This window comes from Saccopteryx leptura, chromosome 8 (assembly GCF_036850995.1).
Source record: "Saccopteryx leptura isolate mSacLep1 chromosome 8, mSacLep1_pri_phased_curated, whole genome shotgun sequence".
NCBI classification, from domain to species: Eukaryota; Metazoa; Chordata; class Mammalia; order Chiroptera; family Emballonuridae; genus Saccopteryx; species Saccopteryx leptura.
Window position 1 is genome coordinate 49,675,410 of NC_089510.1, and position 144,179 is coordinate 49,819,588.

Here is a 144,179-nt window from a genome sequence, read left to right on the forward strand (position 1 = left end):
TTTCTTGAATAAACTTATAAATACAAGCTAGGATTTAAGGCACTGTAACAGTCATTGCTGCATTACCTAAGGGTAACAACAATCATACAAAATAAAGGAGCAGAACTGAAGAGTTTTAAACCCACATAAAGTTATATCCCTTACTTTACCAGTAGTAGGTCAGAAAGGTTTAGGTCCTATGCAACCATCTGTGAGCTTATCGGAATAGCTCTGTAATCAAGACATATGGGCAATACATGAAAGGAGAGTCAATCCTATTGTGGTTCCGTGTTCAACCTAAACCCACAGAGAACGCTGGTAATAATTACAGCTTTGACCATTTCTTTCTTCATTTCAACTCTCACAAGTTACACCACTCATGGTTTATCATAGTGCTGCTCTTCAGAATGTTCTACTCTGCCGTGTAAGTCATGCAAAACACGAGTGAAAATTATAAACAATAAGCAAAATTTGAAACTACTATTCACATAGTGAATTATATTCAAAGAATCCAAACATGGAACTGGACTTATTCCTGATGCATGAGTAGATGAAACATAAAATTTTTTACATCAGCTGACTCTTTCATGAACGTTCAAGATGAAGATAATGTTTCTAGCAAACTTTAGTCTGTTTTCTTTTCTAACTACCTTTCCTCAGTCTTTCAGTGTTTCACACCTCCCTGCACCCATTTCAACCAAGAAGCACTTTCTGCATCCTGCGTGCAGCAACGCTAGCTTCGTCCTCCGAGTCCGAGTCGCTCTGGGATGTGGAGCTGTGAGGGGTGGAGCTGCAAGGGGAGGAGCATTCTGGCGAACACAAGTAGTGCATCAGGGGGAGGCGGTACTTCCCACAGAAGTCCACAAATTTTATTTGTCTGACACAGCAGTCGAAGTAGACTCCTGGAGAGAAGAAGGAATAGGAATAAAGTAATCATTACAAAGCAAAGAGTCACAATTTCTCAACCATTTCCCCAGCATTCTGAAGAAATGTCAAGCACTGTTTTCTCTTCTGTGAATATTAAGCAGAACTAGTAGTAGATGTTTCTATAGCTGTTTATAGACACGTTGGAAGGTCTTCGGAATGGCAATTTGTCTGCAAAGAGAAGGCCAGGAGATTTATCTTAAAGGAAGCAGATATGAAAAGGACACTATTATTTAGCTTGTTTTCTCTGGGTGATTTGGTGGAGAGTGCCTGATAGATTGTAGGATACCTAAGGTGCCCTTCCTCCATCAACCAAGCCACTCCTTGGTACTATTCTCCAGTCAAGAAACTTTTAAAAGCCTACAAAACTTCAAAATTTGCAGAAAGGAAATGACTTTCAATACTCCGTTCTTATTTATTGAGAAAATGCTATCTTACATTTCCACGGGTTCTAAATGTACAGGCTTCAAAGCTGTTTCACTAATGATCTCATGTGGTTTTCACACAATTATACATTGTTAGGTAAACTAAAATTAGTATTCAACTCTTTTGATTCCCAATTTTGATTCCACAGTGCTCCTGAACTGTGGCACTTCAGCTAAGTAAAAATACAGTCAGAGCAGGGAGCAAAGCTAACTTCAAGATACTGCGCATCTCTAGCCCACGCTGCCACAGTGACTGCAGTGTAACGAACATGGAGAACCTCAGGTCCTACCACCACTCTAGAGCGGAACCTCTATACCTGACCTAGCTTCCTCTGGCTCCAACTACTCTGTGTGTGTCACAGAAAGAAGCAAAATAAAAAGATGTGGTCCAAGCAAAGGAGAAATAATAATTTATTTTTTCTAATACTTCCCCATTAACTTTCTAATTGTTTGATCCTACAGTAAGTATAACTCATAGTTTAAAAAAGGAAATTCAAGGCCCTGGCCAGTTGGCTCAGTGGTAGAGCGTCTGCCTGGCGTGCAGGGGTCCCGGGTTCGATTCCCGGCCAGGGCACACAGGAGAAGCGCCCATCTGCTTTTTCCACCCCTCCCCCTCTCCTTCCTCTCTGTCTCTCTCTTCCCCTCCCGCAGCGAGGCTCCATTGGAGCAAAGATGGCCTGGGCGCTGGGGATGGCTCCTTGGCCTCTGCCCCAGGCGCTAGAGTGGCTCTGGTCATGACAGAGCGACGCCCCGGAGGGGCAGGGCATCGCCCCCGGTGGGCGTGCCAGGTGGATCCCGGTCAGGCACTTGTGGGAGTCTGTCTGACTGTCTCTCCCCGTTTCTAGCTTCAGGAAAAAAAAAAAAAAAAAAAGGAAATTCAAGGTATATTACTTTGAACAATGTAGGAAAGTAGATAAATTTGATAAACTGGTCAACCAATACTTTTATATAATACCTATCAAAATGTGTGAGCTTCCTGAAAACAGGTGGAAGTAACAAAATAAAGCATTCTAGTTACGAGCTAAAGTAGTACAATATTAATCTTGTCATTTGCAAGATCTCAAATGATACAAAGAAAATATCTCACAGAATATAAAATAACTTTTGTTTAGAGTTCAAAAATTCATGAGTCTAAGGAGAAAAATGTCAATGGTTCGTTTTGTACATTATCTCAAAATTTAAACTAATAACTTTATATTTTTGTTCCTACTATAAATAACACATCACTATACTGAAGAATTCAGAAATAACAAAGAGAACTTTTTTTGTTAGTCAATTTTGAATTTTCTTTTTTAATTTTATTAATTTTATTGTATTAACATGAATTCAAGTGTCCCACTCAATATAACTCCCTCACCCCCATCCCCTTGTCCCCCATTCTTTCCTTTTGGGGTTTGCTGTCCTGTATCTGTGTTATGTATATATAATCTCACTAATCCCTTCACATTCTCTGATCCCATCCCTTCATCCCCCTTCCCTCTGAGAGCTGTCCTTCTGCTCTCTGTGACCCCGCCTCTACCTCTATTTCGTTCCTCAGTTCACTTTGTTCATTAAGTTCCACATATAAGAGAGATCATATGATATTTGTCTTTCTCTGCCTGGCTTATTTCACTTAGCATAATAATCTACAAGTCCATCCATGCCATCGCAAAAGGTAAGATTTTCCTTCTTTTTCATAGCCACATAGTATTCCATTGTATCGATGTACCACTGCTTTTAAATCCACTCGTCCACTGATGGACACTTGGGCTGTTTCCAGATCTTGGCTATTATAAACAATCGTGCAGTAAACATGGGGGTGCATATCTTCCCTTGAATCAGTGGTTTGGTATTTTTAGGATATAGTCCTAAAAGTGGGATACTGGGTCAGAAGGCAGTTCGATTTTTAATTTTTTGAGGAATCTCCATACTGTTTTCCACAGTGGCTGCACCAGTCTGCATTCCCACCAGCAGTGCAAGAGGGTCCCCTTTTCTCCACATCCTCGCCAGCACTTATTCTGTGTTGTTTTGTTGATGAGCGTTATTCTGATTGGTGTGAGGTGATATCTCATTGTGGTTTTAATTTGCATTTCTCTAATGATTAGTATGTTGAGCATTTTTTCATATGCCTATTGGCCATCTGTATGTCCTCTCTGGAGAAGTGTCTATTCAGTTCTTTTGCCCATTTTTAAATTTGATTGTTTACCTTCCTGGTGTTGAGTTTTACAAGTTCTTTATACATTTTAGTTATGAACCCCTTATCAGACGTATTGTCAAATATGTTCTCCCATTGTGTAGTTTGTCTTTTTATTGTCTTTAGCTGTGCAAAAGCTTTTTAATTTGATATAGTCCCATTTATTTATTGTCCTTATTTCACTTGCCTGTGGAGATAAATCGGCAAAAATATTGCTATGAGAGATATCAGAGAGTTTACTGCCTATGTTTTCCAAGATGTTTATAGTTTTGCGACTTACATTTAAGTGTTTTATCCATTTTGCGTTTATTTTTGTGAATGATGTAAGTTGGTGGTCTAGTTTCATTTTCTTCATGTACCTCTCCCATTTTCCCTACACCAATTATTAAAGAGACTGTCTTTACTTCATTGTATGCTCTTACCTCCTTTGTCAAATATCAGTTGTCCATAAAGGCATGGGTTTATTTCTGGGTTCTCTGTTCTGTTCCCTTGATCTATATACCTGTTCTTATGTCAGCACCAGGCTGTTTTTAATTACTATGGCCTTGTAGTGTAACTTGATATCAGGAAGTGTGATACCTCCCACTTTATTCTTCATTTTCAAGATTGCTGAGGCTATTTGTGTTCTTTTTTAGTTCCATATAAATTTTTGGAATATTTGTTCTATATCTTTGAATTATACCATTGGTATTTTAATAGAAATTGCATTGAATCTATAGATTGCTTTGGGTAATATAAACATTTTAATGATGTTTATTCTTCCTATCCATGTACACAGTATATGCTTCCACTTGTTTGTATCTTCCTTGATTTCTTTTTTCAATGTCTTATTAATTTTCTGTGTACAAATCCTTTCCTCCTTGGTTAAATTTACTCCTAGGTACTTTATTTTTTTGTTACAGTAGTGAAGAGGACTGTTTCCTTAATTTCTCTTTCAGACAGTTTACTGTTGGTATGTAAAAATGCCACTGGCCTGACCTGGCAGTGGCACAGTGGATAGAGCGTGGGACTGGAACACGGAGGACCCAGGTTCGCGACTCTGAAGTCGCCACCTTGAGCGTGGGCTCATCTGATTTGAGCAAGGCTCACCAGCTTGAGCCCAAGGTCACTGACTTGAGAAAGGGGTCACTCTGTCTGCTGTAGCCCCTCATTTAAGGCACATATGAGAAAGCAATCAATGAACAACTAAGGTGCCACAACAAAGAATTGATGCTTCTCATCTCTCTCTCTTCTTGTCTGTCTGTCCCTATCTGTCTCTTTCTGTCACACACACACAAACAAATAAATAAATAAATAAAAATGCCACTGATTTCTAAATATTAATTTAGAAAACAGAATTCTTACAGAGGCCCACTTCTAAGGCCTGATGTGAAATGCTGTCCCTAGCCAATGTTAAAGCTAACTTAGGAGACAGAACCAACAAAAGCTTAAGCACTTCTAATTTGGCACTGAACAGCAACCTCTACTTCTCAGTTACAGCACTTTAGTTGTTCACTGATCGCATCTATACATGCCTTGACCGGGGTTGGGGGGGTTGAGACAGGTCTCTAGCTGAGCCAGTGACCCCTCGCTCAAGCCAGCGATCTTGGGATTTCAAACCTGGGTCCTCAGCATCCCAAGTCCATGCTCTATCCACTGAGCCACCACCTGGTCAGATGAGATTGTCTTTTTTAAATCAATAGTCTTTTTTTCTCTTTTGATACTCTTTGAGGAACTGTTTCATTTTCTCCTTTTTTAGACCTTGTAACAGTTTCAAGACATGATAGGACTTCTAGGAAAAATCTGATCATCATTATGCAGTCTTTCCTCAGCACCTACACTTACCCAACAGTAAAAACCTTTCTGTAGCCCCATCAAATTGGATTTTTTTAGAGGTAGTCTATCATGAGGCGGCCGAAATAAAACGACCTACTATCAGTCACACCCACACCCTCTGGCACTCCATGCCCTTCATAACCTGGTTTCAATGTATCTCTTTATAAACTCTTTTCTTTCCTTGCTCCCCTAACTGTGCATTTGAGTCAAATTATTTCTCATCTAACATTCTGTTCAATATTGTTTTGTCTCCAATTTTATTCTTTCCATCTGAAAAACTTCTTATCCTCAATCTTATCCTATCAAAATCCAAATCATATTTCAAGAATCATCTCATCTTTTTCAGATCTAATTAAATATACTCTCTCTCCTTTGATTTCCAAAAATACAATGAATTCCTACTTCACTCTGACTTACATTATATAATTTGTTTAGTTCTCTCCAAATGTTCTAAACTGAAGAAATTTTGAACCACAGATTTAAAAGAATATAAAACTCCAGGATATATTCTTAAATTGGCACATACTCTGCTCATTCTCATGTATCTTGCATCATACTCTATAAAGGTGCCTGACACTCAGGATGGTGACCCTAAAAACATGTCCCTGAAATAAGTATGAAAGGTAACCAAATGTTTGGAGGTTCTTTTTAAGCAATTAGAACTGTTATTCTTCTTTTTTATGTTTCTTCTCATTTTATATATCTTATGAGAGTTCTAAGACAAGGTGAGACTTCCTGGGTGTTTTCCTTGTATATGAATCATAAAATACTGTGAAAAGAATAAAAAGAAAAAGGAACAAATATATGGTAATGAAAAATGCTTGATTTTGGGTGATTAGCACACAACGCAAATCAACAGTTCAAATATTATAGTATAGAGATGCTCACCTGAAACCTATATACTCTTATTGATCAATGTCACTCCATTAAATTTTTTTTTTTTTGACAGAGAGAGAGAAAGAGACACACACAGATAGGGACAGACAGACAGACAGGAAGGGAGAGAGATGAGAAGCATCAATTTTTCCTTGCAGCTCCTTAGTTGTTCATTGATTGTGTTCTCATATGTGCCTTGACTGGGGGACTACAGCAGAGCGAGTGACCCCTTGCTCAAGTCAGCAACCTTGGGCTCAAGCCAGTGACTATAGGTCAGGTCTATGATCCCATGCTCAAGCCACTGACTCTGCACTCATGCTCAAGCTGGATGAGCCCCCGCTCAAGCCAGTGACCTCAGGGTTTCACACCTGGGTCCTCTGTGTCCCAGTTCAACGCTCTATACACTGAGCCACCACCTGGTCAGGCTAAATTTAATCTCTAAAAAGAAAAATAATAATAGAAAAGAAAAAATACCCAGAGAAAATGAAATGTCTTAGTTTCTGGTTAAAGGGTTACAGCCTGAGGGAAACAGAGACTAACTGTCTTTTTCTGAAAGAGGACAGCTAATGAACACAATATGTAGCTCATCAATTTTAATAATAGCTAAATGAATGATAAACAAGGACACTAAATTAACTTACCTCCACACTTTGGATTTGGGCAATTGCTGGCTAAACTTAAGTATCTAAGAAGATTCCCAGGAAGATCACAGGGAGTATAGGAAATATTTCGAATTTTAATGGTCCGTGCAGCTAATTCCAGGAGAGTTGGAGGGTCATAGGTTAAATCTCTAACAAATCGAACAACCAATGGATTTCCTCGCAAACTCAATTCTTCCAAATGAATAAGGTTGAGGATCTCTCGAGGCAGGTATGTCAGCAAGTTATTATGAAGACTGAGGGATCGTAGCGAATACAACCTAGAATGAATGTAGTACAAAAACCAACGGCAGTAAGCAAGATTACTACCAAGAAAGTTAAGCGAAGAACCTGATTTCCCCATAAAAATGAGCAATTAAGATTAAGATCAATGAAAGTAAAACTCCAAAGTGCTGAAACTAGATCAGAGTGCAGATTTGTAACTGTCACGAAGGGCTTCTGCCAATGGAATCTTAGAGAGTTTATAATATTTAAAGACGTGGTAGATGAAATGCTAATAAATTTAAAGATATAGGGGGTGATGTTTTATTATTCAGATAACCAAAAAAAAGAAAGATTCTAAATGCCAACAAGAATCAAGACCCTTCTAATTATTTCATTGGGATAGGAATACTTCATATAAATATGAAATCAAAAAACTCCCATAAAATCTGGGAGATCTCTGCCAAATGAATACTCTATTTTTGATTACAAATAACATGCTAGACAAATGTTGTGAGGAATAAACCAGAACATTTAAAAGTAACATTAAAAATAAGCACCCCATTCACAACAGACCTCAGAACTATAATTCTCATGTATCATTTACTTTGAAAATACCTAATTTTTTTCTGTATGTAAACGTGTGGATGCAAAACAATAATCCCTAAGCATGCATCGCTATGTATATATAAACTGCCTGAAACTACTCACTGTGAAAGCTGAGGAGGCACACTTTGGATTTTGTTGTCACATAATACCAAGTAATTTAGAGAAGGCAGATTTGCTAATTCTGGTGGGATTTCTTTGATGAAGTTTCCTCCAAGATATAAACATTCTAAACTGCAAAGATAAATGAACAAAAACAAAAAGGTAAACAAATAAAAGCTAGATTAGATACCCCATTGTCTTTATTACAATAACCACATTTCATCAATTCATTCAGCAAATGTTTTACTTAAGATTTGCTATGTGCTATACAGTCCCTAGAGAAATAATGCAATTTTCAGGGAGCTTATATTATAGCTAAGCAGACAAAACATACCAATATTAGACAATATTATCAATACTGCCTACTGGTTTTATTTTTGTTAGTATTTACTTCATTTAATTCCAGCTCTATCACTTACCAGTGTAAGAATTGGGGCCAGTAACTTAATCTTTTTATGCTCCAGTTTCCTCTTCTTTAAAATCTAATAGTATTATTATATATCATGTAAAGTGGCTAGCCAACAAATATGAACCAGTTACCTACCAGGCATCAGTCTATGGAAAATAGTGGAAATAAGACCACTACTTGACTTTAAGTAGCTTATATTCTAGTGAGAGTGACAGACAATAAATCAATGGGTTTGTATGTTTTGCCAGATAGGTTTAAGTGCTATAAATAAAAAGGGCAGTAATCAGAGGGTGATGAAAGTAATATTCTAGATAGGGTGGTCATAAAAGGTTTCCTGTAGATGACATCTGAATGGAGATCTGAATAAAATGATTGAGTACAAATCCCTGGAGTAAAAAATGCTTGTGTTGTAAAAGAGCAACACAATCAGTGTGTGTAGATCAGGGAGGCAGACGTGGAACAGTGATAGTCAAATAGGTCAGAGACGTAGCCTAGGAAGGCCAGATCAGAGGGCCCTTCAGATCTTAGAAAGACTTTGAATTTTATCTAGTTGTGTGCTCTTTAAAAGAGTTACACTTGGCCCTGGCCGGTTGGCTCACTGGTAGAGCGTCGGCCTGGCCTGCAAGAGTCTCGGGTTTGATTCCCGGCCAGTGCACACAGGAGAAGCGCCCATCTGCTTCTCTACCCCTCCCCCTATCCCTCCTCTCTGTCTCTCTCTTCCCCTCCTGCAGCCAGGGCTCCATTGAAGCAAAGTTGGCCCAGGCGCTGAGGACGGCTCCATGGCCTCTGCCTCAGGCGCTAGAATGGCTCTGGTTGCAGCAGAGCAACGCCTCAGATGGGCAGAGCATCGCCCGCTGGTGGCCATGCTGGGTGGATCCTGGTCGGGCTCATGCGGGAGTCTTTCTGACTGCCTCCCCGTTTCCAACTTCAGAAAAATAATAATAAAAAAAAAGAGTTACAGCCCGACCAGGCGGTGGCGCAGTGGATAGTGTCAGACTGGGATGCGGAAGGACCCAGGTTCAATACCCCAAGGTCGCCAGCTTGAGTGCAGGCTCATCTGGCTTGAGCAAAAAGCTCACCAGCTTGGACCCAAGGTCGCTGGCTCCAGCAAGGAGTTACTCGGTCTGCTGAGGCCCCTGGTCAAGGCACATATGAGAAAGCAATCAATGAACAACTAAGGTGTCGCAACGAAAAACTGATAATTGATGCTTCTCATTTCTCTCCATTCCTGTCTGTCTATCCCTATCTATCCCTCTCTCTGACTCTCTCTCTGTCCCTGTAAAAACAACAACAACAAAAAAAGAGTTACACTTAAAATAGAAGTACCCCTATCCATTAAAGTAAAGGGACAGGAAAAGGTATACCAACAAAGCTCTTCCATTTCACGGCTGAACTAGAACATCAGGCTACTCCAGTTTGGTCTTCCTGCTTCCACTCTTCCCAGCACGTCCCCTCTCACTTCAGCAGCTGTTTCCCATAAACCAGCCAAGTTATCCTTCTACAGCAGCCATTTTCAACTGGTGTGCTACAAGGATTTTTAAATCATGCCATACCTCAGACTGTTTAGTCAGGGGCACTCTTTTCCTTTAGATTGTCAAATAAAAAAATGACAAAGCCAATACAATAGCCATTTGGTGTGAATAAATCAAAATTACACCTATTTCTTTTCTTGTCAGATCCACAAAAAATTTTTTTTTGGTGTGCTGCAGAATTTTAGTAATTAGTTTATGTGTGCCATGAGATGAAAGTTTCAAAATTACTGTTCCAGAGTGTAATTCAAGTAAAACCTTTATTAGTTCTTTCAGAAAAGACCCACCACAGTTATTAGTCTGTGAGTCCTTCATCTCTGATATTTTTATTTTCCCCCTCACTTTTTTTTTTTTTTTTTTAGTGAGAGAAAGAGAGGGATAGATAGGGACAGACAGACAGGAAGGGAGAGACAAGAAGCATCAACTTGTAGTTGTGTTGATTTAGTTGTTCATTGATTGCTTCTCATATGTGCCTTGACAGGGGGGGGGGGGGGGGCTCCAGCTGAGCCAGTGATCTCTTTCTCAAAACTAGTGACCTTGGGCTTCAAGCCAGTGACCTTTGGGCTCAAGGTAGCAACCATGGGATCATGCTGATTATCCCATGCTCAAACTGGCAACCTCGAGGTTTCGAACCTGGGACCTTGGTGTCCCAGATTGATACTCTATCCACTGCGCCACCACTGGTCCGGGTTCCCTCACTCTTGAGTAATAAACAGCTTGGCTAGGCATTAAATTCTAGGTTGAGTTACTTTTATTTAGCACTAGAAAGATGCTGCTCCGTTATCTTATTTCAGTCAGTATAATTATTGCCCTTTATAGGTAATGTTATTATTGTTGTTATGAGCTTGTAGGATCTTTTTTCTTTATTAAACCTTATTGTTCTGAAGTTTTATCATGAGTCAAGATATCAGTTTAAAGCACTCTTTTTAACTGTGCAAAATTCTCAGCCACCGTTATTTCAAACACTGCCTTCCTACATGCTGTCTATTCTCTTTCTAGTATTCCCAGTAAACAGCAGTGGATCTTCAGAATCAATCCTCCATGTCTCTTAACATTTCTTTTAAACTTTTCATTTCTTCATCTTTTTGTTCTACAATCTATCATTTAGCCAATTGAGTTCATAATTAATTTTTTCATTCCTAAGAATTGTAATTTGGGTTTTCATAATTGTCAATTTTTTTTTTTTTTTTACAGAGACAGAGAGTGAGTCAGAGAGAGGGATAGATAGGGACAGACAGACAGGAACAGAGAGAGATAAGAAGCATCAATCATCAGTTTTTTGTTGTAACACCTTAGTTGTTCATTGATTGCTTTCTCATATGTGCCTTGACCGTGGGCCTTTAGCAGACCGAGTAACCCTTTGCTTGAGCCAGCGACCTTGGGTCCAAGCTGGTGAGCTTTGCTCAAACCAGATGAGCCTGCACTTGAGCTGGAGACCTCGGGGTCTCGAACCTGGGGCCTCCGCATCCCATTCCAACGCTCTATCCACTGCGCCACCGCCTGGTCAGGCCATAATTGTCAAATTTTAAACTTCTTATTCTTGTTTTATTGGAGTTTCCTCCTTTACCTCTTTGAAGTTAGGTAACATACTTATTTTAAAGTTCTTTATAGATTGTCTTATTATATGTATTTTCCAGGTTAAATTTCTTCCATTTGTTGAATTTCCTATCTGTACTTCATAATCTCATCTTCCCTGATGTGTGGTGATTCAAAAAGCCAACCCTATTTGAAGTTTTGTTATTTTAAAAATATATTAATGTGCCCTGGCTGGATAGCTCCATTGGTTGGAGCATCGGCCCAAAGTGCAGACGTTGCTGGTTTGACCCCCAGTAAGGGCATATACTGGAATGGATTGATATTCCTGTCTCTCTTTATTCTCTCAATAAATAAAAATTAAAAAAAAATTTATATAGTAATGATACTATTTTTTATGTCTGATTGTGTAAATATTTTAGATTTATTATGCTTATTAAAAGCATACAACTTTAATTCCAACATATTATATTTTGTTTTTCAAATATTGCCTGTACCAAAAATCAACTGTCTGTATACAAGACTAAATTTTCCTATATGTAAATGTCTAAGCACTGGTGAAAAAACTTTATAGGCAGAATTTCTTAGTTCTAACAAAAAAGGTGTAAGTTAATGCTTATTTATTTGGAAATATCTATTTTTCATTGATGAGAGCTAATCGAATAGAATGAGTAGAAGGAGAAGGGGAAGGGGAAAGGGTAGGGGAAGGAAAAGGGGTTAGAGGAATGGAGATGGGGATGGGATGGCAAGGGATAGGATGGAGTATTTGAAGCTCCCAAAACAAAAAACTACCCTGGAAAAAATTATTTTAATGAGAAGACTATCTGCGAAAAGATATTAGCAACATTGAAAGTTCTTTTATAAAGGATTCCATAGTTAAATAACAACTTGCTTTATAGTCTACTGAAGGAGAAAAGAATAGCGAAAAGACGGGAGAGTGACACTGAGAGCCAATTTAAATAATATCATTTCTATTTGTTTAAGTCAGGAACCTAGAGAAATTAGTGTCTGGTGGTCATTTACTTCTCAATGTCTTTTTCTCTCAATGTTCTGGAGTGGGTAGAGAGGCATACAGACAATGGAGGTCAAACCTTAGTAGTTACTGTGACTTGGTAGAGAAAGATCTGATGTTCTAAAATATAATCAAGCCCATGACGACTTCAAAAGTATATCAAGTCTCTTCTGCAACTGATGGGTATTATTAATCAGATTACATAACCAGCATATTAAATTTATACTTTCAGGCTTATTTCTTACTTTGAACTAAAATATTCCCAAAGTTCTAGAGACTTGACACTTTTTAAAATAATTTGTAGGAATTAAATTTCTAAAACACACCCTACTATTTCCAAACATGCGTTTTTGTGAGGAGAAAGAAAACTATTGTTAAATTTAAAGCAAAACTGTAGTACTTGAAAATTCTTGTGGCCCTGGCCAGTTGGCTCAGCGGTACAGCATTGGCCCAGAGCGTGGAAGTCTTGGGTTTGATTCCTGGCCAGGGCTCACAGGAGAAGCACACATCTGCTTCTCCACCCTTCCCCCTCTCTTTTCTCTCTCTCTCTCTCTTCCTCTCCTGCAGCCAAGGCTCCATTGGAGCAAAGTTGGTCGGGGCGCTGAGGATGGCTCTGTGGCCTCTGCCTCAGGCACTAGAATGGCTTTGGCTGCAATGAAGCAATTTCCCAAAGGGGCCAAGCATCACCCCCTGGTGGGCATGCTGGGTGGATTTTGGTTGGGCGCATGCGAGACTCTGACTACCTCCCTGCTTTTAACTTTGGAAAAATACAAATAAAAAAAAAAAGAAAGAAAAAAATTCCTTCAAAACATTCTAGGACATTAGTATTTAGCGTTTGTTTCTATCACAATCATCTTCTCAGCTTCTAAACCTCCTTCAAGCAGTGAGGGAAGGTTAATGAACAGCGAAAATAATATTATGAGAAATGTTACCAAATTAAGCTCCTTGTGCTCAAACCTACTATTCAAATATCTAGAATCCTGGATGCCAAACAGTCCTGAAGCTTTCGTTTTTTAAAAATAACCACTGGGTGATGTTATTAAGAGGTTATAAGAAACAGGTCAAAATACTAACTTACATCTGCTTTTCAATATTATAAAAACAAAAATAAGTTTATCCATATACTAGCCAAACAGATATTATACCTACTTGTTGAATAACCCTGTATATTGATGGTAAGACTCTAAATCCACAACCTCATGGTTCACACTGAACCTAACTACATGGGAATTAAGTTAATCATAAAAATAACATTTTCAGCACCTACTTGTTATACTTCAAAACAGACCTTTCAGTAACAATTTAAAAAAATTTTTGCTACTAGGTTAAACAATTAACAAAGTACAGAAAAGAAATATGAAGACACCCTGCTGAACTGAGGAAGTTAATTACACCAACTAACCTAATTGTTTGTTATTCCATCCTGACATGAGGCTGGGAGAAAGGAGAACTCTACATGGATTATATACTTCACAGTATTTTTTATATTGCTGTTAAACAGAGTAGGTGTCTTCCTAACATCCAAAAACACATGACCTGTTTTTAAAAGCAACATGACATAGTATGTAAAATACATCAGGGTTACCTATTAGGTCTAGGACTATGTTCTTGGCCTGAGGGTTTAAGTGACTGAATCTCCATCTCTACATTTCTGAAGCTTGAATGCAGTTTTAGTAGTGAGTAATAAGTAGTCCTTGAGGGCTGAATCACATGAATCTGTCACTATCTAGCCTCAAGCAAGCCACTGATAATAAATGTTTCCTTATCTGTAAAAACAAGAGGGTAAATCAGGCCATTGCCTCGGATGTTCCTAAGTGTAAATTTATATGTGACCTTCTTAGCCTACTCAGCCAGTTTATATCTGAAGCATAGCCTAAAACTTTGACTCTTACCAGTAAAGAGAAATGGAGCATACAACTAAAAAATTATCCCATGCACAGTTGAAACCAAAGGCATAATGACCAAAAACCAGTTATTAGCCCAGAAAATCAGGTCAACTAGGCAACCAAAGGCTTTGACCAACCCTCCTAATCACAAATGCAACAGAAGAATTAGGTTCTAGTCCTACTTGGCCACTAAAACATTCCTAGGTTTGGAGTCAGAGACCTCGGAGGTCAAATCCAACTCCACTGCTCACTGGCTTTGTGTCTGACTTAACCTCTCAGAGCTTCAGTTTCTTCTAAACTCACAGTTATGTGAGAATTAAAAAGCATATTTAAAGCACCTATAACAGGGCCTACTGCAGGGGTTGGGAACCTATGGCTCGCAAGCCAGATGTGGCTCTTTTGATGGTTGCATCTGGCTCGCAGACAAATCTTTAATAAAGAAAATAATAACGTTAAAATATAAAACATTCTCATGTATTACAATCCATTCATTTCCTACCGCTTCTGTTCACGGTTGCGGGTGGCTGGAGCCAATCACAGCTGTCCTCCAGGACAACACCAAATTTTTATTGGATAACGCTTAACGTACATGGGTCGTTGTATGGCTCTCACGGAATTACATTTTAAAATATATGGCATTCATGGCTCTCTCAGCCAAAAAGGTTCCCGACCCCTGGCCTACTGCATTATAAGTATGCAATAAATGAGATTTTACCTATCTTTTTTTTGTGTGTGACAGAGACAGAGAGAGGGTCAAATAGGGACAGACAGGTAGAGAGATGAGAAGCATCAATTCTTTGTTGCAGCACCTTGGTTGTTCATTGATTGCTTTCTCATATTAATATATGCCTCCACTGGGGGGGGGGGGTTTACACCAGACCGAGTGACCCCTTGCTCAAGCCAGTGACCTTGGGCTCAAGCTGTTGAGCCTTGCTCAAACCGGATGAGCCCAGGCTCAAGCCAGCAACCCCGGGGTTTCGAACTTGGGTCCTTCCTCCCAGTAATGAAAATAATACTTGCTCTGGGTTTTCCTTAGTATACTGAGAAAATTCAAATGAGAAGTTTGGAATTATGTAACACCAAGATTAAAGAAACCAAGGCCTGTCAATTTTACATCTACATTTCTCTTAAACCCTTCTATTTCTTACTATCCCTCCTAGTATCACTCTGGTATAAACTACCATCATCTTTAATTCTACTAGAACAGCCTCCTTCTAACCAGTCCTCAAAATATATTTCTCCACCCTCTTCTCACTCCATCCTTACACAGCAACAAGGATGTGTACCTTGGAATACAACCAAAACTTCACCAGGGCCTTCAAGATCTGATGTGGCCTAAGGTCCAAATATTATATTTGCCACTTTTCACTATGCTCTAATACAATGCCTCCTTTCAAAATTTTGGCCTTCGGTCCTTGCCTCTGGGCTTTCACCTGGACTGATCCCACCTCACCCTTTCCTAGTTAATTCTTACTCTTCCTTCAAAAGCTCAATTCAAATGTCACTTGCTCAAGAACCAAACTAAGTCAGGCCCCTCTGTTATTTCAAGGTACTCCCTACATCTTCATAGAATTTGTAACAACTGTAATTAAATAATGAGGTTTAATGTCTCTCATTGTATGTTAGCTCTGTAAAGGGCAGGATAACATTCACCACTGTGTCCCCAGCACCTGACTGTTGATGAGTAAATGAAGAGACACTTTGTGCAAATGCCTCATTTTGCAGATTAGGAGGCTGTGGTCAGGATATGTTAAGTGACTTGGCTAAGACTGGGACACCAAGAATTCTTATTCCCAGACCAATGTTCTTTTCACTACAATAACTCTGAACCACCACCACCACCATCACCACCACCCCCAGCCCTGTCAGCTCTACATTCTGTTATCTCAGAAAAATCAATAAAGGCTATGAAAATATTTTACAGATGAAAGATACTTTTATTTTTCTGCTTTGGACAATACAGTTGCTTTTGCTCTATTTCTCACTTCCCTGTACAGCACATTTAGGAGACTTTTGTTACTCATGTCTCTACTTCTTTTCATTTAATTCAACATACACAACTGAATAATCTAGTAGGTTAGGCAGACCTGCAAACAAAGAATTATAATCAATAGAATAAATGCAATGGTGGGATAAATGAGGTACAGAGGAGATACAGTATATGTAATGAATTAGTTGGTGTCCAGGAAGCAATAAAGAAAGAGAACAAAGAGATTACCCTCGAGATAGGTTTTGAAGAATGAATAGGAATTTGTGAAGTACAGACAATATTACAGGCAAAAGGTAAAAGGATATGTACAGAGCCATTACTGCATTTATTCAGCATATACTGAGTGCCCATAGGCGCTGGTAAAATGCATGGCTCACTGAATCCCACAAATGATACAGTAGTTCCTTTTTTTACCCTGAAGTTGGAAACGGGGAAGTAGTCAGACTCCCGCATGCGCCCGACCCAGATCCACCTGGCATGCCCACCAGGGGGCGATGCTCTGCCCATCTGAGGCGTTGCTCTGTTGCAACTAGAGCCATTCTAGAGAGGCAGAGGCCATAGAGCCACCGAGCCACCCCCAGTGCCAACTTTGCTCTAATGGAGCCTTGGCTGCGGGAGGGGAAGAGAGAGAGACAGAGGAAGGAGAGGGGGAGGGGTGGAGAAGCAGATGGGCACCTCTCCTGTGTGCCCTGGCCCGGAATCAAACCCGGGACTCCTGCACGCCAGGCCGACGCTCTACCACTGAGCCAACCAGCCAGGGCCAGTAGTTCCCTTTTAGTTGCAGTTTTGTTTTGCCCAGTTTTAGCTACCTATGGTCAACTGTGGTCCAAAAATATTAAGTTGAAAATTCCATAAACAAACAAGTCTTAAGTTTTAAATTATGCACTGTTGTGAATAGTGTGATGAAACCTAGTGCCACCCTGCGCCATCCCTCCTGGGCTGTGACTCATCCCTTTGTCCAGTATATACTCGCTGTATACACAACTCACCTGTTAGTCACTTAGTAGCCATCTCAGTTATCAAATCAACTGTTACAATATCACAGTGCTTATGCTCAAGTAACACTTACTTTACTTAAAATGGCTTCAAAGTGGGAAAGTAGTGATGCTGGCAATTCTGGTATGCCAAAGAGAAGCAATACAGTGCTTCCTTCCCGTAAAAAGGTTCAAGTTCTCTACTTAAAGAGGAAAGAGAAAATCCTAAGCTGAGATTGCTAAAATCTAAGGTAAGGATGAATCTTCTACCCATGAAGTTGTGAAGGAAAAAGAAATTCACTCTAGTTTTGCTGTTGCAAGTCAAAATATTATACATCAATTACAGCCACAGCGCATAGTGCTTAGTTAATATTAAAGACATTAAATCTGAAGGTGGAAGATATGAGCAGAGAAAGACTACATTCACATATGTTTATTACAAGTATATTGTTATTGTTTTATTATGTTATTGTTAATATTCATCACAGGAATGTATAAATGTAGAAAAACACATAGTATATATAAGGTTAGGTACTATTTGAGGTTTCAAGTATCCACTTGGGGTGTGAAACTGTAGCCCCAACCTTCACGCCCTATAATGGGGGGCTGTGGTATTGCTAGAGAATACCGAGCAGTAAATGTCTGAAGAGCAAGGTTCAGATCACAGGACCTTGCATGTCTTGCTAAAAGGCATAAACTTTGACCCATAGCAGCAATTTTCAACTGGTGTGCCCCAAGAATCTTTAAAACATGTACTACCTGACTAGTTAGTCAGGGGCACTGACCTCCTTTCCCTTAGATTGTAAAAAAAAAAGACAACAACCAACACCATAGCCATTGGTGTGAATGATTCAAAAATCACTTTTTTTGTCAGATCGGCAAATAATACATTTCCTTGGTATGTTGCAGAATTTTAGTAATTAGTTTACGTGTGCCATGAGATTAAAAAAAAAGAGGTTGAAAATCGCTGCTCTATAGGTGTGGAAAGCCAAAGTCTACCGAGCGACAAAGTGACCACCTCAGGTTTACACTCGACCAGCTATCAGTTTGGCTCACTCCCCCAGGCCCACAATAAAAGACCGGAAAATGGCCTGGAAATCCGCAGAGGGAATACAACATCCCAAACGCTGTCACACTCTCGTTAGACTCGCCGAGCAGACGGGTGAAGGCAGCTGCGTGACAACTGAACGGCGCCAGGCCCAGGCCCAGGCCCGGCGCCCAGGCCTCCCCCTCGCGGGCGGGGACGCTCACCTCCGCAAGTTCTCGATCTCAGCCGGGATGGTCTGCAGCTGGTTGCCGCCCAGGCTGAGGGTCTGCAGCGCGCGCAGCTCCAGCACCGCGGCGGGCAGCACCTGGAAGCAGTTCCCGCTGAGGTTGAGCACTTGAAGGCTGCGGGCGAGAGGCGACTGGCCCAGACCCTTGGGCAGCGCGCCCGGCCCGCCCAGCCGGTTGTTCTTGGCCAGCAGCGTGCGCAGGCCGCGCAGCGCCAGCAGCTCCGGCCCGAGCGCGGTCAGCGCGTTGCCGCTCACGTCCAGCAGCTGGAGGTGCGGGAAGCCGCAGCCCAGAGCCCGCGGCAGCGACACCAGCCGGTTGTGCGGCAGCAGCAGCCGGAGCAGCGCCTCCCGCGCCCCGCGTCGCTCCTCGCCCCGCGACTCAAGCTCCGACTCCAGCGTCTCGGGGGACAAGCTGAGGCGGGACAAGTTCAGCTCGGCCGCCCCGGCCGTAGTCACGGCCGCCCCAGCCTCCTGCATCCCGGCCGCCACACGGCGGAACGTGGAGAGCGCCGCGCGCGACCTGTCGGTCGGGAGCTCGGCGGCGCCCCGGAACCTGAACCGAGGGCTGCGTCGGAAGTGGCGGGGGCGGGCGCTAGTCCCGCGCGTCCCCACCAGTCACGCGACGTGAGGCGGCGGGTGCGCGCGCCGCTCTGGGGCCGGCTGTGTCTCACGTGGCGCCTGGCGCGGAGTTGGGCGCTGGGCGGGGCCGAGACCGGGCGCTGGGCGGGGCCGAGACCGGGCGCTGGGCGGAGCCGAGACCTGGCGCTGGGCGGGGCCGAGACCTGGCGCGGGCCGCTGGCTCTGTGACCGGCTTGGGGAGCCGCGCTGTGTTTAGTCTCGGTCTGGTGCCCTGTTGGCCGCTGCTGCCTCGGTAAACAGCCGGAGAGTTGGCTAGCTGACGTGTTTTTTTTTAATTTCCAGTGAGGAGTGTGGCCCCTAGTCTGCAGGATTCAGTGAGAACCCAGGAATTTAGTGGTAATTCAGCCCCATTACAACAAGCCCCAGGAATGTAAAGTCTGGGGAGTAACCGAAGTGCCTTCAAAGTGCGAAGACAGCCGGACTACAAATTAGAACCCCTGGCTTCCAACTCGGGTTCGGCTGTTAAATCGCTTTGTGTCCTTGGATGGGATTTTATTGGTTTCTCTCTCCGTGAAACGCGGATAGTACTTGCCCCGCTTGCCCTACATACAGGGTTTTTAAAAGGCGTGATAAATGTATATCAAGTAAGGATGTTTCGTAATTTTAGCAATAGAATCAGTTCTGTGGGTTTTGGTTTAAGTTGTAGTGGCTAGAAATGAATTTGTAAGCCTGGGAGAAGGTTCATTCATTTGAAATATCCCAACTAATTGGCCAGGTTAAGAACGTTAGTATTGAGATTTTATTGCAGGTTTTAAAACACTACAATTTAACTGGGAAAATCCTGACTCTGGTTTTAAATTAAGCACTTCTTAAGTAACATTTTCTCATGCTCTAAACTTATCTGAAATTACTTTTTATGATTTTGAAGACATGACTAGAAATGAGGAAAATATTTAGCATTCTTTTACAAACTTTATGCATAAAAAGGTTAAGAAGTTGTTTATGCTCAATGACATTAAATTGTTTTCCTTCTGAAAAAGAGAATCAAGTTTTTCTTGCCAATCTTTTATGTGAGAAGGTTTATGCCTCTTACCTGCTGCCAAACTTTAATTTCAGGTTGAGTTTTAGTTGTGAGAGGATATACTTTGTAAGTTTAAACCAGGGATAGAGTAGTTTTAAAACCGATAGTGCCCTGATTTTGAAACTTCTTTCGAAAGGGTTCTTTTAAAAATTAAATCTTGTTTGGAATCAAAATCACATTCTGGCAGGAACCTTAATATGTGAAAATCGCAAGTATTTAAAAATAATGAAGTTTTATGCTTTAAAAATTAATATATGTCTCTGATAAAAAATAGAGTGACAGGAATGTAATGTAAAATGCAAAAAAGGAAGTAATTCAAATGTGATTCAAAAACAGTTAAGATTACAAATCAGTGAAATTAAAGGGCAAAGGTGGAAATACCCTTAATAATAGAAAATGAAGCTACCCGATAGAAAGTTTTAAAAAGATGTTTAGATTAATGTGAGAATCACCTTGTTGCTTTTTATAACAACACCCTCTCCGTCTCAGCTACCAGGGATGCATCTCTCTTCCTTGTGGCCCACTGGGTCAAAATTAAGCAGCATCTCCAACACTGTAGTGGGCTTTGATTGAAACTCTCTAGTAGACCTGAGGAGTTCAGAAAACTCTCTGGAAGGAGCTTTGATGGCTTGTGGACCTTCACAGCAATGGGAACTGCCTTGTGACCAGCAGAAGGAGATAGATGCCAGAGACGCAGTGTGAAGGGCGAAGGAGACAACGTAATGCATTATCTAGGGAAAGGATTGGATTTCAGGGAATTGGGAAAATACACGGTATATTTACCTACTTATCAAAACTACACCATTAAGCTACTCTTGGATCAAACTGACCGTATTACAGGGTAAATCTGACTAGGATGTTACTGAGAAAAGAAGGGAGAGCAAATGAAGGGCACTTTTTCTATCAGCTACCATGTCTAGATTTCCTAGCACTATTTTTTGGCCAAAAATACAAGCATTAGAAATATTGAGTTTCGCCTGACCAGGTGGTGGCGCAGTGGATAGAGCGTTAGACTGGGATGCAGAGGACCCAGGTTCGAGACCCTGAGGTCGCCAGCTTGAGCGCGGGCTCATTTGGTTTGAGCAAAAGCCCACCAGCTTGAACCCAAGGTCGCTGGCTCCAGCAAGGGGTTACTCGGTCTGCTGAAAGCCCGCAGTCAAGGCACATATGAGAAAGCAATCAATGAACAACTAAGGTGTTGCAACGCGCAATGGAAAACTAATGATTGATGCTTCTCATCTCTCTCTGTTCCTGTCTGTCCCTGTCTATCCCTCTCTCTGACTCACTCTCTGTCTCTCTAAAAAATAAATAAATAAATAAATAAATAAATAAATAAATAAATATATTGAGTTTCATGGAGCATATTAGTGAGCTTTTGCTGTGACAGTTTGGTACTAACAGTATCACCGAGAAGTCCCTAGGGACTGCCACACAACAGTCCCTCTGCCTCCACCTCAGTTGTTTCTTGCCTGGCTTATCAGAGGGACTACTACTAGCTGTGGCACAGGTAAGCTCTTTCAGTGGTCAATGTAAAACAACTTCCAAACCTGTTAGAATTTTTTATGAGTTTATTTGAGCCAAACTGTCAACAATTGCCAAGAGGCAGTCTCAAAGAATTGAGAAAGTGCTCTGGAAAATAGTTTCACCATATTGGTCAAATAAGTTTGTTAATATGATATATATGTTTGCTCGCTTATAGTTTGCATTGGATGTGGGAGGACAGGCTGTAAGCAGGCAGGATCCTTATAGCCTAAGGCTTAGTTTTAAGACAGCCTTTCCCACCTTTTTGATATAGGGTGGTACACTCCCATGAGGAATCCCATCATGCCTCAGATAAGTGACTTTGTATCCTAGACTTCCTTGTTTGTATATTGGATTAAGGTTTTGATTTCTATACTATAAAGTGGGGCAGACCGGGAGCTTGCTCTCTTTCAGTTCCTGAGATTAGCATTAGAGAGGAGAGCAGAGAAAGGCCACGTGGAGGAGAGGAGAAGCGGCCAAGATGGCGGAGTGCTGGAGGAGAAGCCAGTTTGTTCAGAGAGGAGATAGGGAACAGAGGTGAATGAGACTGGTGAGGTTAGAAACCTCTGATCCTAAGAAACTCAGATAAGTCAGTGGCTTTGGGAGCCCTGAATGGAAAGGGAATTGTTTACCCACTGTGTATTTCTTGCCCACCGGGTGCAAGCTAGGATTAAAGCTAATGGCTCACCAGTTCTTGGCTCCATTGTTTCATTACTGTCTGTCCGAATCCAATGGGAACTTCAGAATCAAAGGGGAAGACATGAGGCGGTTACATGAAATTGGTGACTAGGGAGGCAGGAGAAAGCAAAGCAGGGAAATCTCTGGGATTGGATAAAAAGTAAAAATGTACATGTTGAAACTTCTTTCACATGGGCAGGAACAAGACAGTTAACAGTTAATAATTCGCTTGATAATAACGAGGAGGTTTGTTGGTTCCTGCAGTGATGGAATGTCTGGCTGATGGAGACAGGAAAAGAAGATGACCCTTATATTTCACAGACATGTTATCATAGATGCAAAAAACTGTAACAGGTTTGAGTAAAGTAAGCATTTACTTTTTTTTTGTATTTTTCTGAAGTTGGAAACGGGGAGGCAGTCAGATAGACTCCCGCATGCGCCTGACTGGGATCCACCCAGCACGCCCACCAGGGGGCGATGCTCTGCCCATCTGAGGCGTCGCTCTGTTGCAACCAGAGCCATTCTAGCGCCTGAGGCAGAAGCCACGGAGCAATCCTCAGTGCCTGGGCCAACTTTGCTCCAATGGAGCCTTGGCTGTGGGAGCGGAAGAGACAGAGAGGAAGGAGAGGAGGAGGGTGGAGAAGCAGATGGGTGCTTCTCCTGTGTGCCCTGGCCAGGATTCAAACCTGGGACTCCTGCACGCCAGGCCAATGCTCTACCACTGAGCCAACCAGCCAGGGCAGCATTGACCTTTGATTAGAGAAAAATACCTACCTAGGACCTGAATACCCACCATGAACTGTTTTTAGTTAGAAAGTTTTCATTTCAGACCATCCTGTGTGGTTAATTCAGCTCTCTGAGTTTGCAGGGTTACCATGCAGGCTTTCCCTGAGCTGGTCAGGTTTAGTTTGTGGCCCCATATTTTAATTTCTTTTGTCTACACAATAAAGAGTCCATTTATTTGCAAAAAAAAAAAATAAATTGTTGGCTGTTGGGCAGATAAAATATATTATACTCACTTTGTTAAAGATGGCACTGCCCACGTGGAAGCAGTCGCCCAGGTGATATTAATGTGTGTTGGGGTGGGCTGTGGGCAGGCAGGATCCTTGTAGCCTGAAGCTTGGTTGTGGGAATAAGCCTTTCCCACTCTTTTTGATGTGGGGTGGTGCAATCCCATTATGCCCCAGATAAGTGACTTTGTATTAGAGACTTCCCTATTTTGTATATTGGATTAAAGGTTTTGGTTTCTACACTATAAAGTGGGGCAGACCGGGAGCTTTCTTGCTCTCTTAGTTCCTGAGATTAGCATTACAGAGCAGATAGGAGAGCAGAAAGAGGCCATGTGGAGTAGGCCAGGAGAAGCAGCCAAGATGGCAAGTGTTGAGTGAGAAGCCAGTTTGTGCAGGGAGAAGTAAGGAGATGGGAAACAGAGGTGAATAAGTCTGGTGAGCTAGAAACCTTTGATTCTAGGAAACTCGGATAAGTTAGTAGTTTTGTGAGCACTGAATGTGAGTGGGTTTTGGAGCCCAGTGTGTGTTTTTTGCTTGCCTGCTGGGTGCAAGCTAGGATTAAAGATGATGGCCCACCAGTTTTTGGCTCTGTTGTTTCTTTGCCGACTGTCCGAATCCAATGCGAACCTGCACGGGCCGGGCTGCTGTGATAGTGGCCGTGACTTCTGGCTTTACATTGGCCATTATTGTGAACTGGAGAGCTAAATGAGTGATAATGTGACTGAACTGTATCTGGCCCCTTTACACTTATATGTCTGCATAGAGCTAGTTCATAGATTCGTAGAGTTTTCCTATAAAACGAGATGAGAAGGGCACAGGCCTTGTTGGGCAGATAAAATGTATTATGCTCACTTTGTTAAAGATGGCGCTGCCCACGTGGAGGCTGTTGCCCAGGTGATATTAATGTGTGTCTCTGTGGGCTGTGGGCAGGCAGGATCCTTGGAGCCTGGGGCTTGGTTTTGGGATTAAGCCTTTCCCACCCTTTTTGATGTGGGGTGGTGCAATCCCATTATGCCCCAGATAAGTGACTGTATTCGAGACTTCCCTATTTTGTATATTGGATTAAAGGTTTGGATTTCTACACTATAAAATAGGGGCAGAACGGGAGCTTGCACTCTTGGTTCCTGAGATTATCATTAAAGGAGAGAGCAGAGAGAGGCCATGTGGCCAGGAGAAGCAGCCAAGATGGCAGAGTGCTGAGAGAGAAGCCAGTTTGGGCAGAGTTTGTGCAGAGAGAAGGAAGGAGATGGGGAACAGAGGTGAATAAGTCGGTGAGCTAGAAACCTTTGATTCTAGGAAACTCAGATAAGTAAGTAGCTTTGTGAGCACTGAATGTGAGTGGGTTTTGGAGCCCAGTGTGTGTTTTTACTTGCCCGCCGGGTACAAGCTAGGATTAAAGACTATGGCCCACCAGTTTTTGGCTCCATTGTTTCTTTCTTTCTTTTTTTTTTTTTTTAATATTTATTTATTTATTTCAGAGACAGTGCGAGAATCAGAGAGAGGAATAGATAGGGACAGACAGACAGGAACGGAGAGAGATGAGAAGCATCAATCATCAGTTTTTCGTTGCGACGCCTTAGTTGTTCATTGATTGCTTCCTCATATGTGCCTTCACCGTGGGCCTTCAGCAGACTGAGTAACCCCTTGCTGGAGTCAGTGACCTTGGATCCAAGCTGGTGAGCTTTTTGCTGACACCAGATGAGCCTGCGCTCAAGCTGGCGACCTCGGGGTCTCGAACCTGGGTCCTTCCGCATCCCAGTCCAACGCTCTATCCACTGCGCCACCGCCTGGTCAGGCTCCATTGTTTCTTTACCGACTGTCCGAATCCAATGCGAACCTGCATGGACCGGGCAGCCGTGATGGTGGCCCTGCTGAAAAGCCAGTAGCCAGGGCTGCCACTATCAAAGCAGCAGCCTGGCCCATGCAGGTTCGCATTGGATTCGGACAGTCGGTAAAGAAACAATGGAGCCAAAAACTGGTGGGCCATTTTCTTTAATTCTAGCTTGCACCCAGCGGGCAAGTAAAAACACACACTGGGCTCCAAAACCCACTCACATTCAGTGCTCACAAAGCCACTGACTTATCTGAGTTTCCTAGAATCAAAGGTTTCTAGCTCACCAGCCTTATTCGCCTCAGTTCCCCATCTCCTTCCTTATCCCAGATACAAACTGCACAAACTGGCATCTCACTCAGCACTCCGCCATCTTGGCTGCTTCTCCTGGCCTCCTCCACGTGGCCTCTCTCCCTCTCCTCTCTGCTCTCTCCTCTAATGATAATCTCAGGAACCAAGAGCAAGCTCCTGTTCTGCCCCCATATTATAGTGTAGATTCAAAACCTTTATTCCAATAAACAAAACAGGGAAGTCTCTAATACAAAGTCACTTCTCTGAGGCATGATTGGATTGTACCACCCCACATCAAAAAGGGTGGGAAAGACTTAATCCCCAAACCATGCCCCAGGCTACAAGGATTCTGCCTGCCCACAGCCCACAGAGACACACATTAATATCACCTAGGCGACGGCCTCCACGTGGGCAGCGCCATCTTTAACAAAGTGAGCATAATATATTTTATCTGCCCAACACTCAAGTAAACTCATAAAATTCCTTATAGGTTTGGAAGGTTTTTTTATTTTTATTTTTATTTTTTTACAGAGACAGAGAGAGAGTCAGAGTGAGGGAAAGACAGGGACAGACAGACAGGAACGGAGAGATGAGAAGCATCAATCATTAGTCTTTCATTGTGCTTAGTTGTTCATTGATTGCTTTCTCATATGTGCCTTGACCATGGGCCTTCAGCAGACCGAATAACCCCTTGCTCAAGCCAGTGACCTTGGGTCCAAGCTGGTGAGCTTTTTGCTCAAGCCAGATGAACCCGCGCTCAAACTGGCAACCTTGGGGTCTCGAACCTGGGTCTTCCACATCCCAGTCTGACGCTCTATCTACTGTGCCACCACCTGGTCAGGCTGGAAGTTTTTTTTTACGTTGACAACCCCATGGTCACTGGCTTGAGCCCAAGGTCACTGGCTTGAGCAAGGGGTCACTCAGTCTGCTGGTGCACTCACCCCCCCCTTGCTAAAAAAAAAAAAAAAAAAAAAAAAGGTATACATATACAGACTGAAAGAGAATATTCCAAAATGATAACAGTGGTTGTCTTGGTGATAGACTTAAAAGTGACTAATATTCTTCTTTATTCTTTTCTATTTTTTTCAAGCTTTTTTCTTACAATGTTTCTGTATTACCATTTGAATCATTAGCCTGACCTGTGGTAGCACAGTGGATAAAGCGTTGACCTGGAATGCTGAGGTCACTGGTTCAAATCCCTGCGCTTGCCTGGTCAAGGCACATGTGGGAGTTGATGCTTCCTGCTCCTCCCTCCCTCCGTTCTCTCTCTCTCTCTCCCTTCTCTAAAATAAATAAATATAATCTTTAAAATAGAGTCATTAAAATAAGCACTATTAAATAAATGAGAGTACTATTAAAAAGTACAAAATACAGTGGAAGTCTAGAGTGAAAAGTATATCTGATTGTGGTGGAGGAATTGGGAAGGCTTTAGGATTTATGTCTTTCATACTGATGAAAAACTTTCCATCTTGAAAATAGATGAAATTTTATTGAGTTGAAAAAGCATGTTATATTTCTATAATTTATTTTCTGGGATATTGGATTACAGTCTCTCTCTCTCTTTCTGAACTTGTACAGTTCAGAGCTCTAGTAGCTTCCAGCTGACATACTACCTTTTAAATTTTATATTATTTTAGATATGCCTTTAAAATATTTTACTATATGTACCATAGCGATATATTTTCTAAGTCAATAGTTGTCAATCACTAGTCATATTCTTAGTTACAGTAGATAGACTTAGCGAAGAATCTCTCCACTTGTCCCACTGACTCTAGAAATGCTTTCTTTGATCATTGATTGGCAGGGGCTGTTCTTCTAAAGACTTCTATATCTGTTAATATTCAACCCACAAATACATTCTTTAGGGTCTAATGGGCCCCTAAGAAAGAAACTTCCTATAATATTCCACAGCCATCTATCTGCCTCATCAACCCATGAGCTTCCTGTTCTCTTGGTGGATGTCCTGGGTGATCAAACTATCCATGATGTGTGGTGAAGTTGCAGAGGTTTGTTAGGACAGAATTTAGGTGGCATGCACAGGCTTCAGCTAACCTGAATGGTGAGAGTCTTGATTCTGTGCAACACTGGATGAATTATTTACCCTATCTATGCCTCATTTTCCTCACTAGTAAAATGGAGAAAATAATAGCACGTACTTCATAGGCTTAATTTGAAGATTAAATTTAGCATTTGTAAGCATTTGATAAATAGTTGTCATTATTATGAGGCATAATAGACCTGGAGGACTGTGGTGTGTTCTTTTTTCTCCTTAATAGATTATAGAAAGAGGAGGAGACAGGAAAATATGCTGAGAAGATATATTAAGTCTTAACTTACTTTATTTTTTGAAATAGTAAAGGACTGCCTGATCTGTGGTGGCGCAGTGGATAAAGCGTTGACCTGGAATGCTGAGGTCACCGGTTCAAAACCCTGCACTTGTCTGGTCAAGGCACATATGGGAGTTGATACTTCCAGCTCCTCCCCCCCATCTCCTCTCTAAATGAATAAAAAAAGAAATAGTAAAGGACAAAAGAATATGTAAAGAAATAATTGCTATATAATGTGATTCATGCAATCACAAAAGTATGTTCTAGATATAGAAAAGGGAATGATGAACTGGACATGGATCAGGGAGGGCTTTGAGAAGAAATGCTATTTGGGAAGAGTTTTTAATGATATGTGAGTAGTGGGGGACAGATGAGGGTAGTCATCATGGAGGGATGTGCCAATCAAGGAGGGATTGGACAGTGTAAAGCCAGTAACCACGGCCACCATCACAGCCGCCTAGCCCATGCAGGTTTGCATTGGATTCGGATAGACGGTAATGAAACAATGGAGCCAAGAACTGGTGGGCCATTAGCTTTAATCCTAGCTTGCACCCAGCGGGCAAGAAATACACTCAGCGGGAAAACACTTCCCTTTCCATTCAGGGCTCCCAAAGCCACTGACTTATCTGAGTTTCCTAGAATCAAAGGTATCTAGCTCACCAGCCTTATTCACCTCTGTTCCCCATCTCCTTCTCTCTGCACAAACTGGCTTCTCCTTCAGCACTCCGCAATCTTGGCTGCTTCTCCTCTCCTCCACGTAGCCTTTCTCTGCTCTCCTTTCTTTGCTCTCTCCTCTAATGCTAATCTCAGGAACCGAGAGGGAGCAAGCTCCTGGTCTGCCCCATTTTATATTGTAGAAATCAAAACCTTTAATCTAATATATATACAAACAAGGAAGTCTCTGATACAAAGTCACTTATCTGAGGCATAATGGGATTCCTCATGAGAGTGCACCACCCTATATCAAAAAGGTGGGAAAGGCTTAGTCTTAAAACTAAGCCTTAGGCTATAATGACTTTGCCAGCTTACAGCCTGTCTCCCACACCAAAAGTGAGCAAACATATATGTCATATTTAAAAACTTATTTGACCAACAGACAGCATCATGATTTAGGGGTGGTACTGGTGGAACTTGAAGAGTGGGAGGAGTAGTGAGAGATGAGACTAGAGAGGGAGCGTGGACCCAACCCATGAGTAAGATTGCCTTTACGTGTATGTAGGTGTACATTTGTGTCAGAGCTTCTTAAAGGGGCTGAGTGTTCCCTGAGCCTTTTTCTCTGACCCCTTCCAGATCTGTCCTAGACTTGTTAGCTTCATTCCGGTTAAAGCGCAGCCCTGACTGGGCAGACTGGTGTACTACTGCTTCTCTGTTATGAGGGGGAGCAGAGGTTGCCACCCTGAAATACGCCATGTTTTAGGATATTGATTATTTTTAGCTGATTATTTTTATGAAACAAAGATTCAGGAAGAACTGTTGACCTTCCCCATAATTGTCTAAAAGAAATTAGACGATCAGGAGAGGAGTTACCGTCATCCATAACTGTTATTTAATATGGATTAGTGTGTAATAGGGAGAAGCCTAAACAGGCTTCTTTGTGAAAGATGGCCCAACAAACATTTAGTTACCAAACATTTGCTTTTTAATCTCCATGTGAATTGCCTTTCTGCCCGTTGAAGTCCCAAACCACAGCTTCTCCTTTCTCCTTAGCTCAAAGTGGCATAAAATATAAACATACCAATGTTAAATATTGCTTGAAGCTAAATAAAATACTAAAATGGAATGTTTTCATTTATTGGATTAAGAAATTTAAAAAATGATGAAAAGAATACAGAGAAACAGGTACTATCATGATCAGCTGATGGTAGAGGAACGTACTACAGCCTTTCTAGAGGGCAATTTAGGAGTAAATGGCAAAACTCCATTCCTACGGGATAGCAATTGTATCTCTATGAATGTACTTTAAGGATAACATTGGATAACGGTGCAAAGATCTAAATACAAGATTACTGCTGAAACTCTGCTTACAATATCTAGGAATAACCACCTAAAAGCCCCTCCAGAGACAGTTAGATAAATCTCTTATGGAATGTATGAAAGTGAACGATGCAGGTCTAAATGTATTGACATAGAAACATCCACAGTCTAGTGCTTAGTATGTATAATATGGCCTCATTTTTGTGGAGGGAGGAAGAAAATGTTTGTGTAGGTGTGTGCATAGTAGAAACTCTGGAAGATGCCTTTAAGCACTAGGCACCAAGGAGGGGTGTGATGGGCATAAGCTTCCCTAGAAGCAGAAGAAAATAAAGGGAGTGCATGGTTTATGGCATAATTACAAACGATAATAGAACCTGCTAAAATCAGTCTGCTTTTTATTATTGCCATGTCTAACAATTCTAAATAAAAACAAGAAAGATAGCATATAAGTCTCAACTGCCCGACTCGCCCTTGGGTCCCCTGTTCTTATAGAACCTTCCCACCCCTGCGTGTACATATGTAATAAATTTGGTTATTCTCTTGTGTTAATCTGTCTCTTGTCAATCTGATTATTAGACCAGCCAGAAGAATTTAGAGTGGAAGGAAGATTATTTTTCCATCCCTATAGCTACTTTTATTCCTTTGGGAAGCATCACTCCATAACTTCCCAGTTACACCTGTATGTCTTCTAGTTATACCTCCTCCACCGTTGACTTTCCCCCAGCAACACCCAGCAAGGCCAATGACAGTTGCTTCTGAAGTTGTCACTGGCCCCTCAGATATCATCTCAGGGCAGACTCTGATCCAGATGAATTGAAGTGTGATTCGCCTAAACAGATTTATATAGTAGATAAATAGAATTCCAGGTTTACAGAGCAAATCAAACACGTTGGCATTAGGATCTCCCTGAGCGAACTTGACTCGGTGGGCATCCCACAGGGAATGCTGGTACACTGGAGTCTGGAGGTGCTGTCTAGGCGGCCTTCCTCGGGTCTAGCAGAGGTGGCTGAGGCAAACTTTTAACCTTTTTTTTTATTCCTTATAGAACGTCTTTCTTTTTGTTGACTGTCAGCACAGTTCTGCTTGTTTGTGACGCAAGTGAGTTGCTTTTCAAAAATAACTTTGTGAGTATTCTAAAACAGCTTTGGAGATAGTGAAGAAAACAGTGATTTGGAGATTTTTTTATTTTTATTATTTTTATTTATTATTATTATTTTTTGTATTTTTCTGAAGCTGGAAACGGAGAGAGACAGTCACACAGACTCCCGCATGCGCCTGACCAGGATCCACCCGGCACGCCCACCAGGGGCTACGCTCTGCCCACCAGGGGGCGATGCTCTGCCCCTCCGGGGCGTCGCTCTGCAGCAAGCGACCAGAGCCACTCTAGCACCTGCGGCAGAGGCCAAGGAACCATCCCCAGCGCCCGGGCCATCTTTGCTCCAATGGAGCCTTGGCTGCGGGAGGGGAAGAGAGAGACAGAGAGGAAGGAGGAGGGGGGGAGTGGAGAAGCAAATGGACGCTTCTCCTATATGCCCTGGCCGGAATCAAACCCGGGTTCCCCACACGCCAGGCCGACGCTCTACCGCTGAGCCAACTGGCCAGGGCTTGGAGATTTTTTTTTAAAGGTGAGTGGTTTAATCTCTCTAAACCTCAGTCTTTTCATTTGTTTGATGGAAATAACAATGCTGTATTTGTTTCATGGGAAATAATGAAGAACAGATGGGAAAATAAAACAGACATAAATTGTAAAGCATTATTGTTTATTCGAACTTCATTTTTTAATGAAAAGAGCCTCCCTACACCTCTAATTTAGTTTGTCCATTTGAGGTCATATCTGAATAACTACGCTTACATCTATAATTTTAGCTTCCCAACTAAACAAAGAAAATCTAGACATTCTCCTTCCCCACCCCCTGCACTTCAGGTAACTGACTAGTGCTAAGTCAGAGTATAGTATCACAGAATATTTGAAATTAGGTCTTTCCTAAAAAATCTGGATGGGCAGTCTTCTCAGGTTGTGTGTGTGTGTGTGTGTGTGTGTGTGTGTGTGTGTGTGTGTGTGTATGTGTTTTAAGTAACTCTGTACTTAATTCTTCAAAAATGTTGGGATGAACAGTATGTACATGTTGAAAATATTAATGTAATCCAGCTAGCTCACAGTATAAATGCAACAATTTCTTAAACAAAACATGTATTCAAAATCTGGAATATAATTACTCCTCAAGGTGATCAGACACATGTCTAGTTTTCAGGCACATGCCATCTCTCAGGTTCCTACAGCAGTTCTGCTAGTCACTTAAGGTCATCGCAGCTTGAAGGCAGCAGATCTCAAGCTCCAGAGATCTCCTCAGGAGCCAGTGCCAGGCCTGGTCCCACCAGAGGACTGTGACTGGCTCATTTTTTTTGATGCTTAGTTACAGTGTGTGTGTGTGTGTGTGTGTGTGTGTGTGTGTGTGTGTGTGTGTGTAGAGGGGAGCAGTAGGTCAAAGTAAGATGGTAAATTACTCATAGTCAGAAACAACCTAAACAAATAAAGGAACGGGTATATATGTAGGTGAGAAAGAGAAAAGTATGTTAGTTCTAATAGTATCTTACATTTTATAGCAATATTGACAACCTACTATGTGCTAGGTACTATATAGTTGGTGCTTTAGATATATCTAGAGTCTTTCTACAGTTTTTTTTCCTACAGTTTTTAAAGTGTTTTTCACATTATTAGCTTTCTGTTGAGCTTTTCCTTCAGCTTCTTATGACTTGGGTAGCTAATGATACATGGTCTAGAAATAATACAGATTGAAACAAAAGTTATTCAGATTCAAGTATACATCTGCAGACATATCAATCAGAAATTGGCTTTTGTATTACTGATTATCTCATCAATCATTAATGTTTCATAATTTGCTGGCTAGAATCTTTGGATTCCTGAGTCTGAGACCCTTTCCTCTGGGGCCAGAAAGAATACAGCTACAGCAAGACCTCCTGGGTATATCTTGGGAAGATAGAATTAAGGACCCTTCCTGGGTAAGCTACATATGAAAAAGATTGGGAAAAGGGGCAGCTTACTAAAGTCTCCACTCATCTGGTCCACTTTTCTGTCCCTCTGGAAAATGACTAAGCCATGTCATATCAAAACAGTCCCTAGGATGCAAAGGTATTTCATAGCAGCCTGGGACAGGTGTTTTCATCCTAATTATACATAGGGAAAGTAAAAAAAGATTGAGTTGCCCAATATGAGACTACTTAAGCATTGGGGAGACTTAGAACTAGAACTTGGATTCACACATATTCAGTTAAGATTTGTTTATAACTATAGTCCACTGCTTAATTAAAACCACATTAGACAAGTAGCAACAGTTGGAGCAAGATGCAAACTGAAGCACAGGCTCTCCTTCATCTTGAGCCTTCAAAGTTGGACTGGAATATGCTATTGCATTCCTTTATTTTATTTTTTATTTTTTTCCAAAGTTAGAAGTGGGGAGGCAGTCAGACAGACTCCTGCATGTGCCCGACGGGATCCACTTGGCATGCCCACCAGGGGATGATGTTCTGCTCATCTAGGGTGTTGCTCCATTGTGGCAGGAGCCATTCTAGCATCTGAGGCAGAGGCCATGGAGCCATCCCCAGCGCCCAGGCCAACTTTGCTCCAATGGAGCCTTGGCTATGGGAGGGGAAGAGAGAGACAGAGAGGAAGGAGAGGGGGAAGGGTGGAGAGGCAGATGTGTGCTTCTCCTGTGTGCCCTGGCCGGGAATCAAACCCAGGACTTCCACATGCTGGGCCAACGCTCTACTGCTGAGCCAACCGGCCAGGGCCTGCGTTCCTTTTCTTTTCAAGTGTACAAACATACAAAGATATTATATGGGGATAACCATATATATCACAAATTAGAACAAATCATCCAGCAATAGGGATAAGTTAAATGCATTCTATTTTCATAATTTCTCTTCTTTTTTCCAAGATATTATTTTTCCAACCACAGCTTACATTCAGTACTATTCTCCATCCTGAAATACCGAGTCAAGTTGAATGAGAAATATCTCTGCTGCATAACAGAGACAGATATGAACAACCAGCCCTTCAGAATCATCCGTAAGTACACAAGTAAGTGAGTGACGGCACGGTATATTTCACCACAGAGGTCATCAGTCATTAATATTTACTGAATGCCAGATGTTACTAGGCACTTCAGGGTTTTTTGGAGATTTAGAGAAACATCAAGAACATAAGCTTTAGCTTATGTTGGGGCAAGAGAAGGTGGTGAGGTGGAGTCTCTAGGATGGAAAAGAAACCACACTTCAGAGACTGACAACTTTTACCCCCGAATGATGTGGCAGTTACTATTGCTGAGGCTTCTGTTCCCTGCTAAGGACATCTGCTTTGTGATGTGACAGGCTGAGTAGTCACAGCTGCCATTTATCAGCTTCTCACCACATGCCTGGCACTTTATATATTTCATTTTAAGTCCTTGCCTCAACTCTGCAAGGTAATTGTTATTGTCCCTCTCCTCTATAAGGAATCCAAGAAGTTAAATAATTTGACTAAGGACATGGCTAATAAACATAAGCCATGTCCCATTCTTTCTGAATCCAAGCTTCATGTGCCTTATTTTCTTCTACTACACAGCTTTTATATATCTAAGAGCACAGACTACATGAATAGATCTAAGTCTGGAGAAGGGGTGCCCCTCTGTGATAAGTAATAAGACTAAAAATGAAGTTATTGGTCCATTCATGAATCCTGGACAGGATTTTTTTTTTTTTTTTTTTACAGGGACAAAGAGAGAGAGAGAGTTAGAGAGAGGGATAGATAGGGACAGACAGACAGGAACAGAGAGAGATGAGAAGCATCAATCATCAGTTTTTGTTGTGACACCTTAGTTGTTCATTGATTGCTTTCTCATATGTGCCTTGACTGTGGGTCTTCAGCAGACCGAGTAACCCCTTGCTGGAGCCAGCGACCTTGGGTCCAAGCTGGTGAGCTTTTGTTCAAACCAGATGAGCCCGTGCTCAAGCCGGCGACCTCGGGGTCTCAAACCTGGGTCTTCCACATCCCAGTCCGTCACTCTATCCACTGTGCCACTGCCTGGTCAGGCAATCCTGGACAGTCTTAATGTTGTTATCTAACTACATTCTGGGGAATCCTGCAGTTCCTTGATGGAGTCCTTAAGAAGAAATTTGATGGATATTTTGTGTGTATGGTTTCTATTACTTCCAAACTGTTTCCACATTCCTCAAGGAGGAATTCAATGTCTTAAAAAGCATATAAGAAAAGGAACATGTATTTATTGAACATCTGTGGTGTGCTAAGGTGGACCTGGGTACCTTCACATACCACATTTATCCCCACAGTGACCTCTGAGGGAGATACTATTATCTTGTTTAGCAGAGAAGGAAACAAGGAGAGAAGGTAAATTACCAAAGGCTATACAGCTGAAAGTATTAGATCCTAGGATTTGAACCCAGGTATAAATGTTAACAAAGGCTGTGTACTTTCCACTGTTCCATAGTTAACCTCAGGGCAGTAAGTTCCTTGTGTTATAGTGTTTGGAGCCTAAGGCAGAGTCCTTGGCATATGCTGCCACAGGTGGCCTCATTTGCCTCTTCTTCAGGGATGAAGGTAAAAGTAGTGATTCAACTTGCCCTGTAAGCGAATTCCTTCTACTTTTTCATGTCACTGACTTGGATTCTTACCAAGACCTCCTTGGAGGGTTAGTTCATGGCAGGGACTTTAGCTATCATCCTCTACTAACCACAGCATGTAGGAGTGAGGAAATAGAAGTTTAAAGAGGAGAGATAGTTGTCCAAGGTTGTACAACCTCTATGTGAGAAGTATTAAGGGAGTCTGACTTTATGAAAGGTTGATTGGTCACCTTTCAAGTTTGGTCAATATGGACATGGCAGTTAATCAAAACATTCAAGACACTTTTGCAATACTGGATTTACTAGCTGTGAATATTATACAACTGTAAAATTACTCACTGAATTTTTTAATGGCATGGGAATAGGCTCACAATATAATATTAAATTTAAAAAAGCAAAATGTAAGCTTGTATTCATAGTATGAACCCACGTTGATTCACTGTATGTATATTAAAAAGATAAGATGTTTAATAATAATAACTAATACTATATATTAATTACAACTACTGGTTACTTCTACATAATGAAATTAAGGCATTTTCTTCTTTTTACTTGTCTGTCTTATGCAACATGCTATAATGAATGTACATTACTTTTTATAGTCCAAAAGAGCTATACTTTAAAAATCTTTTTAAACACCTTTATGAACTATAATTCACATGCCAAAAAATTCATCCATTTGAAGTGTACAATTTAGGTCTCTTTAATTTCTTTCAGTGATGTTTTGTTGGCTTCATTGTATAAGTCTTGTACTTCTTTTTTAAAATTTACTCCTAAGTATATTATTATTTTTATACTCTATAGATATAATTGTTTTCTTTATTTTTGAAATGTTTTTTGCTAGTATAAAGAAATGCAATTGATCTTTGTACATTAATTTTGCATTTTGCAACCTAGTTGAATTTATGACTTGTAATAGTGTTTTTTTTGTGGATTCTCTAGTATTTTCCATGTACAAGATCATGTCATCTATGAACAGATACAGTTTTATTTCTTCCTTTCAAATCTCAATTACTTCTATTTCATTTTCTTGATTAACTGCTCTGACTAGAACCTCCAGAAGTGAGAGAAACTGAAACAAGACATGCAGACAGTTATTAAAGCTAAGAAAAAGAACTTATGACAAAATTATATGTGATCAACAATTACATAATGGAGAATACTAATTAGAAGTTAATGGTTTACATTGATGTGATATTTATTTTTTTAACTTAATTTTTCAATTACAGTTAACATTCAATATTTCATGTTAGTTTTAGGTATACACATAGTAGTTAGACAATTACATAATTTACAAAGTGATCCCCCTGATAATTCTAGTACTAACTTGGCACCATGCATAGTTGTTATAATATTATTGACTATATTCCCTATGCTTTACTTTACATAAGACTACTTTGTAACTACCAATTTGTACTTCTTATCCCCTTCATCTTTTTCACACAGCCCTTCAATACCCTCTGATCAGGCAAGCTTCAGTTTGTTCTCTGTATCTAAGAGTCTGTTTCTGTTTTGTTGGTTCATTTATTTTCTTTAGATTCCACATGTAAGTGAAATCATATAGTATTTTTATTTCTCTGTCTGACGTACTCTACTTAGCATAATACCCTGTAGGTCCATCCATGTTGTTGCAAATGGTAAGATTTCACTCTTTTTTATGACCAAGTAATATTCCATGGCATATATGTACCACGATCCTTTATTACCATGATGGCGAACCTTTTTATAAAAACTGCCCACTTCTGCAGTGCTGGTCAACCTGGTCCCCCCCGCCCACTAGTGGACGTTCCAGCTTTTGGTTAGCGGAGCAACCAAATGGTGCTACAATTGGCCAACCATGAAAGCTGGAACACCCACTAGTGGGGGGGGGAGGGACCAGGTTGACCAGCACTGCAAAAGTGGGCGGTTTTTATAAAAAGGTTCACCATCACAGCTTTATTCACTTGTCTGTTAATGGGCACATAGGTTGCTTCAATATCTTGTCTATTCTGAATAATGCTGCAATGAAAATAGGGGTAGATGTGATGATCTTTAAAATAAAGGGAAACATTGTGGCAAAGTAGAATGCATATGAGAGGGACCCAGGTTTGAATCCCAGATCTGTTCTTTGCTCTTAGATAAATTAAACTTTATGACCTGTATATTTCTTGTGTGTAAAATACCTTTTCACTATTACAAACCAATAAGAAAAGACCAACAACCAGTAGAAAAATGAACAAAGGGAATGGAAGAAAAGGAAAAGGACCAATAATTTATGGAAAGATGCTCAACCTCACAGAAAAAATAATAAAATAAAAATAAAATGAGTATCATTTTTTCTTTAAGGCTCAGAAGTTTTAAGACACAACACTTGCAAAAACGTAGTAGGGAAATAGACATGCTCAGTTTATTTAATTTTGGTGGGAAAGTAACTGGGTGCAACCCTTTTGAAGGACAATGGAAAATTATAAGCAAAGGTATAAATGCACACACTCTTTAAGAGGATGAATTTTTTCCTTGTATTTTCTTTGATACAATTTGAATTTTTTTCTATGTGCATATATTAGTTTTTCAATAAGTATTAATAATCTTGAAAAATTAACTTCTATTGACAGGAAGACCCTGTCATTCTCTTCGTGTCCCACATCCATCCAGATTTACACTAGGACTCTGCAGGAATCATAAATCTGTCTACTCAGAGACTTCAAAGAGGCTCTACTAGGTAAGGAGATCACAGCTGGAAGAAGCCTATGAGTCATAAAGAATAATGGGTAGGCAGAGAAGCATAAGTCATACGCTTCAACAAGATAAATCCTCTGATAAAGTCTTGGATGAATCGGAAGTAATCAAATTACTGGATGCAGAGTATAAAATAATTATTTTTAGGATGCTTAAAGATCTCAAAGCTACAATGGATGGACTTAATGAACACTTCAATAAAGAAATTGAAAGCATCAAAAAGAACACAGAAATCATAAAGAAGAACCAGACAGAAATGACAAACACAATATCAGAAATGAAGACTACATTGGAAGAAATTAAAAGCAGTCTGGATGAAGCTGAGGATTGAATCAGCGACTTAGAGGACAAGATAAGTGAAAGCATGGAAGTGGAGCAGCAAAAAGAAAAGAGACTGAAAAAATCTGAGGAAACTCTAAGAGAGCTTTGTGACAACCTAAAGAGAAACAACATCCACATCATAGGGGTTCCTGAAGAAGAAGAGAAAGAACAAAGGATAGAGACCTTGTTCAATGAAATCATAGCTGAAAATTTCCCTAAATTGATGTAGGAAAAAGTCACACAAGTTCAAGAAGCACAGAAAATTCCATTAAAGAGAAATCCAAAAAAATCTACACCAAGACACATCATAATTAAAATACCAAAGCTAAAAGATAAAGAGAAAATATTAAAAGCTGCTAGAGAAAAAAGGCTATCACCTACAAAGGAGCCCCCATAAGGATGACATCTGACTTCTCAACAGAAACACTTGAGGCCAGAGGGAACGGTAAGACATATTCAAAAAACTTTCGAATTATGGGTATTTCTTACAATCTTTAAAGCCAAGGTATTATTAAAGCATACCCAGCAAATATTTTAAGGTCAACTTAAAAAAATTTAAAAGGGGGGAGTCATATCCTGGAACTCCTATGGGTCTACCATATCATGCTTTTTACTTAAAAATTTTTAAATTTCTTTTGAATGCTGATGAACAGGAGATGCCAAATCTTCTTCTGCAAACTTCTACCTTGTTTTATTTGATCCAGCTAATAACACTGTTTTGTCTTTTTCCAAATAGCTCCAGATATACAGAAAAGGTTTATATAGGCAGATGGGGATCCTCAAACCCCTCAGTGAGATCTTCTGAGCATGGCTTTTAAGGTACCAAGAGGCAGAAAAAGCACAATAGAGATAAGGTGAACTACCAGCTCTTGGGATATGCCCTTAAAGACTCCAACGCCCCAAAGAAGTCTCATAGGAATCCATCTGGGTCCTGCTTCAATAGTGAAAAGGAAGGTCATTGAGCTAAAGCCTGCCAGGCTTACATGCCTTTGCTGTGAGGAAAAAGGGACACTGGAAGATAGGCTTCCCCCTCTCTCCTCTAAGGGAGGGTTCAGCCTCTTCCAGCCCTGCTCCAGCCACCTATGACCTAACCTTGCCCAGAATGCTGGGAAAGCTGAAGGTGCCCAGGGCTGACCAGGGCCGTCAGCCCCATCTACGACACTGTGGACAAGCCTAGGGTATTTATTCCAAGAAGCAGGTAAACTTATCTCATTTGCACAAGGGCCACATAACTATGTCTTGCCAGAATAGTCAGGTTTTTTATTCTTCCCTCAAAGATCTCTGTTGTGGGTGTTGATAGTCCTATTTTCTGCTACTTTGTTTAATATATAGAGTTTCCTTTATTCCTCCTACCTCAATGCCCCACTCATATTTCAAGCTCAGACCTACTCCTAATTTAGAGCTCTCTCCCCCCCTTTTGCCAAGTTCTATTGTGAATTTACCTTTGCCACCCGCTTAGTGTATCCCAAGGTTCTCTTTACCACGGCACAGTTGCAGAGATCCAGGGAAAAGCACCCTGGTCTCATCTCTCTAGGCAGAGAACAGAGGCTCCATCTCCACACATGCTGCAGATGGTTTTTCCAGTCTACCTGAATCATTACCAGCTAGAAGCAGCGGTCATTGGGACTTGGATATGAGTTGCAATGTATAGAATTGTGACAACAATCCCAGTGCCATGTGGACTTTTCCTGGATGTGGACTTTTTCTGGACTCCTGCTCCTTGTGATAGCTCCTAATGGACTGAACTGGGGAGAGGTTGCATTCGTGGGGATTTGGAATGGTGTTGGTGCCAACTTGGACTTGATGAACATGTTAAGAACACTACTCTTTTATGGATTCTTGTTGTATTGGCCAAGAGTTTGCTTAAAGGCTTTAATCACAGTAAAAAAAAAAAAAATATATATATATATATATATATATATATATATATTTATATATATTTTTATATCCAGTTTATATATATATAACTGGATAAAGAAGATGTGGCAAATATACACTATGGTATACTACTCAGTCATAAGAAATGATGACATCAGATCATCTACAACAAAATGGTGGGATCTTGATACCATTATATGGAGGGAGATAAGTAAATCAGAAAAAACCAAGAACTGCATGATTCCATACATTGGTGGGACATAAAAACGAGACTAAGAGACATGGACAAGAGTGTGGTGGTTATGGGGAGGAGGGAAGGAGGGAGAGGGGAAGGGGGAGGGGGAGGGGCACAAAGAAAACTAGATAGAAGGTGACAGAGGACAATCTGACTTTGGGTGATGGGTATGCAACATAATTGAATGACAAGATAACCTGGACATGTTTTCTTTGAATATATGTACCCTGATTTATTGATGTCACCCCATTAAATTAATAAAAATTTATGTATTAAAAAAAATACATTAAAAAAAAAAGACATATTCAAAGTAATGCGAAACAAGAGCCTACAACCAAGACTTCTTTAAATGATAGCAAGGCTATCATTTAAAATTGAAGGAGAAATAAAAATCTTCCCAGACAAAAGAAAACTCAAGAAATTCATTATAGCCAAACCAATGCTGCAAGAAATGTTAAGGGTCCTGTTGTAAAAAGAACAATGGAGGGAAAGAATATAGTAAAAGAGGAATATATCTTTAAAGAATAAAATGTCAATAAACAACTACATATCAATAATAACCTTAAAAATAAATGGATTAAATACTCCAATCCAAAGACATAGGGTAGCTGAATGGATAAGAAAACAGGACCTGTACATATGCTGTCTACAGGTGGCACACCTCAAAACAAAAGATACACATAGACTGAAAGTAAAGGGATGGAAAAAAATATTTCATGCAAATGGAAATGAAAAAAAAGCTGGGGTAGCAATATTTACATCTGACAAAATAGACTTTAAAACAAAGACTATATAGTAAGGGATAAAGAAGGTCACTACATAATGATAAAGGGAGCAATCCAGCAGGGCGAGATAACCATTATAAATATATATGCACCTAATATAGGAGCACCTAAATAGATAAAGCATATATATATATATATATATATATATATATATATATATATATATATTTTTTTTTTTTTTTTTTTTTTTTTTTTTTTTCCTGAAGCTGGAAATGGGGAGGCAGTCAGACAGACTCCTGCATGCGCCCGACCGGGATCCACCCAGCACGCCCACCAGGGGGTGATGCTCTGCCCATCTGGGGCATCGCTCTGCCACGACCAGAGTCACTCTAGCGCCTGGGGCAGAGGCCAAGGAGCCATCCCCAGTGCCCGGGCCATCTTTTGCTCCAATGGAGCCTCAGCTGCGGGAGGGGAAGAGAGAGACAGAGAGGAAGGAGAGGGGGAGGAGTGGAGAAGCAGAAGGGCACCTCTTCTGTGTGCCCTGGCCAGGAATCAAACCCGGGACTTCCGCATGCCAGGCCGACGCTCTACCACCGAGCCAACCGGCCAGGGCAATAAAGCATATTTTGATGGACATAAAGGGAGAAATCAACAGCAATACTATAATAGTAGGGGATTTTAATACCCCACTAATATCAATGGATAGATCCTCAAGAAAGAAAATTAACAAAGAAACATCAGAATTATGGGATACACTAGATCAACTGGATTTAATAGATATCTTCAGAACCTTTCACCCTAAAGCAGCAAGTGCTCATGGTACATTCTCTAGGAAAGACCACATATTAGGGCATAAAACTAGTCTCAACAAATTTAAGAAGATTGAAACCATATCAAGCATCTTCTCAGACTACAATGGCATGAAACTAGAAATCAACTACAATAGGAAAACTGAAAAACACTCAAACACTTGGAAACTAAACAGCATGTTATTAAACAATGAATGGGTCAACAATGAGATTAAGGAAGAAATAAAAAATTTCCTGGAAAAAAATGAAAATGAGCATACAACAACTCAAAATCTGTGGGACACAGCAAAAGCAGTCCTGAGAGGGAAGTTCATAGCATTACAGGCATGCCTTAAGAAGCTAGCAAAAGCTCAAATAAACAACTTAATCCTGCAACTAAAAGAACTAGAAAAAGAACAGCAAGTAAAGCCAAGAGGAAGTAGAAAGAAGGAAATAATAAAGATCAGAGCAGAAATAAGTGACATAGAGACTAAAAAAACAATACAGAGGATCAAAGAAACCAAGAGCTGGTTCTTTGAAAAAGTAGAAAAGATCGATGAATCCTTAGCCAGACTCACCAAGAAAAAAAGAGAAAGGACTCAAATAAATAAAATTAGAAATGAGGGTGGAGAAGTAACAACAATAGCAGAAATACAAAGGATTGTAAGAAAATACTATGAAGAACTGTATGCCAAAAAATTAGACAACTTAGGTGAAATGGACAAATTCCTTGAAAAATGTAATCTTTCAAAAATCAATCTAGAAGAATCAGAAAACCTAAATAGACCAATTACAACAAATGAGATCGAAACAGTTATCAAGAAACTCCCAACAAACAAAAGCCCTGGGCCAGATGGCTTCATAGGCAAGTTCTACCAAACATTCAAAGAAGAACTAACTCCTATCCTTCTCAAGCTATTTCAAAAAATTCATGAGGAAGGAAGACTTCCAAGCTCCTTTTATGAGGCGAGCATAATTCTGATTCTAAAACCAGGCAAAGACAACACAAAGAAAGAAAACTGTAGGCCAATATCCCTGATGAATTTAGATGCTAAAATTCTCAACAAAATATTAGTAAACCAGATCCAGCAATACATGAAAAAAATCATACACCATGATCAAGTGAGATTTATTTTGGGGAGGCAAGGCTGGTACAATATTCGCAAATCAATCAATGTGATTCATCACATAAACAAAAGGAAGGACAAAAACTACATGATAATAATATCAATAGATGCAGAAAAAGTATTCGATAAAATCCAGCACCCATTTATGATGAAAACTCTCAGCAAAGTGGGAATACAGGGAACATACCTCAACATGATAAAGGCCATCTATGACAGGCCCACAGCCAACATCATACTCAATGGGCAAAAGTTAAAGCAATCCCCTTAAAATCAGAAACAAGGCAGGGGTGCCCCCTTTCACCATTCCTATTTAACATAGTTCTGGAAGTCCTAGCCACAACAATCAGACAAGAAGAAGAAATAAAAGGCATTCAAATTGGAAAAGAAGAAGTAAAACTATCATTATTTGCTGATGATATGATACTGTACCTAGAAAACCCTAAAGTCGCAGTCAAAAAACTACTGGACCTGATAAACGAATTCGGCAAGGTGGCAGGATATAAAATTAATACTCAGAAATCAAAGGCATTTTTATACACCAACAATGATCTGTCTGAAAGAGAAATTAAGAAAACAATCCCCTTCCTATTGCAACAAAGAAAATAATATACCTAGGAGTAAATTTAACCAAGGAGGTTAAAGACTTGTACTTGGAAAATTATAAAACATTGATAAAAGATATCAAAGAAGATACAAACATGTGGAAGTATATACCGTGTTCATGGCTAGGAAGAATAAACATCATTAAAATGTCCATATTACCCAAAGCAATTTATAAATTTAATGCAATTCCTGTTAAAATACCAACGACATACTTCAAAGATATAGAACAAATATTTCAAAAATTCATATGGAACCAAAAAAGAACACATATAGCCTCAGCAATCTTGAAAAAGAAGAATAAAGTGGGGGGTATCACACTTCCAGACATCAAGTTATACTACAAGCCATTGTACTCAAAACAGCTTGGTACTGGCAGAAGAACAGGCATATATCAATGTAAGTCAGCGGTTCTCAACCTGTGGGTCGCAACCCCGGCGGGGGTTGAACGACCAAAACACAGGGGTCGCCTAAAGCCGCCGGGGTCGCGACCCACAGGTTGAGAACTGCTGATGTAAGAGAACAGAGAACCCAGAAATAAACCTGCACTTTTATGAACAATTGATATTTGACAAGGGTGGTGATAGCATACAATGGAGTAAAGACAGTCTCTAACAAATGGTATTGGAAAACTTGGTCAGCTACCTGCAAAAAAATGAAACTAGACCACCAACTCACACCATTCACAAAAATAAACTCAAAATAGATAAAAGACTTAAAGAGTAAGTCATTAAACCATAAGCATCCTAGAGGAAAACATAGGCAATAATCTCTCCAACATCACTCGCAGCAATATATTTGCTGATTTATCTCCACGTGCAAGGGAAATAAAGGACAGGATAAACAAATGGGACTATATCAAACTAAAAAGCTTTTGCACAGCTAAAGACAATATGAACAAAATAAAAAGGCAAACCACACAATGGGAGAACATATTCGACAGTATGTCTGATAAGGGGTTAATAACCAAAATTTATAAAGAACTTCTAAAACTCAACACTAGAAAGATAAACAGTCCAATCAAAAAACGGGCAAAAGAAATGAATAGAGACTTCTCCAAAGAGGACATACAGATGGCCAATAGGCATATGAAAAAATGCTCAACATCACTAATATTAGAAAAATGCAAATTAAAACCATAATGAGATATCATCTCACACCAGTCATAATGGCGCTCATTAACAAAACAACACACAATCAGTGCTGGCGAGGATGTGGAGAAAGGGGAACTCTCCTGCACTGCTGGTGGGAATGCAGACTGGTGCAGCCACTGTGGAAAACAGTATGGAGATTCCTCAAAAAATTAAAAATCGAACTGCCTTTTGTCTCAGCCATCCCACTTTTAGAAATATATCCCAAGAACACCACATCAACAATTCAAAAGGAGAAATGCACCTTCATGTTTATGGCAGCATTGTTTACAATAGCCAAGAACTGGAAACAGCCCAAGTGTCCGTCAGTGGATGAATGGATTAAAAAGCGGTGGTACATATACACAATGGAATACTATGGGGCCACGAAAAAGAAGGAAATATTATATTTTGCGACAACATGGATGGAACTGGAAACTATTATGTTAAGTGAAATAAGCCAGGCAGAGAAAGAAAAATATAATATGACCTCCCTCATATGAGGAATCCGACGAACAATATGAACTGAGGAGTGGAATAGGGACAGGGGCGGGATCAAAGGATCCAGAAGGGAAGCAGACCGAGGGAAAGGGGATGATAGGGTGAGAGGATGGGATGAGAGCAGAAAAGCAAATCCTGGAGGGAAGGGGGGAAGGCTTTATGGGGAGGGGGAAAGGGGGGATGTAAGTAAAAACCTGTCTACTCATTCATTTTCTTCCCCTCTCCGTTCTTCCCTTTATTTCAGAAATAATTCAAGATGGACTGATGGGAACTTGATACAGGTGCACCAGAACTAAAGTTAATTAAAGTTATTTGTACTAATATACAACAATTTGTAATATTACATTTTGATTATGGGAAACTTACCTTCTGAATTATGCTTTCGGGCCATTTTATTTTATTTTTACTTCCTGAACAGGTCCATACTCTAACAGCAGGAACGCTGCTCCCAGAGCGTGGGAGGTTGGGAGAGGCCAGCCACTATTTAGGAGTGGTTGTGGACAAGGTACCCTTCATATTGGGTTTAAGATTCCCTTCTGAGAATGAAAATTAACATAGTCAAACTGATTAATGGGATTGGTAATCTGTAACAATAATATAACCAGAGATAGCCTTCTTCTTCTTCTTTTTTTCCAAGTGAGAGGAAGGGAGATAGAGAGACAGACTCCCGCATGTGCCTTGTCCAGGATCCAGCCAACAACCTCATCTGGGGCCATGCTGGCAACCGAGCCAGTCCTAGCACCTGAGGCTAAGCCTCCAAGGGTGTGCTCAAACCAGTTGAGCCATGGCTGCGGGAGAGGGAGAAAGAGAGAAAATGGGGAGGAGGGGTGAAGAAGCAAATGGTTGCTTCTCCTGTGTGTCTGACTTGGAATTGAACCCAGGACATACATGCCAGGCTGTAAGGCCAGTGGCCATGGCCAGGGCCACCATCAGAGCAGCCCAGCCCTTGCAGGTTCGCATTGGATTCGGACAGTCGGTAAAGAAACAATGGAGCCAAGAACTGGGGGGCCACCATCTTTAATTCTAGCTTGCACCCGGCGGGCAAGTAAAAAACACACACTGGGCTCCAAAACCCACTCACATTCAGTGCTCACAAAGCCACTGACTTATCTGAGTTTCCTAGAATCAAAGGTTTCTAGCTCACCAGCCTTATTCTCCTCAGTTCCCCATCTCCTTCCTTCTCCCTGCATAAACTGCACAAACTGGCCTTTCACTCAACACTCGCCATCTTGGCTGCTTCTCCTGGCCTACTCCACGTGGCCTTTCTCTGCTCTCTGCTGTCTCCTCTAATGATAATCTCAGGAACTAAGAGAGCAAGCTCCCGCTCCGTCCCCATTTTATAGCGTAGAAATCCAAACCCTTAATCCAATATACAAAATAGGGAAGTCTCTAATACAAAGTCACTTCTCTGAGGCATGATTGTATTATACCACCCCACATCAAAACGGGTGGGAAAGGCTTAATCCCAAAACCAAGCCCCAGGCTACAGGGATTCTGCCTGCCCACAGAGACACACATTAATATCACCTGGGCAACGGCCTCCACGTGGGCGGCGCCACTTTAACAAAGTGAGCATAATACATTTTATCTGCCCAACACAGGCCAACACTCTACCACTGAGCCAACTGAGCAGGGCCAGAGATAGCCTTTTAATATTTGACTAGCATTTGAGTAATACCCCAATTCTAATCAAGTTGATCTGGCTATTATTTTAGAGAAGACTTCTACACATATGACTAAAATTAAGAAAGCTTAAACCTGCCCTGGCCGGTTGGCTCAGTGGTAGAGTGTTGGCCTGGCGTGCAGAAGTCCCGGGTTCGATTCCCGGCCAGGGCACACAGGAGAAGCGCCCATTTGCTTCTCCATCCCCCCCCCCCCTTCCTCTCTGTCTCTCTCTTCCCCTCCGCAGCCAAGGCTCCATTGGAGCAAAGATGGCCCTGGCGCTGGGGATGGCTCCTTGGCCTCTGCCCCAGGTGCTAGAGTGGCTCTGGTCGCAACAGAGCGACGCCCCAGAGGGGCAGAGCGTGGCCCCTGGTAGGCGTGCCGGGTGGATCCCGGTGAGGCGCATGTGGGAGTTTGACTGTCTCTCCCCGTTTCAAGCTTCAGAAAAATAATTAAATAAAAAAAAAGAAAAAAAAAAAAAGAAAGCTTAAACCTTATCAATCATGAGCTCTTTCAGAAGATGTATTATTGGGGTTGGGGAGTATACAATGCCTATAAAAACCACTAGGAGCCCTGGCTGGGTAGTTCAATTGGTTAGAGTGTCATCCCAATATGCTAAGGGTGAAGGTTTGCTCCCCGATCATGGCGCATACAAGAATTAACCAATGAATGCATAAATAAGTGGAACAAATTGGTGTTTCTCTCACTCTCTAAAATCAATACATAAAAATTAGTAGAAAGCAAGCGTTGGTCATGTGTCTCCTAGACAGAGTAGAACAGAGGGTTTTAACCAGCCATCATTCAGTTCACTTGGAAATATTTATCCCTATGAATAATGTGTATCAGGTAAAAGCCATTAAGGTTACCCAGCCAGACCCTGGCATACTCCCTGTGCCACCTGCCCATGTCTACTTGGCTTCTTGTACAGGTTTACCTGCAGCCAGCCTCACCTGATGCCATTCTAGTCTCCTTAGATCCATGGGGGCTTTAGGAGTCATTTAGTTTAACCTCTTCTCAATACAGGAGCTCCCTGTCTTATCACTTCCTACCCTGGACCCGCTATCCATCATTCTTCTAAAACTTGTTCTAGTCCTGAGTAAATTTTCTCTCCCAGCTGCATTTTTAAGATTTTATTAGAAGAAAATTCTTCAGGCCTCTTTTAAGGCTCCTGAAACCCAAATCCACTTTTATGAGGTAAATATGTTCTCATAACTTTATTTTGGGGGAAAGGAAACCAATACAACTGTTATTTTAATTTCTTTATTTATCAATAATATCCACACACACACAAAAAAGGAATGAGAAGTTACAAAACCAAGTTAAATGCAATATAGAAGCCTACTAAATACAAATACAATTCACAAACACATAGGCAACAGAAACTTGTTCAAATTGCATCTTAAAATTTGACTATTTAAAAACATGAGTATAAAGGAAAGACATTCAGACTGGTTCACATGGATTTATTGGCAGAGGGAGGAGCTTTGTTTTCTAAAAACAGTGATGGAGCCCAGAGTCATGGCATGTGAGGTTTCCACAGACTCTGGCTCTTACAGATGCTGTAATTAATGCTCATAAAACGGTATACACAATAAGAAAGCCCAAGGGACCTTGCAGACTAAGCCCTGTGCTTTTAGAGATCTGGAGAACTGAATCCAATTTAATCCTGTTTATTTGGTCTATGCAGGACTCCGTACACTAGGCTGTTTAGCAGCTTTCCATGAATGGTCACCTGGTTGTATGATTCTATAGTGCAGACAATAGCTTCCTCACTTTCAGGAGGAATGCAGATTTGCTCTTGGGAATTCAGTGTTGCAGGGTAGAGTAAAGCTTGGATGGCAACCACTGTCCTAAATGCAGCTGGTGAGGAGACACTGGTTTTCTTGCTTAAAACAAACCGGTGCTCTTGCTCTCACTCGCATAGTGTCCGAGTGTGGACGAACTTGATCAGGGTGTGCTGCTGGGAGTGCCCCAAGGCAGGGCGATGCGTTTCGGACCACACCAGCGGGGTTGGAAGAGGAGCTTGTAAGTGGGATGATGGATAAAAGCTCAGAAAAGCAGAATGTTCTCCTTTCCTTTCAAAGGAGAACAAGGAAACTTGTGTAAAAGAAATTCCATTTTCAACACAACTTTCTCAGAGTTGCCTGTGCAGCACAATCTACATCATTTCCCTCTGATGGTCTGTAATCTGCTTTCGGAAAGGGAAATCTTTTGTCAAGTTTTTAATCTTTGTTATTCCAAACGCATCTGAAATGTGGTATTGAGTGGGGTTAGTAACTACACAAGCCAAAAGACACAAGAACGGACTTTTCACCAATCACAATTTCAAGATTAAATTTCCATCTTTTCCACCTCTTGAAATGTAAAACCTCCTTTTGTCCTCATCTCTAAATGAAAAGCCATTTCTGTCCCCAAGAAGGTTGAAGAGGAAATGCAGAAGTGAAGAAGGGGAGTGGTTCTGCTCCCCACTCTTTGCCAGGGCAGGGTTTACGCGAGAGGCTCTGCATCACAGCACGACCTGTGCGGCCATTCAGACCGAGGTCAGATTTGGGCATCTTGTCTTTGGTTGTCTGAAGCTTCTTGTTATGACAACTTTTCATTTACCCTAAGGAGAAGAAGGAAAATCACAGGAACCTGTCTGCTAGGGACGAATGATCAGAGCAACAGACGATAGTTTATGAACTTGAAAGGTTAATGCATTCCTACCTGCTCACTGAGGAAACTAGGCCCAGAACTAGGAAGAAACAAGGCCATAGTCACTTTCCTAGTTAGTGGAAGATCAACGAACATGTTGATAGCCTGGGATAGCTAAGCTTTGCTTAGCTGCACTTGTCTCTGTCTGAAATACTGATGATTTGCATGAACTTAGAATAACTGAAAACAAATCAGGTTTTGAATCTTGAAAGCTTTGTACGGAGATGCGCTCTTCCCCTGGCTTCTGTCTGAGGCCCCACTGCTCCTGGAGAGACTGCTGAGCCACCAGAACTGCACTGGGGCTGGGGCGCACTCTGGACTGCGGCTAGCACGGGGCATGGTGGGAAGTCTGGGCTAGAGCGGTCCCCGCACCAGGAAGAACCCCAAACCCCCCCCACCTCTGACATGGCAGGACTACTGAAAAATAATTACAAAAACTTAATTTCTAGTCAAGAAAATAAAATATGAAAAAACAACAATAAAACGATAATAACTGAAAAGTGAAGTCAACTTGCTAAAAGAAATTTTACAGAAAAATAGCACCTTTGGTAACAAGTAGTTTGAAAATTTGGCTAGGTCTCTAAGGGGCTGAAAGTACACAAGTGTCTGCATCATCTGTGTGCGCTCTTCCATGAACTCCTCTAGTCTGAGGGACACTGGGGAACCAGCCAGACAGCTGTGTGTCTAGAGGTGGTGGCTGGGGCAGAAGGAGAAGCAAAGATGCTGGAGTCTTGTATGCTCATGGCAACAGAAAGGACTGGAAGCAGAATGCCTTCTCTCCAGTGAGCTCCCCTCATCCCTCCCCTAGGGACAGTCTGTTGAGTCCTCTCTGCACTGCTTGTCTTCCCTGCGGCGTGTTTATAGCTCTCGCAGACTCAGAAGTGGTTCAGATCTGGGTCCACTCCCCTCCCTAACCTGATGCAGTTTATTCACTTGCCTCCCGCCCCCCAGCCCCATTTATACAGTTTCTTTCAAATCGCTCCTAGAAATGAAGGCTATGGCCCTTCCCCTCCTAGCCGGCCACCCAATTTCCTTTACTGCAAATAGACAAAATAAAACTTGTTGATATACAAGCAAATACTGGTGAATTGGCGATTGTAGCAGACACTTGTGTATACTGGACTCGGCGCTGAAGTGAAGGAGCAGGTGCCGGGCTCCGGACACCGTTCCTAGATGCCTCCTTGCTAGATCTCTTTGGCGTTCACTCTCTTGGTCTTTTCAGCTGTTTCCTTCAAGAAGCAAGAGAAAATAAATGATACCAAATATTTTTAAAAATCACTGGTATTTATCTAGTCCTCAAGACTTTTATCTAGCATTGACAAATACATGGTTTTCTGAATTTTAGTTCTGTTTACTTGTCTATCTCTTCCATGGATGGCCAACAACTTGAAGACAAGGATCATTTCTTCTTCTTCTTGTAATTATTATGATTATTATTATTTTTATTTTAGTGAAAGAGGGGAAGGCAGAGACTCCTGCATGTGCTGGGACAAGGACCCACCTAGGAAGCCCACTAGGGGGCAATGCTCTGCCCATATGGGCTGTCACTCTATTGCTCAGTAACCCAGCCATCTTTTTTATTTTTATTTTTATTTTTTAGCACCAAAGGCGAAGGCCAGGGAGCCATCCTCAGCACCAGAGGCCAATTCGCTAGAATCAATCAAGCCATGGCTGTGGGAGGGGAAAAGAGAGAGAGAGAAGGAAAAGGGAGGGATGGAGAAGCAGATAGTTGCTTCTCCTGTGTGCCCTGACATCCACATGGCAGGCACATGCCGGGCCGATGCTCTACCACTGAGCACACTGGCCAGGGCCCGATCATGTCTTATTTATGACATGGTTACTGAGGGACTGTCACAGACATTACTATCCCCATTTTAAAGAGGAAGAGAAGGATACAAAATGGAAGTGCGACAAGATGTCCTGAGTCCAAGTCCAGAGAAGTGTTATGGACAACAGGCTCTGGAGGCCCAATGCCCAGGCTTCAAGCGTGGCTGTGCTACTTTCTGGGGGACTTGGGGTATATTACAAAACTTTCTGTGCCTCACTGTCCTTAACTGCAGAATGAGAGTAATGAAGTGCCATCTCTTACAACAGTGACACATTTCTTTAAAGACAACATTCTCTTTACAGCCAGTAAGCACCTGAGCTATTCAACTTCGATCACTACAGAAACGCATACCAAAACTACAATGAGATGCCACTACACTAGGCTGGCTAAAAGAAAAATGGACAATGAGAAATGTCGACAGTTTGTGAAGAAATTGAAATACTACTGGTAAGAATATAAAATGGTGCGGCCACTTTGGAAAACAACCTGGCACTTCTTCAAAAGATTAAATAGAGTTACCATACAATCCAGCAATTCCACTCCTAAGTGTACACCCAAGAGAACCGAGAACACAAAAACTTGTACGGAATGTTCATAACATTATTCATCATAGCCAGAAAGTGCAAACTTAAATGTCCATCAAACTGATGCATGGATATACATTATGTATTGATCCATACCATGGTATGTTATTTAGACATGAGAGATTAAAATATGTATGTTGACAGTAATTGAAAAAATTTTTTAGTTAAAAGAAATGAAGCACTGGTTCATGCAAGGATAAACCTTGAAAACATCATGCTAAATGAAATAAGTCAGAGAACACCATATACTGTATACTCCTATTTATGTACGTCTAGAACAGGCAAATCTATAGAATTAGAGAGTAGAATAGAGGTTTCCATGGAAGAGCGAATGCAGAGTGACTTCTAATGAATATGAGCTTTCTTTTGGAGATGATGAAAATATTCTGGATAGTGATGGTGGCTGACCATCTTGTGACTATACTAAAAACCACCGGATTATACACGTTAAAGGTGTAAGTTTTATATGTGAATTGTATCTCAATAAAAAAGAAATAGGAAATAAAAACAACAGTGCCTGGCAACTAGCAGACACTGTTGGTGCCCTGTCTTTACCATGCTTTACCGGCATGGCTTCTTACTGCCAGCGCCTGCATCTTTCTCTGGCTGCTGGAGCCCGCTCTGTGCACACGGGTTAGCAGGCCAGCAGTACCAGGTAATTTATGTTTGCTGGCGGCAGCCCTCACCAAGGGCTGCCGGGAGTTTGTGTAGGGATGTCTTCAGGCATGGTGTCTCTGTTCCCAGAATTCTGCACCAGGACTAAGCTCCACTTGTCTACAGTGGTAATACTCCTGGGCACACAGTCCATTGTTTCCTGCCCTTCCAGAACTCATTTTCCAAATACCTTTCTGGTGTTTCCTGGGATTGCCTCCCAAATAAAATCATGTACTTGAGTCCTTGCCTTCCTATCTGCTTCGGAGGGAACTCACAGAGACAGAGACACTTAAAAATAACAGCTATTATAATTCACTCCCCACTCTCTACTCTCAGTATCTCTCCATTCAAGATGGAAGGAATTCCTATGGAGTTCTTTCTTTCCTTTATGAAGTTGTACTCATTGGAGACTCAAGGTTGCTGAAATATGGAAAATCTGAAGGACAGGAAATTCTGCTTTGGTTAAAAAAACTGACATGAGGTTTCTACATTCTTAAAGACAATAATGATAAAATGCATATAAAATCAATAAAAAGGAGTAACTACTATTAATATAAATAATTCTTTATTTTCAAATAAAATATTTCATTTCAATAGTTCAGCAATTATTGTGACTGTCATAAACACTTCTACATCAGCCCTGGCTGGGTAGCTCAGTTGGTTAGAATATCATACCTGATATGCCAAGGTTGCAGGTTTGGTCCCAGTCAGGGCATTCAGGAATCAATCAATGAATGCATAAATAAATGCAACAACAAATTGATCTCTCTCTCTCTCTCAAATCAATTTTTAAAAAGGCAAAAAGAAAAAACAAAAAACCCTTCTATGTCAGAGAGAAGGCTTGTATTACCAGACCCAGTCTACATACAGGTGATCTAAGGTACAATATGCTTGTTAAGACTATCTGGTAAACTAGTGGAAAGACTGACCCAGGGATCCAGCATATCTGTGTTTTCTCTCTAGGCCCTTAGCAAAGTATGTCAGTGCATCACTATTCTGCAAAGAATATTTTCCCCAAGAAGGCTGTTGGGCAAATGAGTTTGTAAAATTTGAATTTTTTGAGTTTGCTCACTTTTATTGTTAAAAATGGCACTGGGCAACTGCCAGGTATGTAATCTGTGAAACTGCTAATTACCTTCCTGCTTGGGAAGGGCCATTGTTATGCTAAAGTTGCTGGAGGAGGTTTTGGTGCCAGAAAAGTATTAAAAGGAGAGAAGGAGAAGGAGAAGAAGAAGGAAGCCAGTTTTGGAGAGTGAGAGCAGAGAGAACGCAGAGTGCAGAGAAAGAAGCCAAGATGGCAGGGAAAGAGAGAGAAGCCAGTTTTGCAGAGTAAGAAGCCGTGTTGGCAGATGGGGAACCAGAAGTGAGGGGCATTCGGACTGGTGAGGCCTTTCATTCTAGGAGAAACCGGAGAAGATTCCCCTGGTTGTGGTACCGGATAATGTGTCAGTGGCTTTGTGAGCTCTGAGTGAAAGGGAAGTATTTCCCTGTGTTTCTCGTCGGCCGATGTTTGTGAGACTTGAATAAAGGAATGGCCCACCATTTTTGGGCTCCACTGTTTCTTTACTGTCTGTCCGAATCTAATGTGAACCTGCAAGTGAATGGCAGCGACGGCCGTGACTGCTGGCCATACAAAGGCCTTCAACTTGACATAGAACCTGAACAGAATTACCTTCTCAAGTCTCCAGGAAGCAGAACCTTCAAGTTCCCTGTTTGTCAATCCCAGGCTGTGTTCTAGCCAGCTGAGCATTTAACTCAGCTCCTTTCTGAAAGAGTCCAAATCCACTAATTTCATGCTCATTGAGAGCCAACTATATACCAAGCCCTGTGCTAAATACAGGGATGCAATGGTGAGCAAGCCACAGAGCTTGGCCTTCAGGAACTCATGGTCCTCGAGTCTGGGCACTGGTTGTGACAGAAAACAGTTAACTCCTTTAGTCCATGCTCATTTGTAAACCACTTGCAACCCATTTGCAAATCACCAACTGGCTGATTCTCACTTGTAATGCAATTTACCAAGTTGTAATCTACATCTGCTAAGACCTGCAGGATCCTACAAGGACCCCATCAGGGAATGGAATCATGATTTGATACTACAGGAGTATCATTCAGGACCCACTGTACTGAACAGAACACATATTTTTGGTCTCCGGGGACATCAGGAATGTCTGAGTGGTGGAAGGGCTGGTGGTGGCAGAGAGACCCGAACCAGCATGGACGCTGCAACTCACCTGGTGCTTCTGGAGTTGGAGCTCCTGGACATATCTGGTCATCTCCTCCTCTGTCTGGGTCTGAACCCCCTTCTGATTCTTTCCTGCAAGAAGAATCAAGGCTCAGAGCAGAGGTGGCTGAGGGCAGCCAGTTAGGGATCCCGCTGATACCTACTTTCTAGGTTCTTCATTTCATCTCCCATTTAATTGTGGGAGAACTCCTCTGACACCTGCAAAGTAACTCACTGCAAACACGCACTCGCCCCGCCTCTGCTCCGGCCTCTGTTCCTAGTGTCAACTGCTCCAGCACCTCCTTTCCAGAGCGGGCCTTGCCGAGAGAGCTCTGGAGAAAGTCTGGATTCTGAATCCTGACTGAGTTCTCCTGGAGCAGAGATTGTCTACCTTTCACTGGCCTTGGAGAATGTTTCCAAATATAATTGCTTAGACTGCACCTTCAGAGATTCTGATTTAATGGTTGTGAGGTGGAGCCTGGGCACAGGGTTCTGATGTGCAGCCGGGGTTGATAACCACCAAACCTATAGTGTTGACTGAACCTGCACAGTGAAAACTAAAAATCACAGAATACATCTTAAAACACAGGTTCTAAGCTGCTCTTTTGCAGTAGGTTTGGGACGCATCCCAGGAATCTGTACGTCACTGAGAATAGTGTGTGTTGTTAGGGACCCATGGCTTCCTGACTTCAGCATCCAGCTGCCCCTCCCCCCATGGCAATTTCCCTTGGCGCTGGTTCCAGCTGGCTTCACCTCTCAGTGCCCCTTTTTCCTAGACATTGGGATTGATCATATTTCCCCATGTATAAGACACTCCCATGTATAAGACGCACCTTAATTTGGGGGCCTGAAATTTGAAAAAAATAAATGTATTACATATAGTTATTGAACTCAAGTTTTATTCATCATAAAATTCATATAACATCACTGTCAAAACTCCTACCCATTAGCTTTTCCTCATCTGTGTCTGATGAGAATCACCGTCTTCAACAATGAGTGCAAAAACAAGCGCGAAAAAGCAGGAGACGCAATAAAAAAATCTACAATCACCCAGTTTTTAGACCCCAAAATTTTCAGGAAAAGGTGAGTCTTATACATGGGGAATGTGGTAGTTTCTGACTTTCAGACGCTGACCTGGAGATGCCTTGGAATTCCACTCCTACAATGTCCTCTCAGGTCCACGGCCCACACACCAAGGCCCCCGAGGCACCGCCACGGAGGGTACTGTTTATACCCACACAGGGCTCTGAACGTGGGCCATCCAGTGTTGCTGTGGACATGGGCACTGTCCCATGGGAGCAATCATCTGGATTTTGTCTGATGCACATGATGGGGCCCATTATCCAGAGAATCACAAACCAGCTGTTCAGCAACTGCCTGCATCTTAGAAACAGATGGCTCCCTTCACTAAGCCAGACCAGAGCAGTTAGGTGCGGAAAGCTATAGTGGAGAGTTTTGGGAAGACAAAGTACATGCTTCCTGGTTGAGGCAGGCTGGGTACCGTTTCGAGATGTTCTCTCTTGGCTTCAGCATCTACTGCATGCTTGGCCTGGATACCCTGCCCTTGATTTGGCCTCCAGCAACTTGTAGGCATTTGTAGTCTCTACACAGCCTTTCCTGCTCTTTCTTTCAACCGTCTCTGGAGTTAGGTTGGCCTCCCGCCCTCCCACACTGAGAAGACTTGGTCTCAGGGAGTGGGAGACAAGGGACCCCCTGGGTAGTACTGAGTTCCATCTGTACTATTGGTGTTGCTGGACTATTTTATTTAGAAGAACCTCTTCCTGGATCCCCAATCTGTCTCCAGTTACCAGTTTACTTTGAACATGATCCTGGGACCAACCTGCTTTTTCTTATGTCAGTTGGTTTTGAAGATATAATTTTAGGTTCACTCTATTTGATGCAAATTTGGGGCTTGATTTCTTCCAACAGACCTTTCTTCCCAGGGCACATGTGACCTGGCTTCACCCTTCTCTGTCTTGCCTCCACTCTGAATGGTGCCTGGCTTTTTTCCTAGTGCTCAGCTTTAACCTTTGACATCATTGTAGCCCAGGACCCTAGTCATTCCAACATATCCTTTGGCTTCTGCACTGGCCTCCCAAACTCTCTGATATCCCCAACCCACCTTGCCCAAGTCTCAAATACCTCAACTTTCCCTTTTTTTTTTTTCTTTGTATTTTTCTGAAGCTGGAAACGGGGAGAGACAGTCAGACAGACTCCCGCATGCGCCCGACCGAGATCCACCCGGCACGCCCACCAGGGGCGATGCTCTGCCCACCAGGGGGCGATGCTCTGCCCCTCCGGGGCATCGCTCTGCCGTGACCAGAGCCACTCTAGCGCCTGGGGCAGAGGCCAAGGAGCCATCCCCAGTGCCCGGGCCATCTTTGCTCCAATGGAGCCTTGGCTGCGGGAGGGGAAGAGAGAGACAGAGAGGAAGGAGGGGAGGGGGTGGAGAAGCAAATGGGCGCTTCTCCTATGTGCCCTGGCCGGGAATCGAACCCAGGTCCCCCGCATGCCAGGCCGATGCTCAACTTTCCCTTTTTTAAGGGGTATCTAATTCTGTTCAAATAAGGTCTACAAACATTTTTCCTTTTTCTGCTGAGAATGGGTGGCGAGGAGGAGTTGTTTTATCTTCCAAACACCTGAGTCTTTTATATACAGTATGGGGTTTCCTAAGCTGTCACAAGAGTTAAGTGGGTTAATAGGTGAAATACTTAGAAAAGGGCCTGGCACATTTTTCTCACTAAATAACTGTTTCCTTTCATTATTATTATTACTATTCCAATATCATATCAACATTTGATCTTGCCCTGGGTCTGGAACTCCTTTTCTTTTTTCCAAGCCTCTGGAGCGATATTCAAACCTTACACATCTGGGATAAGTGCTTTGTCCTCGGTGCTGCCTCGGGGAGCTCCAGCAGGACAAGTCTGAGTAGTCTGTCTCTCGCTGCCCAGGCTCCTTGCTCCCAGCTCCTGCTGTATTCTTCCCCATCACCCCCACCCTGACTTCTCTCGGGTGACTTCATGAAGGAAGCTCTCTCCCTGTTATCCCTTCTTTCTGCCTGAGGCGCAGCTCACCGTCACAGGTCATGGCTGTGCACACCCAGTTTCCGCAGGCACAGACGCATCGGTTACAGTCCACCTCGGTCTCTGCTCCATCTGTGTATGTTTCATCCTCCAGAGCACACTCTGTTGGGACCAGAGAGAAGAGGCAATAGTTTGGGGTGAAGGTGGAACAGGATATCTTGACGACAGTCTGTGTCCCTCACCCTTTCCCCAGACAAGACCTGCCATATCTGAGCAAATGAGACCATTAACCAAAGGTTTCTGGACCTGAACACTATGGAGATGACAGGTTGGAGCCAACCTAAAATAGCGGGAGGGAATCTTCTGAGCAAGCTCTAGAGCAGGGGTCCCCAAACTTTTTACAAAGGGGGCCAGTTCACTGTCCCTCAGACCATTGGAGGGCCAGACTATAAAAAAAACTATGAACAAATCCCTATGCACACTGCACAGATCTTATTTTAAAGTAAAAAAAACAAAACGGGAACAAATACAATATTTAAAATAAAGAACAAGTAAATTTAAATCAACCAACTGACCAGTATTTCAATGGGAACTATGCTCCTCTCACTGACCACCAATGAAAGAGGAGCCCCTTCTGGAAGTGCGGTGGGGGTCGGATAAATGGCCTCAGGGGGCCGCATGTGGCCCACGGGCCGTAGTTTGGGGACCCCTGCTCTAGAGCGTTCCGTCAGTTTTGGCCCCTCCTAGTGCTCCCACCCCTGCAACTCCCTATTGCCTAGGCTAAGCGTACTCTTCTCTGGAGGGTTGAAGGACGGGTTGAGGCACTTGAGGAACTCTTGGAAGCTGAGTTTCCAGTCGGCGTTTTCATCTGACAGTTCAATGAGAGCATCGACACAGAGTCCTCTGAAACGAAACACAAGAGAGATGTGTCAGCCAGACCTCTGCACACTCCCGAAGAAAGGAAACAAGCGTCAGGACCACACACCTGGGCCCCCAGAGGAGGCCAAGGGGGTGACTGTTAATTGAGAAAATTTTTCTCTACACTGACCTCCCCCCACCATCAACCATCCTCACTCCTATAAGCACCCAACCTTCAGTTTGTTACCCCAAATATTAGGTCACTCAAATGTTCCTCCCAAGACAACTAAAATTTCCTGAGTGGTTTTGTCCATTTTTTTTAAGTGTTATTTAACATATTTCCATATTGCTTATTTTATTTATTTGTTTGTTTATTTATTTATTTATTTTTTACAGAGACAGAGAGTGAGTCAGAGAGAGGGATAGACAGACAGGAACGGAGAGAGATGAGAAGCATCAATCATTAGTTTTTCATTGCGCATTGCAACACCTTAGTTGTTCATTGATTGCTTTCTCAGATGTGCCTTGACCACAGGCCTTCAGTAGACCGAGTAACCCCTTGCTGGAGCCAGTGATTTTGGGTTCAAGCTGGTGGGCTTTTTTGCTCAAACCAGATGAGCCCGCGCTCAAGCTGGCGACCTCGGGGTCTCGAACCCAGGTCCTCTGCATCCCAGTCCGACGCTCTATCCACTGCGCCACCGCCTGGTCAGGCGGTTTTGTCCATTTTTGATTGAAAAATATTTTGCTATCTATACCCGCTCACCAGTAATTGCCATTCTCTATGGTATAAGCACCAAGCCAACCAAACTAGGGAAATCAAAAGAGAAGAGAGAGAAGTATGGTATGAAAAGAATGTGTGATTTGAAAGAATGTAGAGTTCAAGCAAGTGTCACCATTCTAGAAAGAGATCTTCCAGAAAAGTTTCATGGAATCCCTGCTCCCTCATGCTCCTGTGGCCTGGATTTGAGCCCTGTAACAATCACTTACTACCCAAACGGCCTTGAGCTAGTTATTCAACCTTTCTGTGTCTGTTTTCTCATCTGGAAAATGGAGACAAGGAGTCCTCCTTCACTGGGATGTTATGAGGATAAAACGTTGAACTTGTAAAATATTGTCTAATTTTAGGTTATCAAAATATGAAGGATTTCAAGATATTATATTTAGGTGATGGACTATTATTAAGAAGGAATTTTTCTAGAATCTGGGCTTCGTATTTTATACTTCTTTTAAACAAAGTGGTGTTTAAATTATTTTTAATTCTTGCCAATGTACTGGAACCATACCAGAAGTATCTTAGGAATTCATTTTTATTACTACTCTGAAATAATACTAGAAAAGGAGAGAGATGTACTCACGTTTGTAACAACTAAGGTTTTCTACATAAAATAGCACCAACTATCTTAAAAATCAGAACTAAAGCTATTTCAGACCTACAGTTAAAGAATATTTAAAGTAATTCCTTCAGAAAATTAACCATTAAAACATTACCCACAACACTCAGAAAGAACTTTGCTCTGATAAGTCTTTGATAATTTATTTTAAAATTACATTCTTCTATTCCTTGCAAGTTCTAGCCCAAAACAATAACTGTTTGATCAGATACCAGTGGAGCTCAATATATTAGTTCATAATGTTCACAATGTTCACAGAATAGAACAAGACAGAATTCCTGTTTTGCTTTTTATTTCACATTAACACTGGTGGCTCCTTTGCAGGCAGGAAGGGGTTCAGACCCCCTCTCCTATCCAGCCTTCCCCTCATGGACCCCTCCCTCCCCCTCTCACTCCACTCACCTAAGCAGCTTGTTGTTCTCCTGGTCGGCATATGTAGTTATGTTAATGGCAGTTTCATTCTGCTCCACGAATTTTAGGAATTCACTGGAGTCTAAGCGAGAGTCACCATTATCAAAGTTCTAGAAAGGGGGTGAAAAAAACTTTCAGGATGTTTTGTATAACCCGGTTATAGCATTCCCCCACTGGGCTGGACCTGCATCTGTTTCATCTTGTTTTTGACACGTTCCCACCAACCCTGCCCTGGCTTGGCCTCACACAGCTACAGTAACAAGAGCTGGGATCCCTGGGCACGAGGGAAGGGGCCTGAGCCCCAAAATGAGAGCGTGAAAGTCCCTGGGCAGAGGCCACGGGGGGCCTTTCAAACCCAGGCCCACCTCAGGGGGGCAGCCCGAGCACAGCCTGCATCGCCCCAGAAGCCTCGGTGGCTGAGAGACTCTGCAGACAGCCTCAGCGGCACCCCTGGCTCAGGCCAGCCGCCACAAACCCTAACACATGTGCAAAATGAAGACGAGTCAGAATTTCTGCGGCAGAGCCCCGGGTAAATATTTTTAGCACACTGCTTAGGGACAATGACATAGGTGGCCCTCAGAGTTCACAGAACCATTTCTTACCTCTTGATTTCCAGCTTTCCTGGCCTGCTCAGTGCTTAACTGTCACACTGGTAGCCAGAGCTGGCTCCTCAGTGAGGAGTCAAAGGCTAGTAAGGGCCTGTATTAAGAACCTGCAGGCGCCGGTGGTGCCAAGTCCCCACCCCTCTGTCCTGGGCTGTGGGCCCCACTACAGCCGTGCACGGGTCCTCAGCTTACCTGGGGCAGGCCACCCTGGGACCCAGCCGACATCCCATGAACACAAGGGAAGGGCGTAGTGAGCTCAGGCATTGTCCTCACTTTGTTAAGATGCTAAACCAAGACTTTTCCAAGACCTTAGCTGTAGGAGGAGGTTGTCAAGTTCAAGGCTCTGACCAAATTCCAAGCTACACACTGTTGTTTTCCTAAATAGTTCCAATGGGAAGATTTTTTTTCTTTCAAAATCCTTTCCTTGGGCTGCCTCCTACCGCTGCCCTGGGAAGTAATCAGCACCGCCATGGTGCCTCAGCGTGGCTCCCCAGACGGCACAGAGATTCTGTAAGAAAAGTCTGTCCAGGTTTCCAGGTGGAAGGTAAAGATCCAGCCACCAACTCTCCCTCCACAACTGTCATGGTCACATGTAGTACACTCTAAGATTGTAAGTCTTTCCATGCCACGCATTACGGCAGGAGGGTCTACGACAACTATGACAACCCTCATTTAGTACCTGTTTATCATTCTTGTCCTAATTCCTAGGAAGAGGTCTCAGATGTTCTGTGGTCACTATACATTCAGTGAGGAATCTTCCCTAAGTGTCCATCTTGTGAGGTTTCGATTAATTAATGGAGAGAAATGAAGTAAGGTTGGCCAGGTGCCATGCTTAGCAGCACAGGACTTTCTTGAGTTCAAATGTTGTAAGTGCTCAGGAGGGTCCAGCTGGACTTCTCCAGGCCAGGTCTGTGTGTGGAATTCACAGGAGAGCAGTCTGATACAAGCCCCGGAAATAGCCGGAATCCCTAGGGAGCTGCATGTAGGGGTCATGAACCTGGACCGTGAACCAATCCAATTCACTTGGCCTCTGTTCAATCAACCAGACATAGGCATAGTACCTCTTTATACCTACCTGTATCTCCCAGCTCTGTACTTGAAATAACAATCCTTTTTCCTATGTAACCACAGGGTGGTGGGAAGACAGGAACATGTGCTATGAGACCCATGTCTGGGGCGTACTGCAAGTTTGGAGGTTATTGAAAGGAGGCGGCTAGGCCAGGCGCTCACTCAAGCACGCACAGCAGCTGTGGCGATGCAGAATGTCATCCCAGGGTCAGGGAGGTAGCAAGGCTGGATCCAGGTTCAGCCTGGCCACCAGGAGTCTACCACCCAGAGTCCAGGGTGTGTGTATGACATACAATGAGAGGCTTTTCCCCTGGGTCTCCCCCTAATTCTACTCAGCTTTCTTTAAGAAATAGTGACTGAATCACCAACTGAGGTGAAAGTCGACTTTGGCCTTATCCACAATCTGATTAAATTTGTTCTTCAACTAATTTTGCTGTAAGAAATGCCAGCTGGGCTAGAGAGCAATTCACTGGTTCAGAAGCAGTCTCTGTGAGATAGCGGACCACGTTTGCCTGGTGGGAGGGAGTCTCCCTTTGAAGATGGTGCCACAAAGGTCCCAGATAATCATCAAAAAGTAGACAACAAAGGACATGTAAAGAGCTTCCCGGACAAGAAAAAGAGGACGGAGTTCATCACCACTAACCAGTATTACACAAAATGTTCAAGGGCCCTCTTTAAGAAAAAAAAATTAAAAATCTGAACAATAAATTGGCAATGAATACATATCTAGGAACAACTAAAAACCAAAATAAGCAAACAAGTAGAACAGAAACAGACTCATAGATACAGAGAGCATTTTGATGGTCACCCGATGGGAGGGATGTTGCAGGGATGGATGAAAAAGGTGAAGGGACTGGGAAGTACAGATCGGCAGTTACAGAATAGTCACGGGATGTAAAGTACAGCACAGGGAATGCAGTCAGTAATATTGTAATAGCTACGTATGGTGTCAGAAGGGTGTGAGATTTATCAGGATGTCCAGCTAGTAAGTAACGTAATGTCTAATCACTGCAGTATATACCTGAAACTAATATAATATTGTATGTCAACTATAATTAAAAAATAAAAAGTGGCTCTGGCCGGTTGGCTCAGCGGTAGAACATCGGCCTGGCGTGCAGGAGTCCTGGGTTCGATTCCCGGCTAGGGCACACAGGAGAAGCGCCCATCTGCTTCTCCACCCCTCCCCCTCTCCTTCCTCTCTGTCTCTCTCTTCCCCTCCCACAGCCAAGGCTCCATTGGAGCGGAGATGCCCGGGCGCTGGGGATGGCTCTGTGGCCTCTGCCTCAGGTGCTAGAATGGCTCTGGATGCAACAGAGCGAGCCCCAGAGGGGCAGAACATCGCCCCCTGGTGGGCGTGCCGGGTGGATCCCGGTTGGGCACGTGCGGGAGTCTGTCTGACTGCCTCCCCGTTTCCAGCTTCGGAAAAATGAAAAGAAAAAAAAAGAAAAATAAAAAGTAATTTAAAGTAAAAAATAAAGTAGACAGTGAAACCCCTACTTGCTTGGAAGACACTGCCAGAGAGTGAGGGAAGAGCGAGCACTGGGTGCCAGTCATAGTCAAGCTTTCTGGCTGGGAGTGAGAATGCCTTAGACAAAAGTTACTTTCTCAATGGCCTTGTAGGTTCCCAACGGGAGCCTGTTAGAGTATGTTACTGTCAGTAGTGGTGGAGCTGTGTAGAGGGACCCCAGATACTTGGAAATCAAATGAATACCAGGTGCCAGTGATGCCCGAGGCAGCATGCCCCCAAAGGGCCACTGAGAACAGAGCTGGGATCCCAGAGGCCTCTTGGAAAGTGTCCCGGGGCCCACAGCTCCCGCGCTATAATGACCCAGCTGGTGCGTTCACTTGGCTTTTGCAAAACCACTTTCTGCTTCTAGCTCTCCTGGCTCAGCAATTCAGTGTTTGTGTTTCTTTACCGGAGGAACCCTGCCTTCCACCCAGGGTTCCACAGTGTGGGAGGGGCTGAGGAACCGTGCCTTTCACCCAGGGTTCCCAGTGTGGGAGGGGCTGAGGAACCGTGCCTTCCACCCAGGGTTCCACAGTGTGGGAGGGGCTGAGGAACCGTGCCTTCCACCCAGGGTTCCACAGTGTGGGAGGGGCTGAGAGCGAGGGCAGAGTGAGAAGGGCTGTGCTTGAGCATCCAGACGGAACCTCATACACTTGGAATCCAGAGAGATATACTTTCTGCCATAGAAGAGAGAACTCTCTGTCTAAAGACAATGACACAAGCAAGCTCGTAAATGACCAGCTACTGTATTTCAACCCAACCCAGTATGCGGGGTCCATAATGTCAGTTAGAAAGAGGACTCACAGACTGGGCTGGTGCTGACCACATTTGGTGACTACAGAGCTGCCAAGAAATCCCACATGTGTCTGGAGTTGCTCCCAAGGCCCGGCTGGCGAGGTCCTGGGCCAGAAGACCCTGGGGGCACATGAGGGTGTGTATCCCTGGGGAAGAGCATCTGAGGGCATCCACACAGAGATGTGTGTCTGTAAGTGGAGGGGCTTTTGTGTAACTGAATGTGTGTGTCTGTGGGTAGGAGGTGTCTCTGTGTGGCGCGTGCATCTCTGTAAGTGGGGGGGGGGGTGTGGGTCTGTGTGTACACGTGGGCATTTGCTTTTGCATGTGGTTTGTTATCTCTGAGAGTGACGTACATATTTGTGCATCTGTTCTTGTCCATCAGCTGAAAGAGCATCCTTAACTGCTTCTTCCAACAACTGTCTCAAGTTCTCTGAAAGATCTCCATAGCCATGTGGCCCTGGTCATTGCTAAGTATTATTTCTTCCCTCCTGCTTTTTTTTTTTTAAAGTGAGCAAGCGAGAGAGACAGACAGACAGACAGACAAGAAGAGAGAGATATGAGAAGCATCAACTCACAGTTGCAGCACTTTAGTTGTTCATTGATTGCTTTCTCCTATGTGACTTGACCAGGGGGCTCCAGCCAAGCCAATGACCCCTTGCTCAAGCCAGAGACCTTGGGCTCAAGCCAGCGACCTTTGGGCTCAAGCTAGTGACCATGGAGTCACGTCTATGATCCCACACTCAAGCTGCATGAGCCCGTGTTCAAGCCAGCAAACTCGGGGTCTTGAACCTGGGTCCTCAGCGTCCCAGGCTGACGCTCTATCCACTGTGCCACCACCTGGTCAGGCCCTCCTTTTCCTTTTTTGAAGCAGCATCTCTCCAGTCCCCAGTGGGAACAACGGTTCATGAAGGATCCTGGACCCATGCATGAAATGCTAATCCATTGACTTTTCTCAGATGACAGTTGCTCTAGGGGTATGGATGGTCAAGTCAATGACAGAGAAATGTCAAACTGGGTGGCAAAGAGGCTACAGCAGCCTGGGCCTGAGTCAGATCAGAAGGACTTTGTATCGGCAGCCAATTCTCTAAGGTGTCATGGAACAGGGGAATGGAACCTGGCTGCATTTTCCATGGATAAGCTTTTTAACACCTTTGTGACTTTAACCGCCCAAGGGGAGCAACACATGTGTGTTAGACTGGACTCCCACCGATCAAGCTGGCCAGAAGGCAACTTTCACTGCTCCATGGAATGATCTATGATGAGAAAACGCTCAAGGACTCTCTGTGGGTTTGTATTTCCTCAGGGTCTGGGCATAGGAGAGGGAGTCTCCCTTCCTCTAGAGCTAACCAGTCTTTGACCTCAACTTTGGATTACCTTAAAGTACTTGTCCAGGATTTCACTGTAGTTGCTGCCTTTAGAGAACCAGCCATCCGGAATGATCTCTGTTTCCAGCCACTGAATGATGCGACGCCGGAGCTCATCACGGTTGGACTGATAGCAAACGACTGCAGGAAAGGGAGAGAGGTCAGCGGATCGGTGAGGATTCCGGGGTCACCCAGAGCCAACTACATGGAAGCCTCGCACCTGGGCTGTGCGTGTGTCACCTCACGGAACTTCCACAGCACTCAGGGACACAGGGTGACCATGCACACAGGACAGAGTAAAGCGTCTACCTCAGGATTCAAGCTCATATCTCTAAAACATTTATAAAGATCAAGAATATTGAAATAGAGAGACTATGTTGCTTAGGTGAGAAAAAAAGAAGTTGAGAAGCAAAATAAAGGACATTAACTTTAGAAAGCTGAGAGGGGGAAAAATCAATCAACAAAACTCTGGGTGATGGGGATGGAAGGGCTGAGCAAAAAAGAACAAACAAACAAAAAAGAAAACGGAGAGAGAAAACTCATGGACACGGACAATAGTGTGGTGGCTGCTGGGAGGTGGAGGGGACGGGAGTAAATGGTGCTGGATGAAGACCCGACTTGGGGCGGTGAACACACAAGGTGGTGTAGACAGAGATGTGTTGTAGAACTGAGAACCTGAAACCTGTATAATTCTGTTAAACCAGTGTGACCCCAATAAATTCAATTAAAAAAAAATCAACAGAACAGTTCTCTTGGCTCAAAGATAAGCTGAAACAACAAGTGAACAAAGGAGAATGTTGTAATTCTTTATGCCACTGGATTTCTGAGTCTCTGCATAGCTTTCCTTGGCTTGCCAATTGGGTCTGTCAAAACTTTCTCCCACCTATAATTTTACACTGCCTGCATTACCCTTTATTATCGGCTACAGAAAACAAGGCCAAGTTGAAGGCAGGCTCTGGACAGTTGTGTAAGCCACGTGGAAACAGAGTTGGGTAGATGGGGAAGCAGAGAAGGGAAGACTTGGCAAAAAGGAATTAATTCCTGCAAGACAATGCCTGTTAGGGTGTGAAACGGGCACAGAGTCAGCGAGTGAAAATCTGGGCACTTTTCCCCACTCTGACACTTTTTAGCTGTGTGATCCAGGGAAATTCACTTGGCCTCTCTGAGCCTCAATTTCCTCATCTATAAGATAATTACAATAACATCTTCCTCAGAAGGTTATGATGAAGATTTAAGGGAAAGTATATGCATGTTAAAGGGGTCTATAACTATAAATCATAATGAAATTTTACTTTTTATTCATAGAAAATCACAGAAGAAATCTTACTGCCATTTCATATTACTCCCTTTCAAAAAGAGTTGGGCCTTCGGCCCTGGCCGGTTGGCTTAGCGGTGGAGCATCGGCCTGGCGTGCGGGGGACCCAGGTTCGATTCCCGGCCAGGGCACATAGGAGAAGCGCCCATTTGCTTCTCCACAACCCCCCCTCCTTCCTCTCTGTCTCTCTCTTCCCCTACCGCAGCCGAGGCTCCATTGAAGCAAGGATGGCCCAGGCGCTGGGGATGGCTCCTTGGCCTCTGCCCCAGGCGCTAGAGTGGCTCTGGTCACGGCAGAGCGACGCCCCGGAGGGGCAGAGCATCGCCCCCTGGTGGGCAGAGCATCGGCCCTGGTGGGCGTGCCGGGTGGATCCCGGTTGGGCGCATGCGGGAGTCTGTCTGGCTGTCTCTCCCCGTTTCCAGCTTCAGAAAAATACAAAAAAAAAAAAAAAAAAAAAGGAGTTGGGTCTTCTGATTCTGTTCATCCCACGACACCAGCATGTCTTATGAAGGAAGGACTCGGAGGCTTTCTTGTCCTTGCAGTTCAATCACTACTCAGCAAAAATGCAAAACACAGTCAGCATTCTGACTCAACCAGATGCTTCAAATGGCAAACACAAAAAATAAAGTTTTGCAGTTTTGAGCTGTGCCGCTGAGTGACAGTTATGGGTCACAAGGGCTGACGCATGGAAAATCTTGTGATCTTCAGCAGGGATTGTGGAACATGAAATTTCCATCATGAAAAGAATCCCCCCCCTAAGATGCACACTGTAGAAAAACAGGCACTCACCTGGGCTGGCAGACGGACTTACAAATTTCTTCTCTAAAAGACAAAAGAAGATGCATAATGCAAAGTGAAGAAAAAAGAAAATTTCTGTATATTACTAGGATTAAAACTGCTCCACATTAGCCTGACCAGGTGGTGGCACAGTGGATAGAGCGTCGGACTAGGATGCGGAAGGACCCAGGTTTGAGACCCCGAGGTCGCCAGCTTGAGCGTGGGCTCATCTGGCTTGAGCAAAAAGCTCACCAGCTTGGACCCAAGGTTGCTGGCTCCAGCGAAGGGTTGCTCGGTCTGCTGAAGGCCCGCGGTCAAGGCACATATGAGAAAGCAATCAAAATCAATGAACAACTATATAAGAAGTCGCAATGCGCAACGAAAAACTAATGATTGATGGTTCTCATCTCTCTCCGTTCCTGTCTGTCTGTCCCTGTCTATCTCTGCCTCTGTAAAACAAACAAACAAACAAACAAAAAAACCCTGCTCCACATTAAAGGGAACACTTGTACCCCTTTTATCATTTTGTCTTAAGTTCTTGTCTCCTTTCCTTCTTCCAGGACCCAAGTTTGGGGGTCTTTGCTTTCCTGCTTTGTTTGATATTTTGGGGCCACTGAGTTCCCTCCTGGTGTCACACCTCATCCTGCTAGGTTGAGGGGTTAGGGAGGTCACTGGGACTTTGAGAATTCATATGGAATCACTATGGACACAGAAATGGAGTGGAGACCAACATGTGGGAAATAGCTTCTTGTTTCTCCAGTGAAATTCAAGTGTAAGAAAAGCTAGGCAGGGGGCTAATGTCTCATTAGCAACAAGCACAGGACCCCTTCCCTCTTATTCTAATGCCAGTGGTTTCCGTGTAAAGTAGGAGAAATATAATACTACCAGGACTGACTGGTACCCACCTTTAAAAAGCATAGGAAAAGTTGAAATTTACCTGCTTTTTAAAAAGATACAGAAGTCACTTAAACACTTCCTTATTATTACTGATGACTATTATTGATGTGGTTCCCTACCCACTATCCAGCTGCAGACAGAGCAGGACGCCCCTCCTCCCTCTGGCGGGTCAGATGCAGGAAACCCTGGGCAGGGAGGGGCCTGGGCCATCCAGGATGAAGCCAGCAAACTCATGAATGTCCAGACAGAGTGGACAGGACTCCAGTGCTCCGCTCCCTGGCTCCTCACAGCTGCAGCTGGGATGGGGTGGTGAGAGTACTCCTTACCTTTGCAGTGTCCGTCGTAATTGACCTGGATTTTGGACCCAGTGAGGCAGGCATCTCGATGCAGCTCACAGTGGTTGAGGTAGGTCTTGCCGTTGCTGCCGCACACAGGCCTCTTGTGAGGTTTGCATTGCTGAAACAGACCCGCAGAGGGCGTTCGAGCCAGCACACACATGCGCACTCAGCGCCATCTTGGGAGGGTGCCCTGCCAGTGGAGACGGCCTCTATCCAACCCGGGCAGAGGGGCCGCAGCTCTGGCACCTGTAACCCTACCCCACTCAGTGTTGGAGGCGCTTTATCCTCTTGCAGCCCACAGGGCCCTGTGTGCTGATCCTGGTTCAGGGTCATCGTCTCTATTCTCTATTCAGTGAAGATGCAGAATCCCCTCCCGGGCCCACCCCCATCGAATGAGCAGAAAGGGCATTTTCAGAGAAGTAAGGAATTTGGATTTTCCATCACTTTATAGAAAGTAAAGTCACTCAGTTCCTTTGAGTGATCTAAGATCCCTTGAAATTCCAACGTTCTATGACACAAACAGCCAGAGCTGAGAGCTGGCAATGTGGAGACTGAAAGCAGGTAAACACCCCGTCTCTGCAACTCCTCCGCGGCTGAACCCTAAGAATCACTGCTCTCTTGCTTTGTTTAGTATTTTGGGGCCATTCTGTTTTCCTCCTTATCTTACAATGCCTGTTGTGAGGCCGAGGGTGGGGGTGCCTGTGTCTTTGTGAAGTACTAAAGAGAGAATCGTTACAGACGAGGACATGGACTCAAGTTTGCTTGGCAACTCGGTTCTACTTAGCCTATTTACAGGGCCATGGTCACAGGCAAGTTCAGTTTCTTAAGACTCTTGTGACTTTTAAAAGGAGAGAAGGAAAGGCAAGTTTGGCTCAGACCTAATAAAGGCACCAAAGCAAGAAAGAGCCGATGTAGTGAAAGAAACATGGAACGCTGGGGCCGGAAGTCCAACCTTTCCCATTCACAGACGAGAATACCAAAGCCAGAAGGACAGATGTTTAGCAGATGCTTAGTACTGAGTTCTGCCATGCACTGGGCACTGGGCACGGGGCAAAGCCAGAATGGTCTCTGACTTCATGGCATCCAGTGGCAACTAGCCTGCTCAAAATCACTCAACTGTATGGGGCGGCGCTGAGAGCCGACGCCAGGTTTCTGAACCCCAAGTCTGGGCTTCAGCCACCACAGTGGCCAGGGCACCTCCATGAGGCCCTGCCAGGCTCCCCAGCACATCCGCTTTTCAGGTTTCTAAATTGGAGGACTTCCTTTCTAGGGCAATAGATCAGGATCCTTCACTTGGGTAACAAGTTGGGTGTATTTATTTGGAGAAAGACAGACGTGTTTCCAGGCCTGGGTTGGTTTCATAGAAAGGGGTAAAAGGGCACACATCCAGGGTCTTTATGTTTGCCCAGAGTGAGAACTTATCAGAATCCTGCTTGCGAAAGAAATATTTCTCAAAGACTCACTCTGCTTTTTTTTTTTTTTTAATTTATTGATTTTAGAGAGAAAGAGGAAAGGAGAGAGAGAGAAAAACATCAATTTGTTGTTCCACTTATTAATGCATTCACTGGTAGATTCTTGTATGTGCCCAAACTTGGCATATTGAGACAATGTTCTAACCAATGGAGCTACCTGGCTAAGGCCTCGCTTTGCTCTTTATAGTTCATTAAAAACCAAAGCAAACCTGAAAACCCTGCATTCTGTCTAGCGAGCCCTAGTGGGAACCAACCCTAGAGAATAAAAGCAGCAGCATGTAAGGCTATTTGCACAAGGATGTTATTGTTTAGTTGGAAACAAACTAAGTGTCCATCTATAGGAAAATAATTATACAAATCTGATTCACTTATACCGCTAAAGATTATGCAGCTACTAAAATACTGAGTTACAACTCTACATGTTGACCTACCTGCAGGGCTTCCCATGATATATGAACGCGTACAAAATGCAAGTTGCACATATCTATATATATTGTGATCTTATTTTTGTATAAAATAGAAGGAACCCCTATATGTTTATAGTAGCAAAGTAAAAAGAAAGGGGGAACAAATATATTATAAACTGTTAATACTGGTTAACTCAGACTAACGGGATTTAAAGGTTCCGTGGAAGATTATTAACTTTAGGTTTGTACAATTATCTGTACTTATTTGACTTACATAAAGCAATGATTAATTTTGTAATTTAAAAATCTTATAAAGCTAAACATTTTTTTTAAAAAGAAAAAATATCCTTGTATTGACATCTGATTTTTAACTCCTGGGATGAAAATTCCATACTTTTCAGCTAGGCAGGGTGTGGTTTTTTATGAAGATGATGAAGCTGTTGGCACTGCTGTGGTGACTTGGCAGCTCCAGCGAGGCAGCCGCCCTGGCCTGGGCCACTGTCCTCTGGCCCTGGCCTCGGGACTTACCTCAATGCAGAGGCAGGTGGGCTCTCCCTTCTCCGTGACGGCACACTCCCGGCCGGCTCCACAAAACACATTGGCACAGATCTTGGACTTGCTCTTTAGTTCTTCCTAAAATACAAAATCATAAAGAAAACCATGCCACTGAAGCCCTGGCTGGTTGGCTCAGCGGTAGAGCGTTGGCCTGGCGTGTGGGGGACCCAGGTTCGATTCCCGGCCAGGGCACACAGGAGAAGCGCCCATTTGCTTCTCCACCCCCCCCCTTCCTCTCTGTCTCTCTCTTCCCCTCCCGCAGCCGAGGCTCCATTGGAGCAAAGATGGCCCGGGCGCTGGGGATGGCTCCTTGGCCTCTGCCCCAGGCGCTAGAGTGGCTCTGGTCGCGGCAGAGCTACGCCCCTGGTGGGCGTGCCGGGTGGATCCCGGTCGGGCGCATGCGGGAGTCTCTCTGACTGTCTCTCCCTGTTTCCAGCTTCAGAAAAATACAAAAAAAAAAAAAAAAAAAAAAGAAAACCATGCCACTGAAACAAGCCCATCATGGGATGAGCCAATGGATGGCGATTATCTTTTAGGCCCAGGGCTCAGTCTAGAGTCATGGCTTGTGGGGTTGAGGGGCCCCGAACAGCAAGAATTTGTTCCCAGCAGCCAGCACCAGCCTTGCCGGCACCGTTCCAGCCCAGGCCGACTCTGAGTCCCTGAGATTGTTTCTTAAAGAGCTAGAGCCCCTATCTTGCAGCCTCCCTTTCTTCTAAGAAGGTTTACTGGGTAATATAGTATCCATTACATGCCAACACTACCCTAAGGCATGGAGATATGAGGGCACAGTCCTTATCCTCAAGAAACTCCAGGACTCTCTGAGGAAACACAAACCGAGCGATCTTAGAGAGCAATGTGGAAACATCAGGGAGCTGGAGGGGAGAGAGGGCAGGAAGCACATGAGCGACTCTGAGACAGGAGGCCTGCACTGATCCGAAAGGCTGAAGAATAGACGAGGCAGAAATGGAAACACTGGAGAGAACTATGGATATCCGAGGGACCAAACTCTCACTGAGGAGCGTTCAAGGCAGTATCATCCAAAAGGCAAAAGAAGAAAGGCTACGCCATTGAAACATGGGTCTGCAATTTGATATGGTTTTATTCAGCCCCTGTCCACATCTGCCAATAACTGCAAGACCCAGAGGGCCAAACCACCTGACAAGCAGCAGAACTATCCTCAAACCTCTTATGGTCAGACATTCCTGTTCAGACACGCACCAGAACTAAAAAGGCAGGGATTGGCTCCAGTCTGTGCCTCTGAAATGTGGGTGTCTGGCATCACTCATCTGTCAGTGGCACATTCATTCTCTCACGTTAATTGGAGGCTAAAAGCCAGTCCCACCTCATTTGCCACTCAGGCCAGCAGGAGTGGTGGCTGAAGGAAGGAGAATGTGATTCCTCCAGCCACTCTTCCTGACTGGCTGCACAAGCAATCACCACAGGCCTCTGGCCCCTGGTCACTGGGGTGACACTGGTTGTGACAAAACCGACAAAGATGGCAGGAGCTGTGCTGGGGTCATGGGATTGGCTGTAAGAAAGGTGAGGACGGAACCTAAGAGTCTGCCCTTCAGGTCATGTCTACTATGTCATGCGAGAACTCACACTCACAAACTAACTTCGGACAGTAAATTCTTAAGGCTGGAAAATGTTTTATATCCAAGAATAAGTCAAAGAAAGCAAAAAAAACCAAAAACAAAGTAGATAGTGAGAGCTGAGAGGCTGGGTCCAATATAGCTGATGTGTTGTCACCTGGAAGCTGCTTTGCAAACTCCAGGTTACTATTCTGTCTCCTGAGCCAGCCTGCTTGTCACACAAGGCTCCCATTGGTCTAGACACCCTTGGCATGCTCACACTTCATTGGTTCACATGCTGTTGCTACACCCATTTTTTTTTGGATGTTGCTAAGGCGAATTCAATAAAGCTGGCTGGCAGGAAAGAAAAGAGGAAGTAATTCCCAGAAGGCCGGGAGGACCGGAGAGCTGTTGTTTGTGGAGATAAAAATCTAGCTTATTTCTAGGCAGAGCAGCCCTCTCGGAACCTGTGCCTGGGAAAAGAAAGCGGCTCTGAAGAGGAAGAGGAAAAGGCTATCGCTGACCAGTGTAAAAAAAAAAAAAAGATCTCAGATAAGACTATCTTCTGCCCTTCCTGTTAGGAAACAACCTGTGAATAGAGGGATACAGACAAATATGTAACCCTCTGTGAGTGTGTCACAGGAGTTAGATACAAATGCATAAACAAGCATGCTCAGGTATAAGCCCACACTGACAGACAAGGCAGCACACGGCTTCGTGGGCAGACACCCTCAACCTTTAGCACTCATTAGCTGTGTCTAACTAGTCACGTCAATCCTTTGAGCCTCAGTTTCCTCCTCTGTAAAACAGGGATAAAGACCAACCCTGCCCTGTGATGATGGAATGAAATAACGCATTTGGAAGTGCATCATCAACTAAAATGAACTACCTATGAAAAGTGATTAATGTTAATGCTCACAGAGCTTCCTGCAGAATAGCATGTGGCACTTATGGAGCCTCTTTTTAGTCTTATATTGTTGTTTTTAGTGAGTATTAAAAATAAAAGCTTTTAGTTGTAGGTTGAATTCAACCCTAGTAATTTTGTAGAAACAGTTCTCAAAAATCCCTGTAAGGAAACAGATACTCTTTATTTAAAATATAAAGAATAAAATTTACAAAGTGTTTCCATACATATGATGTCATCTTACTGTGTGGACAACCTTGCAAGAACATGTATGCTATTAGCCCCATTTCATAGGAAAGAATACTAAAGATCAGAAAGATCAAGGAACTTCCCCAAGGTCCCAAAGCTAAAAATGCCAGGAGCTAGGATTCCAACTCAGACCCTCAGAAAATAGATGATTAAGTTCCCATTTATAAATACCTGGCACTACCTAACCAGGCGGTGGCGCAGTGGATAGAGCGTAGGACTGGGATGCAGAGGACCCAGGTTCGAGACCCCAAGGTTGCCAGCTTGAGCGCGGGCTCATCTGGCTTGAGCAAAGCTCACCAGCATGAACCCAAGGTCACTGGCTCGAGCAAGGGGTTATTCAGTCTGCTGAAGGCCTGTGATCAAGGCACATAAGAGAAAGCAATCAATGAACAACTAAGGTGTTGCAACGAAAAACTAATGACGCTTCTCATCTCTCTCCATTCCTGTCTGTCTGTCCCTATCTATCCCTCTCTCTGACTCTCTCTGTCTCTGCAAAATTAAATTAAAATAAATAAATAAATAAATAAATACCCGGCACCATGCTAACTGATTTTTTATTACATGTTATCTTATTTAAGCTCTACAACAATGCCATAAAATCAACATCATAATTATTCTCATTTTACAGATGAGGGAACTGAGCCTTATAGGATAAATAAATAGAAAGTTGCAAAGGTAGGATTCTACCTAATCTAAAGAAAAGGATTTTTTTTTTTTTTTTTTGGTTTTTTTTAGAGAGAGAGACAGAGACAGACAGAAGGGAGAGAGATGAGAAGCATCAACTCATAGTTGTGGCACCTTGGTTGTTCACTGACTGCTTTCTCATATGTGCCTTGACCAGGGAGCTCCAGCATAGCCAATGACCCCTTGCTCAAGCCAGTAACCAGGGGCTCATGTCTATGATCCCATGCTCAAACCGGCCACTCCACGGTCAAGCTGGTTAGCCTGTGCTCAAGCCAGATGAGCCCGCGCTCAAGTGAGATTTCCCAACAGCAACAATGGGGCTTCAAACCTGGGTCCTCAGCATCCCAGACTGATGCTCTATCCACTGCACCACCACCTGGTCAGGCAAGGAAAAGTTGTTTTATATTTATTTTCATGCCCAGATGATTTAAGGTTGAGGAAATTATAATGAGGGTGTGATTTTCATAGTTAGTAAATGTCAGGAGCAAGTGTCTAACACTGCTGTCAGAGATAGATTTTAATTCCCACATTCCACATCTGCTCTTTAGTTGCCCTGGTAGTGGACAAGGCACTGTCTTTAAACCTCAGTTTCCTCATGTGTACAATGAGAACGCTGATCTCTGCGAGGGCTGTGTGCGGATTAAATGAGATTACTGAAGTGGCCATCATTACAGTGTAAAACTGATTTTCAAACAATTTTCTCACTGAGATGCTGTTACCTCTTTGGGCTGTCATGTCTCCACCCATCTTTTCTTACATGAAATGACTATACTGAGAGCAAGAGGCCAGACTGAATGGAAAAAATGAAGGGCCTACTAAGCCCTGTTATTCTGTTTGAAGATCACAGAGAAATGCTCATTATAAAAGCATTCCTCCTTGCAGGTAGCGTATCTGTCGATAGGTGGCAATCTCTCTCTGTCTCACAGAGCCCAGAGCCGCAATGCAGAGTGCAGCTCCTCCCAGCTCCTCCTCTGCAAGCGGTGGTGGGAGCTGGGAGTTTGCAGCAGGTGCTCCGCAGGCACCAGCAGGGGGAACCAAGAACTGGGGATTTGCCAATGTCGGAAAGAATGTCTTCCCTGAAACCCTCATGGTTCTCCCCAGTTCTTCCCCTTCACAGGCATGCTTGGGAATGAAACCAACAATGAAGAAAATTTTCTCCCAAGAGGTAGAGGTGGCTTCTTCTTCTTTTTCTTTTTTGAGATAAAGAGAGAGAGAGAGAGAGAGAGGAAGGGAGAGATAAATATCAACTTACAATTGTGGCACACTAGTTGTTCTTTGATTGCTTTCTCATATGTGCCTTGATATGGGGGGTGGGCTCCAGCCCCAGACAGGGACCCCTTGCTCAAGCCAGGAACCTTGGGCTCAAGCCAGCGACCACGGAGTCATCTCTATGATCCCATGCTAAACTCGGTGACTCCATGCTCAAGCCAGATGAGCCCACATTCAAGGAGGTAACCTCAGGGTTTCGAACCTGGGTCCTCAGTGCCCCAGGCCAATGCTGTATCCACTGTGCCACCTCCTGGTCAGGCAAAAGGTGGTTTCTTTGTGCCATTGAAGGCCCTTTTCCATGGCCTTGGCCAGTTGGCTCAGTGGTAGAATATCAGCCCATGGTTCAATTCCTGGTCAGGGCACAAAGAAGAAGTGACCATCTGCTTCTCTACCCTTCTCCTTCCCCCTTCTCTCTTTTTCTCTTCTCCTCCCGTAGCCATGGCTCAATTAGTTCAAGCACACTGGTCCTAGGTGCTGAGGATGGCTCCATGGAGCCTCTGCCTCAGGTGCTAAAAATAGCTCAGTTGCGAGCATGGCTCCAGATGGGCAGAGTGTCAGCCCCAGGTGGGGGTTGCTGGGTGGATCCCAGTCAGGGCACATGTGGGAGTCTGTCTCTCTATCTTCCCTCCTCTGACTTGGAAAAATAAGAAAAAAAAGAAAGTCCTTCCCCAAGCCCTATCTGCCTTGGGAGCAGCAGTGTCAGGAGCATTCCCGAAGCTCCTGGAAACTTCCTCAGGGTGGCAGGTGGCATTACCCATCTGCTGAGTCACTGACTTTGAGCGGGAGAGAATATGTTGAGATGTTCATTGCAAGAACTCGCTCCCGGGTAGGGAGGGGTGTGGCACGGCACAGAGCGATGAGGAAGGGCGGCAGGTGTCGGGGAGCAGGCCTTGCCGGCGGAGCGAGGGGCTCTCTGTGGGTCTGATGGGCAGTGAGGACCTTGGGAAGTTTGAAGCGGGGCCAGCGACACGATGAATACGGTGCTTTGGCATACTGTGTCTGGCCTCTTCCAACTTGGATATTCCAAGTCCAAGTGCAGGGCAGCCTGGATAGAGAGAGGCTGGAGGCCGGGGAACCAACCTACCACGTGTGAGGCACAGATCTTGAGGGGGGGGTGTGTGACTACTAGAGCCCGATGCTAATATTAATTAGAGCGCCTACAACTGAGGCTCTTCACAGATAGCTCTGTCCTCACAACATCTGAGAAGGTTTCCATCTTTTTTAGTTCCATGTAACAGATGGGGAGGATTTGAAGATTTAGAAAAGCTGTGTAATGTACAGAGGCTATATAACTAGTGGGAGCTGAGTCATGATTGGCACTCAGGTCAGCCTGACCCCAGAGCCTTGATGATACTCCTTTACCAAGAACAGTCAAGGGCGCGAGCTTTGGAGAGAGGGTACAGCTACAAGGGCAGGCACAGGGAGAGGTCACAGAGGACAACACAGTCCTCACAAATGAAACAGAGGTATTTGCTTTAGCACCTAACAATTGCAGCAATCAGGTCCCAAGGCTGTATGAGAATTTCATCTACATACAGATAAGCACACTGGCTTATGAATATCCCCTAGAAGTGTGAGGTCACAGGTACACAAACCCATCTGTCTGAATGCACCTGGGAGAGTGTGACTGATTGGGGAGAGGAGGCGTGTTCTGGAAGTGTAGCAACCCTGACATACTGATAAAAATCAACAAAATACTTGCTTCCAATAGAGAAGCATCAGGTTTCTAGCTTTATCCATCTACAGCATCTCCCCAACTTGCTTCTACGTTGTTTTCAATTATGTGCTGCAAGCCATGCTCTGGGGATTCGGTACCATGGTTACTCTGCACAATACAAACTTCTCTGGTAAAGACTGATGGGGAGCACTGCTGACTTTTGCGAGGGCAAAACTTCCTCTCTGAGTAACTCAGCCTCAGCATGACAATTTTCATTAGTCTGTAATTTTTACTATCTTTTTTTTTCTTTTTTTTTTTTTGTATTTTTCTGAAGCTGGAAACGGGGAGAGACAGTCAGATAGACTCCCGCATGCGCCCGACCGGGATCCACCCGGCACGTCCACCAGGGGCGATGCTCTGCCCAACAGGGGTGTCACTCTGTCGTGACCAGAGCCACTCTAGTGCCTGGGGCAGAGGCCAAGGAGCCATCCCCAGCACCTGGGCCATCTTTGCTCCAATGGAGCCTCCACTGCGGGAGAGGAAGAGAGAGACAGAGAGGAAGGAGGGGGGGGGGGTGGAGAAGCAAATGGGCGCTTCTCCTGTGTGCCCTGGCCAGGAATCGAACCCGGGTCCCCCACACGCCAGGCCGACGCTCTACCGCTGAGCCAACCGGCCAGGGCTTTTACTATGATTTTTGATTCTCAAACCTTTTTGGGATAGGCAGACAGGGGTTATCTCTAAGGCCCTTCCAGAGGTAGCATCCGATAATGAAGAAGAAACAGATTCACACACAGCCACATGTGACCAGTCCAAGACCCAGTGGGGCCTGACCTGAGATCTCCAAACTTTAATCCTGCCCTGTTTCCACTAAACCACTTTGCCTCTTTACAAATCAAACCTAGAGTGTTGTCTTGGATCCAAGGTCTAAAAAACCAGGAAATACTTTTGCAATTGAAAAAGCAAGTTATTTGCAAAACCACCACTAGAGGCGATCGTGTGTCTGAGTCTCTGCGTCGACCAATCTTAAGTCTGAACATAAAATATGCTTTGAATGTTTAAAGTCTTCTGAAGTAAAGCAGTTTCTGGAAGAGCAGTGTGCTTTGGCAGGGAGAAAGCTCATAAGCAAAGGCATAAAACTGCATCTTAATATAGCGTCAGTCACTCACGTGAACTGGGTTGGCTCTGTGCCTTCTGTCCCTTTATTTCTTCCCAACTTTCTTTTTGAAAAAAACAAAAACAAAACACAAACAGCCTTTACGTGTCCAAGGTGGAATTTGGGTTCCGCATGCCACTAATCTGTGACAGAGCGGTTCTGTTGACATGAGAAAGGCTCTCCTTGCTCTGCCAGAATTAGTCATGGAAATTTCACAGAAACACCAGGCCCCTCAGATTCGCCCAGCATCATGGAATTGGGGACAAAGGAGCTCACAGAACCGGGGAGAACAGGAGACCCTGGTGGGCATAGGGCGGGATGCTGGCTGCTCCGGGAGATCATTCTAGAATGGAACCTAGTGGCCCAAGCTTGAGGACGCCAAGGAGAAAGCAGAACCCCTTTAACGCCTTGCAATCTAGCAGGAGCACCATGTGACCTAGCTAAGTTCTGATTCCCTTCTCTGAAAAGAACATGTTGGCACATCCTACATATTCAGGAACAGAGGAAGGCGTGGTGCCATCCAGCAGATGTCCTCACAAGCCTGGCAGTAGGCACTGCATTTGCAGGGACAGTGTCCCCCTGTGCTCACAACCAAGCCCTCATCTCGACTTTATGCACCAGAACCCAGATCCAGATTTTGTGGGGCGGACGCTTAAAAAATCTGAGGGGCCCTCGTTAAGAAAAAGATTATGCAATGATGGCTGTAAAATTGGGCACAGGGCCTTGAATGGGGCCTGGTAATAGGTTTGAAACTGAAGTTTGATTAGCTTCACAGTAAATCTGACACTCCATCTAGCCTATATTTTCTTCAGAAACAAGAAGGTGTCTGCACCTTTGGTCTGGTAGAGTCTTATTTAATATTTTATGCACATATAGCTTATCTCAAGGAGACCGAACGCTTGTGAATTTTGGCTTCCCACAGACCCACCACACTGTCCGCCTGAAAAAAAGCTTAGTGAATGTTTTTTACATTAAATGTCATTTGGGGACTATTCAGATTAGTGTCAGTGGCCAGTGACAATGGCATTCAGGATGTTTGAGGGAAGGCATGGCTGGGCTTTATGACATCAAAATAAAGGATGTATCTATCACCCAAAAGGATTAAGCTTTACTCGATAAAAAAAATCTATTAAGGACCTGTCATTCAAGAATTATCCATTTCTTCTTTGTATTAATGTCTATGTCAGCCTCTATCAGAGCTTATGGGATAACACGCTCTCAACACTTTTTACTCAGGTGCTAATTAATCTATTGTGTCCCTGAAAAGAACTACTTTTGAAATTCAAACGGGACAAAGCTGCCTACCTTAACCATTGTCTTTATTATTTTACAGATTCTGTCACATTCTCAAAGTGTCTGCCCTGTCAGACGGAAGGACCTGAGCCACCATCTTCAGAGGGAGCCCTTCCTCTGGAATGCCTCCCTTCCATACACTGGGTCTTTCTCGCGGTGGCCCAGACACAGCACAGCATCCGGATGCCTGGTTTCTCCACAATGCTAAGTTCAGTTTTCTGTGATGGTCCTGTCCAGTCCTAGCAGAAGTATACAGCAGCATTTGGTGAGCACCTACAAAGTTAGAAATATGCTAGCCACTTCCATACAGTTCTGAAAATAATCTCACGAGCGTCTAGGAGGTCGAAGGATTCATCTCTATTGGCAGTGAGAAGACGGTGAGTCCGAACTGTCCCCGGCACCTGCAGAGGGTGTTTCTGCTCTCTGCTTTCAGGTCCTGGTCCACTGTGATGAGCTGGGGTGTCTCCCCAGGGCGTGCCCTGGGGTCTCCTAAACTCAGGGCCCTCCAGTGACTCCACTGACTGAAACGCTCCCCAATACCAGTTTATCGTCCTCGGAGTTATCCCTGGGAGTGCCCAAGATAACCAGTCGTCTTCCTAAAGACTGCTTTTTGCAAGTTCCCTACTTTCACCTGTTAAGATTCTTCAGAACACCTGGGCAGAACCAATTAACCCAGACCATCTTCTGCTGTGAATTAGCCTGTTAGATTTGAGCATGCTCTTTCCATTTTCCATTCTCCAACTATCTGCCTAAGACTGGCCTACTTTAACGGACAAAGTAGGGATCCAGATAGTCCTCTAGTCTTCAGTAAAGGACGAAGCAAGTAATTTAAACCCATCAGAAAGCATATTTGCTGAGCGCCCATAATGACAAAACAAGAATAGCAATCGTCTGTGACCAGCATGGTGCAAGCGCTATGGCATAAACTCGAAAGGAGCGGCCTCTGCCTTCGCAGCAAGTTTCTAACCTAGTCAGGACGACGAAACCGACACACACAGACCAATGCAGTCCTAAGGAAACGGGGCTGACTCCAGGAGGTGGAGCTTCGTGGGCGGAAGGGGACTTGGGCTGAGCCCTGAAGAATGGTAGGCTCTGGGCCCTGGCCAGTTGGCTCAGCGGTAGAGCGTCGGCCTGGCGTGCAGGGGACCCGGGTTCGATTCCCGGCCAGGGCACATAGGAGAAGCGCCCATTTGCTTCTCCACCCCCCCCCCTCCTTCCTCTCTGTCTCTCTCTTCCCCTCCCGCAGCCAAGGCTCCATTGGAGCAAAGATGGCCCGGGCGCTGGGGATGGCTCCTTGGCCTCTGCCCCAGGCGCTAGAGTGGCTCTGGTCGCGGCAGAGCGACGCCCCGGAGGGGCAGAGCATCGCCCCCTGGTGGGCAGAGCGTTGCCCCTGGTGGGCGTGCGGGGTGGATCCCGGTCGGGCGCATGCGGGAGTCTGTCTGACTGTCTCTCCCCGTTTCCGGCTTCAGAAAGAAAAAAAAAAAAAAAAAAAAAAAGAATGGTAGGCTCTGGATGGAAACCCTGGAGGTTCTGAGCAGGAGGGTGTTCAGATCAGTGTGGCAGTAATGCATGGGAAGAAACGGGTGAGGAGGAACTACTGGAGGCATAAGGAAATCAGCTAGGTGATGAGAGTCCCTTAGAAGATGGGGGCAGGGATACAGAGAAAGGAAGGAATCCAAGAGAAATTTCTGAAGGTCAAGGAGATCTAGCAACATACCGAATGGAGGCGAGGAAGGAGTGAATCTGGAGAGCTGCCAAGATCTTTGGCTTTGAGAGCCTGGAGGGCTGCTGGTGTGCCTGTCAGAGACGAAGCCATGGACGGGCCAAGTGGGGGAGGGGCACGCAATGACGAGTCAGTGACGGGCTCGAGGCTGAGGGATGTAAAACACCCCACCGACAGCTGAAATGAAAGGACTAGAGATGCACATCTGGACATCATCCGCGTAGGAGTGAGAAATGCAGCCAAGAGAAGAAATGAGCTCAGGAAGAAAGGGTGGACATGGAGGGTTGAGGGCAGCTGAGGAGAGGAAGGGACAGGATGTGCACCGAGAGGGGCAGGAAGGAGAACAGGCTTCCACCAGCCCACATGGGCTCTTTGTGCAAACCGGGAAAGGTGCCTTCCCCTCTGGGCAGGGTGCAGGGCTTGACAAGCAGGGTGCAGGCTGCAATCCAGCCCCCCTCACTTTCTGTGCAATGAACAGCCCGCTTACCGTGTGAGGGCTCTGAAGGCAAAGCAGCCAGGCAAGCAGAGTAGGCGCATTCAGAAAACTGGGAGCAAAACTAGGCAGTTTAGAGAGCTCCAAGAAATGGATGCCACTGTATAAGAAATGACTTGGCAAATATTAGAATGAGACTCCTCCCCCCCCCCCCCCCCATAAAAAGCCTTTAAACCTCTGCTAAAACCTAAACCAGTAACCCAGAGGGCAGACCAGACAGAGGCACTGAGGTTCTATGTAAAGCAAACTGAGGCAGAAGCCTGGAGGTAGGCCTGACATTTATCTGCCTCTAACACACTGTGTGGCTTAGGGCAAGGTGCTTGATCTCTCTGGTCCTCAGTCTCCCCATCCATGAAAAAGAGGGATTGTAGATGTGCCCAAGTCCCTTAAACTGTTAGGATTCTCTTAATTAGAAAGTACAAGAATTTACCATTTCAAATGTTTCTGAATACCAAACTGTATTTTCCCAGGAAAGCACCCAAATGCCCCAACTAAAGAAGACTGTTTACATATAGAACCTCTTGAGGATATTCCAGCGTTTTTGCTGGCAAATTAAAATTGGCTTTCATGGTCAAAGAAATAAGCAATGCTTTTCCATCCCCTCCTGGGTCATGGCAGAGGAAATCAGGTGAGCAGTAATGGGACCCCAATTGAGTGGCCTTATTTCACTAACCTTAAGGGTCTGGAATCCTCTACTCCCCTAGAATGCCATTAATAACATTTTTATTCTATTTGTGTTTGCCTTGTAAGAAAAAAAGGAAAGAAAAGAAGGGAGAGAATGGTTAAAGGAAATTCACATGAGATTCACAATTCTTCATTTCTGCCAAGAATCTGTCACTGAAGTATGTCTGGGACTGCCAGGGCTCACATTTACTCAGCATTCATGGTCTAATTATTTCCACATGTAGTTCAAGGAGAGTGGTTGATTAAAAGTTAGAAAGAAAGAAAGAGAGAGAGAGAGGAAAGGAGAGAGAGAGGAAAGGAGGAAGAAAAGAAAGAAAAAAAGAAAGAAAGAAAGAAAGAAAGAAAGAAAGAAAGAAAGAAAGAAAGGAAGAAAGAAAAAGAAAGAAGTCCACATACTTAAATCCCAATACCCTCCATTAAAGAAGGGAGACAGACCTAGGGCAGCTGTGGGAGAGTGTCCCCTACAGTGCCTGCCACATCTGGAACAACATTCCTGCACATTTTCACCACCCAAGCAAGCCAACCTTCCATCTCCCTAAGCTTCCAAGACCAGATAGGATTCACATTCATGGGCTTCTGAGTGGAATGTAAATTTATCCCCCTGCTTTGGTGGGAGGCAGGTGAGATAATGGATATAGTCTAAGAGCTAAGAGTTCTCTCCACCTTCCTGCTGCAGGGTCTACTGAATTTAGGTAGCCCCTGGCTAGTTCCTGACCCACACCTACTAAGGCAGAACGCCACTGTGGCAAGGCAGAGAACTTGGGTTCCTACCCTGAACTGGGAAATAGTGCCCCTGCATCTGAGGCTCCTTTCCATTATCCCAATTTGCACATGGCTCTCCCTAAAACTCAAGGCTAAACCACTGATCTCCAAGATGATTCACATGACCTGGCACTGTTTCAAATGCCTGACACTGTTACCTACTGGCATCTACTTGGCCACATTTAACAAGGTCTTTGGCACGTGGCTCAGAGTCTTCTTCCTCTCACCTGGGTAACTTCACTGTTAACGTGGCCTCAAGATGCTTGGCCTCCTTACCTCCAGTAACTCTGGTTACAAGAAGTTTCAGCTGTGCCTATGGGTAGAGCAGGTAGCCACAGTGTATTTAAGTCACAAGCAGACTAAAATACAAGGTATAGGACTCCTGAGGTTCTATATTTTGAAATGAGAACTCATTACTCTTTGAAAATGCCAGTACCATTAAGGATAGTTAGATGCTTCTTTAACCTTCACGTGGGCAGAGAACGCCCTACAAGCCCAGCTAAAAAGATGTCACTATCTGGAGAGTCTGATTTATTGTCTGGATTGAAAAATTCTTCTTGTCCTTCAAAGCTTAGCTCAAGTTACACCAGTCCATCCTCAGTGACCTTTTCCTTTCGGTTGATATGAATTCCTTCTTCCTTCTCTGAACTTTCATTCCACTTTGTCGACATATTTATTTTGGTCACTTTTGAAATATTTTAATTGCTTGTACAAATTTTGTCTTCCCAGCTGAACTATAATTTCTAGAAGACAAAAATTATGTTTTAGAGTTCTTTCGTAGGTCCCAGCATAGTACCCTGCGCCATTAAGCAACCTTTGTTGAAAACATAAAAGAGCTACTGAATCACACTGCCCTGAGGACTTGGAGTAGGGACAGACAGACAGGGCCTGTGCCAACTCTTCTCCTGGGGCTGCCTCCGTCTGGGACCACTCTTTTGGGAGAAATACCCCGAAGACCCCACACTTCTCCACCTGGCCAAAATATTCAGCCTGAAAGTTCACTAATTAAAGATGGTCTTAGGCCCACAGAAAGACACTGGTTGTGTGTGTGTGTGTGTGTGTGCGCGCGCGCGCGCGCGTGCGATTGTTGCTGAAATAGACAGGAGAGCAATGGGGAGACTTAAAATGGCTTCCAGTAATTTCTTCTGCCCACCAGCAATGTACAACCCAGCTGACACGTGGAGGGAATGAGAATTTGGTGGAGGGAAGAAGGTAGAGATGAGGTAATGTGGGACTATGAAGACCCCTGGAGGAAGGCAAAATAGGGTGAGACTTCAGAGTGAAGGGTGGTGGTGGTCTAAACGGGGAGAAGCAGAAATGAAGAGCAGTGAGAAGAGGCCAACAGAAATTGTGAAAATGCGATTAGCCAAGGCAGCTGTTTTGTGTTAACTCTTCCCAGGAGCCCCACCCCTCCACTGTCCTATGAGGTAGAAGGGAGGCCAGTTGGTCAGTCTCCCGAGACCAGAGAAAGAAGCTTCTTGCCTTGTTCTACTCCTCCCCATCCTCAGAATGTCCCAGGGTCTCCAACCTCTCCCCTCTGGCTCACCTTGCGGTGTGCTGCCAGGGAATGGTGACTCTTTGGCTATGCCCATGTGGTTTACTTCTCCTGCGGCCAGGCACCTTTAAAGGAACCACGATGTCTAACCAACAGCTAAGACAATCTGACAGATGACGGGGGTGGGGGTGGGGCGACTGCGAGGACATCAGGGATGACTGGAACACAATGGGGCGGAGAGAGCCAGAGACCCAACACAGCATAGTAACACAAGTCTCCACTTGAAAAGCACAGGCAAAGGCCCGGGAATATTTGGGGGCAGTGCAGCTGGAAGCACCTGACAAGTTTCTAGCATCTTGGCAATTATTCTCCAGCCTGAGGAATGCAGAAGGGGTTAAAACCCAGCAAGAAACTTCAGGCTAAATGAAGTCTCCATATGTGTGTCTTGGTATGGTTCTAGGAGAAGCAGACAGATGCAATTAGAAGTTCTCAGATGCTGTGTTGCCATGGCAACTGCTGGCCAGGAGAAAAGTGGGGAAAGTCAGGAGTCCGAGGCATAGTCTTCCAGAGAAACGCCAGAGGCAGGTGGTGTTCATCCCCCGCAGGGCTCCCCAGCCTGCCTTCTCCTCGACCTTCAAGGACCCTCCCCACCCAATTTCCCCTCATCCCCCGGATCCAGATCCAGCACAATTCCAAATGTAAATGAAGGGCTCCTTTCAGATGGCACTCAAAGGAAGCGATTAGAGAGGAGTCAGACTCTTGGGGGAGTATGCGACATTGTTCTCTGGGTGGTTTCTAGATCTGAGTCTGAGGCTCAGTGAAGGAAACTGTAAGCTTAGTTTACGGTCACCATGGGAGCGAATTTCTCCATGTGGGGGATGCTGGACGGGTGCTGCGGGGCACGCAGGGGTTTGTGGGCTTGAGAATATCTGAGTTCAGCAGGGCAACCATATATTCTATCGGCCAAACTTGGACTTTTCCGAAACTAAATGGAGACTTTAAATACATGTACTTGGACAACAGGCAAACTACGACACATGGGCACCTTAATTAGGCTGCCTAAAGGGAAAAGACTTTTTTTTTTTTAATAGAGTGGGATTCTAACCTGGTGTCTTTGAGTCCACAGAAACCCAGCTATGGAATTTGAAACTCGGTTTTTCTAGGGCATAATCTAGGAAAGATAAGAAGCCCAGTGAAGGTACCAACTCTGGACATAGACTGCCTCTTGCAGCCTTAATCTCCATGGATTAAACCATTCCATAAAGCCAGGGTTCCCCAAACTGCGGCCCACGGGCTGCATGTGGCCCCCTGAGGCCATTTATCCGCCCCCCGCCGCACTTCTGGAAGGGGCACCTCTTTCATTGGTGGTCAGTGAGAGGAGCATAGTTCCCATTGAAATACTGGTCAGTTTGTTGATTTAAATTTACTTGTTCTTTATTTTAAATATTGTATTTGTTCCCATTTTGTTTTATTACTTTAAAATAAGATATGTGCAGTGTGCACAGGGATTTGTCCATAGTTTTTTTTATAGTCCAGCCCTCCAACAGTCTGAGGAACAGTGAACTGGCCCCCTGTGTAAAAAGTTTGGGGACCCCTGCATAAGGCTATGCGGGGAAATCTGCTGCTAGGAGGCTGGGGAACCTGGGCAGATGGGACCGCTTTTGCTTCAAAATCTTAGTCCTTCCAAGCCCTTCCAACTGCTTCTCTAAAGAGAGAATCATTCATTTCATGCATTGTTGCCAAAGGAAGATGGTTCTCCGAGTTTAAGGCAATAATGTGGGCAATAGAGTGGGATCATTTCACAGCAGAAAGAGCTACTAAATCTCCCCCTGAAGAAAGGAGGCTTTTGGGAATGCATTCTTACACATTCCTGAACAACTGAACCAAAAACAGTGGCTTAGTGATCCTGTGGTCACGAAACCCAGGGAAAGGTCAGACTCTCCCAGGGACCCAGCAGAAATGACTGCACTTTAGGCATAATGTAGCCAGCCTAGAAATTATGAGCATGTGGTTCAGCCACAAGTGCAGTTACGTAATTGTAGGATGTTTAAAGGGCAAGGCCCACCCAGGGTGCATCCCTAGTATTTTCTCAGGGACTCTGGTAGTCACAGCCATTTGGTAGGAGTTCCTGCCAGTTACTTGGCAACCACGGCTGGTGGTGGTCCTCTTCTCTCAATCCTGGCTTAAGGTTGGGAGTCATTGGGGCCAACCTGACTTACTACCTACACCTAAACCCAGACAGGTCCCGGAAAGTGGAGCACAAATCTCTGAGCTTAAAGTGGAGCTTCCCCATGATTTTAGGTGACAACGAGGGGCTCTTTAAAATCTGTAATCATCAATTAACACTGCTGGGCATGCACACAGGAAGTTCTGACACTGACTGCAGACACCCTGGATTTTAATAATCCACCTTTCAAGAATGTTAATCTTTTTGGGCAAATTAAGAACTACATAAAATAAGTCCCTTCAGGGAAATAAAAAACAATATCCCATACACAAATTAATTTGCATTTCCTTATCGTCGTCCAAAGTGGAATTGGACAAAAACCTATTTCCAAGCAAATAAGCAATACCTGGGACAATCAAGCAACAAAATATCAAACATCCTGCTTCATACTGGGGTTCAGGAAGAATAAAGCACAGTGCATGTTCCCACGCTGCTGACAGTGTAGATGGGGAGATGGGGCACACATACATGGAATTTTAAATAATAGGATCCAATTTAATAAAAGATAACTCAAAGCTATGTATGGCTAAATACAATGTATGGTCAAGTGACAAATATTAGAGCAGTCTGTCCAATAGGAATATAGTACCAGTCTCATAGATAATTTAAAATTTTCTAGTAGCCACATTTTAAAAAGTCAAAAGAAACAGATAAAATTATTTTAGTAATTTAAGTTAATATAGCTAAAATATTACCATTGCAGCATGTAATCAATATTAATAATGAAAAATATATTAATGGGATATTTTATGAGTTTTTTCCATAACAAGTTTTTGAAATCTAGCATGTCTTTAATGGAACTAACCACATTTCAAGAGCTCAACAACTAGTGGCTTTTCCTACCAAGTAGCACAGCTCTAAACAGGAAGCTTGAGTAGTTCTGACAAATTACTGAGGGCTGAATTGAAGAGGTGAGTGTAGGTAGAAAGAGTAAGAGTTCAACTAGGGATGTTTTAGAAGGGATGTATATAACTTGAGTTAACAGGTACTATCTGAGCACATGGTGAAGCAGCATACTGAACTGCATCTGGGACGGAGATCTGAAGTAATGAACAACCAAATGGGCAGATGTCATGTGCACTTAAGCCTAATTCTGGCTTTGCTTTCAGTGCCCGTGGACAGTGTAAGGACTATCTCCTCTGGTCTTCTGTAAGAAAGATAAAGTGTTTGCCACCTCCTCTCATTAAGACTCGATATGGCTGCTCTCGCAAAACAATGAAAAGGGGCTAATCAGACTACATAGTCGGAGCTTCTCTTAACTATTTAAATACACTTTCTTTGTATTAAAGTCTGTGCACAATTTTGGCAATGAAGTGGCTATTCCTCAAAACGTTTTTCTCAGTTTCTTGGCTCAATTGCTATACTCCTGCTGCCAGCTTTCAATAATATTACACACACACACACACACACACACACACTTCTAGCGCCTTGAGACTAAAGTCAATGAAAACATGCACATTCTATTCTTCTTGAGACATTCCCGTCTTGCATTCTTTCTTTGGAGCAGTTGGGAAGTCACAGCTGGGGGGAAGGACTGTAAAACCCACTTGTGCTAGCCAATCAGGGCTCAGCTGACAGGAGGCTGGCCAATGAGAGACTGCCAGGTATTCCGCTTCATTATAGCAAAATTCCCTATTTTGGCAGAGTTGAAAATCCTGTGGGACCCTCAAACCAGAACCAACAATGCACAAAGACCTCCTTTTTTGTTCATTTTCTTTTCCCCCAAAGACTGCATTAGAAACTCTACACAAAAACCGACTAGCTTAGTGGTGAGTACTCTGTAACAGATTCTCTATCATTCAGGCTAAAAACGCGCCCAACTAGTATGTAGCAGTGTAGTTCTCAGGTCTCTGTTCTCCTTCATTTTTAACTGACTAAACACTGGAGAAATACCACATATTTAGCTGATCTACGTTACCCTGACTCCACTAAAAAATGGAGCAATGGGCTATGTAAGTCCGTAAACTTGGCCTGTGGGTCAACTGTAAGAGAGTTTATGTAAGTGGGGGACCTGCTCTCTGGGTCTCCACCCACTGCTGATAACTGTGCTTTTGGTGGAACTCTCCCTAAGACAAAAGACTTCTTTGAGATCGAGTGTATAAAGCAGCAACACTGTCTCACCCATACTAGGGACATCACAGTTGCCATTCAAATGAAACAGGAGAGAGAGCAAGAGAAGAAAGGATCCCCAAAAGTAAAGATCTCAGCATAATGGTAAAGTCAGAAGACAAAGTGACCAGAGGCTTTGGGGCAAGGAATCACCAATAACAGAATTTAGTCCTTTATTTTATATTCCTTGGGATTTTAGCTTACTCTGAGAATGATGCCCAGTGAAATCAGGATTGCTGACCACAGAAAGAAAGAATAAAAATATTCACTATTCTGCTAGCCTCTGCTTAAATTCTGATGTCACCTGGAGCTGAGAGAATCAGAATCCAGTGCCATACTAAGCTAGTCCAGCGTTACTGCCATATCCAAGGTTAAGCAGTGTTGATGAGAAAGTGCTGATAACTATCTTCCCAGCTGCACAAGTATTATATATACTTGCATTTTCCAACACAGAGATGACCGGGGTACAAAGTTTACAAGCATCTTCTCATATCACATAGGAAACATTTGGATTCATTAATTGATCCATTTGGCCAGTGTATTATTGCAACAAATATTTACTGAGCACCTACTCTATGCTAAGCTCATTTCTAGGTGATAGCGATTCACTGGTGAATGAGACAGAGAAGGGCTCTGTCTTGAAGGAGTATGTATCATAAAAGGAGGACAGTGAATAAACACAAATACTAAGATCATATCAGATTGTGATGAACATTTATTAGATATGTTTACCAGCATATATTTGACAGAGAAATCTGGGTGAGAGGGCACCACTTAGGTGGAGGAGTTAGGGAACCTCTCTTGAGCTTAGACCTGAAGGGTGAAAGGAGCAATTCAGACAGAGAAAAAAAAAATACAATGGTTCTGTAGCAGGGTGGGATTTCTTATGTTCCTGGAACAGAAAACTGTGTGGCTGCAACACAGGGTTCAGCAGGGAGAGCAGTGGGAGGTAAAAACGGGAAAAGAAGGCTCTGGGCTGGAACATGCAGGACCTTGTAGGCACTGATGAGAACTGCATTTTATTCTCAAAGACACAAGGGCCACTGGAGGGTCTTACATAGGACAGTCAGGTGATTAGACATTGTTTCACAAAGTTTCCTACTCAGGCTGCTGTATGGAGAAGTAGATGCAAAGAGGCAAGAAGGAAAAAGGGAAGATCAGCTAGGATGCTAGCAATAGTCCGGGCACAACATGGCGATGGTCTGGACCTGGAAGGTGGTGATGGAGACCAAGAACAGTCAATGAGGGCATGGCATATTCTGAGAGAAGAGCCAACAGGACTTGCTGATGGACTGGGACAGTGAATAATCGACAGGAAGGTGCCCGAGTACTTCCAAGTTGATAAACAAAAAAGCCCAGCTAATTCTAGGCGGTGTACGGTCATCGCCTTGCCCAATGGTCCAGAACGGAGTCACTCCCAGGGGTCCAGTTAAGTCCATGGCCTAACCCTGGAGTCCAGATAAGTCCATGCCTTCTTTTTAGATGTTTTAAAATTCATTTTTAGAGAGAAAGAAGAGAGGAGAGAGAGAGAGAGAAGGGGGAAGGAGCAGGAAGCCTCAACTCCCATATGTGCCTTGACCAGGCAAGCCCAGGGTTTTGAACTGGCAACCTCAGAGTTTCAGGTTGACACTTTATCTACTGCACCACCACAAGTCAGGTCAGGCAACCATGCCTTCTTGATAAAACCAAATTAGTTTACCAGTAGGAAAGTGAGTTCACTTTTCTAAAGCCCACTAAGACCTGGGGTCAGATGTAAATAGCCTATGCTTATGAAAATCTGTCCAGAACTGACCCAAGTTTCCAAATTGTTCCATGGAATACTAGCCTTGAAATATTTGTGGTATTTTTTTGAAATGGTTTTCTGTGGTAGAATGTTGGGAAACACTGCTTATAATAATTTTCTCCCAGAGAGGAGGATACGTATTGCACATGAACACTGTAAGGCTCTGAAAAGTCCTGCAACTAAAAATCCATTTAACCTAGGACATACATTAATATCACTCACACACAGTTTGAGAACTATGGATCTAGGCTCTGTATGTTTCTCCCTGGGGTTCTACCGGCCCCGGAATTCAAGTGAAAACAACCAGAAGAGAAACTACTGTTTACTGAGTGCTTACCTTGCATAAGGTACTTTAGATCATTGTCTACCTTGATACACACCATATACAAGTGATGTTTTAATTTATACATTTTACATTATTGTTTGCTCTTGTGAGTTTTGATTACAGGCCATATAGTCACTTAGCAAAAGCGGACATATAGCTTTTCTGATCATATACCTCAGTAGCGTTCACTCACAGTATTTCCTCTTGAAGCTGTAAGATAAAGACCAGAAACTTTTCTCTGGATTACCTCATCTTCATTTACTTACCCCACAACAATTAACAGTGACAGTTCCCCCTTCCCCACTGCCTCCCTCCTATTCCCCCACTCCTCCTCGCCAGTTTTCCTTCTTCCTATTTACTACATTCATTTCTCAAAAGGAACCATTTTGGGTGGTTCAGATGCTTGGAACACCGGTGGCTGGGCTTAGAATCCCTAATTTTTGTCTCTCCCTCAAAAAAAAATGTCATGACTTTCAGAATATGGTTGTTGTCACATCTAACTCACAGACTGGTAACCTAGAGCCCATAATAACCCTCAGCTATCTGAGGACACACACACACACACACACACACACACACACACACACACACACACAATCAACCTAGGCAAAGAGAAGACTTATTTCCTGTAGTTAAACAACAGTTCACCTGGGAATGGGGACGTCTTTACATTCCAGAACACTGTAATATGAGTAATTAGGGACACTAGATGACAATATTATTTATCCTGGGCAAAATAATGATAACATTACCGAGAAAAATAACCCAATCACCAACTGAAATACAGCCACTGGGGAGGAACCCAGCTTGCTCACTAATCCACGCAGCAATTCACTGAAGCAACCTAAGCAGAAAATACAGAGCCTTCTATTTGATCAAACGTGTAAAGGGAATTTAACTAAGTTGTAAAATGACCAACACACACAGTGGGGTTAATAATCCTCAAGCGCTGGTTGTTCTTATAGGACTTTGTTATCTTCGTGGTTTCCTTCTTTTGCCTAAATAGGGCTGTAACAAATGTCCACAAACAAAAAAGTTTTATAGTTTCTTATCATCATCCAGGCCATATTATACACGTTTTCCTATAGGAAATAAAGAGAAACACAAAGATTCTTTTCCAGTTGTATCTCTCAGAGATAAAGCTGTTAACTTGGTAAACTGTCCTTTAACAATATGGCTCAAAAGAACCTTAGGAAATTTTATTAAGAATATAATCTGTAGTGAGTAGTGAATTTATTTCTATCTAACATTTAGCACAGACTTGAATGTCTGGCCTCTCCTCGGAACACTTCCCCTGTCCCTTTCTTTCTCCCTCTCGTCTTGAACCTCAAGAAAGGAAACTGAGAAACCCCCAAAGGACTCACACCTGAAGAGGCTGTCCTTGTGCTGGAGTTTCCTTTGATCATGAGCCAGCAGCCCTTGATGCCATGCAGAAAATTACTCTTCTGTTGAACGTGATGCAGACACCAATAATACAGAAAGTGAAAGGTTTTACCCTAAAATAAGTAGCTAAAGCAGGAAGTCGGCTTCTCTGTGTGTGGCTGTTGGCAAGGCCAGGCCACACAGGATAAGAAAGGAAAGAAAAGGAAAATGCCAAGGATAGAAGACTCGAGGAGGGGTGGGGGAACAAAGCACAAATGGACACATTCCTGAAAGATTTTGAGGACTTTAAGGAAAAGCCAGGTAAGTTTCCTGCTTCCGATGTAGACCTCAGCCTGGTTCTAATTAATTGTAGCATTGTAATAATAACATACAGTAAAGACCCAAGGATGGGGATGCCTTTGGAGACATGAAGCTGAGTGTTCTAAGGATCTGTGAAGTCTGCCTCCATCCCAAAGCAGGTTTTTGTGAGCTGGGCCGGGACGCTGAGAGACCACACCTAAGCCCTCCAGATAGGGTCTCAAACAGTGAAGGCAACTCAAGAATGTCTGACTCTGCTCCATTCAGTAGCTTAGTCGCTTTAATAGAAATTTCACACATATTAATTTCACACTAAAGTTTAGATGAGCCTGGTGACAGTCACCAGAAACTTCTCTGAACTGTCTTTTGAGTTCTTTATTAATTTTATTTTTCTCTGTTGCAAATGTTATGCCACAAACGTGCATGCTTCTCCATAACTGAAAACAGGCTTAGTAAGCCTAATGCTAACAGAGAAGTGAGTGGGACATGCTAGTCATGGGATCTGAGAGGAAAAATATACCTCTGACTTTTGGGATGAGGTAGAAAATAAATGGAATAAATGAATGAATGAATGAATAACATACATTATGTTAATGTTCATTAACAAGCAAACTTCACAACCATAAAAATAAGCACTCCTCATCACTACTTTCCATATGCCTAGGCTCAGAAAGAATCAGGACAGCATAGCAGAAATCAAATATTAAACTTAATAACCTAGATGCTTCTCTCCATTATTTCCTATAGGAATTAGTTTCTGTGATGGAAGTGGATTTGAGCTATAGGCAGATGGCCATGTTTTCCAAATAGTGAAATTTAAGTCAATTAAATAGTGTTAAGGAGTGAAATTTATGTGTGTCTGTGTATGTAATCTATCCTGGAGCACAGCCAATTTTAAGTCTATTCTGACCCTGAACAAGTAGCCTTGTAGGAAAGACCCACGCAACATTGGGCTGGACCCTAATTAGCACCAACAGCCAGCACAATTAGCATATTGGGACTGTCTGGTGGGGTTCAGGAGCTGGGTTGCAGTTAATGCACCAATCATTTAAGCAGGACTAACACATCTACACTGGCCTCTGTTTCCTTACGGTGTTCACCCCAGCAAGTCGCTTAATTTAACCCGTGAGGTCAAAGCCAAAGAGCAGTGCTCTCAGCTGTCACCAAAGCCCTGAACTGATTTAAAGAGAAGGGACCAGGGCAGCAATTTCATCAATACCTGCTCAGGAAACCCAGGATCCTGGTCACGGGCCAGGTAACATGGTAAGAAGGCAACAAGGGCTCCAGAAATTACAATTAGGGTTCGTGCAAGATTTTTAAAAGAAAATGTGAACATTTAAAAAGGTCAGAAGAAAATTTTGTTTGGTTTTTAGTAAGTTCAATAAAAGTTGAAGTTGTACACTTTGGAATTTTGGGTTGTTTTCTTTAAAAAAAAAAAAAAAATTCATTCTTTGCTCAACCCCAGAGGAACCCAGCATTCTTCATTTCTTGCCCCGTGCTGACGAGCAGCAGGCTTCTGAAGTATAAAAATCAAGCGATGCCTTTCCACCTGAACTTCCTGGGCATGACTGTTCGGTGCCACACGTTGTACTGTTTACATTACACTCACTTAGGCGTTAGGAAATAAGGGACACAAAATGCCTTCTACTTTTACTCTTTCTCTTTTTCCACTCCTGCATTAGCTTCTCTGTCAAACTGCTCCTCCCTGGGCAGACAATTAAGACAAGAGCTAATCAAATATCCTAACTCCATTAAGTAGAATGTTTTGATAATCCAACCTAAAACTTCTGCCTCCTTTTTTACGGGTAGGATTTCGGACCTGGATTTTAGAGCTCACCTACTGCATTTACTGTAACCCCCCTATTTTGCAGATGAGAGGTCCAGAGGCTTGCTCAAGCTCACAGCTACCCATGAAGGGCACGGAGCTCATCACCTGGGTGCCACAGTGTGTCCTGGGTCATTCACTCCAGCCTATCGCTGGCCAATCAGTGGAGGCTTGTTTGAAGCCAGCCCACATCAGGGATCTTTGTAAGCTCAGTCACAGCTTCAAGCAGCACTTGTTGGTATTTTCTCAACTCTGAACCTCTGAGGACAGTGGAATCCAGACAGTCTCATAAGTTCATTCACCTGCAGTCATGTCAGAAACCCTGAAACAGCTGAAGGACGACTAATAAAGCTGGGGAAACGAGTGAGGAGAGGAGCCCACGTCAGGACGGCAGAGCTGTGCAGACTGTGCCGAGGCCCAGCGCCAAGCAGACACTGTCTAGACATTAACTGGCCTCTCCAGAGGGGGGTGCGGGGAGGAGGGGAGCGAGGCCGGAAAGCCTGCTTGCTTTTTGTTCAGCTAATGCAAACACATGACACAACCTCTGACAGGCTCCAGGCTGGGAGCTCACTGCCTACCCACCTCTTCCTCCGGGCTGGAATTCAGCTGTGGGCTGAGAAGGGTGCTAATCCAGCAATCAGGGGGAAGTGGGGAGGCTTTCCTTAATTCCTGGGGAATCCCAGTTCCCAAACGAGACTGAGTTGGGCAACACCTAAGTGTTGCCCAACGGTGGGTGGAAAAAAAAAAGCAGATTAAAAAAAATTCCATTTGTATCCCCTTAATGAGTCCAGGAGGAAAATTTGCAAAAATACGGGCTTTGGATGGAGGCCTGTTATAAAAAGTTTATAAGACTGAATGATATCAATTTATAAAATGTACAGATGGAGAAATGGCCAACAAAGTCCAAAAAGCATCATATATCTGAGAGGAAGTGTTGTGTTTAGGAGCTTTGCACATCAGTTAGACAAGACGTGCCCCTTCCTCTGGGTGGGCACACAGCCCATGCCAGGGCACACGGCCTGGTTAGCCGAATGCAGCATGGTACAGGCCTCAGCTGTCGCTTCACTGGTCACAGGGGTGCAGCAGGCGGTCTGAACCACCACACCCAGCAACTCTGCTGGAGTCTTAAACATGCCTTGCATTTTGGTCTTATTCGGTGTGGAACAGGTATGAATATATCTGAAAGACAAAGAAACTGCCATAAAACATCACCTGAGCCACTGACCGTTATGTTACAAGTGCTCTTGGAACAACTATGCTTCAGTGTGGGTCAGAGAAGCAGCTGCGTCGGTCCTGAGAAAACACCACGTGGCGACTATGCCCGTAATATCGACTCAGCCCTGAAATGTGGATCCAGCACTCAGCTGACATCAGGTTAAGAGGCCTAGACTGTATTCTTTCTTTTTTCCTTTCCTTCTTTCCCTCCCTTCCTTCTTTCCTTCCTTCTTGCTTGAGTCTCTGTTACCTAGAAAAAAATGGTTTTGGTTTGTTTTCAGAGTCACTTTAAGAAATAAGACACATCGAGTCTAGAAGAGCACAGAGCATTTACCTTGAGAATCAGAGTCCCGGGTCTGTACCCTGGCCTTACTATGTACTAGGGTAGATGATTTTGAGTAACTAACAGCCCTCTGAGCCACAGTGTCTTTTTTTTTTTTTAAATTTTATTTTTTTAATGGGGCGACATCAATAAATCAGGATACATATATTCAAAGATAACAAGTCCAGGTTATCTTGTCATTCAATTATGTTGCATACCCACCACCCAAAGTCAGATTGTCCTCTGTCACCTTCTATCTAGTTTTCTTTGTGCCTCCCCTCCCCCTCCCCCTTTCCCTCTCCCTTTCCCCCCCTCCCCCCCCTTAACCACCACACTCTTATCAATGTCTCTTAGTTTCACTTTTATGTCCCACCTACGTATGGAATAATGCAGTTCCTGTTTTTTTTTCTGATTTACTTATTTCGCTTCGTATCATGTTATCAAGATCCCACCATTTTGCTGTAAATGATCCGATGTCATCATTTCTTATGGCTGAGTAGTATTCCATAGTGTATATGTGCCACATCTTCTTTATCCAGTCATCTATTGACGGGCTTTTTGGTTGTTTCCATGTCCTGGCCACGCCACAGTTTCTTCATTGATAAAATGAAGATTATAATAACTTCATTATGAGTGAGAATTAAATTAGATAAGGCTCTTTCCCTCTCTGCTGCTGTTGTCCAACTAACTAGCACTCACTTTTCAGGGCTCAGCTTGTGGGGGGCTCAGTCCAAACACTCCAGGATGACCTCTAGGCAGTGGTGGAGGAGGAAGATGAGAACAGAAAGGAGGAACAAGAAGGAAAAGGAAAAATGAGAACAGGAGAGCAAAGAGCCACAGGAAGAGAGACCCGGCCGGGGGGTCTTGGAATGGGTGGTCACGTGAGGCTGCAGTCAGGGCTGGACACAGTGCCCAGACTCAAGGTTTGTGTGCAAAACACCCAAAGCGTTGCCATGGTTCCCAAAGGGAGAAATCCGGCCTGCTCCAGGAATACTTCCTATCCTGACTTTAAGAGGTGATTATTTATTTTTTCAAACAATGAAAGCAAAAGGTTCTATTCCTTTGTCCGATTATATTTTTCCAAACTCCACATTTAGAACTGGTGGCCCAGTAACAGATGTACTATGGGGACTACAGCAAGAATATGTGAAGATGAGCATACTACTAAAAAATTCAAGATATCTGGTGGCCACCTCCATATTTTTAAGGAGGGACATAAAAGAAAAACTGAATGTGGCAAAATTCCAGAGGAGTTTCATTACCTTTCTTCTTTGCCTTTTCTCACTCTGCTTCCCTTTCCAGCTCTGCCTTTAGGAAGAACCTTTGCCGGTTTGCACAGTCCACGGCCTGTGCATGGGAGGTGCTCAATGAATACTTCATTTTTCTCCTGGAGGAATGATAGGGCTCTGGCTTCACAGAGGAAACACTATCTAGAAGTTTGAAGGCAAGATTGGCTCAGTAGAAGCAAGGGCTCTGACATGAATTCTGGGCGTCAAAGTATCTACTGAAATAAATACCCTAATTGTATTTTTAAAAGAACATGATCCTTAATCTCTGGGGAGAGTAAAAGAGGCAAGGGGACTTGTGTAAGCCACGAGTACCCACACATATGTGCACACACCACACACATACCATGGCTTTTGAAGTATGATAATAGCTAACACCACACTCTATGTGCTGAGCCACTTCTCTAGTTGCTTTACTTGTAATAAATAGCTTGTTTGATTCTTACAAGTAACCTCTGGGGGAAGTACTCTGTAGTAAGCCTATTTTACAGATAAGGAAATAGGCCCAGAGAGGTTATGCAACTTCCCCAAGATCACAGAGCTTTAAGGGCAGTGCTAAGATTTAAACTTGGGTAGTCTAGCTTCAAGGTCTGAATGCCCAACCATTATGCTGCACTTTCTCTAAAGAACAACCTGAGCCAGCACACAGATCGGACAAATACAGACAATGCAAAGTAAATGCTAATGTGTAAAGTGAGAATTCTCTTGTTGAAATCATTACAGTCACAAACATTGTCAGTGCCTAGCAGGGATTGGTGAGAGGCACTTCATCTCCTGCAGATGTTGGTGTTGAGTATGCGCCATAAGCAGAAGCAGCCTGTTTCATTATTAAGTTGGACAGATGAGCAGAGATAGCCATTACTCTTATTTTCCAGATGAGTAAAGTGAGCTCAGAGAGGTTAAGTAAATCGCACAAGGTCTCACAGCCAGATGACACCAGAAGTCAAACCACTGCATTACTCCAACGGCCTTGCTCTTAACTGAAGCTACGGCCAGAGATACCAGGTGGCTTTTAAAAGGCAACATCAGCAAAAAAGGAGTAGAGCATGCCTCCTAAGTCCAGGACTCTTTCATTACTTTATAATAGCCTTCTTTAAAAATGAGGAGCCTCAATAACAGTGTTCATGTCAAAGATAAGAGTTGGGAACAGTCTGATCTGAGAACAAGGGAAGACAATGAGGAAAGGAACTAACTCGGTGGGAAGCTGCAGTGATATGAACATGGGCAATCAGAGGAGAGGACCGGCACTCCAGGGACAGACCGTTTCTGCTGAAGTTCCACACAAAAACTGCTACCCACTGGACTGACTGGTCACGGGTCAAGGTGGACAGGCGGAAACAGCCCCAGCAGCTCCAGCAGAGCCTAATTCTGAGAGGGTGCCCATCCACGGTCACATTTCAGGGTTCTCTGAACCAGCAGCAGGAGGTAAGGAGGGGGGTGGAGGTTTCTGCCAAAGCCATAGATCTGGCCTCCGGACAGCCGGGTCCATTTGAGCTATCCAGTAGCTCTGGTGGTGGCAGCTCCTTTGGAATAGGGGCGTTGTTGGTGTGCCTTTCAGTTCCACACTGCTCTTCATTCATAGCAGCATCTGTACAAAGTGACTAGCACGAATGGCTGGCATGTCTGCAGAAGATTCACAAATTATACTCATTTACTATGGTTGGAGGAAAAAGGAAAGACTGTGGGGAAAAAGACCAATTTTGCCTCAGACACAAGATTCTAAATCTTGAACACCATAAAGAGTGTAAGGGAGGCATTTTCCCTACATCAATTCAAGGCTATATCCCATGACACACACATATACAAATCTGGGCCCGCAACATGTCACGGCTTTAGCCATGTGTCACATGACTTGTTTTGGCAACAGCTTAGTTAGTCACAAATAGTATCAAGGATTATTTAGGGGACATTTTAAGGGTCATAAATTCAGACTTACGGTAATCTTAGAAATACCTTATAGGTGGTGGCTTCCAAATGAGCATATAAAAAGTCTGTGAAGAGATTACATGGAAATCCTACAAACACAGCAGATACAGATTTATAGAATATGTTTTATACTCCAACTACCCAGAGCTTTCTATAAGCAGGTTATCGCCAGATGACTGCTAATGCAGAAAGTTATCTGTGACAGCAGTAGCTCTCAGAGCCTTAGCAAAGCGACTGTTTAACCCATCAGAACAGCCAAGAAAATTCTTATTATATATATTTTTTTCTTATTATATTTTTGTTGATGCTAATATTAGGCTTGCCTTACTTTAAGGCAGCGGTTCTCAACCTGTGGGTCGCGACCCCGGCGGAGTCGCCTAAAGCCATGGGAAAATACATAATGCATATCAGGTATTTACATTCCGAATCATAACTGTAGCAAAATTACAGTTATGAAGTAGCCACCAAAATTATTTTTTGGTTTGGGGTCACTGCAACATGAGGAACTGTATTGCAGGGTCACGGCATTAGAAAGGTTGAGAACCACTGCTTTAACATGTCTGAATTCATTTAAAGAACTTAGAAGCTTGGGCCAAGAACAAAGTGCTGTTTTCTCAACATTTTCATCTATTTGCTACTCTGTTCCTATCACATATTACCCCTTGTCACATAGTCCCAAACTCTGCCTTCTAATCACCTTAATTGTGGCTAAAGATACACCAATATTTGTCAAATTGGACTGAGTTTTCTAGCAGGAATGCCAAGTATCTGTATACTACTGTAGATGTGAACAAAACCAACTCTATATCTGTGTTCTGAATTTCATTTCATTTTTAGGTTTTATACTGTGACCTCTGACCAACCTCGCCATCTTTAGCAAGCTTATTAAAGCTTTCTAGTTGATTACCTATGTTCTTTAAAATGTAGTTGTAAAGCCAGTAGCCACGGCCACCATCACAGCCGCCTGGCCCGTGCAGGTTCACACTTGATTCGGACAGACGGTAATGAAACGAGGGAGCTAAGAACTGGTGGGCCATTAGCTTTAATCCTAGCTTGCACCCAGCAGGCAAGAAATACACACAGTGGGAAGACACTTCCCTTTCCATTCAGGGCTCCCAAAGCCACTGACTTATCCAAGTTTCCTAGAATCAAAGATTTCTACCTCACCAGCCTTATTCACCTCTGTTCCCCATCTCCTTCTCTCTGCACAAACTGGCTTCTCCTTCAGCACTCCGCCAGTGGCCTTTCTCTGCTCTCCTCTCTAATGCTAATCTCAGGAACCAAGAGCAAGCTCCCGGTCTGCCCCATTTTAAAGTGTAGAAATCAAAACCTTTAATCCAATATACAAATAAGGAAGTCTCTAACACAAAGTCACTTATCTAAGGCATAAATGGGATTCCTCATAAGAGTGCATCACCTCGTATCATGCAACAGTCAAGAGTGTAAGGAAAAGCTTAGTCTTAAAACTAAGCCTTAGGCTATAATGATTTTGCTGGCTTACACCTGTCCCCCACACCCAATGCAAACTATAAGCGAGCAAATATATGTATCATATTTACAAACTTATTTGACCAATAGTAGTCATAAATACTTTTAGTCAGTAACAGCTGGAATAGCATGACATCCATGATAAGTATCAAACTGATAATAGTATCAATTACTAGCAATTATCTATCACAAGACCACCAGAAGCTATGGCTTCTGGTGCTACTGCATTTTTTGTCTTGCCAGTCATGAGCACTTAGGTTATACTATGAAATAAATAATGTAATCATTAGCACCTGAGTTATGCTATAAAATAAGTACTGTAGTGGAGAATAATCTGCAGACTGCTGGGTCATCGTTTCCACCCTGACCTAATCTTCCCATAAGTAAAATTAGCAAATTCTGTCATATTCTCTGGCATTGCCTGCTTCGTTTTTTGGCCTCAAAGTACTTTCTCGTTATGGTGGCCATTATACTTTTGACCCATTGTGAACCTTTTATCTCACATGCCGACCAACTGATTGCTACTGGCTACTTAGAATATTGCTGAGAAGGATTTAAAAACTGCCTCCAGGCTCATAAGAATAGCATTCAGTGATTGATTAACAATGTCTGTCATGGGTAAGGGAGAGGTTAGTAGTGATATGCATGTCATGCTTGTGCTATCTCTGTGGTCCATTGCCTACAGTGTCTAGTAGGCATATCACATACATCTGATTTTTTATAATTTCTCTGAAAGGAGGGATAAAGGGCTTGGTTTATCTGTGGGTGGTGGAATTATAGGTAATTTCATTCTTTGCTCTAGTTTTTATCCCTATATTCTCTAAGCTTTATGAGCATATTTTATCAGAAAGTAACACATTAATATTTATTTAAATAAAATAGCATATATTAAGAGGGTAAATTCCTCTTGAAAAAGGAGATGGATCACAAGAATCTTCATGATGAATTGCAAGACTTTTTTAATACTTCTCTATAAATTTTTACACAGTTGTGACGATAAGGCATTGGTGTGAGGGGTGTTGTTTGGTAAATAAAATCATAATCATTTGCAGAGCCTTAAAAATTTTTGTAACTGTAACTTTTAGCAGTACGTATTGCTATTAACTCTTAACTCTTCTATTGTTCAATATGTAATAAGTTTTAAGTTCTTAGCTATCATAAAAATGCAACAGGCCTCTAATGTAAAGTCCTTTGAAAAGTAATCATTTTCACCTGACCAGGCGGTGGCGCAGTGGATAGAGCATCGGACTAGGACATGGAGGACCCAGGTTTGAAACCCCAAGATCGCTGGCTTGAGTGTGGGATGATAGACATGACCCCATGGTCGCTGGCTTGAAGCCCAAGGTCGCTGGTTTGAGCAAGGGGTCATTTGATCTGCGGGAGTCCCCCCTCCTTGGTCAAGGCACATATGAGAAAGCAGTCAATGAACAACTAAGGAGCCACAACAAAGAATTGATGCTTCTCATCTCTCTCCTTTCCTGTCTGTCTGTTCCTATCTGTCTGTTTCTCTATCTCTCTGTTTCTTTTCTTTTTTTTTTTTTTGTATTTTTCTGAAGCTGGAAATGGGGAGAGACAGTCAGACAGACTCCCACATGCGCCCGACCGGGATCCACCCGGCATGCCCACCAGGGGCGATGCTCTGCCCACCAGGGGGCGATGCTCTGCCCCTCCGGGGTGTCGCTCCGCCGCGACCAGAGCCACTCTAGTGCCTGGGGCAGAGGCCAAGGAGCCATCCCCAGCGCCCAGGCCATCCTTGCTCCAATGGAGCCCTGGCTGCGGGAGGGGAAGAGAGAGACAGAGGAAGGGGGGGGTGGAGAAGCAAATGGGCACCTCTCCCATGTGCCCTGGCCAGGAATCGAACCCGGGTCCCCCGCACGCCAGGCTGACGCTCTACCGCTGAGCCAACCAGTCAGGGCCTCTATCTCTCTGTTTCTGTCACACACACAAAAAAATAATCATTTCCAGGACAAAGTAGTCAAATAGAATTATTTGAGTTTTTTTTCTTTGATTTAGTTTCTCAGTGTAGATTATATTGAGTTTTAAAAAATATTTTAAATCGTTTTTTAGATAGAGGAAGAGAGAGAGACACACACAGGATCCTCTGACTTCACCAAGTTGCAGTGATCGAACCCGCAACCTTATCCCATCTAGGCAACACTGCAGTTATTCCTCGGCTTTTAGTTTTTATTTATTTATTTATTTATTTTTATTTTTTTGTATTTTTCTGAAGCTGGAAACGGGGAGAGTCAGACAGACTCCCACATGCGCCCGACTGGGATCCACCCGGCACGCCCGACCGGTATCCACCCGGCACGCCCACCAGGGGCAATGCTCTGCCCACCAGGGGGCAATGCTCTGCCCGTCCGGGGCATCACTCTGTTGCGACCAGAGCCACTCTAGCGCCTGGGGCAGAGGCCAAGGAGCCATCCCCAGCGCCTGGGACATCTTTGCTCCAGTGGAGCCTCGGCTGCGGGAGGGGAAGAGAGAGATAGAGAGGAAGGAGAGGGGGAGGGGTAGAGAAGCAGGTGGGCGCTTCTCCTGTGTGCCCTGGCCAGGAATCAAACCCGGGACTTCTGCACGCCAGGCCGATGCTCTACCACTGAGCCAACCAGCCAGGGCCCCTCGGCTTTTAGTTTTATTACTATTTATTTTATGCCGAATTTACTCCCGGACCACAAGTTTTTGTTTCTTCAGTTTCTTCTGGAATATCTTCTTCTTCTGTGCAACTTCCTCTTCTGGTTTAGGAACAATCTGCTCTTTTTCAGTAAGGATCATCTCAGGGTGGTGGGGAGAGCTCGTGGAAGGGTTAATCTGCCCATGAGCTCTGGAATTTCTACTCTGCATCTTGGGAACAGCTCTCCTGGATATGCTCAATGACCACAGAATCTACCTTAAGTTCAGTATTAAACCCTTAAGTTCAGCATTACTCCGCATTTTTAAGCATGTGCAGCAAAAATTCAGCACTCTTTTTGGGCCATCAACCCTGTGTCCAGCCCCACTGTTTGGCCTGGGCACATCTACCAACCCCACCCTTGTAATGACAGAATGGCACACATTGCTTCTGCAAAGTGACATCCTTCAGGTAGTTGGTGACTTTTTTTTATTAAGAATTTTTAAAAATTTTTTTATTTATTTATTCATTTTAGAGAGGAGAGGGAGAGACAGAGAGAGAGAGAGAGAAGGGGGGGAGGAGCTGGAAGCATCAACTCCCATATGTGCCTTGACCAGGCAAGCCCAGGGTTTCGAACTGGCGACCTCAGCATTTCCAGGTCGACGCTTTATCCACTGAGCCACCACAGGTCAGGCAGTTGGTGACTTTTTGAATATGCATACCCTTGATGGCCTAGGCAGTTTCACAAATGTTCTTAAAGTGAACTTGAAGGTTTTAACCTCTTGATTTGACTGATTTTGTGAGGTTTTCTGGGTCAAGTGAATAGCAAACCATTTTCGGAGGTCACCTATGGCCGTTTTGGGGAAGAGTTATACAGAGTTTTGAAATATCCACCTGCAAAGCAGTCAAGTCAGCTACCCCCAAACTGGTCCAAAGTTTGTTAAGATAGATTCATGTCAATAAAGACTGTATTTGCTACATATCTTATAGTTAATAAGGAAAAGATTTTGTACTGCAAGCACTGGTAAGTACATATGAAAATACTTACAATAACATCTAAATTGCAAGTCTCATTATCAGTAGGATTAATTTACCTTTTCATTATTAAAGGTTTATAATTGTTAAAATATGAATAAGCAAATGTTACTAGGGCCAGATATCAAGAGACTGGACTAATTAAACCACAATGATCCTTGAGTAATGCAATGTAATCTTGGTCATTTCTACTGCTCACTTTTCACTGTGTTTCCATACACCGAGTTCTTATCCTCCTTTCCGACCCCCTTAGTCTTGTGGAGCGGCTATATGGGTGCAACCACATGTAAAAGTTCAATAAGCTATACATTAAAAATTTGTGGATTGTACGTGTGGGGGACCCGGGTTCGATTCCCGGCCAGGGCACATAGGAGAAGCGCCCATTTGCTTCTCCACCCCCCCTCCTTCCTCTCTGTCTCTCTCTTCCCCTCCCGCAGCCGAGGCTCCATTGGAGCAAAGATGGCCCGGGCGCTGGGGATGGCTCCTTGGCCTCTGCCCCAGGCGCTAGAGTGGCTCTGGTCGCGGCAGAGCGATGCCCCGGAGGGCAGATGCATCGCCCCCTGGTGGGCAGAGCATCGCCCCTGGTGGGCGTGCCGGGTGGATCCCGGCCGGGTGGATCCCGGTCGGGCGCATGCGGGAGTCTGTCTGACTGTCTCTCCCCGTTTCCAGCTTCAGAAAAATACAAAAAAAAAAAAAAGTAGTAAGAATCACAAAGATACTTGTTCACTATACTGCTCACAAAAATGAGGGGATATTTTATTGCTTCATATTCATTTTGAAATATCCCCTCATTTTTGTGAGCAGTATAGTTATAATAACATACATTGTAGCTGTCAGTTTAAAGCACCTGGTCTACCATTAGACTGTAAGCAACCTGAAGGCCTGTGTGTAGGGTGTGCTCAGCCTGCAGAGGGAATACTGACTGATGGGCATTGTGAAGGGAAGATCCATGTTTTAGTAACTCACCCCCTGGAGAAAGGACCCTGTGTCAAAGTCACAGGTGTCAGAAGATAGCACTTTAGAGTAAAGTACGGTATGCATTTGACCTGTAGGACATCAATCACCTGGCTTACAAAAGAAACCGATGTAAGTGTATTTTTTTTTAATCCTATAATCTGGTGTCATTAAGCTAATACTATTTGTGACTGCTAGACATTTTACATCTGGATATTTGAAGAGTAGGAAAAAGCCATGGTGACATTTCCAGTTCTCCATGTGTGACCCCTGGTATTTACAGACCAACCTTACTTTCTCCGTTCTCCTAGAAACACGTCTTCCTGCCTCACTGACTTGATTTCCTTCTCCGAGACAAGCCCATGTCTCCCAGGCTTCACCTCACAGCTCCTGGGACCTGAGTCCTGCTTTCCATCACCGAACTGTAACATGTCCCTCTTCTAAAGACACTTTCAGTGGCCGGACACTCGATTAGTAGGGCACTTGCCCATCTGTTTTGGCTCCTCAGCAGGGTCTCTGTTAAATTTTAACATTCCAATTTCCAACAGTGGTCTTTAAAATCATAGCATGTAGTTTACTTGCCAAATGATAAAAAAGAAACCCAAGAGATTATTTTATTGGTTAATGTACAACATGTACCAAGTTAATGTACCTAGTTTGCTGCAGCTCCAAGAAGTCAGAGGATATGGGTTAGAAGCTAGGCCTGCCTGAATACATGATTGGAGTAATTCTAAAAAATATGGAGGACATCCTACATCAGCCAATAAAACTCCTCATGGTTGATCAATTGTATGTTGATAATAAGGTATAAATGAGGTTAAGAAATCTGGCTTCAGAGGGACAATGCCCTAATAATCTCATCTGTCTATATAACTGTTATTGTTCTTGTTACTATTATCTTAAGTGATGCACTCACAGTTCACAGGTCAAGCATTCCCCTCCTGGAATGAATGTTCTGATTTGCAAATTAGTCCCTTGTACTTATGTGACTTATGATGAATTTACTGACCTGAAATGCTGGGATTCAGAGTGCCAGCAGAGACAACCACTACAGGAGAGTGCTTAGGGACTTGCCAAGGCTGTCTTTTGGAAGCAGGGACCCCTCCAGCCTGCCATGTTAGAATGGACTATAGAGGTACCTATTGACTCAAAGGCACATGCACTGATGCCCGGGTTCTCAATGTTTCCCAGCCTCAGTCAACTGCAGCAATTCTCAAAGGGTGGGGGATGGGTGAGGGAGAGTGAGCAGACCCACACTGCCCCCTCTCAACAGAATCTAGAAAAGGGGCAACTGTGCAAATGTCTGTTGAAGCACTCCCTCTGCTCCTGCCGCCCCAGTGGTGGGATTCAGCCGGTTTGCAATGGTTCGGCAGAACTGATACCTAATTTTCTGTTGAGTTTGGTGAACCGGTTGTTAAAATGGCATTGTAATCAGGGTTCTCTCTAACATGAGTACCTGGGCAGCCGCCCAATGTAGAAATCACAAATTTACATTCCTTACTCTTTTAAAAAAATTATTATTATTGTTATTATTATTATTGGAAAGGCGAGTGGCAGCTGCAGGTGTTATGGAGTCCTGTGCTGCCACAGTCTCACCAGGTTGCCCTCACATGCAGCTGGAGATCCTCATGGCTACATCCTCACTCTTTTTGAACATTCATCTGCACAATAGCATATTCTAAGTGCCCATAGTAATGTTTATTCTGTCCATCGGTGAAAAATATTTCATGGAACTATACTTGTAATATTTATTTCTTCATTTCATAAAACTCATACCTTTGATGAACTACTACATTTTAATTCCCTTACGTTTGTTACTTCAGTAAACAAACATATAACATAAAGAGAAAAAGTGCCAAATAACCAGGTGGTGACAAGCGATCATTGGAAATATCTTAAATACCAGTTTTATTGTTTTATGTCAGGTATTATTTAATATTTTTTCATTAATATTTTAAAACTCTTATAACAATCTAGTTTTGTATACCTCTTTTATTGTTCTTATTTAAGTATTAAATGCATGAAATAGTAAACTACCTTTCAGTATATTGTTTTTTAATACTTAAATCGGTCATTAGGGCAGAGAACCGGTTGTTAAATTATTTGAATCCCACCACTGTGCTGCCTCCATTCTTCATCCATACCAGATGCTAATCTATGCTCATCAACACTCCTTTCAAGCAGACTCTAAAGAGAGTGCATGGGTGTGAGCTCAGGCGGATGGAGAAAAATGTTGATGGAGGCTGCCTGAAGGAATACACTGGTGATAAAGAATGTATATAGAGCCTGACCTGTGGTGGCGCAGTGGATAAAGCGTCGACCTGGAAATGCTGAGGTCGCTGGTTCTAAACCCTGGGCTTGCCTGGTCAAGGCACATATGGGAGTTGATGCTTCCAGCTCCCCCCCTTCTCTCTCTGTCCCTCTCTCCTCTCTCTCCCTCTCTGTCTCTCTCTCTCCCTCTCTCTCCTTTCTAAAAATGAATAAATAAAATAAATTTAAAAAAAAAGAATGTATATAGACAAAGAGAAAAAAGAAGCAATCAAAAAAGCAACCCTGAGTTGCCAAGGAAGTAAGAGACCATGGAAAATGTTCACAATGTAACAATTTTCTTAATGAGATTTGTTAATAGATTTTTATTTATTTATTTTTTGTATTTTTCCGAAATTGGAAACGGGGAGGCAGTCAGACAGACTCCCGCATGCGCCCGACCGGGATCCACCCGGCACGCCCACCAGGGGGCGATGCTCTGCCCATCCGGGGTGTCGCTCTGTCGCGATCAGAGCCACTCTAGCGCCTGGGGCAGAGGCCAAGGAGCCATCCCCAGCGCCTGGGCCATCTTTTGCTCCAATGGAGCCTTGGCTGCGGGAGGGAAAGAGAGAGACAGAGAGGAAGGAGAGGGGGAGGGGTGGAGAAGCAGAAGGGCACCTCTCCTGTGTGCCCTGGCCGGGAATTGAACCTGGGACTTCCGCACACCAGGCCGATGCTCTACCACTGAGCCAACCGACCAGGGCCGTTAATAGATTCTTAACCTAACCAAACAGGATTTATAGACTGGCATTAATAATGATAACACCCACTTTTTCCCCAAGCTTGGGACACCTCTGATTCTGGAGGTCTACTGCTCCAAAGGCTTGGCTTCTTCACATAGCAATGTGACTTGTCAGTCAATCACATTTAAAAAAAAAATGCTGAATTGAGTGCTGGTGCTTGTATTCAACCAAAAACCATCAAGAAAATTGAGCATTATTTATAAATTTCATTATTAAGAAGTTCAACAATATTTGTACAATTCGAGCCTTAAAGTCAACTAAAGTAGATTCATATCAGTGGAGACCCACAAATATCATTATTTGGCTTTGTCTGATACATGTTATAGCTAACAAAGAAAAGATTTCTATTGCAGGCGCCATTAACTGCATGATAAAATGCTGAAAATAATGTACAAATTGCTGGCCCTGGCCGGTTGGCTCAGCGGTAGAGCGTTAGCCTGGCGTGCGGGGGACCCGGGTTCAATTCCCGGCCAGGGCACATAGGAGAAGCGCCCATTTGCTTCTCCACCCTCCCCCCCCCCCTTCCTCTCTGTCTCTCTCTTCCTCTCCCGCAGCCAAGGCTCCATTGGAGCAAAGATGGCCCGGGCGCTGGGGATGGCTCCTTGGCCTCTGCCCCAGGCGCTAGAGTGGCTCTGGTCTCGGCAGAGCGACGCCCCGGAGGGCAGAGCATCGCCCCCTGGTGGGCAGAGCGTCGCCCCTGGTGGGTGTGCCAGGTGGATCCCGGTTGGGCGCATGCGGGAGTCTGTCTGACTGTCTCTCCCCGTTTCCAGCTTCAGAAAAATACAAAAAAAAAATTATATATATATACACACAATTATATATATATACAATTATATATATATACACACACACAAATTGCTTGTTATTTTACCTTTTTATTAATGACTAACAGTATATTATTAAAAGATGGATTTAAAAATTGGCAAATGTTACTAAGGCCAAGAGATTGGATTAGTAAAAAGATAATCCAAGATCATACCTACACCTCATTCCTCACCTACCCTGAGTTCATAGACTCCTTTGTGCACCAACTTCCTCAGTTTTCATATCTCAGCAGTTTTTGATTTTGTCTTATTCCGCATGGATTTTGCCTGGGAATTCTGTGAGAGTACTCTCCGCTCTTCTACCTGAAGCTGGAAACTGCTGCTGGTGGACTTCCTAAGAGAACTAAGCTTTTCCCAGCAATGCAATGGGGGGAGGGAGTGTGATACAGGATACCCAGAATAGGTCCTGGACCTTGGGCCACACAGCTTTGTCGAAAGAGAAGCCACAGCCTCCTCACACCTCATACTGGCATTCCAGTTCATAGAGCAATTTCACACACTAGCTGGCAATTCCTAAGCCTGCTGTAAAACTAACCAGTGATCCTCCATCAAAGGACTGCAGCTGCCTTTTGAGGGCCACAGCAAGGGTGTTCCCTAGCCAGGACTAAATCAGCCAGTGAAGAGGGATCTTCCCTCAAATTCAAACCCTGGAAAACAACGCCTGAGAAGCTGATCTGGAGTTCAAGATGGGTTCCAAAGATGGAGAGAGCTGGGTTCTGATCCTTCTTCAGAACTAACTAGCTGTGTGACCTTGGGCAGGTTACCTAATCTCCCCAAATCTCCCGGACCTTATAAAGTTGGAGAAGCTCTAAAAGAAATGATGCATGTAGCCTAATGCCGGCTGTACAAGAAGCACATAGCAGTTGTGAAGTCTCTTTACAGGACGGTGTTTAAGAGCATGTGGTGTGATGCTGCACCATTTGGGTACAAATCTTACCCCTACCATCTAGCAACTTAGAGCACCAGATAAATTATGTAATCTCTATGACTCAGTGTCCTCATCATTAAAGTGGAGTTTTATTACAACACAAAGTAGATACCCAGTAAATATTAGCTATTTTTTATTTCACTGTAAAACAGCTCAACCAACACTGTAATAGTGAATTAAATGAGAGTTCAATATAGTAAGTATTTTTTTAAAGTGAAGACCTTGCATGCTTTTATGATTTTTCTAGGCAGAGTCACACGCTGTGGTACTAAGGGTGGGGCTAAACTGTAATACGAAGAAAAAAATTCAAAGAGGGAGAATAACCACCCACCAGGGAGCTGTTTCTTTTGTAATGTACATTCCATTTCTTCTCCCTCATGCTTTTTAATTCCTTCCACATTTCCTGCCATAATTATCAAATGTTTGGTTTCTGACCTCACTTTTCTGGAGACTAGAGCCCAGGGAATTTAGAATTGTTTATTTTCTGTCCATAAACCTTTGAGTTAATGGAAGGGCTTGTGAGTGAAGGGTTTGTTGGTTTGTTTGTAGTGTCTCAGAAAGGTCACCGGAGTTGAAAAAAAATTACCAAAAAAGTGCTGAAATACTTTGACTGGAAGAGTGGAGTCCTCCAAGAGCTGAGCAGTGGATGGCTCACACTTGGGCAACACTAGTTTAAGGGAAATTTTGAGGTTTTAATAGGCCGTTATGTGGGTCCTGACAGTAACACAAAATCTGAGGGCACTTTAAAAAGAAGGAAAAAAAAAATCAGGAAATTATAATCTTACTTCATAAAAGAAAAATATTTATTCCACCCTAAAAGAAGAATCTCGGGATTTTGTGGGGTGGGGGGCTTCCCCAAGAGACAGATTCAGAAGGAAAAGTCCCCAACTCTTCTCGGTTCCCTCCTAAAGAGAAGGAAAGAACTCAGGCGCCTTTTTGAACTCGGCTGCTGCTCTTGTCGCCGCCTCCGTCCCAAATGGCCCATCGCATCCTTTCCCTCTCCCCACTCTCCCTCCATATTAGCCGCGGTGGGGCTCCCGCTCACGGCCCAAACTTCTTTTCATGATTTCGAGGTTTAAGTTTCGTAAGTAGCATTCCCGCTCCGAGCGCCCTCCTTCCCACGTTCGGAAACTCCCCGTCCCACCCGGGAGAGCATCCCCAGGACGCAGCAGCGCCCGCCCCACGCGCAGACCTCCGCGGCCCCGGAGCCCAAGTTCGGACCTCCTCAGCCGCACACCTACCTCGGCGCGGACCCAGGCGACCGCCACCAGCGCGAGCGCGAGCCAGCGTGTCCACATCTGCGGGAGAGACAGGAGCGAGGCTGAAGGCGCCGGGCCCCGCGCCGACCCCGGAAACTTCCTCGGGTCCCCAGGCTCGTCCCCTCCGCCCAGCCACCCTCCGCCGCCCCGCGGGGCCCGGCCCCCGCGCTCGGCTCCGCGCCCTCACCATGGTCCGGTCCCGGTCTCCGGAGGGCGCGGGGCAGGGAAGCTGCAGCAAGCTCTACGGTGGAAGCTGCGCCGATCGCCAGCCTCGAAGGAAATCCGACCTGGGCTCGCCGCCCCTTAAGACCCCTCCTTCCCCGGCCGCCTGCCCCCCAGCTCCTCCCCATTCTCCTCCCCCTTCTGCAGCAGCGGCCCCGCCGCTCCGGCTCCGCTCCCTCCTCCCAGCCCCTGGCTCCGAGGGCGTCCCGGCGCCGCCGGAGCCCCGCTCCCTGCCCGGCCCCCAGGATGTGGAGACAGAGACAGAGAGGGGGTGTCCCGGGGGACACCGCAAACAGAAGTGCGGGGCGTGTGTGTATGGGGTTGCGGGGAGGGCCGAAACCCCACCCCCGGGAGGGGCCCTGGCTTGCGGCAGCTCCCGCGGGCTGCGGGCGCGGGCTGCGGCGGTGCCCAGGTGGGCGGTGCTGCCGGGGGCCCCGGCCCGTGAGCGGCGGGAACCTGGAGGAAAGGTCCCCTGCAGCCTAGGGAGCCGCAGCCGCTCCCCACTGTGGTAGGTAGAGCCGGAGCTGCCCGGGGACACCCACAGCTCGGGGGTCACTGCAGCCAGGGCTCGAGGACATGGGCGCAGGGCCCGGAAGACCGGCCTGCGTGGGGAAGGCTGCCTTGGTTTCAACTGTGGATTTCCTGGGGGAAAGGTGGCGGCTGCCCTGCTCGTCTGGAAAGATCCCGAGTCCCGCGTCTGTAGCAGCCTTAGCCCGTCCGCCCTTTCCTGTGTGGTCCAGCAACTGTGCCCCCTCTCTTCAGCCCACCGGGCACATGTGTCCCTGCTCCTATTCCTGTCATCTCAGGTACCCTCCATGGTCATGCTTTCCATCTCCACCAGCTTCTGCCCAGGGGCCTTCAAATATGTGCTGCCTCTTTGTATTGACTGCTCAAGCTCCCGGCTGTGGCCCCTTTCCTGTCGTGTCTCCAGTGCCCCTGGTGCTGGAGCAAATCCACTTGGCACCTCAGAGTTGACATGTCCAAGGCTGAGCCCCACTTCCCACGAGCTCCCAGGCCTGCTTATCTGCCTCTTTTGAAGTAGTGCCACAAAACGGTTCTCCATATCCCAGACCGGGGTTGTAACCATATCCTGGCAGTTTTCCCTTTGACATCTCCTATGCATCCCTTCACGGCCGTTCACATTTCCAGTTCCCCAGACCAGACCTTCGTCTGTCCTCTGGAAAGGACCTCTGGCCACCAGTCCAGCACCAGGCTCTCCTCCCCTTATCTCCACCACAACTCTTTCACTGCTATATTCTTACTACCTGATCTAAACATTGTCTTTTTGTCATGCACTTCCCCTGCTCAGAAACTTTCATCACTCTTCTTCCCACACCAAATCAAAACTCTACTTTCCTTGTAAGTCTTTCATTACTGGGGCCACCCATGCATCCAACCTTACTTCAGCCACTTAATATACTCCCTGTGCTCAGACCAGGCCAGTCTTCTCATTGTTCTCTGAACCTGTCCCATCCACTCTACTACCCTGGTGTGCTGAGTGCCTAATGTTTTGGTTTTAGCTTCAAGTAACACCCATATTCCCCATGCATACTCACAAGCCATTGAAATAACCACTAGAGTCAGGCTGTTGGAAAGAAAAATGTCAGCTTTGTCCCTGGTGAAAGCTGGGATGGTGGCCATGGCTTTAGATTTGTGGGGATGATGGACCTGCTCATACTTCACCCCAGAATTAAATAAAATAAAGCATGTTGAATGGATCCCTTAAAACCTGGCTGTCACACAAAGAGTTGGAAAATCTGCTTGGGTAAAATTGCAGTTTTACAGTTTCTGGAAAAGCAGAAAGAAAGCACATGCTTCCTAGGGCAGACCTGCTCCCCAAGCTTGAGGGCTCAGAATGACACATGCCTTCCAGCTCACCAGTCAGATAACTCACTCCTGCTTCCTTGATCTGGATTGAGAGAAGTGGCAATAGCCGTCCCGCACCCACTGCTCTAGCCCAGTCTCTGTACCAGGATTGGGGTGAACTGTGATGCACAGGTTCTGCTTCCACCCTCTAATCACTTACAAAACTTTTCATTCCTTACACATGCACTGTGTCCCCCAATCTGGCGTGATCTTTTCTCTCTTCCTTCCTCCTTCTGTCTATTCAAATTGTCTTCTTTTTTCTTCCAGGACTCAAAGTTTTATTGCTTCTCTCACATCTTTTCTGACAATAACTTGGCACAGTGGAAAGTATGTGAGGTTTGAGGTCAAACTAATCTGGCTTTTAATTTGGTCACTAACATTTATTTAGTTAGCTGAGTGACCTTCATCAGATTATTTAAACTCTCTGACACTGGGGGCCTGACCTGTAGTGGTGCAGTGGATAAAGCGTCAACCTGGAAACGCTGAGGTTGCCGGTTCAAAACCCTGGGCTTGCCTGGTCAAGGCACATATGGGAGTTGATGCTTCCTGCTCCTACCCCCTTCTCTCTCTCTCTCTCTCTCTCTCTCTGTATCCTCTAAAATTTAAAAAAAAAAAAAAATTAAACTCTCTGACACTGGGTTTCTGTATCTGACAATTACCAGAGATGATGCCTTGCAGTGGGCTGTGAAATTTAAATATATTATAGAAAGTATCTGGGGCTAGTAAACCTCTATACATTGTAGCCATTACTATAAAATATTTCACTGATGGGCTATGCAAATGAATTGAAGTAGGTACCATGTGCCAGGTACTACAGAGCCTTGCAACACATCTTATTTAATCATCACAACAAACTGAAAGGTATTTTTAAAATTGTTTTCATTTTACAAATAAGGAAACTGCACCTCAGAAAAATTTAGATACTTTTCCAAAGTTAACAGTTGTACAGGCTTACAGCTTTGCATTTTATTGCATACCATTATATCGCAACCTTTAACACTGTTCACATAGTTGTTCTCGATTCTCCAGCTAGATTTTAAGTTGCTTAGAGCATAAACAGTGTTTTTCATATCTTTAGTCTCTCTACATTTGAGGCACAATTGATGGATTTGACCATATTAAAATTAAAGATTCCTGTTCAATCAAGACCACCATAGAAAAAAATGATAGATTAGAAGAAGAGAATCAATATCTAAAACTAACAAGGAACTCATAACTACCAAAAACGTATATGCAACCCTTGCAAATCAATGAGAAAAAGAAACCCAACAGAAAAAAATGTGCAGAAGATATGAATAGACAGTTCCCAAAAAAGTCATCTCAAATGGCCAACTAGAGAAAAAAATGCTCAAAGTCACTGCTATTATTTAAACTACACAACAACCCTATGAATCAATATTGTTTTATTATTTATATTATTTTACCTATAAGGAAATTGAAATACAGAGACTAGTAATTTGTCTAAGATTACACGATAAGAGATAAATATTACTTTATATTCATCACGGTGGCAAAAATTAGACAATTGGACAATGCCAAATATTAGTAAGGAAGAGAGGCTTTCTAGTGTACTGTAAGTGATCAAGAGCATTATTAGTTCAGGAGCCATTAGACCAGGGGTAGTCAACCTTTTTATACCTACCACCCACTTTTGTATCTCTGTTAGTAGTAAAATTTTCTAACCACCCACCGGTTCCACAGTAATGGTGATTTATAAAGTAGGGAAGTAACTTTACTTTATAAAATTTATAAAGCAGAGTTACAGCAAGTTAAAACATATAATAATAATTACTTACCGCCTGACCTGTGGTGGTGCAGTGGATAAAGCGTCGACCTGGAAATACTGAGGTCGCCTGTTTGAAACCCTGGGCTTGCCTGGTCAAGGCACATATGGGAGTTGATGCTTCCAGCTCCTCCCCCTTCTCTCTCTCTCTGTCTCTCTGTCTCTCTCCCTCTCTCTCTCCTCTCAAAAAAAAAAAAAAATTACTTACCAAGTACTTTATGTCAGATTTTTGCTAAGTTTGGCAGAATAAATCTTTATAAAACAACTTACTATAGTTAAATCTATCTTTTTATTTATACTTTGGTTGCTCCGCTACCACCCACCATGAAAGCTGGAATGCCCACTAGTGGGCGGTAGGGACCAGGTTGACTACCACTGCATTAGACTTTGTTCAAATGTGTCTTGGTGCTAAATCTTGGCTTTACTACTTACTGTGTAAACTTGGGCAAGTTACTTAAGCTCTTTCTGTCTGTTTCCTTGTTTGTAAAGTGAGAATAGTAATAATAGTACTGATTTCATAGCATTATTGGGCAGGTTAAATGTGTTAATATATGTAAGTTACTTAGAACATAAATTACTTAGTACTTAATGTGTGCTAGTAAGGAAATAATTCAGTAGAAGGATCTTGCAGTTACTGATGATAATTCTGTGCTACACAGTATGGTTAACTTTACAATAAATAAAAAGCAAAACAAACAAACAACAATAACAACAAAACAAACAGCATGAAGGAGTTGGTAGTTAAGTGTATCAGTGAGGACTTTTTGGTTGCGGGTGGTTATTAGAGAAGCTAACTTAAATACATCGTTTATGCAATTAAATGCAATTTATTGGTCTATATAGCCAAGAGATCTATGGGTCGGTCTAGCTTTAGGAAAGACTTCATCCAAGGTCACCAAGGATCCAATTTCTTGCCAACTCTTGCCTTTACCTTGAACAATCTTATTTCATTCCTTGAACAATCTTATTCCACATGATGGCTCCTGGGAGTTCTGGTCTATGCTCTAAGGGGGGTAAACTGGCTGCAGTGATGGCCTCAGGATGCCCTTGGACTAACTAACCATCTTGGTGAGGGAGACAGCCTCTTCCCGGAGCTACTACAGAAGTCCCAGAATTCACTTAAAAAAAAAAAAAGCATAAATTGAGTTTCCTGCTATCTTCATATCCCCATGCCAATCACCGGGGGAAGAGGAAGGGTGGCACAGGAGTGGGATGTGGGATTGGGGGTGAGGACTCACTCAGGGAAAATCAGGCTTACAACGGGCAGGAAAAATGAAGTGAATGCTGGGACTAGCCAAACAATGTCAACTGCAGCAACAAATCACCAATATACACTGTGAAACCAGTGCTGCCCAAAGTGGGATGCAGGGTCCCCAGATGGTATGGGAAAATAATATATATTTTTGCTTATTTCCAACCTAAAAATAGAAATCCACTTTGCAAATATGTAGATAGATCATGGTGCCCATATTTGGTCCATATGTTAGATAGTCATGAGTTACACCCCATTGCCAGGCGCCATGCGGAGAGAGTGGGTGTTCTCCCACACAGAGGGACTGATAACAGCTAATTCCCTTTAACATATTGTGAGATACTCAAGTGTGCCCACTTAAATGGATTACATGTAATACTATCTAGTTTTAACTAGATAAAACATGTTTCAGCTATGAAACCAAAAAAATGAGGATAAAGATTTTTCCTATTAATAAGAAAAGGGCAGAGCTAACATATTTTATATTTACAGAGCTACTCTGTAAAGAGCTCGCTATCTGCCACATTAGCAAGGTAAAAATAATGACTCAATCAGATCTCACAATAAGTCAAAATATTCAGAAGTAACAAAAAGCTATTTGATATATGGATTCACATTCATTATTATCATTTTTAATTTTTTAATTTTATTTAGAAAATTAACTTTAACAGGATGACATTGATCATCATCATTATTATTAGTGATAGTCTCATCCCAAGCATGCTTTGTGGTATCAGTTAAAAATACTTAGGGTTAGCAAGAACTTTAGAAACTAGGTATGCAGAACATAAAATACCTACTTTTTCTTATTTCCTCTTTTTTATTTTTTATTTTGGTGATGCTTGAAGATGTGCAATATTCAATTCAGTACTCTAGGAAATTTTGCTCAACTTAGATGAAATGTTTAGAGACTTTCTTTTAGATTTCTTACTTAATGGCAAAAGACATGCCTTTAGGGGAAACAACTGTCTCCCTGCTCTAATCAGGAATTCGTAGAAGCATTACATGGAAAACAATACGATGACAAGCTAGAATACGTTCTTTGGTCAGCATATACCATTGAAATTGGCAAAAAAAAAAATTTCAGCATATCTGAATTTTAGCAAGATTATCTGAATATCTGATGATTAGCAAGAAAAACAATTATTAGAGCAAATTATACCATGCTGATTAGCTATACAGAAAATGAAAATATAGGTGTTTCAAATGTTTCTCAACTTATTATATTGGTGGAATTCTCTTTCAATAATGATATAAAGAAGTACTTTGTGAGCAACTAAGAAAAGTTATACTGGAACTTAATAATAAATTACTTAATAATAAATTACTTCTTAATAATAAATTACATCTTTAAAGAAGTATTTTCTCAAAGAATTGTGTAAGTGAAGCCACAGAGGAATGGCTGCTTTGAATGGAGCAGGACTCAGGGTGAAGTTCAATAGCTACCCTCCCACGTGGGAGCCTTGGCTGCACCATTCACAGATGAGTTATTGTAGCAAAGACATGAGGTCAGAGCTGCACAGCATGTTATAGAAAGTCACTGATGGGATTCATTTTATGTTAGCATATAGCAGAATATTTATAATACTTAGTAATGTTGTAGGAAGTCATTGTGTAAATATTTTATATCACATTGTGGCTCACAGATGATCTTAGAGGACATTATGTCCATTAATAACAAGTAGAATACTACCTATCAGTTTAAAAAAAAATGCACACACAATATACCACTTCAAGGAAAATTTGTGATGTTAATAATGAATGAGAAAGTAATTACTTTTAAAAACATGTGCTATGGAGAAAATAATTTGAAATTTTATATTTGAAAATGTTCATCATTAGGCAATTTTATTTATTTATTTATTTATATTTATTTATTTATTTTTTGTATTTTTCTGAAGCTGGATACTGGGAGAGACAGTCAGACAGACTCCCGCATGCGCCCGACCGGGATCCACCTGGCACGCCACCAGGGGGCGATCCTCTGCCCACCAGGGGGCGATGCTCTGGCCCTCCGGGGTGTCGCTCTGCCACGACCAGAGCCACTCTAGCGCCTGGGGCAGCGGCCAAGGAGCCATCCCCAGTGCCCGGGCCATCTTTGCTCCAATGGAGCCTTGGCTGCGGGAGGGGAAGAGAGAGACAGAGAGGAAGGAGGGGGGGGGGTGGAGAAGCAGATGGGCGCGTCTCCTTATGTGCCCTGGCCGGGAATCGAACCCGGGTCCCCCGCACGCCAGGCCGACGCTCTACCGCTGAGCCAACCGGCCAGGGCTAGGCAATTTTATTGTCTAACACAATAAACGTATGGCACCCATAAAAACTTTTACATATATGTACATTTTTAAAACATGAACAATATTTTCTAACCTGTTTTAAAATCTTTCAACCAAGAGTTCCAGTGGTTTATTTACCCATTTGAGAAAAATATTAAAAATGTAACAACTTCTAATTAATTTGAAGAACAAATAATTTCTAGAGAAGACAGAAAATTGCTAGCTATTTTTGTTTGAGACAAAGGGAGACTGACTACCACATGCGCCCCGACCAGGATCCACCTGGCAACCCCCGCTTGGGGCTGAAGCTTGAATCAACCAAGCTATCCTGAGCACCCAGGGTCTATACTTGAACCAATCAAGCCACTGTCTGCAGTAGGGGAAGAGGAAGAGAAGGGGCAGAAAGAGGGGGAAAGAAGTAGATGGTCACTTCTTCTGTGGGCCCTGACCAGGAATTGAACCCGGGATATCCATATGCTGGGCTGATACTCTATCCAATCAGCCAACCACAAATTTTGACTGAAACTTTTTGCATGATTGGTTCATAGGACTGAAAAATGAATGTTGTGATTTTGTAAGTAAATCCACGATAACATCTCCCATCTATATCTAATGTATATTTAGAGTATATTAGTCTGCTAGGGCTCCCATAACGGAATACCACAGACTTGGTTGGCTTATACACCAACAATTTATTTTCTCACAGTTTTGGAAGCTGGAAGTCCAAGATTAAGGTGCTGGCAGGGTTGGTTTCTGGTGAGGTCTCTCCTTGGCTTGCAGATGGTCACCTCCCATCTGTGTCCTCACATGGCCTTTTCTCTGTGTATGTGAATCCCTGGCATCTCTTTCTCTTCATATAGGGACCCAACTCCAATCAAATTAAGATTCTATCCTTCTGATTTGATGTAACCTTATTTACTTTCTTAAATACCCTATTTCCAAATACAGCCACATTGTGGGTTAGGGCTTTAACATGTATTTTTAAGACACACAATTCAATCTATAACAGTGAGCTGTCTTTTTTGCCTATGACAGTCATAAAACCAAATATCAAAATAAACTGGATTTAGAATCACATCTTCAACTATATCACAAAATGTTAAGCAAATATTTTCTTTTTTTTTTGTATTGTGTGAGAAGCGGGGAAGCAGAGACAAGACTCCTGCATGTGCTTTGAATGGGATCCACCCAGCAAGCCCACTAGGAGGTGATGCTTTTCCCATCTGAGGTGATGCTTTGTTGTTCAGCAACCGAACTCTTCTTAGAGCCTGAGGTGGAGGCCATGGAGCCATCCTCAGTACCTGGGGCAAACTCACTGAAACCACTTGATGATGGCTGCAGGAGGAGGAGGAGGAGAAGAAGAAGGAGGAGGAGGAGGAGGAGGAGGAGGAGGAGGAGAAGGAGAAGGAGGAGGAGGAGGAGGAGGAGAGGAAGAGGAAGAGGAAGAAGAAGAAGAAGAAGAGGAAGAAGAGGAGGAAGAAGAGGAGGAAGAAGAGGAAGAAGAAGAGGAAGAAGAAGGAGAAGAAGGAGAAGAAGAAGAAGAAGAAGAAGAAGAAGAAGAAGAAGAAGAAGAAGAAGAAGGGGAAGAAGAAGAAGAAGGAGAAGAAGGAGAAGAAGGAGGAGGAGGAGGAGGAGGAGGAGAAGGAGAAGAAGGAGAAGGAGAAGAAGAAAGAAGAAGAAGAAGAAGAAAAGAAGAAGAAGAAGAAGAAGAAGAAGAAGAAGAAGAAGAAGAAGAAGAAGAAGAAGAAGAAGAAGAAGAAGAAGAAGAAGAAGGAGAAGAAGAAGAAAAGGGGGGAGGAGTAGAGAAGCAGATGGTTGCTTCTCCTGTGTGCCCTGACTGGGAGTTAAACCCAGAACTTCCATAAGCCAGCCGACACTCTACTGCTGAGCCAACCAACCAGGGCCTGCAAATATTTTTTTAAATGTAATAAAAACAACACTTTCATTACATTTATTATTTTTTCAGTGAAAACAAATTTTTTTTGATCATTAAAGTAGAATGTTTTTTTAAATGTTGCTTATTATACCTTTAACTCATTCTGTTACTTTACATTTTATATATGTTTTATAATATACATAATATTAGCCCACTATTATTGATGGAGGCATATCATCATAATGTTTGAAGCCTACCACTATAGAAAAACAAATCTGACACTTAGGTCAAAAGAACACTTCTAGAATTGAGTACAATATTTATTATTGTTAATCATATTTATTGTGACATTAATCACATTCATTGTGACATTTTGTTTAATCATTGAGAGCATCTGTGAAAAGATGCTTTCATCAGCAACTTGGGGGGAAACAAAGAATTTCTTAACTATCCATGTGTTTGTTGACTTATATAAAGCAACATATAATTGAAATGTATGCCTATTCTGCCCTGTCTAAAGATGCTAATGCCACAGTCTCCTCATTTAATTTCTGAAAATTCTGTAAATTAGTATAAAATTTTCATATTACAGTCACAGAACTATGATTTATGATAATCAATCTACTTATCACAAACTTGGCAAGCTGATTACTTTGTATGCAGAAAGGAATTTTATATCATGAAATCCTCACGATACATATTTAGTACACATGTATTCCTATTGCAGCCAGGATGATTTCACTCTGTTTTTTGGCACCATGTCCACTTTCCCCCTAGAATACCATTCCTCTTTCACTCATTAGCTGTGAGTTCTGCTCCGCTCCAGAGGTAAAGCAATGATCTAGGTTAAAATAATCAGTGCATTTCATTCCCCTGGCTACATTTCAGGAGAAGGCATCTGACAGAAGTCAGGCCAACAGGGCCCATGAGATCCAATTCCAAGATTTTGGTTCTACCCACTAGAGAAACTGGCCCTCTCTTCCACTGACCTGACTAGATAATGTTAGTCTGACTGTAGGGGGCACCTCCTGGGGCCTGGGATACTGCCAACTCTACAGAGCCAAGAGGTGGAGCCCAATCATATCATCAGAGCCTCAAACTGAGCTGATTAGCCCCAGACTTTTTAGCTTTGTTGCCTGCTTGTTTTTGCTCAAGTCTGTTAAGCTGGGTGTTTTTTTTTTTTGTTTTTTTTATCACAATAGAAAAAAATCCTGACTGATCATCAGGTCATAAATATAATTTCAGTGTGTTTAAAATGATAAAATAGTTAGCATAAATAATGCAACAGTTCTTTAAGCCTAACATTTGTAAGAGCTATGAAACATCAAAGCTGGGAAAAGGAAATTATTTTCTCAAGCACTTGCAGAAGAGCAGACGTTCTGTCCACTGCGCCGGGCTGCCTTTCCATTCCAGCCTGCTGCAGACGCAGAGGTGTGTGTTATTTAAAGATATTTTTAATACAAGTGATTAAACTTATACTAGCCTGAGGCAAGAGGGAACTTATTGGTTTGTGAGGGTATGGAAAGTTGAAGAATGACCTTCAAGAACCAAGGTCTCAGGCATTTGAATGGGACCATAGTAGGCTAAAAAAATGATCCTTCCATTCCTATCAGGATTTACTGACATCCTAATCTCGAACCTACAAATGTGACCTTATATGCAAAAGAGTAAATATTGTCTCATATGGCAAAGATGTAAGCTAGGATTTTTTTTTTTTTAACAAGAGAGAGAGACCGAGAGAGACAGGGACAGAGAGAGATGAGAAGCATCAATTCTTCTTTTTGGCACCTTAGTTATTCATTGATTGTTTTTTCATATGTGCCTTGACTGGGGTGGGGGGCTACAGCAGAGCGAATGACCCCTTGCTCAAGCCAGCAACCTTGGACTCAAGGCAGCGACCTTGGGTTTCAAGCCAGAGACTTTAGAGCTCAAACCAGCCACTGTGGGGTCATGTCTATGATCCCATGCTAAGCCAGCAACCCTGTGCTCAAGCTGGTGAGCCCACACTTAAGCTGGATGAGTCCACGCTCAAGCTGGCGATCTTCAGGGGTTTTTTGGGGGGGTTTTTTTGGTGCCGAAACCCGGGATCTTCAGGTTTTGAACCTGGATCCTCTGTGTCCCAGGCCGACGCTCTAGCCACTGCACCACAGCCTGGTTAGGCTGAGAAGAGGAGTCTATCCTTGATTATCCAGGTGAGCCCTAAAAGCAATCACATGCATCCTTAGAGAAAGCACTTAGAGAAATCACACATAGAGAAAGCAACATGAAGATGGAGGCAAAGATGGAGTGGTACACCACAAGCCAAGGAACACCAGGGAATACTGGAAGAGGCAGGGAACAGCCCCCCCTGCCCCCCCGAACCTTCAGAGGGAGCACTACCCTGATGACAGCTTGATTTCAGTCTTGTGAACTGGGAGAGAAAAATATTTCTGTTGTAAGCCACTAAGATTGTGATAATTGCTTTATGGTAGCCCCCCCAAATAAATACAGGACTCAATGCTGTTAAGTTCTCTCTCTCTCTCTCTCTTTCTCTCTCTTTAGACTTTCAGCTTATTTTGCAGTTTTAGTTTCTGCACATGGCGTAGAAGATGGCTAGTGCAAGTCCCAAAATTGCATTCACCCAGCATTGGGACCCCAGCAAGAAGAGGGCATTTATTTTCCCAAGGTGCATATGTGCAACCCAGGGAAGGGTCTGATTAATCCTGTGTGTGTAATCATCCCCTTGCCCTCCTTGGACAAAGCATATTGCCGAGGGACAGGTCCTGTGGGTGGCTCTGTTTGCGTTATGATGCCATCCCTACAGCCGCAACATACTGTTTGATTGCTTCACAACCACATGGTATAAGGGAGGAAGTCTTCCCAAAGATGGGATCCTGGGCAGACCAAGACAACAAATACACATCGCAAGGGCCAGATTTCAGGGATCTTGCCCACCTTGAGATACCATAAGGACAGAAGAATAACAGAGTTGACCTGGGGACAGGGGACAGTGCATATTTCCTCCTCTAATCCAGATGTAGGAGTAAACAGCTGCCTTTGGAATTTACATGGAGATTGGAAAGGCTGCATGTTTGATTAAAATGATAGGCCCATCTTCTTAACATTCCAGTGTGAGTGGGACCGGTCTAGGCTGGATGAGAGAGGGGCATCAGTGGCCCCATGATGTTAATTGCCAGCATCAGTTTACGGACAGGCTGGGGCTCCCCTGAGAAACTCTCTGGGGATAGAGGTTGTCCATGGCCAGAGCCAAGGCTGGAGAGCTTTCTTCATTCTGTGGCTGTTTCATCTCCCCCTCACCCCTCTCTCCCATTTTAGTCTTCCACTCTTCAACATGCTCCCCTCCCTTTGTCATCTTTCTCTCTTCTTCTCTGCAGACTTCCACTTTCTCCTTCGGAAGAAGGAGGATGCTAATGTGCTAGCGTGGGCTTTGTAGAAGGCAGGTGATGCTTTATTTCCCCACGGAAAAAATACCTTCCCCTGCCTGGTTTCAGTGAAACATTCACTCTGTTATCAGCATAATCACTGACATTTACCATAAAACCTCCCTGATGGAGGTTCTTCCAGGGCCGGGGCTGCTCCCAGGCAGTAAATTATGTACTTTGAGCAATGACAGGGCTTCTTTCAGACCTTCAGCAATTATTTTTAATGCACCAGCAAAAAAATGAAGTGAATAAATGCAGCTGGTTAAAGGAACGGACCTGCACAGGAAGGTCACGCAGTAGAAGAATTTGGCTCATTAAGAATGTGTGAATGTGGCAGAAAATGCTCAATTTTACTGGCTTTTCATGATAAATAGAACCGGCTGAATACCACTCAGAGTGAGCCTATCAGAGAAGCCACCTGGAAGCTCCATCCAGCTGGGTCTGCCCCTTGATGTCTCCTCTTTGCCCTCATTAAATTTTCAGTTGCCTATGGCTACTTCCAAAAATACTGACTCTTTCAAGTCATTGCTTTAAATAGCTGTAATGGATGTATGAAGGAGGAAGTTGTAATATCTCTGCGAGAAGGAGACTTGTTTCCTTTTTCTATGATGAGGAAGTGATGAGACTTCAATATTAATTTTCACTCAGATGGACCCAATTAACTCTGTGTTGGAGGTCTCCAAGACCGTTCCCAAGTTCCACAATTTGCTAGGAGGATTCACAGGATTGACCACGTAGCTGAGCTCATGACAATGATTTATTCCAGTTAGAGGACACAAAGTAAAATTAGCAAAGGAAAAGGCACATGGGACAAAGACCAGAGGAAACCAGGTGCAAGCTTCCAAGAGTCCTCCCTCAGTACAGTCACACAGGGTCCGCTTAATTCTTCCAGCCACACATTGGGACCTGTGTGAAGTGTCCGCCAGGGAAGCTCATTAGAGACTCAGTGCCTACGGTTTTTGTTGAGGGCTGGCCTGCAGGCACTCTCTGCCTAATACGTACCAGGATTTCAGACTCTTAGAAGAAAAGCAGCCCTGGCCGGTTGGCTCAGTGGTAGAGCATTGGCCTGGCGTGCAGGAGTCCCGGGTTCGATTCCCGGCCAGGGCAAACAGGAGAAGTGCTCATCTGCTTCTCCACCCCTCCCCCCTCCCTCCTCTCTGTCTCTCTCTTCCCCTCCCACAGCCGAGGCTCCATTGGAGCAAAGATGGCCCGGGCACTGGAGATGGCTCTGGATGCAACAGAGCGATGCCCCAGATGGGCAGAGCATCGCCCCCTGGTGGGCATGCCGGGTGGATCCGGTCGGGCGCATGCGGGAGTCTGTCTGACTGCCTCCCCATTTCCAGCTTCGGAAAAATGCAAAAAAATAAAAATAAAAGAAGAAAAGCAGGTGTTCAGCATTAACCATAATGTTTGCAGTTTAGTTGCAGTGAGCCACTCTCATTATTTCTGGAAATGGTAGTGTAAAGCCAGGAGCCAGGGCCAGGGCCACTATCACAGCAGCCTTCTGGCCTATGCAGGTTCGCATTGGATTCGGACAGTCGGTAAAGAAACAATGGAGCCACAAACTGGTGGGCCATAGTCTTTAATTCTAGCTTGCACCCGGTGGGCAAGTAAAAACACACACTGGGCTTCAAAACCCACTCACATTCAGTGCTCACAAAGCCACTGAATTATCCGAGTTTCCTAGAATCAAAGGTTTCTAGCTCACCAGCCTTATTCTCCTCAGTTCCCCATCTCCTTCCTCATCCCAGATACAAACTCTACACAAACTGGCATCTCACTCAGCACTCTGCCATCTTGGCTGCTTTTCCTGGCCTCCTCCACGTGGCCTCCTTCTGCTCTCTGCTCTGCTCTCTCCTCTAATGACAATCTCAGGAACCAAGAGGTTATCTTAGTTCTGCCCCCATTTTATATTGTAGCTTCACAACCTCTAATCCAATATACAAAATAGGGAAGTCTCTAATACAAAGTTACTTCTCTGAGGCATGATTGGATTGTACCGCCCCACATCAAAAAGGGTGGGAAAGGCTTAATCCCAAAACCAAGCCCCAGGCTACAAAGATTCTGCCTGCCTTTAGTCCACCCCCAACACACATTAATATCACCTGGGCAACGGCCTCCTCATGGGCAGCGTCATATTTAACAAAGTGAGCATAATATACTCTATCTGCCCAACAGGTGGGAACTCTCCTGAAATCCAAGTTTCCTGATGCTAGCTATGGACCAACGTTGCAATCAGGGTTTTCTAACGATAGCTGTCTTAGGCCTGCTATGTTAATTTTTTAATCTCCACAGTTTACCTGTGGCCATGGCATTTCCTGTATTAACAAAAGCTTGAAGTTATAAAACAGAATTTAGTAGATATAAATTAGAAGATACACCTAGCTTTCTTCCAAATGGTATGTTGGGCAGATAAAATGTATTATGCTCACTTTGTTAAAGAGGCCGTTGCCCAGGTGGTATTAATGTGTGTTGGGGTGGGCTAAAGGCAGGCAGAATCCTTGTAGCCTGGGGCTTGGTTTTGGGATTAAGCCTTTCCTACCCTTTTTGGTGTAAGGTGGTACAATCCTATCATGCCTCAGAGAAGTGACTTTGTATTAAGAGACTTCCCTATTATGTATATTGGATTAAGGGTTTGGATTTCTACACTATAAAATGGGAACGGAGCGGGAGTTTGGCGCTTGGTTCCTGAGGTTAGCATGAGAGAGAGGAGAGAGTAGAGCCAGCAGCGGAAGGAGGCCACGTGGAGGAGGCCAGGAGAAGCAGCCAAGATGGCGGAGTGCTGAGTGAGATGCCAGTTTGTGTAGAGTTTGTATCTGGGATAAGGAAGAAGATGGGGAACTGAGGAGAAGAAGGCTGGTGAGCTAGAAACCTTTGATTCTAGGAAACTCGGATAAGTCAGTGGCTTTGTGAGCACTGAGTGTGACTGGGTTTTGGAGCCCAGTGTATGTTTTTACTTGCCCGCCGGGTGCAAGGTAGGATTAAAGGCTATGGCCCATCAGCTTTTGGCTCCGCTGTTTCTTTACCGACTGTCCGAATCCAATGCGAACCTGCATGGGCCAGAAGGCTGCTGTGATGGTGGCCCTGGCCACGGCTGCTGGCTTTACATGGTACTTACATGCCATGTGTTTATCCTGCTATCCTGGCCATTAATGATGGAACATGGAATTTCTCCTTAAGTCAAAAGCTACAAGGTATGGTTGGACATGACTGAGACCAAGACTCACAGGGTACGATGAATAAGGGGAGCTCCATATTCGAGGGTGGGGAGTGTAAGGCCAGGAGCCGCCATCGTGGCCATTCACATGCAGGTTCCCATTGGATTCGGGCAGACGATAAAGAAATGGCGGAGTCAGAGGACGGGGGGCCATCCTATTTATTGGTGTCTCACCAAGACAGGCAAACCACAAAAGAAGACAAGGGAAAAGCAGAAAACCAGCTCTTCCCATGAAGGGCAAGGGATCAGGGAAGCCCCTGCAATTGTGATAGCAGGAACTGTATGTCCAAGCTCCTGGTCTGTCCCACTTTATAGTGTAGAAAACCAAAATCCCTTAATCCAATATACAAACAAGGAAGTCTCTGATACAAAGTCACTTATCCAAGGCATAATTGGATCCCTCATGAGAGTGCACCACCCAGATCATACAATCAGTCAAGGGTGTGGGGAAAAGCTTAGTCCCAAAACCAAACCTTAGGCTACAACGACCTGGCCTGCTTATAGCCTGTCCCCCACACCCAATATAAGTCACAAGCGAGCAAACATATATATCACATTTACAAACTTATTTGACCAACAGGGAGCATTGTCAAACTGATCTAATTCACTGTCTTTGGAAAAATGGATGGAGAAAGGGAAAATGGGTGACTGGAGCTCAGACTGAGTAAGAACACTATTGAGTTATTGTTCCAGGGCTCTATGAAGCCTGGTATGTTCCTCAGTCTTGGATGTCCATGGTCAAGATGGAGGTAATGCCTCCTGGCTCACCCTGCATCTCCTTGCAATGAACACATTTCTTTCACTAATAGGGGTATGTCTTTTCCAAATAGCCTGAAAGAGCCTAGCCAGTCACAGGGATAAGTAGTGTTGGTCAAATAAGTTTGTAAATATGATATATATGTTTGCTGGCTTATAGTTTGCATTGGGTGTGGGAGACATGGTTGTAAGCCAGCAAAGTCATTATAGCCTAAGGCTTAGTTTTAAGACTAAGCCTTTCCCGCCCTTTTAATACTAAGATCTTCTCAACACTAAGCTTTTTCCCACACCCTTGACTGTTGCATGATGTGGGGTGGTGCACTCTTATGAGGAATCCCATTTATGCCTCAGATAAGTGGCTTTGTATCAGAGACTTCCTTATTTGTATATTGGCTTAAAGCAGCGGTTCTCAACCCGTGGGTCGGATTTCCAATGGCTTTAGGCGACCCACAGGTTGAGAACCGCTGGCTTAAAGGCTTTAATTTTCTACACTATAAAATGAGACAGACCAGGGGCTTTCTCTCTGGGTTCCTGAAATTAGCATTATAGAGGAGTGTTGGGCAGATAAAATATATTATGTTCACTTTGTTAAAGATGGCGCTGCCCACATGGAAGCCTGTCGCCCAGGTGATATTAATGTGTGTTGGGGACGGGCTGTTGGCAAGCAGGATTCTTGTAGCCTGGGGCTTGGTTTTAGGACTAAGCCTTTCCTACCCTTTTTGATGTGGGGTGGTACAATCCCATCATGCCTCAGATAAGTGACTTTGTATCAGAGATTTCCTTATTTTGTATATTGGATTAAAGGTTTTGATTTCTACACTATAAAATGGGGGCAGAATGGGAGCTTGCTCTCTTGGTTCCTGAGATTAGCATTAGAGAAGAGAGCAGAGAAAGGCCACGTGGAGGAGGCCAGGAGAGGCAGCCAAGATGGCGGAGTGTTGAGTGAGAAGCCAGTTTGTGCAGGGAGAAGGAAGGAGATAGGGAACAGAGGAGAATAAATCTGGTGAGCTAGAAACCTTTGATTCTAGGAAACTTGGATAAGTCAGTAGCTTTGTGAGCACTGAATGTGAGTGGGTTTTGGAGCCCAGTGTGTGTTTTTACTTGCCCGCCAGGTGCAAGCTAGGATTAAAGATGACGGCCTATCAGTTTTTGGCTCCGTTGTTTCTTTACCGACTGTTGGTCAAATAAGTTTGTAAATATGATATATATGTTTGCTCGCTTGTGACTTATATTGGGTGTGGGGGACAGGCTATAAGCAGGCCAGGTTGTTGTAGCCTAAGGTTTGGTTTTAGGACTAAGCTTTTCCCCACACCCTTGACTGATTGTATGATCTGGGTGGTGCACTGTCATGAGGAATCCAATTATGCCTTGGATAAGTGACTTTGTATCAGAAACTTCCTTGTTTGTATATTGGATTAAGGGATTTTGGTTTTCTACACTATAAAGTGGGACAGACCAGGAGCTGGCTCACACAGTTCCTGCTATCACTATTGCAAGGACTTCCCTGATCCCTTGCCCTTCATGGGAAGAGCTGGTTTTCTGCTTTTCCCTTGTCTTCTTTTGTGGTTTGCCTGTCTTGGTGAGACACCAATAAATAGGATGGCCCACCATCCTCCGACTCCACCATTTCTTTACCATCTGCCCGAATCCAATGGGAACCTGCATGGGCCAGGCAGCTGCTTTGATAGTGACAGCCATGGCTCCTGGCCTTACACCGACTGTCTGGATCCAATGCGAATCTGCATGTGAATGGCTACGATGGTGGCTCCTGGCATTACAAGGAGAAGCAGCCAAGATGTTGGAGTGCTGAAGGAGAAGCCAGTTTGTTCAGAGAGGAGATGAGGAACAGAGGTGAATAAGGTTGGTGAGGTAGAAACCTTTGATTCTAGGAAACTCGGATAAGTCAGTGGCTTTGGGAGCCCTAAATGGAAAGGAATTGTTTTCCCACTGTGTGTATTTCTCACCCGCCAGGTGCTAGCTAGGATTAAATGTAATGGCCCACCAGTTCTTGGCTCCCTTGTTTCATTACCGGCTGTCTGAATCCAATGCGAACCTGCACGGGCCAGGCAGCAGTGATGGTGGCCGCGGCTACTGACTTTACAAATACTATTCCCTTTACAAGGGGATTTGACAACTAAAATGAGAATAGTTGTACTAGACTAGGGCATCCAAGGAAACTTGAGAGAGTACATATAGTTCAGATCAATAACTGGAAGTAGTGCTTTACACTGCAAAATGGAAGTTTCAGAATACATTCCACTTCTTCAAAAACAAAAACAAACACACAAAAAACCATAAGCAGGCTTAAGAAATGCTTTAAAAATTATCTGCATGGTTGAGTCATAAGGAGTTCTTGGGCAGATAAAATATATTATGCTCACTTTGTTAAAGATGGTGCTGCCAACGTGGAAGCCCATCACCCAGGTGATATTAGTTGCCTTTCTTGCTTGGAATGGGTGTGATTATATTAATGTGTATTGGGGGCGGGCTGTGGGCAGCCAGGATCCTTGTAGCCTGGGGCTTGGTTTTAGGACTAAGCCTTTCCCACCCTTTTTGATGTGGGGTGGTACAATCCCATCATGCCTCAGATAAGTGACTTTGTATTAGAGACTTCCCTATTTTGTATATTGGATTAAAGGTTTTGATTTCTGCACTATAAAATGGGGGCAGAACGGGAGCTTGCTCTCTTGGTTCCTGAGATTAGCATGAGAGAGCAGAGAAAGGCCATGTGGAGGAGGCCAGAAGAGGCAGCCAAGATGGTGGAGTGCTGAAGGAGAAGTCAGTTTATGCAGAGTTTGTGCAGGGAGAAGGAAGGAGATGGGGAACAGAGGTGAATAAGTCTGGTGAGCTAGAAACCTTTGATTCTAGGAAACTCTAATAAGTCAATAGCTTTGTGAGCCCTGAATGAGTGGGTTTTGGAGCCCAGTGTGTGTTTTTACTTGCCTGCCGAGTGCAAGCTAGGATTAAAGATGATGGCCCACCAGTTCTTGGCTCCGTTGTTTCATTACCGTCTGTCTGAATCTAATGCGAACCTGCACGGGCCAGGTGGCTGTGATGGTGGCCGTGGATACTGGCTTTACAGGAGTTATTGGGGAATGTTCAATTTGTTGGGACTATTTCCTCTGCTGTGAGAAGAATGCCAGGAAAGAGAGTGATGGTTTCTGTTGGGCAGATAAAATGTATTATGCTCACTTTGTTAAAGATAACATGAGGAGGCCGTCGCCCAGGTGATATTAATGTGTGTTGGGTTGGGCTAAAGGCAGGCAGAATCCTTGTAGCCTGGGGCTTGGTTTTGGGATTAAGCCTTTCCTACCCTTTTTGATGTGGGGTGGTACTATCCAATCATGCTTCAGAAAGTGACTTTGTATTAGAGACTTCCCTATTTTGTATATTGGATTAAGGGTTTGGATTTCTACACTATAAAATAGGGACGGAGCGGGAGCTTGCGCTCTTGGTTCCTGGGATGATTAGAGAAGAGAGCAGAGCAGAAGGAGGCCACGTGGAGTAGGCCAGGAGAAGCAGCCAAGATGGCGGAGTGCTGAGTGAGATGCCAGTTTGTGTAGAGTTTGTATCTGTGATAAGGAAGGAGATGGGGAACTGAGAAGAATAAGGCTGGTGAGCTAGAAACCTTTGATTCTAGGAAACTTGGATAAATCAGTAGCTTTGTGAGCACTGAATGTGATTGGGTTTTGGAGCTCAGTGTGTGTTTTTACTTGCCCGCCGGGTGCAAGCTAGGATTAAAGATGAAGGCCCATCAGTTCTTGGCTCCGTTGTTTCTTTACCGACTGTCCGAATCCAATACGAACCTGCATGAGCCGGGCTGCTCTGATGGTGGCCCTGGCCGTGACTACTGGCTTTACAGTTTCTTATAAAATAGCCTGGTGTCCTTGGCACATATAATCCCAGGCAAGAGGAACCTAGGATGGTCTGGAACAAGGGTGTCCCTTGATGAGGCACCCAGCAGGGGCTGTAATGTTAATAGCTTCTAAGGTCTGAGCCCCAGAATCCTCAAACCAACATGAACAGTGAGCTTAACACGCTGATAGGTTCAGTGGGGCAGTGTTCAACCCCTGCACCCAAAGGAGGATTAGAGGTAGGACTATAGTGTATTTATCGACTTGCCTGTGGATTAAATACATCACAAAAGTCAGGATTTGGGAACTCTGCAAGGATGAGGGTAATTAGAAGTGTACTCCATGGGCACTGCTTAGCCGAGGAAGTCCCTGTGAAAAGCCCCTGAGAACACGCAATTAGTGTTGGGGGCACACCACCTGCCATCTGGCTGAGGACCTCAGAGACTCCCATTGACGTGTTGTTGGCCGAGGCCGACTGATTAGAAAGGATGGTTTCATTTCAACACCCTCACCTTCTTAAGGAAAGGATAACCTCTCTTTATCTGGCATGTGGCCTTTTAGTTGAACTTGAAGTATTTGGGGCTGTTCAGAGATAGTGCTAAATGGCCCAAGAATACTTACTCTGTGATGATTGTTCCCCAGAGAGCTTCCTGAAGGAAAGAGATAAGGGATGTCAGAGACTATCGGGTTTGGTCTTGGAGTCATTTCCATCCTTTGTTATTTAAAATGAGCTCCAGTTTTCTTTCTCTATAGGAGGAGGGAGAAATGAACAGCTTCCTTAAACGCTCAGAGCTTGTTTATGCTTCGAATACCTGGTAGTGTGGTTAAGATTAAGACTACAGGTTCTGAAGTATTTGAGTCCTGCAAGTGAGCTGCTTGGGCCAGTTACCTAAACTCTTTGCCCTTTATTGAATATTCTACTCCCTAATTGAAATGAACCTCAATAAAGAAAGAAAACCGGGCGGCTGCTCAGTCTGTGGAATAACCCACTCTCGGTCTCACTGCTTCACTAATAAACTCACTTTCTTTTTTTTTTAATTGATTTTTAGAGAGACAGGGAACGATGGAGAAAAAACTCAGGAGCATCAGCTCATAACGGCCTCACTTTAGTTGTTCATTGATTGCTTCTTGTACCTGCCCCAACCAGACAAGCTGAGGGTTTCAAACTCATGATCTCAACGTTCTGGGTGGACATTCCACCCACTGTGCCATGACAGGTCAGGCAAACTCTCTTTTTAAACGCTATGCTGGCTCTTGTTTGAATTCTTTTTAGCACAAATTCAAGAATCCACAGTGGGTTGTGAACCCTTGGATCTCTGGACCCTCAGAACATCTACATCATTTATTCTGCCTTTGAGGTCTGTAAAGCCAGTAGCCGCAGCCACCATCATAGCTGCCTGGCCCGTGCAGGTTCACATTTGATTCAGACAGACGGTAATGAAACAACAGAGCCAAGAACTGCTGGGTTACCCTTTATTCTAGACTGGTAGTGGGCAACGAGTAAAACACAAACACATGGGGCACCAAAACCCACTCGCATGTTCTCCTGTTCCACAACCAGGAGAATCTTTCTGTTTTTCCCTCGAATCAAAGGCTCCCACCTCCCTAGCTCCTCCTTGTTAAACTTTTTGGTGCGAAAACCCTCCCCCAGCACACATTAGCATAACCAAGCCCCTTCCCAAGCAGGAAGGTAATCAGCCGCCCCACATGGGCAGCAGCCATCTTTAACAATAAAAGTGAGCAAAACCAAATAACACAAATTTTATAGACTTATTTGCCCAACAAGGTCCATGAGATACCCTGGTATCCTTCCAATAAATTATTATTTTTTAAAATTTTGCTTATGATAGCTTGAATGGCTCTTGTCCTTGTGAACAAGTAGACTCTGCTCAATCCCCTTGGCAGGCCTGTGGTAACAGGTGCACCGAGGCAGGTATGGGACTCTTCCTCTGAGTTGGCTCAGTAGACATTGGACCTTGCAGACTGTTAGTATCAGCATCTCAATGGAGTGTGTAGGATGGGAAATACAAGTATCAACTGGAAGTCTAACTTTCCATTATACTTTACAGCTTTAGGGAAAGGTAAATCATATGTGTATTGGGAACATATTCTTCAGGGCACAAACTCAGGAGTAGGGTGGGGGTTGGGGAAGTAATATTTTTTCCTTTTTTTATGCTGATCTTAACTCCTATCTGCAGCCTCCTTCTACCTGACAGTAGAGTCTGAGTTTGCTTGCTGGGTTCAGTGTTTTTCCTATTTTCCCCTGGGGGAGTATGTTGTGGCAAATGGGCTATAACCCTGGGTCATCACCATTGATTGATGCCTGGCATCTCCAAAAATGTCTTTCTCACCCTTTGATCCTCCCTGCCCTCATTGGGGAGCATCTCCTGGCTCTTCTGCTCTTGGGTTCCCGACCTGCTGCCTGGACACACAGGGACTCTGAGGCAGCTCTGGTCTCTCTGCCTGCACATCTCTGGAGCCAGACCATTCAACAGCCCCCTGCCCCACAGGGGTGGAATCTTACCTCTCCCTGGGCTCAGATCTCCACAACAGAGTCTGAGAGTTCTGTTTACTTTCCTCCCTAGTTTGTGCAAGAGCACAGGTCTTTCTCAAGTTACCAAGGTGCCACCTCTCTTCCTTCCTGTGCAACCCTGGGATGAAGGACTGGATCATAGGCCCGCTGAAATTCTTCTCAGTCTACCATTTATAGCACATTTTCTTTTAAAACTTAGTGTTTTATTTTTATTAGAGTAGCTGCACAGAAATGGCATATTTTGTTATTTTCTTTAATTACAAAATAAACAGAACTAACAAAAAAAGACTTTTTATATTATTCTTTTAGAAACACAGGATTTACAATTTAATATAAAATCTGACATAATTTATGCCTTGAATCATTGTGGGTATTAGCACTTAAGACCAAGCTTTTGGATCAAAAAATCTTTTTTACTTGCAAAGCCTATTTTGAAATCCAAATGTTAGAATTGGCTTTGTTATTTGCATTTTGTTCGAACAAACCTGCCCTGAGGCAAAGACAACTTCAAGTTCAGGTTAAGAGGAGACCGATCACAGGATATAAGAAAGTGTGGGGATAGACAGGAGAACACATCAGGTTATATTATCCACTCTACATGCAACTGAAGTAGTCATGCATTTGGAGATTTAAATAGATTCCAGAGTTTCCCTTGCCAATGTCAAGGTTTTCCACTTTTGCAAGGTACAAGATTTTTCTTGCCAAGATTCTGCTATATGGGAACATCTCGTGGACCTGAAACAATGGGACAACCTCAACAATCTAAACACAGCCGGGGAGAGGAGGTAGCAAGCAAAGTCTGTAAGTCACTAAAACAGGTTTCATAGAAGCCATACACCAAAAAGTCCATCCATAAGCAAGCCCTTTAAATAAAGTCCATTTATTTTTATTTATATATTCAAACTCAGTTATCAAGTTTCTAAGGTTGGACTGGGGTGTAAGGCCAGGAGCCGCCATCGTGGCCATTCACATGCAGGTTCCCACTGGATTCGGGCAGACGATAAAGAAATGGTGGAGTCAGAGGACGGGGGGCCATCCTATTTATTGGTGTCTCACCAAGACAGGCAAACCACAAAAGAAGACAAGGGAAAAGCAGAAAACCAGCTCTTCCCATGAAGGGCAAGGGATCAGGGAAGCCCCTGCAATTGTGATAGCAGGAACTGTGTGTCCAAGCTCCTGGTCTGTCCCACTTTATAGTGTAGAAAACCAAAATCCCTTAATCCAATATACAAACAAGGAAGTCTCTGATACAAAGTCACTTATCCAAGGCATAATTGGATTCCTCATGAGAGTGCACCACCCAGATCATACAATCAGTCAAGGGTGTGGGGAAAAGCTTAGTCCCAAAACCAAACCTTAGGCTACAACGACCTGGCCTGCTTATAGCCTGTCCCCCACACCCAATATAAGTCACAAGCGAGCAAACATATATATCACATTTACAGACTTATTTGACCAACATTCCACCCCTTTTGCTCGCTTTACAATCTAAACCACAGGCATCTTCCATGATGGTCACTGTGCAAGGAGTAGGATACATTGCATAAACAGAAATAGTACCAACTACAGCAATAGGATTAACAGATCAAAAACTATGGGCGAAATGAGAGAGCTGTCAGTGGCACCAAGAGAGGCAAATCTTTTCCCTCTGGCAGAATACAGGCCAGAATTTTGTCTGCAGACAACACCGTAGCTGGCACCAGAGGCCGCCCTGAGCGGGCATACCAAACCTTATTGGCCAATACACCAGCATCTGCTGGTTCTATGTGTAGTAAAATAGGGGAACTCATTATTGGCCATAAAGAAATTACAAAGGTGCCCTTCAAAATGCTGTCCCCTTGAGCACTCAAGGGATAATACACTTCTACCTTAGGTGGCCAGGTGCTGGTTGCCCAAGGAGTTAACTGGAGGTCCACCTCTAACCCCTTTCCCCATGGTGCCAACAAGGCCACCCATCTCAGATGGGGGGCCTGTACAGTCCAGGGCCAAGTCCATTGAAGCCGTTGTCCTTTAAGAAGGGCTGTTGGAGCAGGCAAGAGCACGTTGCCCTGCTGTCCGAAACCTGGCTTGAGTAAAATGTCCTTGGTGCGTATCTGCAACTGAATAGGGGCAGCTGTCCAATGCAGGAGGGCCTCTACTGGAGCTGGGCTTCCCTGTCGAGGTTGCTCATTCAAAATCCGAAGTACTGTCCATAAGCGGCGTGTCCATCCAGTAAGAGAGCCGGTGCCCCCCTCCTGTCGCAGTCCCTGCTTTAAGAGTCCATTATAATGCTCAATGATACCAGCAGCCTGGGGGTGGTAGGGAACATGGTACTTCCAGTCCACCCCCAGCTTTTGAGCCCATTGCCTCACCATTGAACCAGTAAAGTGGGTACCATTGTCACTTTCAAGGACCAGCGGTCGCCCGTATGCAGCACTCAGGCGGTCCAGAGCCTGTATGACTGCCCTCTGGTCAGGGTTACGAGCGGGGTGAGCAGCAAGCAGCCCGGTGGCAGTATCTACACAAGTGACTGCATACTGGTACCCTTCTGACTTTGGTAAGGGTCCAATGATGTCTATCTGCCATCGTGTCAGTGGGACATGACCCCTCTGGATCTGTCCAGGTGACACCAGTGGTCTCCGAGGGTGTTCCTTGGAACATACTGCACATTGCTCACAGGCTGCAAGTACCTCTGCATAGAACACAGGCAAGTTCCAAGCCTTAACCGTAGCCCACATAGTTTTCTGTCCTGCATGGAGCAGGCGCCAGTGGAGCCACTGTGCCACATCACCTGCAGGTGCAGTCTCCAACCATCGCACCCTTGCCAACGTATCTGCCTCATCATTCCCAGGATGGGCTAGAGGGGCATGCCCTGTGACATGATATACTGTCACCTGCTTCTGGTGTCCTATTTCCCATAAGTCCTGCCACATGGCCTGACCCCATAATGGACGGTGCATTACCATCCACTGGTTAATGTGCCAAGTAGCAATCCAAAGGGTCAGTCCACGATAGACAGCCCAACTGTCAGTACAGATCACCAGAGGTGAAGGTTCATTATGGGCAACTAGCCAAACAGCTCTTAATTCTGCCCATTGGCTGCTTTGGCCTGTACCCGTGTCCATCCAAATAGTCTCAGTGGCCGGATGGAAGGCGATAGCCGTCCATTTGGCAGGTTGGCCCCTGCTGGAACCATCAGTATACCAGGCATCTTCAGGGATGGGCACTCGCCCCTCCTGGTAGGGACTGACCTCAGGTTCTGCCTCCTGAGCCCCAGTTGCACCTGACTCTAAAGTCGCATAGGTGACTGGACCCAAGACTTTCTGCAGTTCTGCCCTCAATGGGCTGGTGCTAAGAGCACAGCGTTGTTGCAGATAGGCACCCCACTTGGCCAGGGTAGACATTTGGGCCATACCACTACGTGGTTTAGTTGCCCAATCTCTCACCCATCCAGCTATAGGGTATGTTGTTTTGACTGTAACTGGTGTTGTGGTTGTAATACTCTCAGTTGCCAGGAGGGCAGCATACACAGCTGCCAGCTGCTTCTCTACTAATGAGTAACGAACTTCAGCACCTTTCCACAATTGGGACCAAAATCCAATAGGTTGCCGTAGGCGCTCTGTCCGCTGCCAGAAGCCCCATCCAAACCCCTCTGAGGTTACATGAACATCCAGCTCACAGGGCCTGGCAGGATCAAACACATTCAAGGCCTGTGCCACCTTGACAGCTCTCTTAGCAGCTGCAAATGAACCTTGCGCCTGCTCAGTCCAATCCCAGCGAACCCCCTTTCGAATAAGGTTGTACAAGGGGCATAGTAACTGAGCCAAATGCGGTATAAATGCTCGCCAATACCCCAACAAACCTAAGAATTCCTGTAACTGTTTTACCGTAGTGGGCACGGGGTATGCTTGAATCTTATCTATAACTGCGTCAGGGATAACTTTTGTCTTACCCGACCAGACAACTCCCAAGAATTTAACAGATAACCCAGGTCCTTGTAATTTGTTCTCGTTAACTGCCCAGCCACATGCTTTCAAACAGGATAGCGGGGTAGGGACTGCTTGCTCCAATTCTGAAAGAGAATCACTAGTTAGCATAATATCATCAATATAATGGTACATGCGGACTACCTCTGGCTGTTTCCATTTAGCCAGGTCAGCAGCCACCAGCCCATGGTACAAGGTGGGGCTATGCAAATAGCCCTGGGGTAACACTGTAAAGGTCCATTGTCTCCCTTCCCAACTGAAGGCAAATTGGTCTTGACTCTCTGCGGCTATATCAATAGAGAAAAAAGCATTGGCCAAGTCTGCCACAAAGTGGTATGTCCCCAACTCATGGCTTAGCCGATCCATCATGTTAGCTATCGAAGGAACAGCAGCGTGCAAAGGGGGAAACAACTTTATTAAGTTCTCTGTAATCTACTGTCATTCTCCAGGTTCCATCTGCTTTGCGCACAGGCCATACTGGGGAGTTGTAAGGACTGTGTGCTGGCCGGATGATCCCCACCTTTTCTAGTTCAAGGATTGTCCCTGTGACTTCTTCATAACCACCTGGCAGGCGGTACTGCTTGATGTTAGTCACACGCCAAGGGACGGGTAATTGCAAAGGGGAATGTGATGCGTGTCCCCGCAATACTGCCTTCACAACCCTGATCCGCAGCCGGAACTCCCCAGCTGTAGTTTCCAAACACAGTCCTTGCAAGACATCTACCCCCAAAATATATTCAGGAATAGGAGATACATACACCTTATATGGCTTAGGAGGCAGTCTCCCTATCCCCAATGGAATAGTTATTGGCTTCACTTGAACAGTTTGGCCCCATAACCGTCAATGGCCACTGGGGTCCCAGCAAACCGCTCTGGGTTTCCATAGAGAAGGGAACATTCTGCACCTGTATCCACCAAGGCCAACACCTGTTGTACATTGGAAGGGGACCAGTGGATAGCCAGTTCCACATGTGGCCTCCGGTCCCCGCCCATCCCCGTTAGACGGGTCCCTCGGCCTTTTTCCTATTCAAACTGGTACAGTGGGTCTTGGGAGTTCCCCTCTCCCTCGGCCGTCTCTATCATATAATCTTGTAACCGAGCTGTGCGCGCACCAAACGTTTTATTGGTAGCTGCTGGGGCCTTTCGTCTCAGTGGCTGGAACTTCTGTTCTGGTTTAAGCTGCCGCCAAAGCTCCAAAAGAATTTTATTAGACTGGCCATCCAATTTCCCCTTATCTGCTCCAGCCACAATCAAGTCTACCCACATCTGCGTTCGGGTAACCTTTACAGGCCCGTTTCCCTTGTTAGTTGGGGGGGAAACATAGGCAGCAGCCCTCACTGCTTTATGATCCCGAGCAGCCTCCAGCTCTCCCAAATCTGCTACCATCTGTGTAACTGCATTGATGGGCTGCCCCACATAGGGGCCCAAGATAGCCACAAGTGACCCAAAAAGGGCTGACGGGGTGCTAGCAAGGACAAATTCCCTCATTTTGGCCGTAAACACTTCCTCGTCTGGCCCACGAGACCCAGGGTTGAAAACAGCATTCTTCATACCTAGTTCTCGAAGGACCTTTACTAACTCACTGTAGCACTGCCACTGACTCATTGCCCCCGGCAGTTCTCCAGCATTCTGCCAGACCATACGAATGGCAGCCATCACCCATTCTAATAGGGTATGGTCTCCTGGGTTGCCATGGCAGTTCTGAAGACGCTGCCTCAAGGAAGAGTGTGTGGTAATGGCGGCCAATTTCTCCATCTCTGTTCCGGAGAGCATGATGCCATCCACCCCTATATCCCATAATCGTAGTAACCAGGCTACCAGGGATTCAGTAGGTTTCTGCCTAAATTGTGCCCCCAACTCCATCAGCTCTGCCTGGGTATAGGGCCGGACCACAGAGTGTTCCATTACCTGGGCAGGAGGCTGTGGCTGCCCCTGAGGGACTCTTTGTTGCTGGGTTTTTACCTTCTTGGCGACAACTGGTTGGGCTCTCAGTGTGCGTATGGCAGCTTCAGCCTGAGCCTTCTCATCCTCAGAAGAGGAGTCGCAAGCGCCTGCTCCCGCTGACTCAAACCAATCCACCGGCACGGATGCTGCTGCTCCTTTGGTGACCATTTAGGCTCTTGTGGCTGCTGGCTTTTGGCCAGAAGCTGAGACTCGAGCTCTTGAATCCACAGTTGTTTCTCCAACAACTGCCGGTGAACACGTTCAACTTCCAGGGTAAACTGCAACTCGCGAACCCATAATTCCTTCTCCAGTGCTCGCTCCAATTCCAGCCTTTTCTGCCATTCTATTTTCAATTCATACTGAAGCTTTTGACCTCGGGCAGTTTCCTCTTGAGTAAAAAACATGTAGCCCATGGCCCCTAAAAGGACAGCCATGGGGAGCCAGAGCAGCAACCAGTACTCTATCCCACCCATCAAGGGTGGTGGCTCCATACCAATCTCTGAATCCTGCCAGAAACTACGCCAGTTGTAAGGCCAGGAGCCGCCATCGTGGCCATTCACATGCAGGTTCCCATTGGATTCGGGCAGACGATAAAGAAATGGCGGAGTCAGAGGACGGGGGGCCATCCTATTTATTGGTGTCTCACCAAGACAGGCAAACCACAAAAGAAGACAAGGGAAAAGCAGAAAACCAGCTCTTCCCATGAAGGGCAAGGGATCAGGGAAGCCCCTGCAATTGTGATAGCAGGAACTGTGTGTCCAAGCTCCTGGTCTGTCCCACTTTATAGTGTAGAAAACCAAAATCCCTTAATCTAATATACAAACAAGGAAGTCTCTGATTCAAAGTCACTTATCCAAGGCATAATTGGATTCCTCATGAGAGTGCACCACCCAGATCATACAATCAGTCAAGGGTGTGGGGAAAAGCTTAGTCCCAAAACCAAACCTTAGGCTACAACGACCTGGCCTGCTTATAGCCTGTCCCCCACACCCAATATAAGTCACAAGCGAGCAAACATATATATTACATTTACAAACTTATTTGACCAACATGGGGTTAGTAAGCAACAGAAGGATCATATTGTATATTGTAAACAGCAAGAAAAACTGTTGATAGCATTAGATGGCAATGAAGGAGTAAGAACAACAACAACAAAATAAAACAGGTAGAAACATCTAAAACATCTAGGCTGTCTAAGGACTTTAATGTAAAGACAACATGTCTTAAATTTTTCATATGTTCTTATAACCAGTACAATAATTGATCAATATCTTAGAGCTCAGTTAAAATTCAGAGGAATCTAATCTAAGTATGATATATGGAATTCATAATTTAATAATATGACATAATAATAATAACATGACATGATTTTATATTTTTAGTCTTTTGGAGGCATTAGTTTTTGATAACTGAAAGCCAACTTTTATATCTCAGAACTATTTTTTTTTTTTTACAAAGATTGTTATGGGCTAAATTGTGGCCTTCCAAAACTCACATGGTAAAGCCCAAACCCCCAGTACCTCAGAATGTAATTGTAAGGGCCTGTGAAAAGGTGACTGGATTAAAATGGAGTTATAAGGGCGAGCCCTAATCCAATCTGACTGCTGTTCTTATAAGAAGTGATTAGGACACACAGGGAGACCCAGGGATGTATCCACATAGAAAAAAGACCAAGTGAGGGCGCATTAAGAAGAAGGCCATTGGAAGCTAAGGAGAGAAGCGCAGAAGAAATTCAGCGTGCTACCACATTGATCTTGTATTTCCAGCTTCCAGACTGTGAGAAAATGACTCCGTTGTTTAAGCCACCCAGTCTGTGGTATTCTGTTATGGCAGCCCTAATGAACTAATACAAAAACTATGTTAAAACCTAAACACTAAGAACTAACTTCTTTGTTATCTTCATTCTACTGAAAGAAGTCTACTTGAGGCTTTTCAATTTAGTTTCAGGGCAGTCCAGTGGTTTTTCCAAGATGTCCAGAAGACACAGAATTGACTGTAGCACTCTATCCTCTGGGCAGGCAGCATGGGGCAGCAGAAGGAACCTATGGCTTCAGCTTCAAATCTAGGGCCTGCCACTTAGAACATGAGCTGCAGTTCATAATCTCTTTCATTTCTCTGAGCCTCAGTTTTCTCCTTTATAAAACACAGATGAGCTGTAGAAACTACATAAGATGACATTCAGGTTGCATATGTCAAATACTTAACACAAGCCTGGCACATAATAGTTATGTCACAGATATAAGTTCTATGATTACTTCTACTCACATTATTAGGACCTTAAACCACTAATAAGAGTAAACTTTGTTTTGTTATTTCTGTTGAAAGAAGGGGGAAGTATATTATTTTTAAAATATATTTTTAACCTTGTGTGATAAGATCTGAATGTCTTGGTGGTTAGGGGATAGACATTAGGTATTCAGAATGCTGGATTACCCAGAACTGTTCTCCACAGCCTGTCAACAGCTGAGATTTCAGTGTAAACATTTTGTGTCCTCTGAACTGTTTTCAGTTCCTATACTCCCCGGGTAGTCCTCTACCTCACAGAACCCAGTTCTCGCAGTATGCTGCATGGCTTCTCAGAACCCCTCAGGACTTTTAAAAAATGTATTTTATTCTTTTTTGATTTTCCAAAATGTCTATAATGGCTGTGTATTAATTTTAAACCAAGAAAAGACATCATAAAAATCTAC

The 144,179-nt window shown here is 44.0% G+C and overlaps 2 protein-coding genes and 1 pseudogene across 2 annotated transcripts in view; all 3 read right to left on the reverse strand.

Moving 5' to 3' along the window:
* Positions 1-18,980, reverse strand: part of LRRC58 (leucine rich repeat containing 58) — a 19,624-nt gene extending 644 nt beyond the window's left edge. The window contains exons 1-4 of the mRNA XM_066347421.1: positions 18,345-18,980; positions 7,764-7,892; positions 6,834-7,111; positions 1-881 (exon numbers count right to left, since the gene is read on the reverse strand). The exon at positions 1-881 is cut by the window's left edge and continues 644 nt beyond it. Of these exons, the coding sequence (XP_066203518.1) occupies positions 673-881; positions 6,834-7,111; positions 7,764-7,892; positions 18,345-18,844 (1,116 nt within the window). The 5' untranslated portion in view covers positions 18,845-18,980 and the 3' untranslated portion in view covers positions 1-672. The remainder of the gene's footprint in view (positions 882-6,833; positions 7,112-7,763; positions 7,893-18,344) is intronic.
* A 29,258-nt stretch (positions 18,981-48,238) lies between these two features.
* On the reverse strand, positions 48,239-112,852 carry FSTL1 (follistatin like 1). Its single transcript, XM_066347232.1, has 11 exons — positions 112,717-112,852; positions 112,512-112,568; positions 71,719-71,823; positions 69,300-69,429; positions 68,089-68,121; positions 65,995-66,125; positions 60,637-60,755; positions 58,776-58,888; positions 58,037-58,147; positions 54,973-55,055; positions 48,239-50,904 (listed from the first exon to the last, which is right to left on the reverse strand). Exons 1-11 carry the CDS (start codon positions 112,717-112,719, stop codon positions 50,860-50,862), a joined length of 930 nt encoding a protein of 309 aa, XP_066203329.1. The 5' UTR covers positions 112,720-112,852; the 3' UTR covers positions 48,239-50,859.
* On the reverse strand, positions 108,002-108,110 carry LOC136380245 (small nucleolar RNA SNORA44; annotated as a pseudogene).
* Positions 112,853-144,179: the final 31,327 nt, after the last annotated feature.

Bases quoted from the DNA above. Each gene is read 5' to 3' on its own strand.
- FSTL1 (XM_066347232.1), bottom strand. The intron at 66,126-68,088 runs GTGAGTGCCTGT...CCTTTCCTGCAG, and splicing joins AAGTCCGTCTGCCAGCCCAG to TCGTTTGCTATCAGTCCAAC. The intron at 60,756-65,994 runs GTAATCCAAAGT...CCCCCTTTCTAG, and splicing joins TCCTGGACAAGTACTTTAAG to AACTTTGATAATGGTGACTC.